Below are 144,179 nucleotides of genomic sequence, written 5' to 3' on the forward strand. Positions count from 1 at the left end.
ACCAATCTTAATAAAATTTGCAGCAATGTTTTACTATATCATAAAGTTTTTCTGAGTGAAATATGAAGGTGCTCAGTGTAGAATAAATGGTTGAAAAGCGTAAAATGCAATACTTGTTTTTTCATGGAATTTTCACAATTATTGCTATTTTGCAACAAGGCTGACAACTTTTAAAAATTTTAGTTTATCGTATGTTGTAGGATATTTAATCATGCAACTTTTATGTCATCCAATTTTTCTCGGATTAAAGTTATAAACAAAAAACGAAGAAAAAAATCGAAGTTTTCCTTCCTTTTTGAGTGGAAGGATAACTCAAATATTATTATATGAGTTATTTTCAAGCAATTTCTGCAAAAAAATATAAGTCACCTCTCAACATCCAAATGTACTAATATTTTTACAGATGCGCCCTGGTCTATAGGAGCAATTTGTAAGCAAACATTATTTTAATTTTCCATATGTTAAATTTCCATAATATACTCTCTATTTACTTTTTATGTTTTACATAAAACGTCATGTACGTTTGCATTGAAAATCCTTTAGAGTTGAAAATAATTATTACTCATATAAAACTTCGCCCACTAACCGTCCTAACAAATGAACATAACAGATGTTGATTACAGTTTTGCTGCTCTATAGAATATCCATGATTAATTCTCATAAACTCGGCTTAAAACCGCGGCTACAAATGGGATGTGAAACATTAACTCAACTGCACTGCAATATTCTTTTGATCAAATCACGACTGATAATCCATTTCTTTTTGTTTTTATATTCATTAGTTCCAGTTTATTCCGGTTTCAATTAGTCATTTTGTAGGTTTTATGTATAAAATAATACTTTGTTTTGTAACAAGTTTGTTTGATTTTTTTAAACAAGTGATACATACTAGGTTGTCCAAGAAGTTTTGTGGTTCGATAAGAGAGGGCGTTGCTACTAGCCTATTTTTTGCTATGTTGATATAAACCCTTCAAATAAACGTACATATATGTCAAGTTTCATTTCAATCTGCCAATTCATTCTTTGTTTAGAAGCCATTTTTTAGTATCGATGTGTATACTATGGAAATAATGAAGTATCTTGCAGTATTGAATATTTATTTTTGAAAAGTTTAAAAGCAAAGGAACTTCATAAACGAATGTTGAAAGTGTATAAGGACTCTCCGCCTTGAATTATAAGGCATAAAGATGAGTTGCTGAATTTAAACGTATTTAGTAATACAATAGTTTGGCACAGTTGATCCAAAAAACGGCACAACCCAGACATCCAAAGTGAAAGTTATCCTTCAACACCAAATTGTTCTATATCGTCGTCGATACAAGAAAACCGCGTAACTCCAATTTTTACTTCAAATGAGATTTTACTAGCCATCCGACAAATATTACGTCATTTAAATGTAGATTTCTAATTTTAAAATGTATACTAGAAAAGCATGTATCTCCCCTCGTCAAAAAATTATGTTAGTAAAACACGCAACTACCGCGCATTTTCTGTTAAGTCAGTTAAGTTATTATTGCTGTTGATTTGATTTGTTTTTTTTGAGTGAAATAGAGGTTTTTAAGTTCTAATTTTACATCTGTAAGGAAGTAAGATAAAGTAAGTTGATTTGGGTAATAAATGTTTTTAGTACGATTTAAAATTAAAGGGATTTTTGTTGCTTTAAACTATCGCTGGAGTTACATGGTTTTTCATATTTTATTTTATGAACTTATGTTGGAGACATGTTTTTCTAAAGGCGGGTATACATCTGCGCTCTGCTCGGTGTGCGAGCCGCTCGCGCGCAGCATATTTGTTAGATTAGTACGTGTTTTCAAGTGGCACACAAACGGCTCTCACACGGCGCACCACGATCTAACTTCTGTCGGCTTTTCAACAAATGCTTTGATGGTTCGCAATACGTATTTGGACGGGTTTGCGAGTGGTTTGTTGGTTTTGGGGCGCCTGAGTTGAATATTTGTTAGTAATGGAGTGTTAGGAAGGAAATATCAAACTTATTGATGTTTACCGTGGAAAGTGAAAATAAGATGATGACATTGAATATATTTAAACATGTTAGCTTGCAACCCCCCAACTTGCAACCATCTTGCAACCAATTTGCAACCAACTTGCAACCAATTTGCAACCAACTTGCAACCAACTTGCAACCAATTTGCAACCAACTTGCAACCAGTTTGCAACCAACTTGCAACCAACTTGCAACTCAACTTGCAACCAATCGGAATGAAACCAAACACTTCTCGATGAGAATAGGAGAAGCTACTCCCGACGTCGGCCGATATCGGATCTGATCTGATCGGAGAAAAACGGATCCAATGTAGGCACCCACATTTAATACTAATTATCTACAATTACTAAATGTTCGTAAGTTTCCTCTGGATCGCGGAAGGTTCGTCAAAATGAAAAATTTTAACGAACATTAACCGCGCCACGAACGCGCGGCGCTCACACGGCGCGGAGTTAGCGGCGCGGATATGTATTTCCCCTTTATGTTACTGTTTTTAGGATCTCCAGAAAAATTAAGGAAAATGGAGTTACGAGTTTTTCTTGTGTTTCTGAGATATGGTCCACATATTGTTCAGTAAAAGGTCACACCATTTTGAGCTTCGTGTTAGGGGGAGGGGGTGGGGCAGAAGTCGGTAAATTGAGAGTTTTTTTAGATTTTTCGTCAATATTTCCAAAATTATGTGGTTTGGAGTGAACAATGTTCCATACAAAAAGGTTCTACATTAAATTTTACACAAAAATGGTCCTATGTATGCATAATCTTTCTTAAACGAACGGTTCCAAAGTTACGGGGTAGTATAGTAAAATTGGTCCAAAAAAGGCCTAACCCCGTCATCCAAAAAAAAAGTTTTCCTTCAACAACAAATTGTTCTGTATCGTCCACAATATTGTTCAGTAAAAAGTTATATCATTTTGAGTGTCGGGTTTGGGGGGAGATGGAGGGGAGAAATCGGCAAATTAGTAGTTTTTTACGTTTTTCGTCAATATTTTTAAACCTAAGCGGTTTACCGTGAACAATATTCTATACAAATACAATACACTATATAATACCGATACAATATTTTTGCTAAATGCAAGAAGCCAGGGAAAAAGACCTTTTGGAAGACCTAAAAAGAGATGGGAAGACGAAGTCGATGAGGATGCCAGGAACTTCCTGGGAACGCGTTCATGGAAAAGAACAGCGGTAAATCGAAATGATTGAAGAAGCTTGTTGAAGGAGGCCAAGGCTCGATTTGGGCTGTAGTGTCATTGGATGGATGGATGGAATATTCTATTCAAAAATGTTCTACATTAAATTTAAAATGAAAATTTTACTATTGGAAAGATATTCATGCGATATTGTCCATAAAAAGTTCAGATTAGGTTTCTCCGTACCAGAGATTTATATGGCTTAGGCCTGTAGAAGCGGCTTGGTGAGGTTGACGTTCCTTCAAAGGCTTATCAGTAACATACCACCGGCCAATGAAATGGCCAATTATATTTAGAAAATAAAATCCTGTTAAAAAAAATTAGTTTCTTCCGCAGTAAGGTTATAATTTTTCCAGTGGAAAAAATATTGAAAACCTCCACTTTACACTCTCCGTAACTCCGGAACCGTTGATTTTAGAACAATTATGCATAGAACCTGTTTCGTTTTTTGTATATTAAATATTTGTATAGAATATTTTTTACGCTAAACCTCTTAGGTTTAGAAATATTGACGAAAAATCTAAAAAACTACTAATTTACCGACTTTTCCCCTACCCTCCATATCAAATATATGTGGACCATACAGAACAATTTGGTGTTGGAGGAAAACTTTAATTTGGGATGACAGGGTTAGGGCTTTTTTGGACCCATTATAATATACTACTTCCGTAACTTTGGAACTGTTCATTTTAGAAGGATTATGTATACGAGCTTTTTGTTTAAAATTGAATGTAGCACATTTTTGTATAGAACATTGTTTACGCTAAACCGCATAGTTTTGGAAATATTGACGAAAAACGTAAAAAACTCTTAATTTACAGACTTTTCCCCTACCTCCCCCCAGAACCGACGCTCAAAATGGTGTGACTTTTTACTGAACAATATGTCGACCATATAGAACAATTTGGTGTTAAAGGATAACTTTCACTTTGGATGTCTGGGTTTGGGTCTAGTTATACCATACTAAAATTACGAAATACCTTTTTTGTTTAGAATGATCCAAAAAATCTGTTCGGGTCGAAAACTTTTTTTTTGGATGCTAAACAAAATGCAACTTCTCTCACTCCTTACAAACATTCAAAACGAACAATTCCTCACGCAGTGAGAAAAGTCGGCCATTGCAGTGAGAAATATTTTTTCTCACGGGTTCTCCTTCGGTTTTCCATACATATCTCCGTGTCCATGGTAACATGCGCAAAACAAACACAATTAATCTTGTCAAAAAATGTGTTGATGCAAAACTTACCATGAATAACCTTTCAAAACTGTTCAAAAATAACTATTAATTAGAATTTTAAATAAATAACGTATATAAATTTTAATAATATTAAATACCTACATGTGTATGTACGATATTTCAATTTATGCATATACTATACCTAAAAGCACCTAAATGATTTAATATTGAAGTTTGAACTCTTGACACAACCGCATCCATAGAAAAAGTACAGTGTACAAGACATGAGAAAATGACATATTTCTCCCACGCTTGATTTGCTGTCCTCGCCTCGTGCCTCGGCTCGTGCCAACAAACTTCTGCGCTCGTGAGAAATATGTCTTTTTCCTCGCTTGATGTACAATATACTATTTATTTATAAAAAAAATCAATTTTTTAATAATTATTAATTAATTAAAATCAGAACAAAATTAGATCGGAACCCCTTGTTTTGTGCAATCGCTATACTAAATTACATAACCATTAATTTTTATCCATTAAATAGCTCGGTCCCGATCGACCCTATATCGTATCTCAGACTAATAGTTTTTGCATAATAATTTTGCAGTATATGGTCCACAAAAAATTGCAAATTTGCAAAATTTTGCTGGACCCAAAATAATCACTTCAAAAAGTCCAAAACTTATTTTTCATATAATGAAAGACTGAACATCTCAAAAGTACTTTGAAAATTCAAATCGGTCAATGATGAGAGTCTAGGAAATTTTTTAAAATTATGATGGTGGGAGTGTCCCCACCACCATAACATTAAAATCATTTCCAATTTCAAATTTACAATTTGTGTTTTGTAAGTACCCCGGGTTGCAAAATTATTATGCAAAAACTATTAAATCGATCATAACCAAATTTATCACACATTTCAGTCGTAGTGTACAGTTATGTTTAAAGGGTTGAAAAAATTTAATTAACAAACTTTAGGTTTTGCACTTTTTTCCCAATTATTGCTTTTTTAAGCAATAAACATTAAATTTTAAACTCTTAGCTAGTCAAGTATTTTTTAAAATTGAAAAATGAAACTTTTTCTACAACCACAATTTAAAATGCACTTTTCTGCACAGTTTTATGTTAGCAAAATTGATATTTTCTCACAGTATGAGATTTTACCCTTATTAAAGTTTACAATGTTTTTATATAATTTTTTAAAATAAGGAATAGTTAACACCCCTAAAAATAATCAACGCCCTTGCGCATGATATGAAGTACAGGGTGACTTGATCCTAATCCCAAATTTTTATGTAAATCGATGCAAGCCAAAATTATTCTTTTAGGATAAGTAATTTTTTATATTTAGCTTCAACAAGGGTGGTTTTAAGGATTGAAATATGATAGTATATCTTAAAGCATTAAACAATCATTATGTAACTAATAAGAACCAAATGTTGACAATATTAAAGTTTAAAATGTTATTTTATAATTTTTTACAATTGGGGGTAGTTTTTACCCTTAAAAAACCAAAAGCGTACAACGGCTCAATATAGAAAATGAACTAATGAACTAGAGGGTGAAATGAGCCTAATCCCAAATTTTTGAAAAAATCGATGCTGGACGAAGAAATTGCGAGGTTTTGCCATTTTTTTCAGTTTCATTTCCTCGACTATATAAATTTTATGTATTGACCGGCTGGTCAAAATGTTTTCCGTAACATACATTAAATAAATCTATTTTACAAAACTTATTGAGTTTGGCAATTGCTGCTCTTGGTTTTGCGCGTCATTCAAATGCCTATAGGCATTTTGGGCGCGTTTAATAGGGCTTTCTTTTTATTTTTCAACACGCACGAAATTTATGATAAGAATTTTTTTATTTAGTAAATCCTTACGACACTGCTATTTTACATTATCACAATATGGTATCCGCCAAAATAAACAGTACCGAAATTAAGGGGGCTGTGAAATTGCGCATTCAAGTTGCATTTAACGTATTTAGTATTCTTGTCATTAGTTATCAACTTGACATCACGTTACGGTTAAAATATTGTTCATTGTGGTTCTGTTTACCGAAGAAAAAGCTTTTAAGTAGAATATTATTTTCGCTCATACGGAGTTACATACATAAGAAACGTATGCTTTTCTGACGAAAGTCACATTCACCTCAACGGTTACATCAGCCGACAAACAAATTTTCGTCGGCTTAGAGACACAAAAATCTAACAACATCTCACATTTTGAAGTTCAATCTACGAAATTGAACTTACCTTAGTGAGTTGAGTAGTGAGGAGTTTTTGTAAATCCTCACTGGGGTTTTAGGTGTTCAGCAAGAGGTGTCACTCAAAAGAACTCATTAAGGTAAGTTCAGTGGTGTAGAATCGATTCCTTGGGTTTGAACGTCCCGATGACATTGCAGAAAAGCCTCTCCACAGTGCTCGAGTAACCATTTTGGGTTGAAGGTGTCTTCTGAATTCCATATTTTGCTCGGAAAATCCGCCAGAAGCTGTTGGAGAACTACGCAAAGAATAATTACTTATTTTCAACACTTGCAGCAACCACTTTTCTCAAATATGTTTAATGATCTTCAGAAACGTTAATCAGCTTTTTTGCAACGCCATGGTGCACATTTTGAACATATGTATTATAAAAATTTATTCATAAATATATTTTTTATATTCGGTACTGTTTATTTTGACGAATACTGTATAACAATGAGGGTGCAAACTATTCAGTGACCGCGACTGTATGTACATAGTGTTGCCCAAGTGCAAGACCAAGACGAGACTTAGAGAGTCTTGGTCTTGGTCTTGCGACAGTACACCTGGTCTTGGTCTTGGTCTTGTTACTGCGCTCCAGGTCTTGGTCTTGGTCTTGGTCTTGCAGCAAGAGTCTTGCAAGTCTCGCAATTGCCCATTAGCCTATTACATATCTTAGAACTAGAACAACGTAACAGAGTAGGTCAATTTTAAGCTTTAATATCACAGCCTTAGTAAAGACCAACCAAATTAATAAATATCTAAACAACTGACACCGGTTGGGGTTTGAACCTACGATCTAAGCGATCCGTGTCTATATTCCAACTAACCAAAGTTTATTAGGAACTTATTTTTTCGAGTATTTGCCATTGACAATGTGTGATTTGAAAAGAATTCAATTCAGTGACAGATGTGCACAATATGAAGGGTCAGAGGGAAAAAGGATGAATGTAAATTATTGGTCATTTTTAGATTGTTGTGCAATCTGTTAGCTTAAGCGTCGTTTAAACACAACGATAAGTCACAGCAACTAGTTGTGATGACAAGTTGAAACGCTGTTTAGACGCTGCGATTCAATGCGATACCACCTTCAACCCAACTCCAACTTTGATAAGTTGTGCGATGCACCGTTTACACACAATGATAAGTTGCAACAACTCGATTGACCTTGATAAGTTGTTTGATTTATCGCTGTGTTTAAACGATCCTTTAAGGGTACTATCAACCTGTGAATGGACAAGGGGACATAAATATGATAATCGTCTTAAAATCACGTCACAAGATTGGACGCAAGGGGTAAAAACAATGAATATGTAACTTTATTTCTCATTTTACCGAAAATGCTTGCAGATAGACATTCATCGTTCTTTCCCCTGGCCCTTCATATGTTAACGCCAGTTCTCATTTTGGTACCGAATACCAAACCGAGAATAATACACTTCTCCAAGAAATTAAGGCACCTCCTTAAAAATGGAATGGGTCATTTTTGATGTCTCGAATTTCCTAAACCTGTTGTCTGATTTAAGTGATTTTTTAATATTATATAGCCTTATTCGTTAACAATATCGCTGTAATAATATTGTTGCTAGAAGTTAAATTGTCGTTGTATAGGTACCCGATATAATCGGTTCGCTAAACTCAGACACAACTATACCCTATTCCACGAACATACGCCTATTTTGGATTACTTCGACAACGAATATTTTACTGTGCAAAATAAGAAGAACGAAAGTAAATTGCAAATTACATTGTTTTTTATTGGAATAATTATTAGCGTCAGTTACTTTCGTACTTCTTATGTTGCACAGTAAAATATTCGTTGCCGAAGTAATCCAAAACAGGCGTATGTTCGTGGAATGGCCCATAGCTAGTGATTTTAGTAAGTAATTTTGCCAGTTTGGTAATATTGGCAAAAAAATAATTACTAAACAGTTACTAATTACTCAATAGTTAGCAATTTTGCCAATTTTGGCGAAATTGGTCAAAAACAAAAAAATTACCTACTAAAATCACTAGCCAGTTGTGTCTGAGTTTAGCGAACCGACTTTAACTTATCGGTACTAATGAGTGTACCAATCAAACTGTGTTTTTTTCTCAAAGTAAGCATCATCCTGTGGAATATTCTAGCATTTATAAAATACTGAAATTAAGACCCAATTACAGTCTAATATTTTTTTAACATTTTGTTTTTTCATTCGCTTATGTTGGATAACAGTAAAGTTAGGTATTTTAACAACTAGCCATGTTTTTTATCAACACAGGGTGTTTATAAATAAGTATGGTAAATTTTAAGGGGTAATTCTAAACAAACGGGTCATGTTACCCGTATGCGCGCCAATGGTGAATATTAAATTCTTAATTGTATGTCAAAAATGCGTAATAACTACCTCTTATAACCCACCAAATTTCATTTGCATATCTCAACCGGTTTTAGAGCAATAAATCGTCAGTTTGTAAGAAAAATTTTAACACCCCCTATTTCGGAAACGAAGCATTTGCGAACATACACTAAAGCAAACTGTCAAATTATTTTTCGGGCAGAATTACCCCTTAAAGTTTGCCATACTTATTTAAAAACACCCTGTATTGATGAAAAACATCGCTAGTTAAAAAAGTACCTAACTTTTTATTATCCAACATAAGCGAATGAATCAAACAAACAAAATGTTAAGAAAATATGAGGCTATAGTTGGGTTTTAATTTCAATATTTTATAAATGCTAGAATATTTCACAGGGTGATGCGAACTTTGAGAAAAAAAAAATACAGTTTGATTGGTAGTGTCCAATGACAAATTTACCTTTATAGAAACAATATTATTACAGCGATATTTATACAGAACAAGGCTATATTATTATCAAACATTAAAATCAAATAAATAAAAAATCAAATTATCAACCACTTAAATCGAACAAGTTTAGAAAATTCGAGAGACCAAAAATGACCCGTTTCTTGGAATAGTGTATAGCAACCAAAGAGCATAACAAAAGAGCAGTGAGTCGATTGATAAAACAAATGACTAGTTTAATTTAACTACCTACAGAAAAAACTGCTATGAATGTCCTTTTGTTTTCCATGTATTTCACTGTAAATATTTCTTTCTTGAATGCCTCGTAGACTAAATATTTGGGTATGTATTTGGTTACACGGTATAGACGGCACGGCATTATCTGTTATAGTCTGTCTCCTATCGTAATCACACTCAGCAGAAAAAATATACATACATAAGAGTCTTATTATTCTATATATCGATATGATTTTTATGTGTTTAAATTCCTACAAAACTAATAGGGCTTTTCATCGATTGTCATTTGTTTCGAGCTTCTGTCATGTGTCACATAATATTTATATATCTACGTCATACGTCTTTGGTTTGTATCATTGGTATAGGGCTTTTCATTCACAGTCATTTGTTTCGAGCTTCTGTCATGTGTCACATAATATTAATATATCTACGTTATACGTTATTGGTATTGCTACAAAGGCTATTGGTATTGATACAAACCAAAGACGTATGACGTAGATATATTAATATTATGTGACACATGACAGAAGCTCGAAACAAATTACAATCGATGAAAAGCCCTATATACCAATAACGTATGACATAGATATATTAATATTATGTGACACATGACAGAAGCTCGAAACAAATGACTGTGAATGAAAAGCCCTATTAAGGAAAAAAATTAACTACTTATTGTAGGTATATTTTTTATCAGCATATGACATATTTTTAAAAAGTTTCGATACATTATAGGTCTGGATCCCGCGTATGGAAAAAATTGATTAATAGCAAGCTGAAAATTTGTTAATAGCTTAACGGTGTCTAATCGGATAAACTTTGATATATGGGAACACTGGAACAGGGGCAGTTTTAATTGTGGAACAGGTTAAAAATTTGGAACGGTCAGACCACGAAAACGGCACATTTATTTTGTCCGACAGAATAGACTTAAACTCTCCGAACAGAGATTAAACTCTCGTGCAAAAATCAGACTGCTATTTATCACCTATCATAATTCCTGTCATTTGACATATTCTACATGTTTCACTCATTAAAACGCTTATTTGGTGATAAATAGCAGTCTGATTTTTGCATGAGAGTTTAATCTCTGTTCGGAGAGTTTAAGTCTGTTCTGTCGGACAAAATACATGTGCCGTTTTCGTGTTCTGACCGTTAAAAATTTTTAACCTGTTCCACAATTAAAACTTCCCCTGTTCCAGTGTTCCCATATATCAAAGTTTGTCCGACTAGACACGCTTAAGCTCTTAACAAATTTTCAGCTTGCTAATAATCAACTTTTTTTCATACACGAGATCCAGACCTATTAATTTATGAATGGAGGGCGGCTATTCTCAAAACCTGGACAATTAATTTCAGAGCGAAGAATGTATGTTTGTTTATGGTATTATCCGTAAGGCGCATAAGTCCAATTTTACAAATTTTTTTGCTTCTCATAGAGTGCCTACCTAAGAATATACCCGAACTAATATACTTCATAAAAGACCCTCAGTTCTAATTGCAAGACGCAAGAGTCTTGCAGGCTTAGTCTTGTTCTTGCTCAAATCTTGCACGGTAAGTCTTGGTCTTGGTCTTGCTCAAATTAGGCGGTCTTGGTCTTGGTCTTGGTCTTGAGAAAACGCAAGAACAAGACCAAGACTGCAAGACCAAGACTGATTTTGGGCAACACTATATGTACATACTAAAGCAAAACTGTAGAATCCTATGGAAAATGTCCATTATGGTCTGCTTTTCGACAGATCCGACTGGACTAATACATAATGCTCATTTTACACAATGGCGTAGTTGACAGGCCCGCAGGGGCCGCAAGGCGGGGGGCCCCGACGTTAGGAGGGGGCCCTTAAAACCTTCAAGCTTAATACTTCTACTTTTTTTAAAGGAGATCAAAATATATTTCCCCAATAAGCATCAAAATATGGAATTTGGACGGAGGTAATGAAGCGCGTAATTGACGTAACTTTTACTATTTCCGCGTGCAATTTAGCGTTTAGTTGATATATTGGTAGTTTAAATGAAAGTGAATCCCAAAAAGATAATTTTTTTGTCGGTGGTTCTTTTACTAGCTAAATATGATCCTGTTTGATCCAAGAAACTGATACCACTCAAACTTGATACCACTCTCAGATATTTCAAAACAAGGTCAGCTTATGGTAGGGGAGCCCAAGCAGGGATTTTTGCAGTTAGATACTCGAGCGCGTCAGAATATGACATGGAGAGAAACCTTGTTGTCTGTAAATGTACCACATCCATATATTAGTCTTAATACAGGGGAGTTCGTTAAGGGGGCCCTAAAAAAATTATATCCTTAGAAAAACTCTAAATCGTCAGATTAAGATAAGGTAAGTTAAGTATATGCAGAATAGTGTATATTTAAAAAATCTGACGTTTTGAGCGGGGCGTAAGGAAATGGGTGAGCCACAAAGTTTCACAAGAAAAAAGCGAATATTTCGAGAAGTAGACGTCAGATCGAAGAAATAAAAAATACGTTTTTAATATTTTTTTAAAATCTATCGAATGATACCAAACTCGACCCAACACGGAGGGGGATGGGGGGTAACTGTAAAATTTTAAATAGAAATCACGCGATATTTCGCGAAATAAATATCACATCGAAAAACTGGAAAATATACGTATTTAATATTTTTGAAAAATCTATCGAATGACGCCAATCACGACCCCCACGGAGGTGGGATGGGGGGTTACTTTAAAATATTAAATAGTAGCCCCCATTTTTTATCCGAGATATGGATTCCTTACCTAAAAATAAGTAACTGTTATTCGAGACATTTAATCGGAAAAAGTGATTGTTGGAAATGGAAAATTAAATTAAAAAATGGAAAGTCCCCACTTAAATGCAAAACTTTACTTAACTTTTTTTGGTTTTAGGACCTGATCATCACAACCCAACAAGTCCCTACAACGCTCTAGTAACTGCAAATTTAGCTTAATTTCCTCCCCTACTATTAGTTTTATTTGCCGGTACGTAAAAAAAATTGCGATGAAAATAATTTACCTTCCAAAGCAGAAGTTGTTGAAAGATTTTTGAGATTTATTCGCATGTTAGACCAAAGTGCAAAGGTCTTGTATTAAAATTTTAAGATTTATACAGTCAAAGCACCTTTCGGTACACAACTGCAGAGAAAGGAGTGCGATAGGACAAGCGTTATGAGTGGTGTATATTCAGGCCTACAAAGGCGCATAACTGACATTGAAAAAACAGCTTCCTATGATCATTGTGCATCCCAAAATCTGAATAATCTGAACCTAGTGTTGAGTTATGCCGTTGCTGGTGTAGAGGAGTTGTTTGTTAACGATATAATTAAGAGATTATAATATGTTTTTAGTGCAAGAATTAAAAGGTGGGATGTACTAAAATACTATTTTTACTTTGGATTCATCATTTCCGACAAGTAAAGAAATCTTTAACGAAAATTTCATTTCAATCTAAAAAACCGATGAAAAATTAGAAGTTTATGCAATATTAGAGCATTTGAATATTTGGAATTTGCCGTTATCATTACTATTCGATCTAAAATACTTAACTTTATTAATATAACATTAAAACTTTTGCAATCTGAAACGGCAGAGTTAACGTCCGCCCTTTAACTTTTTGAAAAAACGCGTTATAATCTTTGAGAAATGAGAAATTCGTTTTCCGAAACTTTAGCAGAAGCAGCAGGAATAGCAGAAGAAGTGGGGTATTATACCGGAATTTAAAAATAAACCAATGAAACGTATAAAAAATTTTACAATGGGCTCAGCTGCGACGAAAATATAACTTGTAGCAAAAAATTTTTTGAAGTTTATGTTTTCAATATAAATTTAGTTATAATATTGCAACAACTTACTAATGCGTTTGTCGTATCAACCACCCGTGTTGAGCTGGCCCCCCCCACTTGCAAAAATTAAAAAACAAATAGCCCTGATTTATGAGCTATTTATGAGCTCTCATATTCTGCAAACTAAAAATTTTGAGCTCGTTCCACTGAGCAGGAATTTAATACCCTAGTGGGTATTAAATTCAAGAAAGTATATAATTTCAAGAGCTCATAAATAGCTCGTAATTCTGCCGCAAAAACCGATTCAATATTCCTATTTTTAAGTAGTGGGGGGGGGGGCTGACTCAGCCCCCCCCACTACTTAAAAATAGGAATATTGAATCGGTTTTTGCGGCAGAATTACGAGCTATTTATGAGCTCTTGAAATTATATACTTTCGATTTTTGAGCTCATCCCCTTCACCCCCAAACAACCCTTTAATTGATTTAACTTAAGAGAAAGATGCTGAGAAAACTTAAAATATATCGTATTGCGGATATAATTCATATAGCTTATATACTCTAAGAATAAACTATTAAATCAAGAGCATTTCGATTATTGAGCTACAACCCCTTCGCAAGAAAACCACCCTATCTTCCCGGCTTAAGAGAAAGTTGTACTTAAAATGCATTAAACTAATTATTTGGCGTCTACATATCATTTAATAATTTATAACCTTCCAAATTACGCGCATTTAGATCAGTAAATTGCAATTTATTTTGTATAGTGCAGTCACTGAAGGTAAAAATCAACGATTACCTTCAATTTCGGTGAACCTTCATCGATTTTCACGAAAATTGGTCAGTAGTTAGAGGATACGTCAAGAAACAAGGGTGACATGGTACCACCTTGCGCCTTTACCCTGAGGGTGGATACCGCCCCTTCTCGGGGGTGAAAATTATTTTATAAAAAATAAATGCACAAATCAATAAAAAAACAAATTAAAAGCAAAATTTATTATATAAAGTTAATAAAATAAGTCAATACTTTTTAAGTTATTAAAGATCAAAGATTTTAATTATTTGTGAAAAAAATGCATGTTTTGAAGAGGTTTTTTGTAAATCACTGAAAAACTTTAAGTTTTTACAAAAAAGTTAATAGTAGTTTAATTCGTATAGCTTATATTCTAAGAATAAACTCTTAAATCACGCGTCTTTCGATTATAGAGCTACAACCCCTTCGCAAGAAAACGACCCCATATTCCCGGCTTAAGAGAGAGTTGTTCTTAAAATAATTTAAATTAATTATTTGGCGACTACATATCGTTTAATAATTTATGAGCTTGCAAAATATACGCATCTCAATTATTGAATTGCCATTTTCTTTCTATAGTGCAGCCACTGAAGGTAAAAATCAACTATTACCTTCGATTTCGGTAAATCGCCATTTATTTTCACGAATTGACAATAACAACTTGGGGTTTTAGCCTGGGGTATATGTCACCCCTTCTCGGGAGTGAAAATTACTTTATTAAAAATAACCCCACAAATCGAGAGAGGGACAAATTGTAAGCAAAATTTGTTATATAATGTGATTAAAATAAATCAATACTTTTTGAGTTATTAAAGATCAAATATTTTAATTTTTGGAAAGAAAATGCATGCTTTAGAGCGATTTTTCATAAATGACTCAAAAACTGTAAGTTTTTACAAAAAAGTTTTCATCACTAAAATTGAAGCTAATAAAAAATATAATAAATTGCTTACTTGAAAAACCCTTTAATGTTAATTTAAAGTAAGTTATTGGTAATTAAATGTATATTTTTTTCCGCGACTGTTCAAATCTAAGGGTTCAAGCTTAAATAACGGGAAAGAAATGCATTTTATAACACTTAGGTACTAAATACTTGTCAAAGTACTTAGACATACCAATGAAAAATAAGATCCAGAAAAAGTTGATAGTATCAAAATCCGCTCACCAATTTTCGTGAAAATGAATGGAGATTTACCGAAATCGAAGGTCATAGTTGATTTTTACCTTCAGTGACTGCACTATAGAAAGAAAATGGCAATTCAATAATTGAGATGATAATAATTGATAATAATTGAGATAAATTATTAAACAATATATAGTCGACAAATAATTAAATTAAATTATTTTAAGTACAACCCTCTCTTAAGCCGGGAATATGGGATGGTTTTCTTGCGAAGGTGTTGTAATTCAATAATCAAAAGGCGCGTGATTTTAGAGTTTATTCTTAGAATATAAGCTATACGAATTAAACTACTATTAACTTTTTTGTAAAAACTTACAGTTTTTCAGTGATTTACAAAAAACCTCTTCAAAACATGCATTTTTTTCACAAATAATTAAAATCTTTGATCTTTAATAACTTAAAAAGTATTTACTTATTTTATTAACTTTATATAATAAATTTTGCTTTTAATTTGTTCTTTTATTGATTTGTGCAGTTATTTTTTATAAAATAATTTTCACCCCCGAGAAGGGGCGGTATCCACCCTCAGGGTAAAGGCGCAAGGTGGTACCATGTCACGTTTGTTTCTTGACGTATCCTCTAACCACTAACCAATTTTCGTGAAAATCGATGAAGGTTCACCGAAATTGAAGGTAATCGTTTATGTTTACCTTCAGTGACTGCACTATACAAAATAAATTGCAATTTACTGATCTAAATGCGCGTAATTTGGAAGCTTATAAATTATTAAATGATATGTAGTCGCCAAATAATTAGTTTAACGCATTTTAAGTACAACTTTCTCTTAAGCCGGGAAGATAGGGTGGTTTTCTGGCGAAGGGGTTGTAGCTCAATAATCGAAATGCTCTTGATTTAATAGTGAATTCTTAGAGTATATAAGCTATAGGAATTATATTCGCAATACGATATATTTTAAGTTTTCTCAGCATCTTTCTCTTAAGTTAAATCAATTAAAGGGTTGTTTGGGGGTGAAGGGGATGAGCTCAAAAATCGAAACTATATAATTTCAAGAGCTCATAAATAGCTCGTAATTCTGCCGCAAAAACCGATTCAATATTCCTATTTTTAAGTAGTGGGGGGGCTGACTCAGCCCCCCCCCATTGGGTATTAAATTCCTGCTCAGTGGAACGAGCTCAAAATTTTTAGTTTGCGGAATATGAGAGCTCATAAATAGCTCATAAATCAGGGCTATTTGTTTTTTAATTTTTGCAAGTGGGGGGGGGGGCAGCTCAACACGGGTGTATCAACCTTTAACTACACGCGCTGGCCAGATATAAGAATTCTGCTGGAAATACATTTAAAAACTTAATTTTTGACCTTGCTTATTTTTCTAACCTATCACTGGAATGTGCTTTACAATTTGATTTTAGTTTCGTTATAATCGGCGTTCTGGAAAGATCGTAATTTACATTTTATTATTTGTTGTTTCCGGTGGTGGACAATATACCCCAGGATTATATTACTATAAGTCGTAATATAAGTACATATTTTAATTGTTTTTTAGTCATTATGGCAAAAAATATATTTTTTTTGTACACAATACTTTTTCTCCTGTAAAAAATCACATTTAAAAAAATTTTTATTAGTAATTTTATTTATCATGGAATCCAGTTATTCCATGATGCCAGTTATAAATCCCAATTGGCTTACTGAAAAGGAACTCCAAGTATTCACTGATGCCGAATAAGGTTTATAACAAACAACTAAGTGTATTTCTTCAAAAAAAATTAAACAAATCCGCTGTTTTTAAGTGTATTTTCTTGTGGCGTACAAAGTACGCCACGCGTGTAGTTATGTTATAACTTGATGCGCGGGTAGTTAAAGGTTAAGAGATATGTATTTGTATATAATAGGTTTTCATGTCTATTCCCAAAAATTTATTAACACTAACTTATGAAGACTTTTAAAGAAAGGCCAAACATTGTCATTTACACATATTTTAGTAATTATACTGTTATTAGTTGTCGTTTTGTTTATAATACGGGGACCAACAAAAATTGTCGCGGGGACCACCCAATCTTCAGCTACGCCACTGATTTACACTCAATAGTTTATTTTACGGCACTGTTGTATAAAATCAACTAATGGTAATATTTGGTACCTATGTATTTCTCAACGACCTGGCTAATATATGGGAACAGTTATTTTACTTCTATACTTGTTATATACGTTGAACGAACCACAAATTTTTTACCATGCCTTCATATTAGTGGTGTTAAAATGTTATTCGTATTGCAGCTAGCAAACTTGACAAAACTCAATAAATTTCATTCTAATAACTCGCTTCGAACGAAAATCAATCTAAAAGCTATACGTTGGTGTATCGTAAATCGTGAAACTGTTAATGTATATGTGGAGTTCTTAATGCACAATTTCCCGTTGAGAAAATACAAGCTTAGTGCGGAAATTGAAGCGGCAACAAAACCTCCTCAACCTAAATATTGTACCAAATTGAATGCTGAATGCATTAAGTATTTCGTGGGCAATTTTCGATTTCAACCGTTAAAAGTAGACGAAATTGCTATTGTGCAATTGTGCAGTCGATACTAGAACGAAATTGAAATTGAGGAAGTTCACATAACGGAGAGTATGCAATATTGTATGTAGTAATATATAGTTTGAATATTTTTTTCACTAAAAAGCTCATATAGTACATTCTTTTACGGTTTTTGCTGTAAATTTTAAAGAACTGCTTGGATTGACATGAAATTTGGCAAACGCATAGATAACATGTCAAAGAAAAAAAGTGATATGGTGCCGATGTGTGCTTTTGCCCTGGCGGTGAGTTTCACCCCATCTCGGGGGTGAAAAAACGTATGTTTAAAATAAGTCCCGAAATGGATAAACTGACTAATTTTAAGCAACTTTTGTTCTATAGAGTTTTTTCACCAAATCAATACTTTTCGAGTTATTTGCAAGTGAATATGTTCATTTTTCAACAAACTAACCACGTTTTTAGACGGTTTTTCGCAAATAACTCAAAACGTAAGCATTTTGTCGAAAAAAATATTCTTAGCAAAACTATAGCCTATAAAAAAGTGGAAAAAACGGTGTATACACTAGGTCTCTATACCTAGCAAAAGCAGAGTTGTAGCTATTGAAAAATAGGTTCATAGTCGAAAAATTTAAAAAATTCACAAAGTCAATGTGAAATATCCAAATAATGAAGCATTCTTGGGGAAAACACATTACAACTTTTTTAAAGTGCTTATTTCTGTTTTTATAAAAAAAATTCTATCATCAATTGTAAGCAAGTTACGCTCAAAATAAAGTTGGTCCCTTTTGTTTTGGCAAAAAAAATCAGGAAGATCACCCCCCAATTAGCAACTTAAATGAAATTAATCGTTACCGCTTTACAAGTTACTTTACTTATGTTCTTTATATGATCTGTAAGTTTCATCGATTCAAAGTGATTATTTTTGAAAAAATTTGGTTTTAAAGCAAAATGTTTTAAAAATTTTAATTAAAAAAATGCTTTTTTTCAAAATAACGTAAACATTATTAGTGATACCAAAAATCTAAAGCAATAAAAAAAGTCGGCTTTACTTTTCTGAATATTTTGCATTTTTTTGTTTTTCTGTAAGACAAAAATTGGTTAAGATTCGGTGTTTCCAAATTTGCATACACTCGTGATAAGTGACTCGTTCAAGCCCTTTTAACTACCGCTCTGTCAAAAATAAGAACTTTGAACCGATAAAGTTACAGATCATATTATGATTAATACATACGAGAGTAAAAAACTGAAGTAGTAACAATTAAGTTCATTTGAAATGCTAATTAGGGGGTGATTTTCCCGATGTCTTACCAAAAAAAGGGAGCAACTTTATTTTGAGCGTAACTTGTTTACTTCTGATGCTAAAATTTTTTTTTAAAAATACAAAAATAAGCATTTTTTAAACACTTTAAAAAAGTTAAAATGAGCTTTCCCCAAAAAAGTGCTTCGTTTTTTGGTTATGGCACGTTAAAATATTCGATTTGGAATTTGACGAATATGAACCTATTTTTCATTAGCTATAACTCTGCTTCTACTAGGTATAGTAACCTAATATATACACCATGTTTTCACTTTTTTATGTGCTATATTTTTTAAGAATTTTTTTCGACCAAATACTTACTTTTTGAGTTTTTTTTTCTCTCTGATTCTGGCCTTGGTTTAGAACTAGAACCTTTAGCCACGTAATTGTATAACTTATCACTAACTCAGGTGTAATGTGTAGTGACGTGTTGAGTAAGTGTCTTGTTACTTTGCAAAGTCGACCTCATTTTCTTTGCAAAGAGACGCTAATTGTATCCGAACGTCTGCAGTCCCTCCGGTGAGTACCGATCCCACAAGGACAGAAATTATGTTCATTTACTAATTTATAATAAATGAAAAAATTCCTGACCCTGGTGAGATTCGAACTCAGTACCATTCAGAACTTTTCGATCCAAAGGTGCTCTTACCACTGAGCCACAGATGGGGTCACTTTTTGAGTTATTTGCGAAAAACCGTCTGAAAACGTGGTTATTTTGTTGAAAAATTAACATATTCACTCGCAAATAACTCGAAAATTATTAACTTGGTGAAAAAACTTTATAGAACAAAAGTTGCTTAGAATTAGTCATTTTATCCATTTCCGGACTAATTTCGAACATATATTTTTCAACTCCAAAAGTGAGTAAAAGTCACCCCTAGGACAAAAGCACACATCGACACAATATCACTTTTTTTCTTTGACTTGTTAGCTATGTGTATGCCAGATTTCATGACAATCCAAGCGGTTGTTTCAAAATTTAGAGGTTTTGCAATATTTTACCTTTAAAGAACGTACTAATAAAATTGACAAATTAATAATACTAATAGCTATCAATGTAGAATTCATAGAAATAACAAGATTATTTCTTCAACATTTATCCGAAAAAAAAAAAACAGTGGGTGGAGGGGTAAAAAATGCAAGGACACTCGTTTATCCTGGAGCTACGGTTTCATTATTAATGTTACCGTTAAAACCCGATTTCAGCTAAAACCCGAATTTACTAGAAAAAACTAGTTTTAACTGTGCGCTTTAGACAATTTTAATTTTAACTAGTCAAAACTACATTTTTTGACTGCTAAATTCAGTTAAGACTAGAAATCTGAAACGAATTTCAGTAAGAGTAGTGTATAATAGTCAAAACTAGTTTTTACTAGCACTACTAACGAATACAGTAAGGTCTCGTTTTATGCGGTCGATACGTTCTACAGAAAAGCGCATAAAAACATCGCATAAAAAAATACTTTACTTGCATTGACATAGTAGGGATACGTTCCGTAGTTTTCTAAAATCACATAAACTGGTGGACGTTTGTCCACCAAAAATTGTATGTGTTTGATGTTTTTTTTTTCTCCATTAGGCCAAATAAAATCTTAACGAAGGAATTAAAAACGCAAACTAACTATATTGAAATTGCAAAAACCTCTTCTAATGAAACATAAAACTTTATGACACTTAATTAAATGTTTCAATCCAGAAATCAAAATGGGCTGTTTATTATACTGCAACTTGAAATCAGCAACATTTACGCCCGGTTTCATAATCAACTTAAAGTGAACATTGACTAAAGTTCACTTTAACGTTGACATTTACCCACATGAATTGCATTGATAAAGGTACCAACTTAAAATTTAAAGTCCACTTTATAGTCGAGGCATTGACGGATTGAAGTGTCGATTTTTTTGCAGTAAGACGGATTTTAATGCGGATTGGTGCGTTGGATTGGTGAGAATGTCAGAAAATTTTGTGAACTAATGTAATGAATAAGAAATTTCAAATTGCATTTGTGCATAAGAAAAATGCATTTTAAAAATGCATTTCGGTAAATAGTGGTAAAAATTGACTTAATTTTTTTACTCGTGGGTTTTTGGGGTCGTTGAAAACGAATATGAGGTCGGCAAGAGTGTGCAAACTACCTGGTACCTGAGCGGGTGTAATAAACGTCTTCCTCTGGAGTATTAGGGTAATTTGTTAAATAATTGGCCCAAAACTGTAACTCGGGGGTTTTTGGGGTCGCTGAAAATGAATATGAGGTCGGCGAGAGTGTGCAAAGTACTTGGTGCCTGCAGCGGGTGTAATAAACGTCTTCCTCTGGAGTATTGTGGTAATTTATCATATAATTAGTTTAAACTCGTTACTCGAGGGTATTTGGGGTAATCTATTTTCTTCGATGTAACTATAGTGATCGAAAAGGTTGGAATTTTTATTATAAATCAACATAAATTTTTATTATTATAATATATTTATGGTTAAAAAAGTTCATTATACAAAATTTATCGTAATTTATCTTTAAAATTCATTTTCTTCATCATTATCATCTTCTTCTTTATTATTGCCTTCCTCTCTCGAGTCCAATGCAATATTTGTGCAATCAGAATCTGCACAATTTTTGCAGGCTAAATTACAAACTACCCCATGCTTCCTGCACCCGCATGAGTTGCCGCAGTCTGACTTACAACTACAGAATATTAATTTTGAAATGTTTGGAGGACCAAGTGGCTTAGTCATTCTAACTGGAATTAATACATTATTTTGTAATTCCCATCCCCAATCGGTTGGGTACATGTTACTGTCCTCTCCATGCAGCCAAATTTGTGTTTGTAAATATACCCTTTTTAAATGCTGGGTAAGTGCATCAACAGATGAAAGAGTTTTTCCAATGACAATATTTTTATTTTTGACAATAGCTATTAAGTACATTCTGTATCTAGTAATTTTCTCTCAAGGCAAAACCACATCATCCACTTGTGCCTTAATTCAAACTGCTTTAAATGATATGAAATTGGAATTTAGTCGTTGCGATATTTATTTTCAGTGATCATAATAGTCCAGAGGAAGACGTGCATTACACCTGCTGCAGGCACCAGGTAGTTTGCGTACTCTCGCCGACCTCATATTCATTTTTAGCTACCCCAAAAACCCCCGAGTAATGAGTTTAAGTCAATTATATGATAAATTACCACAATACTCCAGAGGAATACGTTTATTATACCCGCTGCAGGCACCAGGTAGTTTGCACACTCTCGCCGACCTCATATTCGTTTTCAGCGACCCCAAAAACCCCCGAGGAAAAAAATTGAGTCAATTTTTACCACTATTTACCGAAATGCATTTTTGAAATGCATTTTTTTATGCACAAATGTAATTTGAGATTTCTTATTCATTACATTAGTTCACAAAATTGCCTGACATTCTCACGAATCCAACGCACCAAACTGCATTAAAATCCGTCTTACTGCGCCAAAAATCGACAGTAAGACCTTTTTTTGTGCTTCAATGCCTCCACTATTAACTGATTATGAAACCGAGCTTTAAACTCTTAAATACTTAAACATTTATATTTAACTTCAAAAGAATTACAGGTTATACCTTTCAATGCGAAACTCAGATTGATGTAATAGCTACATGCTACATCATGGAACAAAGGGAATATCCGAATTGCAAACCCTCAGATTAATGACATCTGGATGGGAATAGTTAATATTAATTATACTAGTTATTAATAATAGAAATTTTTGGATGAAATACAAACCGCATAACTTCAAAATCGCATAAAAAAATCCACATAAAAAGAGACCTTACTGTACCAGTAAAATCGTTGCGAGAAGAGACAAAAATATGATTTGGCTTGTTTGGTTTAGCGCTAATGACGAAGGCGGCCGGTCAGGAATAAACTGTTACCTATAGTGTGTATAACTCTTGTTGATTGTTCTGCAATCGTTTTTATTAGAGCAGAGTAGTTGCGAGCAGAGATATAAGACCGTGGAAAAAACATTTTTGGAAAAGATTTTACAGAAGAAAGAGACCGAGAAGAAAGAAATTCACTAAAATGTTGTGACCAAAAGCATGTATAATAAATTAATGGCCGAAGTACAAGATGCTGAACTGTCTCTCAAGAAAACACCGTTACAAAATCGAAGATTAAAACGATTTACAATTGTTGAAGTTGGCGAAATAAAAAAGTTGACTTCTAGAATTAACCCATCAAATATTATGTACCTGCTGAAGACATTTTTGAGATAATTGAAGCAGCCCACGTTGGAGGTCATTGATCGTTGGACTTTTCATCGAGGTCAGAAAAGGTTGACTACTAAAACTGCGAGAAAATACCCAAATATAACAATTTATATTATGATCAATACTTTTATACCAATGTGTGAAACCTGCCAACGGAAGAAGTGTAAAAATATAAAAGCAAAGAGGGGTTTTGTGTAGAAACCTATTTTGCAGTTAGAAATGAATAGTGGCTGTCAGGCCAGCCGCACATCAAAGAAACATGAAACGTGAAACGTTAAACGTGAAACATGAAATAAATAAAATTGTAAAAAAAAAGTAACCGTTTCATGTGATATGATAATCGATGAAACAAAAATAAAATTTGTATAGTCGGCAATGGATAGTGACGTGGTCGTTGCAAGAAACGTGAAAGATAAAATGTGAAACATGGAACAAATAAATTGTGAAGAACGAAACCGTTTCATGTTATATAGTGTAGGAAACAGAGGTTGAACTTCACAAACTCGACACAAGTTCGGTTTTATTTTTTTTAGTATATCAAGAGGTGCTTTAATGAGATTAACTTTTGCTTAAAAGATTTCGCCCCGGAACACCCCTTTTCATCCCTTTAACCCGGCATTGGTCGCTAGGTAGGTTGTTACGCGAGTAGTCGCGCGTGAGATTTTCTCTCACATATCCAACTTTTGCCTTTCTTTATAAAATTTTACAAAAAAGCTGAGGTATCATCAACGATAAAGCCATTTGCTTTAAAAAGACACGACGTTTTTCTGTTTTACTATTATTATCTTTATACAGTGCTAGTCAAAAGTCCGTACCCCCCTCGTATCTTTTGAACGGTTATACCTATAATAGTGAAATTTGGAGGAAGGAAATAAACGGACGTAAGCTTCTTAACTAGTTATGACAGGTGACGTAATAGTGACAGATGACGTTACAGAGCCACTGTGACCGATAATTTTAAATAGGACCTTATGGTAAGTGATACCTCGTTTGAAAGGTATTTAGAATACCCACTCAGTCATACTAATTTTTTTGAGTTTAGGTTGATTTTGATTTTGGTGAATAAATTAAATAAATATAATATTGTAGTTTCGAATTTAATTAATAAAAATTCAAATGCCCGCCTATGAATTTTTTGGCAAAAAAGTTGACGTTTTTTAATTCTCTAGTAGTTTTTACGTTAACGTCAACCTGTTTGACAAGTAATCATAGGCGGAATTTTGAATTTTTATTAATTAAATGCGAAACTACAATCTTATATTTATTTCATTTGTTGATCAAAATTAGCTTAAACTCAAACAAAATTAGTATGACTGAATAGGTATTTTCAATACCTTTCAAACGAGGTATCACTTGCCATAAGGTCCCATTTAAAATTATCGGCCACAGTGGCTCTGTAACGTCATCTGTCACTATTACGTCACCTGTCATGACTAGTTAAGAAGCTTACGTCCGTTTATTTTCTTCCTCCAAATTTCACTATTATAGGTATAACCGTTCAAAAGATACGAGGGGGGGGTACGGACTTTTGACTAGCACTGTATAAAATGTGACTATTGATGCCGCCAATATTTAACATTGAAAAATATATGGTAAGTGACCGTCTACAACTAACCCGTTAAACAGAATATAGGATTTTCATATCATCGACCACATCCACGGCGCCTTTTATTACATCATAAAAGGATATTATTTTAGGTTTTAAGGGCAAACATAATAGCTATTTGTATAACAAGGGAGGAAAGTGTAACTTTTCCTCCCGAGAATGAAGTTTACTGCCCGACGCGTAGCGGAGGGCAGTAATCATTCAAGGGAGGAAAAGGCACTTTACTCCCATGTTATACATATGGTTTTTCCACCTTCCTCAAATAACAAGTCATTTTGTCATTTTTACTTAATTTATTTATGTAACTAACCAACAAAATTTATTAGAACTAAAACAACAAGTAGGTACAATATAACTGTCAGCTGTCAAATATAAGTCAAATTATTAATGTAAACATTGTTAAATAAAAATAACAATAATTTACTGTTTTTTACCATTCTGCAAAATACAGGATGTTTTATAAATAAACGTTAAAATGTATAGATACTCCGTAATAGAAAATAGATATTATACAGGGCGTCAATAAGTTATATTTCATGAATGAAATATTATGACGTCACTTTTACTTTTCCTCCCTAGGGAGGAAAAATATTTTCCTCCCTAGGGAGGAAAAGTACAACTTTGCTCCCTACAATTAGGTCCGGAAAAGTATACTTTCGGTAGAGGTAGGTGGAAAAATTAATTTTTATATACAGTTGGTGACGCCGGTGGTCGCTTGATGAGAGAATCTCTCACATGAAGCGCACTGACTCAACAATATGGTAATACTAAGTCAACTGAGTCACTATCTGAGCGGACGAGTCTATTAGATTGTCGAGGAAGGATAGTTAGGAGACTAGAAGGAACTGCAGCGCGTATAATTTCCCAGAAAAAAAGTTGTGCGCAATTTTCTGAAACCGTGAGAGAAAATCTCATATAGCGACCACTGGCGGTTTAAAGGGGGTAGTTTGTGGTTTTTGCGAAACGTAGCCCTTCCTGTACGTTATTGCAAAAAATTCCTTAATAAAAATATGAAGAGGACTATATTTCCTACAATTTATTCCGCGACAGCATAATATATCTATCACACATCGTTTAGCGGAGGTGGCGCCCCAAAGTTGACAAGTTTTTAAAAAAGATGTTTAAAAAAATTATTTTTCTCTAAGCGTAATGGGACTCAAGAAGCAATCCAGCGGCAATTAATCACAAATAAATGTCTGATTTTTTGGTATAGCTTTCATTTAAGGTCATTGTCCATTTTTTAATGTTTTTCTGAAGCTATTTCCTTGTGGCATTTTTATAATCAACTGTTTTCAATGGGAAATAAGCCACAATTTTACCAACAAAATGATTTTATTAACTTTTCGACGTCCAAGTCGGGTGTCGTTGTCAAAATACAAAATAATACTAAATTAAACAAAAATGTTGTTGCTTAGTAAAAAATTCTTCTAATAATTTATTTAATCTGACTCATTTATATCGGCAATTCAGACATGTATCTAAAGTAGAAGACTTTAAAATGATATTGTCAATATTGATGAGTGAGAACATGAAATCAACTTAATAACTTTAGCGTCGAAACGTTAATAAAATAATTTTTTTTTAGGTAAAATGGTCGCTTATTTCCCATTGAAAATAGTTGTCCATTTTTTAATTACAGGGTGTTAAATTTTAAAAAGTCCCTTTTTATACTATCTGAACCGCTTATGCTAGCGTAAAAAAACTTTCAGCGATTACCCATGTACAAGTGTTATTTACAAATTTGTATAATTCACCCCCATATTTTCCCCGAAACCACCAAAAAAAAGAAAATGAATGAAGAAAATATGCAAAAATTGACTCTGGGCCATCACTGTGGCTTTAGGGTGCAAAGAAAGTAAAATATGTATAGGTCATAATATGTAGCAGACAGTGTGTTCTTTTATTTGTCATAAGTAGGGTATTTATAAAATGAATAGGTGACGAAAAAAAAAATACAAAAACTGGAGCCCGCCAAAGCATTTCTAAGGTTTGCGGCGCCACTGTGCCGTAACGGTTGCTTATACGAAAAAAATGCATAGGATCTTATTTGCAGAGCAAATAGGGGTCTTGATTTCTGCATACGCGTTTTTAAAAATTATTTTCGGGGATAATGGTAGTTTATTCAGGGATGTTGCAATAACCATAATATACAGAGTTGGGATAAAGTATGGAACCAAGCAAATATCTTTGAAACGAAAAAACAATATTTATGAACCTTTGAATGCAAGTACAGTGACGCAAAAGGCATCTGATGCCATATTTTTTGTTACTACTCCACTTCCGGTTTCACCGGAAATACACTTAACTTATTTACTTTAAATGGGACACCCTGTATATTTTTGCAGATTTTAAAAGAACTTAATATTTTTAATTCATACATACCAATTTTGGAAGAAAAATCTATTAAAACAAGAAATAAATCTCTTTACAGTTAAAAAATAGGTTAATTTATTTACGTTAGACCAATGATATTAAAAACAAAAAAAAAATAATTTCAAATATTGAACATGTTTGCTGCTTACCTCCTGACAACGTTTAAGCCTATAAATAAATTCGTGAGTCACTTTTTGCCAGATTTCTCCACGTATTAGTTCACATTCATCAATTATTATTCTTTGTCTCAAATCCTGCAAGCATGTTGGTCGCCTAACGTAAACACGTAATTTTAGATAACCCAAAGAAAAAAATCTAACGGGTTGAGGTCCGGAGAACGAGAAGGCCACTCTATGAATCCTCTACGTCCAATCCATGGATTTGGAAAATTCACTTCCAAAAAATGAAAATTCACCATAACCTATTATCATTAATATTTCAATACGATCTTTTCCACTTAAATGAACCATTTTTAATACAACGTATTTCTGTCAAATAGCTCAGTAACAGTTTTACCTACTATACTAAATTCAAATAAGTCATGCAGTGCATGTAAACAACAATTTTAGTCTACAGTATAGATGGTACTCGTTTATTTCCTATTACGTTGTATTAATACAAAAAATTATCTACAGACACTTTTTAACAAATTTTCTCTACCAAATTTGGTATATATGAATTAAAAATAACAAGTTCTTTTAAAATCCGCAAAAATCTATAGGGTGTCCCATTTAAATTAAATAAGTTGGGGTATTTCCGGTGAAACCGGAACTGGAATAGTAACAAGAAATATGGCAGCAGATGCCTTTTGCGTCACTGTACTTGCATGCAAAATTTTATAAATATTGTTCTTTTCGTTTCGAAGATATTTGCTTGGTTCCATACTTTATCCCAACCCAGTATATTTATAAAAAAACCCTACTGATGGAGTAGGATTTTCCCTAGCCTTTTTAAAGGAACGAAAAAAGGTGTTCCGGGGCAAATCTTTTAAGAAAATGTTAGTCTCATAATAAGCACCCCTTGATATACCAGAGAAAAAGTAAAACCGGATTTGTATCGAGTTTGTGTTGCTTAAACTAATATACTAATCAAAGAAACAAAAATAAAATTTGTTTAGTAAATAATAGAAAGTGATGATGACGAGTTCGTTGCTGTTGTGGAAACTCTTTTATTACTGTCCAAAAATCATAACTATAGTACATAATATTTGGTTGCAAACGAATTAAATAATCATCTTGCTAAATTTAAAAATTTTTATAGAATGAGTATTCAAACATTTACATTGTTTTATTGTCCGTCCTGGTTAAAAAAAACGATATTTTCTTGTTATTGTCTATTCGAGTACCACTCCAGATTATAATTGTACAAATCTTCGTTCTGCTCCACCACAGAAACCAATGCAATATTAAATTCTTGGTCGGCATTTATTTTACGCACGTAAGTAATTATTTAAAACAATGAAATTGATATCGAAAAATAGAACACGTCCTATTTCATGAAACACGTTTCAAGAAGATAAAAATGTTTCATGGGCATGAATCACACTTGTTTCATAGATATGCGGACGTCTATTTGTTGAGCAGTGTTTTATTTCTATAAACCGTGTTTCACGTTTCATGTTTCTTTGATGTGCGCCTTCGGAAGATAAAATTGTTTCACACGCATGAATCACACTCGTTTCATTGGTATACAGTCTTCTATTTGTTTAGCATTGTTTTATTTTCATGAAACGTGTTTCACGTTTTATGTTTCATGTTTTACGTTTCATGTTTCTTTGATGTGCAGCCTGCCTTAGGTAGATTTGATCGATATACAATAACAAGAGGATCAAAGCTACAAGTTTATTATGGTTGTTCAGGATTTGAGATCGGAAAATAAAGAGTCTGGTGTTGAAGAGACCGGTCTTATTGGAGAACATCAAATTGTGTAAGTTAAAAAGGAAGCATACGAGAGTTTGAAAACGCAAGCTAAAAAAATTAAATTATTTAGCGAGTTTTAGTTGAATCTGGAAATTACTGAAGATTTTAGTAAAAACTAGTTTTGACTGAAATATGTTTAGTTTCAACTAGAATTAACTGATAATATTTGATAGTTCTAGTTTTCACTAGTTAAAACTAGAATTGTCTAAAGCGGCCAGCTAAACTAGTTTTTCCTAATAATTTCGGGTTTTAACTGAAATCGGGTTTTTACGGTACCTAACATTAATATATAAGACCACAGAATCCTTCAGGTCATTTACAGCGAAATCCATGTGACAAAACTATTAATAAATTAAAAATTAATACGTGGACTGTTAAGCATACTTATGAACAATGGAAAATGCATAGTATGTTAACAGGGTTGCGAAAAAGTCTAGCAGCACGGTAATTTCTCGGAAACCGCTGAAACGATTTTTATAGATTTTGGTAGGTAAGGGTCTTATAATGCGGCCCATATTATGGGGGTAATTAAATTGTTGTCAAGTCTTCCGTTTTTCTGGAAATCTAATGAACTTTCTTATTTAAAATAGAACACCCTGTATATTTTTTGCGTATTAAAGTCCTTAAGAAATGCCGATTATTTTTCATATTATATTTCCTCTCCCTAAATGCCATAATTTCGGAGTTAATACTACTTTTATTAAAAAGAATGTGTGTGTACTTTGTACGCACGTAAGAAGTTATACTTCTATTATAATATAATTTCAACGAAATAAATATACCTTCTTAACAGTTACAATACAAAAAATTAACCATAATTACCAAAAATGAACCAAAACTTAACAATGCCAATTATTTAAAAAAAAAGAAAAAAATATGAATTGTCCGGGATTTGAACCCGCAATCTCGCGATGTTTTGATCTCTGGTCCAATGCTCTACCAACAAGGCCATCAAGCCGCATGCTAGTTACCTTTCAGATATACATAATTATACATCACCGTGACAAGTGAAATATAAAAATAGATGTTTTATTATTTTACGCCCAAGGAAGACAAATCCAAAGACAGAAAATTATAATAAAAAACCTTTTAAACCACCTTTTTCAAATTGCGCAAGTTGTATTATTAATATTAATGTTAATAAATGAAATATAAATATTTTGACGTTTCACAATTTGACAATTCACTTTTAACTGCAGTGCCTTAAAGTTTTTAAAGCACTAGTGCCTTAAAGTAGCATTTTTAACGCTCCTAAGGAGTCCTAAAAATTGCATTTTTAACACGTTTGTAGAAGAATATATTTAAAAACACTAATATATTCTTTCCACACCTTTTCTGGACTGATACATACATAAATTAAAACATTTTGAAGTACAACTTCAAAAATATAATATGAAAACTATTTAAAAAGGCAGTATAACTATTAACTAACCTTTGTTGTTTCTCTTCCCACAAATTTTAAAACGCAACAACCATACATAACCAACCCGTCAACCGTCCAAACCACAGCTGCGCTACAGCTGCCATATTGGATAATTTTTGACATGTCATTTGAACATCCAATCAGAACAAAGTTATAATGCGCATGCGCCGGGATCATAGGTTTTAACATATAAAAATTCACCCTCATATGGCCCGTAAAAAGTATAACTTAAAAAAAAATTTCAAAGAAATTATTCAAAATTTCATAAAAAATAATTATAAAAATCAATTTTTTTTTCGGCTCGGATAGACATTATTTTAGGCTCTTTGGATCATTGAGAACAAAAAATTCTTTTGTAATTTTCCTCTAAAGTTAATCGTTTCCGACTTATAAACAATTTAATACTGAAAAAAATCGAAAAATGACGATTTTCTGGGTTCAAAAACACAAGTAAAAAATATTATTTTTATAACTACGAAGTGCCTAAATTCAAGATCAAACCTTATTTCATCAGCTACCGATAAGTAATTTGGACTTATTTCATTTTAAAATATTGTTTTTTAGTTGTTCATGCAGCCCGATCGACCGTCCTCTCATATGCGCTTTATTAATAATAATTAAAAAAACAATGTTTTAGAATAAAATGTGCCGAAAATTCTTACAGGGAGCTGATAGAAGAAGGTTTGAAATTAAATTCAGATACTTCGTAGTTTCACAAATAATATTTTTTACTTGTGGTTTTGAACTTGGAATATCGTAATTTTTCGATTTTTTTCAGTTTTAAATTTATATTTAATTTATAACTCGGAAATGATTAACTTTAGAGGAAAATTACACAAGAATTTTTTGTTCCCAATGATCCAAAGAACCATAAAATGATGTCTATTTTTATAATTTGTTTAATTTTTATTTAATAAATGTAGCAATAACTCCAAAATTATGGCATTTAGGGATATGGATTATAACATGAAAAATAATCAGTATTATTTACTGGACTTCAAAACACAAAAATATACAGTGTATTCCATTTGAAATAAGAAAGTTCATTAGATTTCCAGAAAAACGGCTAAGTCGCGAAAGCTTTCTAGATCCTATTTCTTGGGAGGATCAGTCCCTTTTGCTTATGTTATCTTTTTAACGATTTCTCTCCATTTTTTCCTGTCTCTAGTTTTTCCCGCCATTCTCTGACTCCTGCGTTTTTTAAGTCTTCTTGAACTTCTTGCAACCATTTTGATCTTGGTTTTCTTCCTTTCTTTCTTCCTCCTGGATTCCATTCTATCATAGCATATGTCACAGCTTCATCTTCTGCCTGCCAGATGTGACCTAAATATCTAACTCTGCATTGCTTTATTTTGGTCACGATAACTTCTTTCAGCACTTTCCTAACCTCTGCATTTATTCGGCTTCTATATTAATTTTTCTCTATTCTGATTGGGCCCAGTATGGTTCTCATGATCTTTCTCTCCACTATTCTTAAGTTTTCTTCATCTTTTTTAGTCATCGTCATTGTTTCTGTGTCAAACATATAATTATTCTTAATGTCGTTGTATCATGTCGTATTGTTTTCACCCTTCTTCTTCTTTTCTTCTTTTACTTCTTGGAGATCTTTCGATCTTTTTAATTCTGAAGCTCCCCCTGGTTACTTTCCTGGACGGTAGATTTCCCACTATCTCTCCATTTTTTAGGTGGTCTTCCGGGGGGTTTTGAACCGGGCGGGTTGTTTTGTAGGGCAATTTTTGGAAGTATATTCTTATCCATTCGTCTTACATGGTTGTACCACATCCTCTTGCTCTGCCTTCCCATCTTACAATATCCTAAATTTTGCATTGCTCTCTAATGTCTGTATTTCTCAATCTGTCCCTTCTTGTTTTCCCCACTATGTTCTTAGCGTTTTCATTTCGGTAACCCTTAGCGTCTGTTTCGTTTTGTTGGTGTCTTCGCACTTCGCGCACTTCTGTGCCATATGTCATGATCGGTCGTATGAAGTCTTGTAGATTCTAATTTTACTATCTGTGCACATATACGGATAGAATCCAATACCAGAAGCAGTACTTAGTCTGAAAAAATAATATAACGAATTTTATTTAGATTAGCAAGCTGATAGTGATGAATTACAATCTTGGGAGTATGAAATTAAAAAATACTTAAATGAGCCTAGGTCAGAAGATTCTGAGAATATACATACTTGATTGGCAGAGAAGACACGAAAATATCTATCTATCTGTCATATCGAAAATGGCCAAGGATTTTCTCGGAACGCCAGAAACATCTGTACCTGCGGAAAGGCTATTTTCAAGAGCATCTTTAACAATAACAAAGCCAAGAAATCAGCTAGGCGTTGACTCCATAAGAAGTGTTATCTGCCTTCATTCATGGTTTATCAATTCCGATTTAAAAATGTGCTAAATTTGTTATTTAAATTAAAATCTAGTTTTTATTATTATTATTAGGTATATATATTTCCAGATTTCTTGTTTTCTTGACAAGAAATCTTGGTATTGACATAAAATTTCTTGTCTTGTCTTGAAATCTAAAAGTACTTCTTGTCTTGATCTTGTCTTGAAATCTTGAAATCAAGACAAGATCAAGACAAGATCTTGAAATTTTCAAGAAGTTGGCGACCCCTATTCAGCTGTTCTTATTAGCTTTTTAAAATTTAGCCCTGTCCATTTTCGGATGTTTCTGAGCCACGATAGTCGTTTCCTTCCTAGTACCCTCTTTCCCCCGATCTTTCCTTTCACTATAAGTTGAGCATATTGGTACTTATTATTTCTCAGTATAAGGCCTAGTATGATCAAGTATGATGTTTCTCTAACTTTCACTGTGTTGAAAAGTTCTCTTTCCTTGCCTATTCTATGCAGCACTTCTATGCATCAGAGGTTTTTATATCATTTCCGGTTAAAAAGTTCTAACCGGAAGTGCCATATTATAGTCGCAGAAATAGTACCTGTGACATACCAATCGAGACGAATTGAAACGTCGATCTTGAATCTTAAGTTCCGGTGTTGAAGTCATTTCCGTTTAAATAATTATGACCAATGACTCAAACTTCGTGAAATCGAATACAAATCAGCGCAAAGTTAAACGAAGAGTTCAAATATCAGCTTTAGATCACTTCGGGTGAAAACCTAGGACTTACAAAGTCCAATTACTTGTTAAAATTATGTTACTCCGAATTTCGTGCTATATTCCAAGTGTAACTAACACCCTGTACGTGTGCAATACTCCAAGTGAAACTAACAGAGACTGCAATATCCACGACAAGACACCTCGTTTTAATATAGTCTGCCCCAATTTCCATCGAAACAAACCAAACCGGACTTCATCATTGAACTATATTAATATTCCAAAGCTATACAGGAAATATTCGTAATGAATCTCACTGAACGTACAGCTAGGATTTTACGAGAATAAGCTTGTGTCCCTATAACAAAGACCAGTCATACAATTCGTATACCATCTTGCTTTACGTTGTACAATAAATTAACAATTTTGTTTCATCGCTATACCGCTGCTTTCCTAATATACCGTTCCCGAGAATTTGTGTTAGTCATAGCATAGGCGGTGATATATTTCTTAGAAATAATTGATATTTATTAAAGACATTCCTGAGATATAAACTGTAATTTAATTTAATAATGTTTTGGCCAATATTCGACACAGGATTAACCCAAAGTGTATTATAATTGAGGGGCTCAGACCAACAGATGAATACAATCTTTGCATTCGTATTTACATTATGCTTATGAATCCAAATATAGAGGTAGGTTGTGTAGACCAGTGGTTCCCAACCTTTTTCCCATGATCGCCCCCTTAGACAAGTTTCACCAGTTGTGAATGCTATAATCGCCCCCCCCCTCAATTAAATTGAAACAAATATTCAATCAGTACAATATTTATTTATTTTTATATTTCGTAAAATGAAAAATGGTTAGTAATAATTTCTCCCTTTGGCCTGATGTTCCTCACATAATCTATTTATGTGTGGCTAAACGTTGTTTAATAGCAACCTCAAATCCCCTCTTTCCAATGAACGGAGCCTATTTCTTTGTTTGGTTTTCAATATACATACAGAACTAAAACCTTTCTCCACTAGATATATTGTGGGGAATGCTAATAATAGTAATTTGATTGCATTCAAAACACACTCCCGAAACAGACTTTCAGAAGGACATGGCGCTGAAACTTTCAGGCTGAAAGGACCGATAAACCAAGTTGGCATTTTCAGATTAGTCAAATCTTGGAATCGGGACTGCAGTTTAAATATCGGGAATACGTTTAAAGATCCTCAGAATCACCACAAGAATATTTCATGTTATGGAATTTGGTCAAATCTCTTTGTACATTTTTTTCAAAAATAGATGGTTTGTCAATGAATGCTCCGACTACTCCCTTCGCTTTGGCCATATTTATGTTTTCCCTTGTAGTTGCAGGTTCGTTTCATTAAATTTTTCAAAAATATCTGATAAGTAAACAATGTAAATTTCGCTTCTCTTGTAGTGCGTACTGAGTTTGGAGTCAGTAGTATTAAGAAATTCAATAAGAGTATCCATGAGACTGAAGAACCGCCGCGTAAGCAATTACCCTTAGAAAGCCAGCGGATTTTCGTTTGTAGTAGCAATGTATTAAATATCTCATCATTTTTTTCACAGAGTGTACGAAATATTCGATCATTCTTTGGTTTTGCTTTAATTTTATTTACCACATCTACGACAAGATGACCACAACTTCGGCCGTTCGCTTTTTATTTGAGTCAGATCGGTAGGGTAGGTACCTATCCATATCATTCTTATCCCACTTCTATCTCTTTCCCTTTTATGCGGATGTTCGCACAATACGAAAGCTCGATCACAATCTCATATCGCCCCCCCCTTTGGGAATCACTGGTGTAGACCTTTCTTAATCCGAAGATTTAATGTTGCTCCTTTTATTGATATATTAATCTTTTTTTTTTCATCTTTAAAGAGGGGGGTCTGGAATTTTTAAAAGACATCTCAGTCCAGAACGCCGCCTGACTGACTTTAGTGCATGATTCATTCTTCGTAGCCCCAGCGATAGTTCCCGAGGTACTTTAAAAACGCTCTTTCGTCGCCGAGGCTACGCCGAATCAGGGCCGTAACTACGTTGTTAGGGCCCCCGGGGCAAAGGTGATCTGGGGGCCCCTGCCTGGTTTACCCCCCAGCGGAAGGCGGGGTACAGAAAAATGTTTGATATTTATCCCCTTGAAAACGCATTTTAATGGATTATAGGACTGAAGTTTCTTGAACCTACATATTGCTGTTTTAGTTGACCAACACAAAAACAGGGCCGTAACTACCATTGGGGCAACCGGGGCAGTGCCCCGGGGCCCCCGTCCAAGAGGGGCCCCGCAGGGGCCCTCGTTTGGTTGGCCGTGCATAGATTTTAACAAGGAAAATAAAAATATGTATTTTAAAAGCCGATCCCAACGAAATAGTTTCAAATGACACAATTTTAAAAAGACCTTACAGAGGCACCCTAGATCTCAACATAAAGTTGAGGGGGCTAAGCTGGGGCCCCCGAGACCATAACATAAAAATTTAAATTATTACCTAGGAAATTAGTTATTTTGGCGTAATAAAACCTAAAATGCCATTGGAAGAGGAGGCCCGGGCTAATCTGGGGCCACCGAGACTTTTCGTAAAGATATAAATTGTTACTTAGAAAATAAAAACTAAAATGCAACCAGAATATGGGCCCCCCGTCCCAGCTATATCATATTGTCTTAACCAATTTATTTACCCCAGGCCACATATTGGTACGTGAAAGGAACCACATTGTAGCCGAACAATGTATGTACTTGCATAAAACAGATAAGATGGTACTTGCAAAATTATTTAACTTAAAATAAGGTGATTTCAATTTTTTTTTGTGTTGGTCAACTAAAATAGCAGTACAGTTTGTCTAATTTACTTACCGTTGCACGTCATTATCTATGTAAGAGATCTAAGTTGACATTGTTGCCAAAGTATAAAAAAATCCTGAATCCATTTTAAATCAAATAGATTACATAATTATTGCAAACTTGGATTATACAACAAAACAAATTAATATTCAATGTAAATAAATAAAAACATTAGAAGTAGAAAACTAGAATTAAGTTATCTCACCTTTAAGTAAATAATAAAAACAATAAATATAATAAAACAAATAATTAGAATCAAGAATAAAAACAAATCTAAATCTAAAGTGTCAATACCGCAACTGTCAAATAAATGTTACCAATTTATGCCAAGATGTCACCTTCGTTCGATTACAGTTACAGTGTGTTCCGAACAAATGTGCTTCATAAAAACGCTTTATAATCCATTTATACAAATTAAACGAAACATATTATTTAGTCAAGAAAGCCACTGCGCATCCGCTAGGAAAAATATTCTAATTCGGATTTTTTGCACAATCTTAGTCAAAAAAGGAATCCTTTTAACAAATTTGCATGTTGCCAGGACCAAAAGGTGGTCAAAAATTTTTTAAACGTTTTTTTTTTGTTTTTTTCCTAAAATTATTTTTTTTGCATGGAAAAAAGTTTTTTTAGGTTTTTTGGATCATTCCAAACAGAAAAGGTCTTTAGTGACTTTTCTCTAAAAATGATAGTTTTTGACATATAAGCGATAAAAAATTGAAAAATTGCGAAATCGGCCATTTTTAACCCTCAAAAACTATGTGAAAAACTGAAAATTTGAATGTTGACAAGGTAGGTAGATATTCTTTAAACATTGATTGATGAAATCCCGAAGAGCTTTTTGCAATACAGTATTCAAAACTCCTTTGTTATTTATTTGCTAATCAAGCGTGCGCGACACTATTTTCCACCGACAGTATGGTGCAAATGAAAGGAATAAATTCGTTATTTCGTAAACCGGCGACTTTAAGGAAAAATACCGGAACAGGTCGATTTTTATTTTTAAGTTATGATATTGTGGCATATATGGTATAGTAGTGACGTCATCCATCTGGACGTGATGCCGTAATAGATGATTTTTTTAAATGATAATAGGGGTCGTGTGCTAGCTCATTTGAAAGGTTCTTTAATTCTCTATTCAGTAATAAAAACATTTACATAATTATTTACACAGGGTGTCCAAAGAATTTTTATTAAATTAAATTATTTGACAAAGAAAGAAGTAGAAGGACACCCTGTATAAATAATTATGTAAATGTTGACATTACTGAATAGAGAATTGAAGAACCTTTCAAATGAGCTGCCACACGAACCCTATTCTTATTTAAAAAAATCATCGATTACGTCATCACGCCCAGATGGATGACGTCACTAGTATACCATATATGCCATAATATCGTAACTTAAAAATACAAATCGACCGGTTTCGGTATTTTTCCTTAAAGTCGCCGGTTTACGAAATATTGAATTTAATCCTTTCATTTGCACCATACTCTCGGTGGAAAATAGTGTCGCGCACGCTTGAATAGCAATTAAAAAACAAAGGAGTTTTGAACATTGTATTGCAAAAAACTCTTCGGGATTTCATCAATCGATATTTAAAGAATATCTACCTACCTTGGCAACATTAAAACTTTCAGTTTTTCACATAGTTTTTGAGGGTTAAAAATGGCTCAATTTTTAATCGCTTATATGTCAAAAACTATAATTTTTAGAGAAAAGTCACTAAAGACCTTTTCTGTTTGGAATGATCCAAAAAACCTAAAAAAAACTTTTTTCCATGCAAAAAAAATAATTTTAGGAAAAAAACAAAAAAAAACGTTTAAAAAATTTTTGACCACCTTTTGGTACTGGCAACATGCAAATTTGTTAAAAGGAGTCCTTTTTGAGTAAGATTATGCAAAAAATCCGAATTAGAATATTTTTCCTAGCGGATGCGCAGTGGCTTTCTGGACTAATTGTGTATTTCTTTAAGTTAACATTAATATAAATCTTCAAATATTACTTCTACGCGTATATAATAAAATATGTCTAGTGGCTGTAATTCCAGTGTACTCGGCAAAAGGATTCTAAAAAAGAACACACCTACCGCCTAAATATTTCGTGTTGGTATCATGTGACGTCACGGGCTATGACGCGGATGACGTGCAACGGTAAGTAAATCATGGAGTTATATATTAGCATAGATAGAGTATCATTCAGAGCGAAGTGACGACACCATCTTTTTTATTTGGATTACTGCTGTTTCACTCTTACGCATAGTAAAGCTGCGACAGTAGTCCTCCCCTTCCGTGCCTATACTCACACTGAATGTAATCTTAGTTTGTTGATACAATGTGTTAGAAAGAGATGCCGCAAATCATTCCATGAGATCTTTTCGTCAGGAAGCTCGGAAGGTAGCCTCACTCTATGTTAATATACACTCACCGGCAGAGAAAACGGGCATCCCAAAAAATGGGTCATTTTTAATGTCTTGTATTTCCTAAACCTGATGTCCGATTTAAGAGGAAACAGTAGCGATCAACAGGTAGCGAAAACGCGTTATAAGATTGCGGCTGTAATTTTGAATATTTTTTGAGATATTTGGCACACGTATTCGTAATATAATAAAGAATGGCGGTACAGAGCCCAATTTGAAAAATATATTAATATGTGGAAATTACTCTGTAATTAAATACAATATTAAAAAAACGAGCCTGTACCGCCATTAAGAAGAACAAAAAAATACACTTTCTTCAAATAATATTTTTTATTCGATGCCTAGATTTTGTGTTATTATGGAACTACTAAAATTTTTTATTTCATTAGTAGTTCCAAAATTACACAAAATCTAGGCATCGGATAAAAAAGTTTATTTGAAGAAAGTGTATTTTTTTGTTCTTCTTAATGGCGGTACCGGCTCGTTTTTTTAATATTGTATTTAATTACAGAGTAATTTCCACATATTAATATATTTTCCAAATTGGGCTCTGTACCGCCATTTTTTATTATATTATGAATACGTGTGCCAAATATCTCGAAAAAATATTCAAAATTACAGCCGCAATCTTGGAACGCGTTTTGGCTACCTGTTGATCGCTACTGCATCACCTTAAGTAATTTTTTTAATATGTTATAGCCTTATTATTTATCAATATCGCTGTAATAATATTGTTGCTAGACAGGTACATTGTCATTGTATACAGGGTGTACGAATCAAACTGTGTTTTTTTCTCAAACTTTGGAACACCCTGTGGAATGTTCTAGCTTTTATAAAATACTGAAGTTATAACCAAACTATAGCCTCAGGTTTTCTTAACATTCTGTTTTTTGATTCATTCGCTTATGTTGGATAATAAAAAAGTTAAGCACTTTAACAACTACCCCTGTTTTTCGTTAATACAGGGTGTTTTTAAATAAGTACGGCAAACTTTAAGGGGTAATTCTGCATGATAAAATAATGACAGTTTGCTTTATAAACGTATGCCCGCAAATGCTTCGTTTCCGAGATAGGGGGTGTTTTTGGTAGCTTTTAAGAGGTAGTTATTGCGCATTTTTTGGCATACAATTAAGAATTTTATATTCACCATTGGCGTGCATACGGGTATAAACATTTTAGATATATCCCGTATGGACGCCAATGGTGAATATAAAATTCTCAATTGTATGCCAAAAAATGCGCAATAACTAGCTCTTAAAATCTACCAAATTTGATTTGCATATCACAAACCGTTTTAGAGCAATAAATAAATCGTCAGTTTGTAAGAACAATTTCAACACCCCCTATATCCGAAACGAAGTATTTGCGGGCATAAGTTTATAAAGCAAACTGTCATTATTTTATCATGCAGAATTACTCCTTAAAGCTTGCCGTACTTATTGAAAAACACCCTGTATTGACGAAAAACAGGGGTAGTTGTTAAAGTGCCTAACTTTTTTATTATCCAACATAAGCGAATGAATAAAAAGACAGAATGTTAAGAAAATCTGTGGCTATAGTTGGGTTTTAATTTTAGTATTTTATAAAAGCTAGAACATTCCACAGGGTGTTCCAAAGTTTGAGAAAAAAACACAGTTTGATTCGTACACCCTGTATACAATGACAATGTACCTGTCTAGCAACAATATTATTACAGCGATATTGATAAAGAATAAGGCTATAACACGTTAAAAAAATTACTTAAAGCGGACATCAGGTTTAGGAAATACAAGACATTAAAAATGACCCATTTTTTGGGGTGCCCGTTTTCTCTGCCGGTGAGTGTATATACCTCTATGAAGTAAATTATTATATGGTGTATATGTAATGGACCGTTCAAGTATTACGTAACGCAGGTTGAGGGGGGGGTCAAAATTTAAAAAAAATTGCGTTACGCAATAGTTAAACTCCCATAAGGGTACGTTACCTAATACTTGAAAGCTCCCTAAGTACAAGAAACTTCAGTCATGAAATACATTAAAATGAGTTTTCAAGAGGTTAAATATCAAGCATTTTTCGGGACCCCCCCCATTCCGCTGGGGGAGAAACCCCAGACCCCAACGGTAGGGGCCCCCAGATCACGTTTACCCCGGGGCCCCCAACATCGTAGTTACGGCCCTGCACAAAAACATTTTGAAATCACCTTATTTTTTATTCGCTTTAAAAAAAATAAAAGAAAAACAACAAAATGAACAGATAGTAAAACAAAATGAGATAATTACAATAAAAAGAAAATTTCTTGATATTTCAAAACCGAATAGAAAAATATAAAGATATGAAGGTTTATTTAGAGAAAATGCAGGAAGAGGTGAATCAGATTGCTGAGAAGATACAACAAATTGAAAAGGTGGAAGAAAAATTCAAGAATGCGGTAAGATTCGATATGGAAAAAGTGGAAGAAAAATTGACATAGATAGGAAAATGTCAAAAATAAGGAGACCGTCGGGAAGTAATTGTATACAGCTTTAATTAAAGTAAAATCCTATTTGACGAGGATATTAGGAAACGATATCCGGTACCTTCAGCAGTGACACTCTTGAAGCCGAATACCGTCACTGCTGTTAGATTTATTATGCTGTGGTACTGGTAGGGCTGATTCCAATGTGCTCATTCCATCTTACCCTTACCTTTCTTTTTAATATGTGGTACCATGTGGTTCCGTTCACGTACCAAGATGTGGTCTGGGCTAAATTGGTTAAGACAAAGTAGCTGGGACCGGGGGCCGCTAATCCGGTTGCATTTTAGTTTTTATTTCACCAAAATAAATGATTTCCTCACTAACAATTTATATCTTTACGAAAGGTCTCGGGGGCTCCAGCTTAGCCCGGATCCCTCTTCCAATGGCATTTTAGCTTTTATTACGCCGAAATAACTAATTTCCTAAGTAGGTATAAATTTAAATTTTTATGTTAAAGTTTCGGGAGCCCCAGCTCAGCTCAGGCCTCAGGGGCCCCTTTTAAGGGTTCTGTTCCAATTGCATTGCAGTCGAAAATACTAATTCCTCCAGTGAAAAATTAAAATTTTATTTTCAGATGTAAGGTCTTTTTAAAATTGTGTCATTTGAAAATATTTCGTTGGGATCTGCTTTTAAAATACATATTTTTATTTTCCTCGTTAAACTCGTTAAAAAAGGGGTACATGCGGGGCCCCCTTGGCCGGGGGCCCCGGGGCACTGCCCCGGTTGCCCCAATGGTAGTTACGGCCCTGCGCCGAATGCCTACCGGCTAAACCAGACCCTCCTCTGCCATCCAGCGCTCCGAAAGTGGAATGGCCGCTGCAAGGTCGACATCGCTTCCGAATCACTTTACCTTCATTTATCCACAGACTCTAAGCAAGGATGCCCTTCCTTTTTCCCCTTTTTTTGGTCACAAAATTGGGTTTTTGTTTCTATGGTTTTTTTATTAGAGATTTTACCATAGTCTGTCTCATACAATCTAACTCACCTATTCGCCTCTCATCAAAACTTATTCCCTCTACCGTCTACTTACAATATATTTCCCTCTCACCCCTATCGTTGGTACAGCTGCCTTTCCTCCTCTTCTTTGTTCTTGATCACTACACGGATATAGTTGTGTATACTAGTCCAACCAGATTTATTTTCAGTCATTCTCTCAATCATTTCTCGCACTGTCACAAAATTCACAACTGTCTCTCTTTCCATTTTGTTCCTTTCTATTATCCATCTGTTGCACTCTAGCATCGTATGTGTAACGGTGTCCGGGTGTCCGCAGTATAGACATTCATCAGTGTCAGCCTTTTCAAACCTAGAGAGGTAGGCTCTAAAACACCCGTGTCCTGTGAGAACCTGCGCCAGTCGCCTGTGACCACAGTTCATCCAATCTTTCAAGTTAGGGAGCAGCATCTTTGTCCACTGTGCCACATGCTCCGTGTTGTTCCATTCTTTCTGCCTTCTTTCAATTGACCTTTCTCTTTCCTGTCTTCTCTCGGCCATAATGAGCTCATGGTCTCTTCTCACATATAGTTCTTTTCTTTTTACTACCAATACATGCAGTGGAACACATCCAGTGATGGCCCACAACGCTGCGGCAGACACAGTCATGTACGCGCATGCCACTCGCAGCAGACTTGTTCTATCCACTCGTGCAATGAGCCCCCTGTAGACCTGTATCTCTACCGCCTCACTCCAGACTAGTGCCGCGTAGAGGACAATGGACTGCACAACACCGTGCAAGGCCCTCCTCCTTTCGGATTTGGGTCCTCCAATGCTGGGCATCACCCTCCCCAACGCGGCCGCACTGTCTGCAGCCCTCCGGGTCAACACCCGCACGTGCTCCCCCACTTCCCATTCTGGTGCAACGTCACTCCCAGGTACTTTACGTGTTTCTTGGGTATTAGACACGCCTCTACACATTGTAGTTCCACACTTTGCTTGTTTTTCCCCTTCAGAATGATGGCTTTGGTCTGCGAGTTTCAGTCCGTGCTGTGTCATCCATTTCTTCACGACGCCGCCTGCGTTCCGTACCCGGTGTTTAAGATCTGGCTCGTCCCGCGCCACTACCAGCACAGGGAGATCATCTGCGAAGGCGAAAGGAGTCGTACCCTCTCCATATTCACAGTTCATAATCCCATCATATGCCAGGTTCCATAGCGTCGGGCCCAAGACAGATCCCTGGGGAACACCTGCCGTCACATCCACAATCGTGCCTTTCTCCACCATAATTCTTCCCTCAGACAGATATTCCGCTACCACGTTCATCAGGTATCCAGGACATTCTCTCTCCTTCATTGCCCTCATTATCTCGTTCCACTGCAGTGTATTGAATGTATTCCTAACATCGAACAACAACAGGGCCGCCCAACAATTTTTATCCCCTCTTTTGCGCAATGCGTCGAATACACTCACGATTGCGTCAATCGTGCTTCTCTCTTTACAAAAACCAAATTGCCTCGGGGATAAGCCTATTGACCTCTCAATCATGCCGTCGATACTTCCCCGTAGCATTCTTTCATACAGCTTACCGACGCACGGAAGAAGGCAGATGGGTCGATACTTTTCCCCAGCTTTGGGAAGCAGTACCAACTTCGATGTCCTCCAAGGCTCAGGAAAGGTCTGTGCTTCCAGCAGTGCATTCATGTGCTCCAGAAGCTACGCGGGCTCCGCCCGTCCCAGACACCTCAGGTGATATCTGATCCAGACCGTGGGACCTGTGCGTCTTGAGTGCGCCCAACGCCTCGACGAGTTCATCCATAGTAAAGGGTACAGCACGCTCAGCTTCCTCGTCCCTCCGTACTCCATGCCAACTACCGGTGGAAAGAGCTCTCGTGTTACCTCGAGCTTCTTATCCATAGGCATTTCATACGAGGGGTACGCATTGATATATTAATCTAAAAATGCTCAATTTGTGGCTTATGCCACTGTTGCTCTGAGCTCCTCAATTGTGAAAACTCTTTCATTATCCTTCTCCATTTTCCTTGTATTAATATATTGATATCTATTACATATTTGTATTGGAATTACATATGTCCAACACAAACAAAACGGAAAAGAAATGGTAAAGTCGACCAAAAATATCCAAAAAATATCTGGAAATGACTTTTGGACTTTGGAAAACTATATAGGTATACAGACGCTTTCCTGGGTAGCCGAAAAGGGAGATAATAGTTATGGAAAATAATAGATAACATCAACAGTCTTGGAAAAACATGTTTTCCCATAATTTCATTCCAAAAGTTTAATTTTACAGGATAGTAATACTCAGAGCAATACTAATGTTGGTATTTTTATCTTATAAACCAACAGCTTACCAACGATGGGATGTGTATTGTGTTAATAGTTTTCTTCTTTAAGTGCCGTCTCCTAATAGGATGTTGGATATCATCATCACTATCTTTACTCTATCTACCGCTGCTCTCAAGAGTTCCATAGAACTGCATTTAAACCAGTCCCTTAAATTTTCAACGAAGACACTCTCCTTCTTCCTATATCTACTTCTTTCTCCTTTCCTATCTTAACTTTCCCTGTTTTATCAGTCTTAATATTTCATATCGCTATCTCCTTATTACGTGTTCCAGATATCATACCTTTTTTTTATTTTTATTGTGTTTATTATTTCGCATTCTTTGCCCATTTCTCGCAATACTTCCGTGTTCGTTTTCTTCTATGTTCATGCTATTCTGATAATCCTTCTGTAAAACCACATTACAAATGACTGTAGGTCATTTATGTGCTCTTGCTTCAATATCCAGCTTTCAAGTCCATATTGCAGTATCGAAAACACGTAGCATCTCAAAGCCTCACTTTTAGTTCTAATCTAAGGTCTTTGTTGCAGAGAACTGTTTTCATTTTTACAAAAACCACTTCTTGCTATTTCTATCCTGGCCCTTATTTCTGCTGTTTTATCATTATTGTCAGAGATCTAGGTTCCTAAGTATGTGTATTTGTCAACCCTTTCTATCGGTACATTTCCCAAATGCATGCTTGTTTGTATAGTCCGTCTAGAAAGTATCCGGAATTTTATATTTTTCCTAATTTTAATAGATTTCCTTTTTGTAGCATTTTAAGAAACAAGTAATGCATCAAGTAGATTGTGCCGATAGTAGGTTATGGACAAAATCGCATGACAACAGCATCTGTCAAATATTTTTGTTTGTAAACAGACTTAAGATTTGTGAAATAATGTTGCAAGTAGAAAAAGAAAAGTGGTGGACTATTTGTATGGAAAGGGTGTCCGAAACGTTAAAAGATTAGTGCAGTTGACTGAACTCGGAAAAAGTGCAGTGTACGAGACAATAAAGAGGATAAAAAATGACGTAGATATGATACATAGACCAGTTTCGGGTAGACCTCGTAAGATTCGCGGAAACAATTTAAATGCTTTAGTGGCTTTAGGATGACAAAATCCGCGCCTAGGGCTTCGAAAATTAGCGAACAGATTTGGAAATCAACGAAGAATAAAAGTGTGCCCAGAAACTGTCCGAAAAAGAAAAAGCATGGCTACATATCAATGAATCCAAAAAAAAATCCCTACAATGACATATCTGCAAAGGCAAGAATAGATTTTTGTCAACGTTTTCGAGAAGATAATTTTAAAAATGTCTTTAAATCTGATGACAATTGTTTCCAGCTTGGTGTAAATCATCTAAAAGTCCTATCAAGAGAAAATGTTACCGTTCAAATTTCCCACTTAAATAATGGTTTGGGGAGCAACATCTCAGCGTGGTGCTACACCTCTCTGTAGTACTGTTGATAGTGCGAAATATTGTGACATCCTAAATGGTTTTCTTCTTGAAACGGCTCATGTTCTATATCCAGAGGAGTGGCGTTTTCAGCAAGATAATGCAAGATGCCATACTTCTGCTTATACTCAAGCTTGGATGCAAGAACACGAATTGGCAACAATTCCGTGGCCAGCAGCATCTCCAGATCTTAGCCCCATTGAAAACATATGGGGACTGACGAAGATTGAAGTGGAACGAGCAGCGCCACGAGATAAAGAAGGTTTGATTCGGTCAGTTTTACAGGCCTGGAACACCATTACCGAAAATTATGGTCTTGGCCTAGTTTCGGGTGTAGCTGGACGTTTAGTTAAGTGTTTATAGTTAAACGGAGGTTGTATAAGTAAATGAGATGAATTATTTGTTGAAATTTTATATTTCAAATGATAGAAATAAATACCGTAAAATTATAATTCTGCTTCCTTTTTTTCCAGATACTTTCTAGACGGACTATATATTTGTTTTCTTAGTTATGTTCATAGTAAATATCGGTAATAGTAAAAAAATATTTATTTATTAAAAAATATATTTTTTTTAGTATTGAAAGACAGGGAGAAGCGTACTTTTGAAATGTGTAAAACATATAAATCCTGGCTGAGCGCTTTCAGCTTATAAAGCCATCTTCAGAGCTATATGGTCAATAATTATTTCAAAATACCACTATGAAGAGAGAGGAATCCCATGTAAGATTTAAAAAACTTCTACTTCTTATGCAGTTTTTTATTGGTACAAAAAACTTTGTCTGACTTTTGGGAAACAATTGTCTAATGGTGTTGTCGGTTGTGGTTGGAACATTGAAAACATCAAATAGGGGCACAAAGAACTCTCACACAACAAATACATTGTAGATTACAGATATTTGATCATGGTAAGGTCAAAAACTTTACCATCTGAAGCGTACGTTGGCAGCATGCAGAATGGAGGTATGTATGCATGAGGCATTTACTGGCAGCCGATACAGACAGGATTTTGAAATTATTGACCATAGTTTTGAAGATGGCTTTATAAGCCAAAAGCGCTCAGCTGGAATTTATATATTTTACACACTTCAAAAGTACGCTTCTACCTGTCTTTCACACTCAACGAAAAAAGTACGTAGTATTAATAAAAATGTTAATTCAGACAACAAAAGCAATGAATGCATTAGCTCAATTTGTCAAATTCTTGGTTTTTTATAACAACAAACCGATGTTCATCAATTCATTATTTTCGTTAGTTGATCCAATGTATTACGTTTATTGAATGGATGAACATCCATTTATTAATATATAATATTTTCATTATGTATACCATAATATCACTGTATTGATATTACGAACACTGTTCACTGAGTCAACGAACACTATTCATTGAAACAACAACGTCGTTAATTGACCGACAAAGACTATTCGTTGTGTCAATAACAGTGTTATTTCTCCTAACGTAATATACTGCTCCATGCATTCAATAAATTTCGTTTATTTTTACAATTATTCCCGTTTATTCTTACAATTAATTCCGTTCATTCCCACAATAAATACGGTGATTCTTACAAGCAATTTTATTCATTCCTACAATCGGTTTCGTTCATTCCTACTATGAACGTATTTTATATTAATAACTACTGAATGCATTAGCTCAATGTATGATATTAATTAAAATTTTCTATGGTTGAAACCCATTTGATTTCCGATTTTATTAGCATTTGTACGGCACGTCCTACAAAAATTATAAGAGAACATTGTTTTGCGTGATGTTTTGCATATATCTACTAATTTCTTCCATGGATTATCCCATAAATTGTATATGTTACAGTTCAAGTTGATTATCCAGGTGGAGTTGACTATTCCTAGTTCGAGTCAACTCAAACGGCTGGTTTTAGTACAAATATAAAATGATGATTTTTATGCAACATTTACTAGTAAAAGTATACTCCAACACTAAAAAAAGTATACTCTTCCCTATGTCATTTAGTAAGAGTTGATTCACACAAACAACAGATTCTACTTTATAAATTGCCAACGAATTAACAGATAATGTAGACGGAGAGCTAGAGGCGAGAAATCATCGTCATAAGTAATATGAGTTTGGCATGTGAAATGTGTCTATTGTATATTGATAACTATGACCCCTTTCAGGGTGACACCTCAGTGGATACAGGAAGTAGCAATAAGGGATGAAAGGGGAAAGTTGGTGCAGTCATTAAATGTTTTCACCTTCTATTTTGTTAAACCTCCATCGATTTGCATGAAAATTGGTGAGTAGTTAGAGCATAACTCGAGAAACAAAACTGATATGGTTCCAACGTGCGCTTTTACCCTGGGGGTGGATGCCACCCCTTCTCGAGGGTGAAAACTATTTTATTAAAAATAACCCCACTAATCGATAGAGGGACAAATTTTAAGCAAAATTTGTTACTTTTAATTATTAAAATAAATCAATACTTTTTGAGTTATTAAAGATCAAAGATTTGAATTTTTCGTGAAATAAATGCATGATGTAAAGCGGTTTTTCGTGAATAATTCAAAAACTGTAACTTTTATCAAAATAGTTATGATTACCAAAATTGAAGATAATAAAAAATTAAAGAGATTTGTTATTCGAAAAACCTTTGAGAATTAATAAAAAGTGTGTTATAGGTGATGGAATATATATTTTTTTCGGTTACTACCCAAATCTAAGTATTCAAGCTTAAATAACGGGAAAACGGTGCATTTTATAAAATATATTTACTGAACACCTGTCAAAGTACTCAAGAATACCTATCAAGTGAGCTCCAGATGAAGTTTATAACATCAAAGCTAAGAAGTGATGATGAAAATAAGAGAACCCTTTCGAGTTTTTAGGAAAAAGTGAAAATTAAAACATACACGCTATTTATATATTTATTTTCAAAAATTTGTTAACAGAATAATTTTTAAAGGAATTTTGGGAATGAAGTTAGGATTATAATTTATTATCAAGTTCGTTTTATTACAATTTAAATATAACAAGTTAAAAATGCGAGCATTATTATAACGAAAACTTTGTTTTTTATGTATTTAAATTCCTAATATGGAAAATTTCTATTATGAAAAGTTGTTTAGAATTAAAAATTATGTTTAATGTGTAATTATATCCTACTATTTAAATATTGTGAGCTATAAAGGCACTTTACTGAGCGAATTTCTTGAGCGAAATTCATAGTTTTTACACATTGACTAAAATCGATACAATTTTATATAATCTTATGTTTATGATTGCATCTTGGATTTTAGACCGTGCAGATCTTTTTATGAAGAATAATTTTTGTTCGTAAAATTAATAATAAAAGAGTTATAAATGAAAATGATGATTGGTAGGTATCTCTAATTTGAGAAAAAAATTAAATATTTTCTTTTTATTAGAAGAATGTAGATATTAGTTACATTATTATAATAATTATTAATTATTTAATTATAATAATAACAACTATTGCATATATTAGAACACAGTTTTTAATTCCAAACAATTTTTCGTAGTAACAATAATTTACAACAGTGTGAAAAAAGGTACTTTAATCTTGAGCGAAATTCATATTTTTTAAAATACCTCCTATAATATAGATAAAATTTGCTATCTGATGATTGAATCGCAGGTTTTAGACGATGCAGAATTTTTATGAATTATAACTTTATTTCGTAAAATTAAAAATAAAAAGTGTCCCATAATATATATGTCCAACTTAAGTAGACACACTGTATATTATACAATATAATATACATAATACATAAATCATTGGGTAGACAGCACCAAAAATTTGTAACCTGCCATTTAACATTACTTACATTAAAATTAATAAGTAATATTTATTTATTTGATATTTCAATTCTTTTACAGTTTATATGTAAGTAATATATTTTTGAAATAATATGTATGTTACTAAAATATTATTTTTATATTATTTCTATATTTAATCGAATTTTTTCTATCGATATAAACTTAGTGGCGGTTCTAGCCAGGACCAGGGGGGCAGCTGCCCCCCTTCAGTTTTTACTGTACTTTTGTACTATAATTTTCGTTAAAAAGGCACGTTATCTTGTTTATTCACCGGTTGTGTTCCCTTGCTCCCCACTTTTTTGGTCTAGAACCGCCCCTGTATAAACTGAATATGTACAGAAACTGAGGGTGTCCAATAATGGGCACATTTGACATAATATTCAAATATATTTTTGCTATATTTTATATAAATGTCTTAAAACAATTTTAAAAACTTATATAAATAATATAATAATTAAGCTCCAAATTTTTGGAGCCTAAACTTTGAAAAATGTTTGTAGCATAATGTTTAATGGTATCAACTTTTCCGGAAGCTCATTTGATACATATTTCTAAGTACTTTGACAAGTGTTCAGTAAATATATTTTATAAAATGCACCGTTTTTCCCATTATTTGAGCTTGAATACATAGATTTGGGTACTAGCCGAAAAAAAATATACGTTCCATCACCTATAAGTCACTTTTTATTAATTCTCAAAGGTTTTTCGAATAAGAAATCTCTTTTATTTTTTTTTATTATCTTCAATTTTGGTAATCATAACTATTTTGATAAAACTTACAGTTTTTGAATTATTTACGAAAAACCGCTTTACATCATGCATTTATTTCACGAAAAATTCCAATTTTTGATCTTTAATAACTCAAAAAGTATTGATTTATTTTAATAATTAGAGGTAATAAATTTTATTTAAAATTTGTCCCTCTATCGATTAGTGGGGTTATTTTTAATAAAATAGTTTTCACCTCTGAGAAGGGGTGGCATCCACCCCCAGGGTAAAAGCGCACGTTGGCACCATATCAGTTTTATTTCTTGAGGTATGCTCTAACTACTCACCAATTTTCATGTAAATCGATGGAGGTTTAACAAAATAGGAGGTGAAAACCTTTAATGACTGCGTTAACTTTCCCCTTTCATCCCTTATTGCTACTCCCTGTATCCACTGAGGTGTCAGCCTGAAAGGGGTCATAATTATCAACATACAATAGACACATTTCACATGCCAAACTCCATATTACTTATGACGATGATTTCTCGCCTCTAGCTCTTAGACTAATGGGTTTACTCCAGTCGAGATGCATTTGAAGATTTTGTTGAAGAATTTCCCAATGTTGCTGTTCATTATGACGCTGTAGATGTTTGTCGAGGAACGGGAAACGTAACTCACAAGCCAGGGGCAGGCAGGCCTAAAGTGCGAACTGAAGAAAACATCGAACTTGCCAGAACAGTTATTGTAGATCAACCACATATATCAATTCGGCATTTAAATCAGCAGGTAGATCTTTCATATGGAACTTGCCAGCTTATTTTTAAGCAAGATTTATATTTTCATCCTAATCTTCCATGCAATCACCCTAAACGCCTATTCCCAAAAATTAGCTTTCTAAACAATCTCAATAATAACGATGACGTATTAGGCAAAATCTTTTTTCTGACGAATGTTGGTTTCATCTTTCTAGGTACCTACACATATTCTCAAAATATGAGGATACGGAGTGCAGATAACTCGAATTATTTTGAAACGATTTTATATCCACAGACACTTGGAGTTTGGGCTGCTATAAGAATATAAGTGCTATAAGTGCATATTTTTTAAAGGGATTCTAAATTCGGAAAGATACAGTAAGACATTTTAACTCCATTTATAAATCAATTGATGGATAATGAATTGATAGAATTACATTTTCAATAAGATGGGGGGAATTTATACGACGCTGCAAAATTTTAATTTTATTACGGATATTTCGACAATAGAGTCATAAGTTTAAATACGCTTATTTTACTCCCCCTTGATCCTGTTATTTCACTTTCTTCTATTTCTTTCTGTGGCCATATCTAAAAAAATCGATTTTTAAAACTTCTCTACCGGATTTGGAAAATCTTATACAAATAATAGGGAAACATATTGAAGAATTAAATAACACTCCGTGGATCCTACGCAATGTTATATACTTAATGAGAAGAAGAGTTACGTTATGGTTTTGGCTGATTTTTTTATGTTTTAAAATGTTAATCAATTTTTTTTATTTAGATTAATGCCTCGACAACTTCGGGCCATTAGCATGGTACAGTGGATTTATGCAATCAGTTGTAATGTACAGCGTGTGTGTTGAGTAAATGTCGTGTTGCTTACAAAGTCGACGTCATTGTCTTTGGAAAGAGACGCTAATTGTATCCGAGTGTCTGCGGTCCTTCCGATGAGTACCGATGCCACAAGGATAGAAATTAATATCTGTCCCACCTTGACTTTACAGTACACGAACATACGGCAATACAATCCTTATGGGAGTTTTTGCGCGGCGATGCCGATTTTCTTCAAAATAATTTTAAATCGGACATTACCAAGGTCCTAAAAATGTAGGTCCCTAAAAATGTTTAATTAAAAATAACCCGTTACAGTCAAGTAAAACAATATTGTTCATTGTTGTTTTGTGAGTGATAGTCATTTTCGAAAAGTAATCAGCAATTTTATAATCGATATGCGTAATAACTTTTTTTGGTTAAGAATGTTAGAATATTCAACATTAAAAGTGGATGTTGTCTATGGTTGTTAATTTATGTATTGACAGTGTAGACAGTTCTGAAGTAATGTCAAGAAAAATATAAAATAGATTGTCAGTCAAGTTTAAGTAAAGTTTTATATTGTCCGACCAGTTCCTACAGTTGAGAATCAATAAAGTATAATTGTTGATGCCTAAATTAAATTATTAGGTCTGGATCCCGCGTATGAAAAAAAAGTTGATTAATAGCAAGCTGAAAATTTGTTAATAGCTTAAGGGTGTCTAGTCGAATAAACTTTGACATATGGGAACACTGAAACAGGGGTAGTTTTAATTGTGGAACAGGTTAAATATTTGGAACGGTCACAGCACGAAAACGGCACATTTATTTTGTCCGACAGAACAGACTTAAACTCTCCGAACAGAGATTAAACTCTCATGAAAAAATCAGACTGCTATTTATTACCTGTCATAATTCCTGTCATTTGACATATTCTACATGTTCCACTCATTAAAACGCCCATTTGGTGATAAATAGCAGTCTGATTTTTGCATGAGAGCTTAATCTCTGTTCGAAGAGTTTAAGTCTGTTCTGTCGGACAAAATAAATGTGCCGTTTTCGTGCTGTGACCGTTCCAAATTTTTAACCTGTTCCACAATTAAAACTACCCCTGTTCCAGTGTTCACACATATCAAAGTTTATTCGACTAGACACCCTTAAGCTACTAACAAATTTTCAGCTTGCTATTAATCAACTTTTTTTTCATACGCGGGATCCAGACCTATATAACAAAGAACATTAAATAAGCTTAAAATTATTACTGATAACATTGTATTGAGTAACTCATTGCTTATTTGGATCCTAACTGCGGTTTATTGGTATTCTTAATGACTGATTTCCAAGATGAAATTAATGTCATTTTAATGTGTTTACACCCTACGACAGTGGCAGTGAAAGTGAGGAAGAAGGGATTATAAAAAGAAGCTAAAATATATAGTTTAAATGTATTTTTATTATTTCTGTAGGTACCTACGTATTTATTAAGGTTTAACATATTTATGCGCTTAAATAAATTATTATATAAATGTTTTATACAAAATTATTTTTATTTTGTTCACATAAAGGTATTTTTCGAAAAAAAAATGTTTTAGAACCCCTGATAGCCACAAAATGTCAATAATATTAGTTCCTAAGTTATTAATAGTTATCCTATAGAAAAAAAGTATGTTTGCTTAAAATCTGTTTCTGATAAAATTTGGCATCACTGTTGGTCATAAGAACCTGTACTGTAAAGTCAAGGTGGGACGCACAATAGTTTCATTTATTAATTTTTAATAAATCCATTTTATTAAAAATTCATTTATTAATTTCTAATATAATTTCTAATAAATGAAAAATTTTCTCCACCCAAATTAAATTGTAAAATAATGATAAAAATTATTAAAATACAAAAATTTAAACAAGACATATAGGGTAGTCAATGAGGGTATGTGGCTCCGAATTCCATCTTACTACATCGATTTACTTAATATTATCACAGTTAGTAGGGAATAGCTCAAGAAACAAAGTCTACCCTATGCTGATGTGCGCTTTTATCTTGGGGGTGGTTTCCAATTTCCACCCCTTCTCGGGGGTGAAAAAATTTTTCGTTAAAATAGCCACGGAAGAGGCTAGAGAGCCTAATTCTAAGCATAAACTGTTCTATAATAATTTTTTGAAAACTCAATAATTTTTTAGTTATTCGTGGTTGAAAATTGGCCATTTTCATTGAAAAATGACACCTTAAAAACTATGCATCTAACAAAAAACTATATAAATATTTTCGTAGCTTATAAAAAACACAGAGATTGGTTCCTTCATAAACCTTCTAATTAAAATACAAAAAGGGATATGGTAGTGAGAAGAGTTTTTTTTGTGCGTGCTCAAATCGGTGTATTCAACTTGAAATAACAGAAAAACGGTCGATTTTAGGTGTATAATGACACTAATAACTTTTGTAGTGCTTGAAAAAACTTTTAAAATGAGCTATATTAAATGTCGATTACATTCAAACTACGAGAGATATGCTGCAAAAAAATTGATGACTAATGCATTTTAAGAAGAAATGAGAAGTATGTTTAACCCCTCATCCATCAGAATTTAAATATATAGTTTTTCTTCTACAATAATTTTTACTATAGTGATATTTCTATGTTCAAAAAGTTGGACTGGTTTAAAATGAATGGTGAAAAAAATAAGATCAAATTATAGAGAGCATTTTTAAATTTTCTTAATCTCCCTTTTTCTCCATGTAACTCGAAAATGATAAGAGAGACGAAAAAGAGATACCACACAAAAATGTAGGGCTTTTTAGATAAAAATTTCTTTTTTATTTTTCATTACTGTATCTCTTATCATTTTCAAGTTATGTACATGGAGAAAATGGAAGATTTTTAAGAAAATTTTAAAATGCACTCTATAATTTGATCTTATTTTTTTTAAAACCATTTATATATTAAACCCATCCAACTTTTTTAACATAGAAATAACACTATAATAAAAGGTATTAAAGAAGTAAAACGATGCATTTACATTCTGGTAGATGTGTGTTAAAATTACTTCTCACTTTTTCTTTAAAATTCATTAGTTATCAATTTTGTTTGCAGCTTATCTCGCTTAGTTTCACTTTAATGTACCTTTAATGTTGCTCATTTTAAAGGGCTTTTCAAGAACTTCAAAAGGTATTGGTAGCATGATACACCTAGAATCGACCGTTTCTCTGTTATTTCAAGTTAAATATACGATACATTCCATGTCAAATCACTCAGGCAAAAAATTTTGGATCTCCGATTTGTCTGAAAATTGGTATATAGCTTCTGCGGGACGTAAAAATAAGATATTTAAGGTCAAAAAATCTTCTTCTTCTTTTTTTCTCAAAATGTTATTTTATGCGATTTTACAGTGATTTGGTGTTTATTTAAACAAATTTGCATTTTCTGTCGTAAAATATCAATGAAAAACATAATATTTTAATAGAAAGGACTCAAAAATGTCATTATATGACATTATAACAAGTTATTTTGAATCAAAACAAGTTTTTGATCAAATTTTATAGTGTAAAAAAACGTTAAAATACCGTTTTTTACATTGTCCTCCATTCTCAAAATACATCATCATCGATTTGGCTGAAAATTTTGCCCACAGATAGCCAAAAGACATGACTTTAAGTGGTTAGAAGAATTTGAATTATACTACAATACCAAAAAAGTTACATGCAGTAATATCAGACTCAAAAGTATATATTAGTCCAGTCGGGATAGCATTTGACCTTGAATGCCGAGCTGCCCAAATTTTTATTTTTCTGATCTTTAGGGGAGTCAATAGGCTAAATTTAAAATCACGAGTGAATCCCTCCGTTACGTTAGTCGCCATCTTGATTTTAAAGGAGAACCTGTTTTGCTCAATATCTCCGCAATTTTTAACTTTTCGACAAAAATGGTAGGAACTGAAATTGTTCCAAATAAATCGTATTTACAATTATTACAATTTCTTTTTAACAATTTTTGTCGTGAGGTCGATATTTTTGAGTTAATTGTACTTACAGTACACGCCTATATTTTTGACTTTTATATTGCATGTAACTTTTTTGCTATTGTAATATAATTCAAATCCTTCTCACCACTTAAAGTCCTATGTTTTGTCTATATGTGGGCAAATTTTCAGTCAAATCGATTATGATGTATTTTGGGAATGGAGAAAAATGTAAAAAACGGTATTTTAACGTTTTGTACACTATAAAATTTGATCGAAAGCTTGTTTTGAATCAAAGTAACTTGTTATAATGCCATATAATCACATTTCTGAGTCCCTTCTATTAAAATATTATGTTTTCCATTGATACTTTACGTTAGAAAATGCAAATTTGTATAAATAAACACCAAATCACTGTAATATCGCATAAAATAACATTTTGAGAAAAAAAGAAGAAGATTTTTTGACCTTAAATATCTTATTTTTACGTCCCGCAGAAGCTATATACCAATTTTCAGACAAATCGGAGGTCCAAAATTTTTTTTGCTCCAAAATTGAGTGATTTGAAATGGAATGACCTATACTAATTTATGCATGTACCAAAAAAACAAACTCTTTTCACCTACCATATCTCTTTTTGTATTATAACTAGAAGATTTATGAAGGCATTTCTTTGTTTTTATATAAGCCACAACAATGTTTTATATAGTTTTTTTTAGTTAGATGCATAGTTTTTAAGGTATTCGCAAAAAAAGCGTTCGAAAGGGTGTTCTGTTTCAATGAAATTGGCCAATTTTCAACCATGAATAACTCAAAAAGTATTGAGTTTGAAAAAAAAATTATAGAACAGTTTTTGCTTATAATTAGTTTCTTTAACAAATTCCGTAGTTATTTTAACCAAAAAATTTTCCAACCCTGAGAAGGGGTGGGAACCACCCCCAAGATAAAAGCACACATCGGCATAGGATAGACTTTGAATTAGGAGATAAGTAGAGGCTATTCCCAAAATTTCATTAAAATCCATGCAGTAGGATAGAATTCGGAGGTAATATCCTATTCTTGCTCCCATTGACTGGCGTAATATTATATAATTTTCTGCTAGGATAGCTTGGATGAAAATAATTGTGGATCGATCGTTGTCGTAGTAAACTATTTCCCTTTGTAAAGACAATATTTTCTAAACAACGCACAAAGTGCATAAAATATCTACATAATACGGACCCTTATCATTTCTAACAATATGACGATTTCCAGGAGATTGCCTAATAAAATATTTAAGATATATGCATAAACCTCTTTTGTGTTTTGTGAACTACGTGTACTTTCTTTTTAAAACTTTCACATAAAATACAAAGGCACGTACATTTTCAACAAAGCCCAACATAAAAGGTTAATTTATCTTTTAAAATATAAATGAATTGAAGAGAACTTCATAGTCAACAGAATGCATTATTTCAGTGAACTGCTCTTAGAGTTTTGATAAACAAAGCTCTGCAAATGGAATAAAAAGTCCAATGGAAAAATATGGCGGTATTTACAACAATTACTCTTTATTCAGAATTAAATGGACTTTTTTAATTAAAAAATGACGTTACGTTATGTGGTTGTAGAGTAATAACGTTCAAAAGGTCAAAAATTTTCAAGCGTAATTTAAAACAGAAGTGGGCTGACTATTTATTAAACGCGTAAGTACACGAGAAAAGGAAAGAAAATAATATGCTGATAATAAAAACCGATATTTTATTCTGGCTTGTTTTACATTCTCCTTTTCCTTCTCCTTCCCCTTCTCCTTCTCCTTCTCCGCCCCTTTCCTTCCCCTTCTCCTTCTCCTTCACCGCCCCCCTTCCTTCCCCTTCTCCTTCTCCTTCTTCTCCTTCTCCTTCTCCTTCTCCTTCCCCTTCTCCTTCTCCTTCTCCTTCTCCTTCTCCTTCTCCTTCTCCTTCTCCTTCTTCTTCTTCTCCTTCTTCTCCTTCTCCCTCTTCTCCTTTTCCTTCTCCTTCTCCTTCTCCTTCTCCTTCTCCTTCTCCTTCTGCTTCTGCTTCTTCTTCTCCTTCCCCTTCTCCTTCTCCTTCTTCTTATTCTTCTTCTTATTCTTCTTCTTCTTCTTTAGCATTCTTATATCGTTTATTGTTTGGCATAGTCTTCTCCCAACTTCTTCCATCGATCCTGAGTAGTGTTGCCCAAATGCAAGACCAAGACGAGACTTAGCGAGTCTTGGTCTTGGTCTTGCACCAATACACCTGGTCTTGCTCTTGGTCTTGGTATTGCACTAAAGGTCTTGCAGCAAGAGTCTTGCAAGTCTCGCAGTTACACACTAGCATATTGCTATTTATTAAACGTTACTTTAGATTCAGTTTGACTTAACATACAGGGCGAGGCAGATAAATTTCCTATTAGAAATATCTCCAGACTCCAGGACTAAAGACAACAGAATCATGAAAATTGGAATGAAGGCGTGTTAAAGACTGATCTATTTAATCAAAATATTTTTAACTATTTCCTACTTCCAGTTATACCGGAAGTTAGTAATAACTTCGTTTTTTTAAACGGGATACCCTGTATGTTTTTACATTTCTGAATTCACTTCCATGTTTTCTTTCTAAAAATATGAAGTTTTGTAATTTATATAGGGTAGTTTAAAAGATAATTGCGTTTTCTTATTAATTTCTTAGCAACTTTCACACCCTGTAGAATTGTAGTTATTTGACATCGAAAACTTTATTTATGTTCAAATGATTTTTAATATAGTCTACCATTGTTAAAAGTTTTTAGTATAGCTAAATGTTAAATTTGGTATACAGGGTTGGTCCAAACTCGGAATGAGTATTTTCTTAGTTTTCTTAAATGGAACACCCTGTATTTTAGTCTTGTAATAAAATGACATTTTATGGTACTTTTTTAATTCTAAAGCATTCCCTATACCTAACTGCCTTAATTGTTAATCGCACCAACAATCTTAACTACGTAGTTATTTTGATAGCTCAACCATTATTGGTAATTTTTAGGATCAGTCTAGATTAATATGTATCTATTTCCGAAGAAGTATTTGCGATTGAATGTTCACGGCGAACCTAATAAAATTTCACGGATTTTTTGTTGCAATTAATATTTGGCTTTAATCACCAATAGCTCACAAACTAAAGCGTTTAGGTATAGGGAATGCTTAAGAAATAAAAAAGTACCATAACATATCATTTCATTACAATACTAAAATACAGGTTGTTCCATTTAAGAAAACTCAGAAAATACTAATTCCGAGTTTCGACCAACCCTGTATTCTAAAATTAAAAATTTAGCTATACTAATAATTCTTAACAATAGTAGACTATATTACAAATCATTTGAACATAATAGAGTTTTTGATGTCAAACTACTACAATTCTACAGGATGTGAAAATTGCTACGAAATTAAGAAAAAAAAATGTAGGTTTTTTTTAAACTACCCTACATAACACTACAAAACCTTATATTTTAACAACGAAGACATCGAGGAGAATTTAAAAATGTAAAAATATACAAGGTGTCCCATTCAAAAAAACGAATTTATAAGCAACTTCCGGTATAACCGAAAGTAGGAAATAGATGAAAATATTTTCATTAAATTGATCACTCTTTAAAACCAATTCGTTCCAATTTTCACGATTCTGTTGCCTTTAGTTCTCGAGATATTTCTAATAGGCCATTTATCTGCCTCACCCTGTAGACATAGTAAAAACCAACCAAATTAATAATAAATGTGTAAACAACTCTAATCGGGTGGGGTTTGAACCCACGATCTAAACTATCCCTGCTTATACTAACTGAGCTATCTACAATGTCCCGCGGGAATCAGTCTGTTTCTTAATAAACGTTTGCATTTAATAACATTACATGTGCTAAAACATGGTTAAAACAAAAAAAAACAAATAAATGACATATTAAAGAACATTCTGTCTAGAAAGGAATTTTGTTTGACCAATTGGTATACTAATTGCACTCTCTGCAGAAAGTTTATAAGAACGCTCGTTGTTTAGTCTTTACGATGTGGTATTTAGAATCCTACTAACTGATAAGGAAAAACAATTGAGTGGGTGTCGTATTATACTTTTTATCAGCTTTAGGTGACATTTATCTTTAAAAAGATTTAATAGGATATTACTGTCGGCGTTACAACACAAGATTATTTTATGAAAGGACAGCTATTTTTAAAATCTAGACAATTACAATTAATTACAGAGCGAAGGCGTCGTCGTCTGCTAGGAAAGGATGTATTACAAAATATTTGATTTTTACATTGTAATAATTTATTATGACCTCTGAGTACGTGTCAAATAAATATGTCAATGTAAGTTTATTGTTTTATTCATCTTCTTCTTCCTACTTTATAAATAGTCTCAATGCCTCTTCGGTTGTTAGCCTCAATTGACATTGTCTGACCATCTTTTCCTCAGTCGTCCCAATGATTTTCTTCCATTTGGAGATTTGTCTCTTGTTATTCGTACTATTTTATTTCCTGTCATTCTTTGCATGTACCAGTTCCATTCTATTTTGCTTCTTTTGGTCCACGTGTTTATTTCTTCTATACCACATCTCGCTCGTATTTCCTTACTTCTTACTCTGTTTCTTAGAGTTTGGTTTGTTATTTTTCGTAAGACTTTCATTTCTGCTGTTTCCAGCAGTCTTTGTGTTTTCGCCGTATCTGGTCTTGTTTCCGCTGTGTACTGTGTACGTCATTATTGGTCTTATTGTTTAATTATATAATATCTTGGTTTTCGTTTCCATTGTGAGGTATTTCTCCAGATTGTGTTGTTGAGACATCCTGCTGCTCTGTTCGCCATGTTCACTTGTTTTTTTACTTCTTCTTCCACTTTTCCGTAGCTTGACAGTTTTTTCCCAAGTATTCCGTTTCTATCACTTGTTCTATTATTTTGTTATTTACGACCAAGTTACATCGTCTCAGTTCCGCTGATATTGTTTGTATTGTTCATAATGCTCATAAGTCCAATTTTACAAATTTTTGTTACATATTTGTTGCGCGTCATAGTCTCTAAGCATATACCCGAACTACTATATTCCCTAAAACGACACTCAATCCTAACTGCAAGACGCAAGAGTCTCGCAGGCTTAGTGTTGTTCTAACTCAAGTTTTGCACGGTCAGTCTTGGTCTTGGTCTTGCTAAAATAAAGCGGTCTTGGTCTTGGTCTTGGCCTTGCGAAAACGCAAGAACAAGATTAAGACCGATTTTGGGCAACATTAATCCTGAGTGAGCAACATACTTCTGATTTGTTCAGATTATTTTTTTATCTTATCGTCTAGCTTTGTAGAGGCTCTAATATTGTATTGTGACGTTTCCACGTTGTCTTTTTTTCGGCTAGCAGTGTGCACTGGATGTGAAAGGATGCACTGATTGAGCACTCTGCTCCTGCAGTATTGAGATATTTCGCGGTTCTTCAGTATCCAACTGAGTTTTCCAAATCCTATAGATCCCAGTTTTGCTTTTATATTTATTTCCGCACTTTGATTTTCTTTGTCAAGTTTCAGAATTTGGCCTAGGTAAATATTCTAGAACTTTTAGTAGAAAGAGAAGTCAATTACCTTTAAAACGGTCTATTATGTAAGGTTATACGGCTCTTTTTAAGCAAGTTATGCTTCTTCAAGATTTTATACTCTTAATGATATTTGATATTTTTAATGATTATTTTTTAAATTTTTCATTATGACTTTTTTCTTGTACATTTGTGTATATACATTGTGGAATAAAATAAAGCTTATTTTCTTTACTTTAAAATGGTGTATTGCAAAAAATTCTAGGACTATTTTTAAACAAGATATATCCGTAGGATATCCAAGGGTATCCGTAATTTGAGGAAATTTTTTTTATTTTTTGCATTTAAAAGAATACAATTGCATACTATAACATAATTTTTAATTCTTTACTCTAGGAATAGAGTACCTTCTAGGTACTTTACTCTTGAGTGAAATTCATATTTTTTAACATACCTCGTACACTATTGATAAAATTTTATATCTGATGATTGCATCTTAGGTCTATTAGACTATGCAGAGTATTTAATGAAGAATAATTTTTTTCATAAAGTTAATAATAAAACAGTTTTCCATATGGTTCCAACTTAGTGGGACCTATTGCATGTGTTTTTACCCCTTTTTTAAAAAGCATACCTTGTTCAAAAATAGAGCTAGAAATTTTTACAATACACCATTTTAAAGTAAAGAAAACAAGCTTTCTTTTTTATTGTACAACGTATATACCGAAATATAAAATAAAAAAAAAAGTTATAACTAGTAGTCCTGTCGCCAGGGGCGGTACAACGGCCTCCTGTATTCAGATGGACTTACCCAAGTTTTTATTATGTATTTTGGCCCGTAGAACACGAATTTTTTGGGTAACAGTTGATCCGGATGTCGATAAGATTGTTATAAACAAAGAAGTTGAGGAATTACATAACAGTGATTTGTCGCAAAACAAAACATGTTTTTGTATTTTTTGGGCCATTCTAACCAAAAAATGTTCCTACAAGTTTTTTCGTAGGATGCATAGTTTTCGAGATAAACGCGGTTGAACTTTCAAAAAATCGAAAAATTGCAATTTTTGAACCCGAATAACTTTTGATTAAAAAATAAAATAGCAATTCGGCTTACCGAATTTGAAAGTTCAAGTCAAATTCTATCGGTTTCGAATATATACATTGCTAAAAATTTATGTGTTTATGGCTAAAAAAAGCTATAAACACATAGTGTTTCCCGTGCCTAATACATGCGTTTACATGCATGCTACGTAGAAATAGCCTCGCTTGCACTTGTACCTACTCTACCTACTCGTTCGATTTTAAATGAGAAATCATTGAAAACATCACTCCAGCACTAGGTGTTTTTACTGTTGTTTAACAATAAAATAATAAATTTTTAGCAATGCAAATAACTAAAACCGATATACTTTGACTTGAACTTTCAAATGCGGTAAGCAGAATTGCTATTTTATTTTTTAATCAAAAGTTATTCGGGTACAAAAATTGCAATTTTTCGATTTTTTGAAAGTTCCACCGCGTTTATCTCGAAAACTATGCATCCTATGAAAAAATTTGTAGGAACACTTTTTGGTTAGAATGGCCCAAAAAATACAAAAACATGTTTTGTTTTGCGAGAAATCGCTGTTATGTAATTCCTCAACTTCTTTGTTTATAACAATCTTATCGACATCCGGATCAACTGTTACCCAAAAAATTCGTATTCTACGGGTCAAAATACATAGAAAAAACTTGGGTAAGTCCATCTGAATACAGGAGGCCGTTGTACCCCCCCTGGCGACAGGACTATAGAAACTTAAAAATAATCTAGCCCAGAAAGTCATTGCGCATCCGCTAGGAAAAATATTCTAATTCGGAATTTTTGCACAATCTTACTCAAAAAGAACTCCTTTTAACAAATTTGCATGTTGCCAGGACCAAAAGGTGGTCAAAAATTTTTTAAACGTTTTTTTTTTTGTTTTTTTCGTAAAATTATTTTTTTTGCATGGAAAAAAGTTTTTTAGATTTTTTGAATCATTCCAAACAGAAAAGGTTTTTAGTGACTTTTCTCTAAAAATGATAGTTTTTGACATATAAGCAATTAAAAATTGAAAAATTGCGAAATCGGCCATTTTTAACTCTCAAAAACTATGTGAAAAACTGAAAATTTGAATGTTACCAAGGTAGGCAGATATTCTTTAAACATCGATTGATGAAATCCCGAAGAGTTTTTTTGCAATACAATATTCAAAACTCCTTTGTTTTTTAATTGCTAATCAAGCGTGCGCGACACTATTTTCCACCGACAGTATGGTGCAAATGAAAGGAATAAATTCGCTATTTCGTAAACCGGCGCCTTTAAGGAAAAATCCCGAAACAGGTCGATTTTTATTTTTAAGTTATAATATTGTGGCATATATGGTATACTAGTGACGTCATCCATCTGGACGTGATGACGTAATCTATGATTTTTTTAAACGAGAATAGGGGTCGTGTGCTAGCTCATTTGAAAGGTTCTTCAATTCTCTATTTAGTAATAAAAACATTTACATAATTATTTACACAGGGTGTCCAAAAAATTTTTATTAAATTAAATTATTTTACAAAAAAAGAAGTAGAAGGACACCCTGTATAAATAATTATGTAAATGTTTACATTACTGAATAGAGAATTGAAGAACCTTTCAAATGAGCTACCACACGACCCCTATTCTCATTTAAAAAAATCATCGATTACGTCATCACGCCCAGACGGATGACGTCACTAGTATACCATATCTGCCACAATATCATAACTTAAAAATAAAAATCGACCTTTTTCGGGATTTTTCCTTAAAGTCGCCGGTTTACGAAATAACGAATGTATTCCTTTCATTTGCACAATATTGTCAGTGGAAAATAGTGTCGCGCACGCTTGATTAGCAATTAATATACAAAGGAGTTTTGAATATTGTATTGCAAAAAACTCTTCGGAATTTCATCAATCGATGTTTAAAGAATATCTGCCTACCTTGGCAACATTAAAATTGTCAGTTTTTCACATAGTTTTTGAGGGTTAAAAATGGCCGATTTCGCAATTTCTCAATTTTTAATCGCTTATATGTCAAAAACTATCATTTTTAGAGAAAAGTCACTAAAGACCTTTTCTGTTTGGAATGATCCAAAAACCCGAAAAAAACTTTTTCCATGCAAAAAAAAATAATTTTAGGAAAAAAACAAAAAAAAAACGTTTAAAAAATTTTTGACCAACTTTTGGTCCTGGCAACATGCAAATTTGTTAAAAGGAGTCCTTTTTGAGTAAGACTGTGCAAAAAATCCGAATTAGAATATTTTTCCTAGCGGATGCGCAGTGGCTTTCTGGACTAATCCTAAAATATATGAAAAATCATTAAAAATATAAAACTTTGAACAACCATATTATCTTGCTTAAAAATAGTTACACATCCTTTTACAATAGACGATTTTAAAGCTAATTGACTTTTCTTCCTATTGCATATACCTAAAGCTACGTAGAAAAAAGTTACAGAACAATGTTTGAGAAGTAACAAGGAAAATGGAACAAAATCGCTGTGAGTGGCGAACTTTGAAAAATCATATTTTGGAAACTGTAAATCATAGAGATTTCTATCAACAGCAGTTTTAAAGAGGAGGGATCCAGATTTTTTTTCTGTGAAGCAGTGCATATATCTATATCCCCGTGGAAAAAAGGTATGGGACAAAAAACAAAATTGCTACCTCTCGTGTTTTTTTCTTGCGTTTCTGTTGAATATATTTTTGTAAAAAAAATATCTTTGACTTTAAGGGTCGATTTCTCATACCTGCGTTAATCTATGGTTCAGTTGAACCGGGTTCACGGGTGATCTCCGGTTCTGTTTGGAATGCATTTCTCATTGCGCGTTCATGTCAGTGCTCGTTCTACAGCTTTCGAGAAATGCCAATAGATGGCAAAAGGTAAAAACCTGTCGCCATTTTGAACTACCATTTTTATGCTGTTTTTGAATAAAGTTAAATTTAAGTATTTATGATCAAATAGTCATTTTAATAATTATAAATAAATATTATAAAAACACAAATAATGTTATCGTTTATCGTTAGGCTTAATATAATAAAATAGGATATATTTATATTATGACAGCGTTTCGTGTTAATACAACGCATGCGTAGTCCATGAAATCATCTGAACTGAGTTCTGAAATCTTTGAACGGCCGAATTCCACCGTTTAAGCATCGTTCAAGTTTAAACTGCCATCGGTTGAACGGGAATTGAGAAAGACGATTTTGACTTTAAACTGACGTTTACTAGAAGTTCAGGTTAAACTGGAGTTGAACTCGATATGAGAAATTGGCCCTAAAATGTGATGTTTCGATAGTAAATTTAACCTGAAACAATTTTCCTATGGACGCGTTTGAACCAAAAGTGCATAGAACTCACCCTAATTCGCCCTGTGCCTAGGGACGAATTCACCCCTTTCATAAAAGCGCACCGCTTTAAATGGTAGCACTCCACGGATTTTTTATATTTAGAGGTACATTGACTATAAAAAACAATAAAACCCCGTTAACGTTGTAGTTCCTTTCTAAAATACATAATTAATAGCCTATGTGGAAATATGTTGAATTGGTTGTGTACATGACTTTCCTCGACGGGCGGAAACCAAAGTGGGGGACGAGGGTAGTTATAAGGGGTCAAATTCGCGGTTTACTTATTTTTTTTGTGACGCTCATGATCGAGGTAGTGCACCAAAATTTGGGAATGTGACGTTCCTGATCGATATAATGCACCAAAATTTGGGACTAAGTAGACCATGACATAACTAAGTAAAATCTCCAGGGGCGGAAACCAGAGCGAGGGACGAGGGTAGTTATAAAGGATCAAATTCGCCGTTTTTATTATTTTCTTTGTGACTCTCATGATCGAGATAGTGCACCAAAATTTGGGAATAGGTAGATATTGACGTAACTAAGTAAAATCTCCAGGGGCGAAACGTCACAAAAAATCCCTTATAGTTTTTATATTCATCCCTGAACCCACTCCTTTGTCAACCGCGCATCGTTCCGCCCCTGGAGATTTTACTTAGTTACGTCATGCCCTACTAATTCCCAAATTTTGGTGCACTATATCGATCATGAGCGTCACAAAAAAAAATAATAAAAACCGCGACTTTGACCCCTTAAATCTACACTCGTCCCTCACTCTGGTTTCCGCCCGTTGGGGAAAGTCATGTACACAACCAATTCAATATATCCCCGTATAGTTTTTCCGTATTACTTATCACGAGCAAAATCCGCACCCAGCTCTTAGACTATCATTGCCATTTACAGTTATACGAGTGGGGTCGTCTGTATTTTTCATTGTCTTTGTTTTTATCATAGTCATTTTTAGGCCGACGTATTGGGAACTGTCAACGAATTTCTCCGTCATAGTGTGTAGTTCCTTAAGAGGATGGGTACGTATTTTCGGCTGCAATGCTATTCAAATGGGGATTCATTTTTTTCGAATCCTGAGAAAACTAATAAATATTTTTGAAAAATTTAAACGCAGACTGAAAGATTACGTTATTGGCGAGGGCCGAAAGTTCCTTAGAACTTCTATAATGTTTATTTTAATAAGTTACAGGGCTGAAAAACTAAGAGAAAATTTAGTGTGATATTTAATTTAAAATATCTCATTTAAAATAAACTTTTTATTTATTCTAAGGGACTTTCGGCCCTCGGTAAAAATATAGTCTTTCATTCTGCGTTTAAATTTTTCAAAAATATTTATTGGTTTTTTCAGGATTCGAAAAAGATGAACACAATGTCCGTGGTAATATTTTCAAATCTATCTTTGTCATACAACGCACTCAGTCGAATAGAATATTGTCTGCATACTGTCAGTCAAACAGTGACAATCAGTGACAATTTTAAATATTTGGCACGGCATCGGGAATATTTTGAGTTGTTGATTAAATAACATTGATATATAGTGTATTTGATAAATAATTGATTTAAGACGTGAACTTAATAAAAAGGTATTTATTGTGTATTATTTTTGGAAGATCCAAGCAGAGAAAACATCAGGATAATATATTCTGTAATCCAAGTATTTTGTTGTTAAAGATGTTCAAAATAATTGTTAGCGTTCCATAGTAACAATATATTATTAAAAAATCACTTTAACACTTTTCCTCTTTTCTTGATTGAGTATTAGTTTTTGTTGTATATAAATTATTAAAGCTACTGAATACAAAATTAATGAAAAAATTATCACGTTTATTAACTGAATTAATAATTTGCATTATTGATGACATTTTCAAGTAGAATGACATTCTAGTAATGCTTACTTATCCATACCAGTGTGAATTTTACTACACGTAATTTGCCAGTAAAGACAGAAAAAGTAGGGATACGCGTAAAATATTTGCGAATTATGTACCGATAGCCTTAAGCCTTAAATAATGTGCTCGCTATAATGCTGGTTGCTGAGGTGACAACTTATTGTCATTAACGTTAACCCTATATCTTGACCAATTTCTTGATTTCCAATATCTTGACCAAACAGCTTTTACGATATTACGTCGCCTTGTCTAACTCCTCTCAAAATGGGGATGGGATTTGTAGTTTCTTTTAGTTGTAGTATTATAGTTTCGTTTTCATATATGTTATGTATTAGTTGCCTATATCTCTCATCTATAATCTAGAATTAAGGGATATTATATAAATACACCGTTTTTAGACGTCAACGCCCTACGGTAGGGATCTATGGAGGAGTATCACCAAGCCGCAAGCCCTTATCCCTTGCCGTACCGCTCCTCCATAGGCCGATCAGACGCCAGTATATTCCAGAACCAGCCGTAGACTCTATCGAGTTTTATACTACGGCATTAGCCTTTTTATTAATTTTATGACCTAGCTGAGGCTCGAACCAGCGATCGCAAATCGCAAATCCACTAAACTTGTCGATCGACTGCGCCTCAGCTAACTGGACCGTCTAGCTTAAGAGATATTAACGAAGGAAAAATTAATATAAGTCTTTAAGGTCTGCAAGTAATTATCTCGAGCGTAACAAAAAAATAACATTCTTTTTGCCTGTATTCATCTCCAAAGGCTTCTCGACAGATACATCAGAGACGAAGTGCCAAAAGATAATTCGCTAAGCAATCGTTAATATACCTTCCTACCTGGTAAATCTATGGACTCTGCGTTAAATGATCTAAATAAGCTTATCTCAAAGTCAATGGGGAACAAAGATATAGCAATGGCTTCCTTTTTGGATATTAAAGGGGCATTTAATAATGTTACTACCAGCTCTTTGATAGGGACTGTAAGTATGTAAATGAGGCGCACCTGCGGTAATATGCAAATGGATTAAATCATCTCTGGAGAATAAGATATTTATCACTCTGGGTAAATCAACCATCAGAGGCAAAAAGTAAAGGAGGCCAAGCATCAACCAAGGCTCAATTTGGGCTGTAGTGCCGTAGAAGAAGAAGAAAAAATCAACCATCAAGGTAGCTAGAGGCTGTCCACAAGATACTTACTTACTTTCCGTGTCCGGAACACCAACAACTCTAAATTCTGTATTTCCAATGGTTGGCCACATAGATGGCCCTGTCATTTGCTATAATTAAGTCTTGTTCTGTGCAGGTCTCTCTCATCTCTGTGCATGATAGTAGATGCCGGCTGGTCTGAACCGCGCCACAGTCGCAGGTATCGTCCTCCTGGTATCCCCATTTTTTCAGGTTACTAGCACAACGTGAAACGCCGGTTCTTAGTCTGTTTAGCGCTTTCCAAGTCGGATACGGTAAATTGTCTCCAGCAGCCATTTCCTCCGAGGGAGGAGAATGTGTCGCGGTAGCTGACGCTTGCCATAGGTGAATTCTGCGCGTCTCTGGCGCTTCGGGGATGGATCTTGATGTTTTCAGGAAGCTTTTCCGAGATCTTAGTCTGCTTGGCTGAGTTTGGTGGTCATATAAGGGGTGTCTTCGGTCCGTCTCCTGCTTTTTCCGTTCTACCTCTGACGTGACCTTCCTCCTGATAGGTGGTGGAGCAATTCCAGCAATGGGGTATACCTCTTCGATAGGTGTCGGTTTCAGGCAACCCGATATTATATGGACCGTTTCATTTAGAGCCACGTCGACGTTCTTTGCGTGAGCAGAGTTTGCCCATACTGGTACTCCAAACTCCGCGGCCGAAAAACATAATGCCAAGGCAGAAGTGCGGAGAGTGTGTGGTTGTGCTCCCCATTTTGTATTAGTTAGCTTGTGGATGATATTATTTCTGGCACTTACTTTCTTCTTGACATCTTGACAGTGGTATCGGTAAGACAGAGTTCTATCCAGACGGACGACAAGGTATTTTGGCGTCTTGTTGTTTTCCAGCATCTGACCACGCCATTCCACCTCCAGCGACCTTCGGGCATGCTTTTTTCTCAGATGGAAAGCACATACCTGGGTTTTTGTGGGATTGGGTTTCAGATGGTTTTTATCATAGTATAGAGCTAAGTCTCCCAGGGCATCTGTCAGTTTCACTTCGACTTCATTGAAGGTTCTTCCCTGAGCTGCCACCGCTGTATCATCAGCGTAAATAAATTGCCTTGTTTGTTGGTGTATGGGTTGGTCGTTGGTGTATATGTTGTATAGAATCGGCGCGAGGACACTTCCCTGTGGTAGCCCATTTTTTTGGTCCCTCCACCGACTGTTCTTGGACTGGAGCGTTACGTAGAAGCGTCTATTTTGGAGGAGACATTTCACTAACCTTGTTAGTCGGAAATCCTTTGTAGTTTCGTAGAGTTTGGCGAGTAGCCGTTGATGGTTAACTGTATCATAGGCGGAAGTTAGGTCTATGAACGCTACTCCTGTTATTTCCTTCCGTTCAAAACCATCTTCAATATGTTGGGTGAGATTAAGAATTTGACTGCAGCAGCACTTTCCGGGCCTGAATCCTGCTTGTTCTGGAATAATTTTAGTCTCCACATATTCTGCGATCCGGTTCAGTATCATTCTTTCAAAGGCCTTGAAAAGGTGGCACAAGAGAGATACAGGTCTAAAACTCTTTGTATCCGCCGGATCCTTCCTTGGTTTTAAGAGGGCTACCACTCTAGCTTTTCTCCAGATTTTGGGGATTTGTAATGTACGGTTGCAGCAATTCATCATTTTTACGAGCCACTCTACGGTTTTTATTCCAAAGTTCTTTATTTGCGCTGTTCGTATGTCGTCCAGGCCAGCCGCTTTATTATCTTTCATTTGATGTATCGCGCCTCTCATCTCCTCTAGACAAAAAGAGCTACCTAGAACATCTCTTTCTTCGTCGATATTCCGTTGAGCTCTCACCTTGTTCTTTCTTGATGTCGTCTTACCGTTCATTAGAAGATGATGGGCTATCTGATCGGGTGTGACTTCTGTCACGTTGACTGCCGGAGCAGCGGGATCGTTGCCAAGATTCCGAATCAGCTTCCAGGCACGTCTGGTGTTTTGTTTCATGTCCAGACTCGTGACCAGCTTGCACCACCTTTCCGTTCTATTGGCGGATATCGCATGTAACATTTCCTCCCCAGCCTGTATTGTCGCTTCCGAGAAAGAGTCTTCTTCATATAGCTGTTCGTATCTTTTAAGTAGGGGTTTAGATTCTTCATTGAGCCCCGCTATGTACTCAGTTCGACAACCTCTAGGGATAAATTTCCGTGATACTTGCTTTACGATTTCTACAAATTTATCGTATGAATCAGGGCAAGGTTCTAGCTGGGAAACTTCTTGATCCAATGTTTCAGAGAATTTTTCCCATTTTGCTTTAGTAAAGTTGAACCTTCTCTTGAAAGGAACAATTTCGTATCTGATTGCCGCGTTGGAAAAACAAATTATTGGTCTGTGCTGTGTCTTTGGGAGGGCGCTTTCAACGATTTTTGTCACCTGGTCTCCAATTCTGTCGCTGACAAATATATTGTCTGGGTTGTAACCTCTGCGCCATCTTCCGCTGTTGAACGACGCAGGTTGCTTTGGATCGTGAATAAGTTTTAGGTTCATGCTTTCAGCCCATTTTTCTAGTTCTTCGCCATTGGAATCTGTTTCGTTGTAACCCCACGCGACACTGTGACAGTTGAAGTCACCCAGTACGAATTTGATTTGCTGTGATTGAAAGTTATTCGTTTCTTCAAAAGCAAAGTCAGCGTTTGGTGGTTTGTAGATTGACGTTACTGTACAGGAGTTTATCTCCACTGTGAGGATCTCGATGTCATTTTGATCTGTTAGAGATGTGGATGCTACGTTGATATCTGGTCTGACGAAGACTGCGCTACCATATTGGTTGTGTGATCTCTCCAGTATGAGCTTCATACCCCGAATCCTTGGTCTGCGGCTTGCAGTACCTCTATGGGTTTCTTGAACCAGTAGAACATCGACACCATGTTCTCTGCACATATTAGACAATAGGTCTTCTTTATCTGCTGATAGTCCTTCAATATTAATTGAGGTCGTCATCAAAAATGGCCTTGATAAAGACCGTTTTGATTTTGATTGCATCTGTGTTGTTGGTGCACCGGTGTTGAAGGGATTAGCCGACATTACTCGTTTCCAGGGGACGCCCGATTGTATTCACAAGTGATCACAATCTACGTGGAGGCTCCTTTCATGTCCCCCGTCCACAAGATAGAATTATGTCACCTCTACTTTGGGCAAACTTGGTAGATGATCTCATCAAAAATCTGTCCACAGAAGACTTTTACTCTTTAGGATACGCTGGCGATATAGCAATCGTTGTCAGGGATAGGTTTTCCCAGCTGGTATCTGGGAGAATGTAAGCAGCCCTAAATATTTTTGACGATGGGTGTTAACAAGAGAGACTGATAGTCAATGATCAGAAAACACACATCATCAACTTCACAAAAAAGACAGCACTACAAGGCCTAAAACCACCGATGCGCGGTGCTGGGAGGAATAGAGATTTTAATTGCCCAAAAAGAAAATACCTTGGAGTTTATTTTGATCATAGGCTTACATGGAATACTTACATCCTGAAAACCACACCGAAAGCTACTACATCCTTGGGCAGATGTAAAAGAATATACGGTAAGAAATGGGGCTTAACCTCAAAATTATTTTATGGCTATACACAAGGATTATTAGACAAATGCTAACCTATGGGTCGGTGACATGCTGGACAAAAACGCAGCAAGTGGGAGCAATAAGGCCACTAGGTAATACGCAGCATGCCTGTGTACTACGGAGGCATAAAAATAACTCCTACAGCAGCGTGGGAAGTTCTGCTGAATCTATCACAATTTTATATCTTTAAACAGGGTGAAGCCAGATCAGTGCCAGATTAATGCCTAGTCAGCGACATATAAGACAAATGCACGATGTTGACAACAGAAAGCTAATATTGGAGCTAAAAGCAGATATTGTAATGGGGCAGCCCATAGATGCAACAGCTACGAGATATAGGTAGCATTTGATCCGATCACAATTAATACACCAGGCAGGGAAACTAGAAGGAAGGTGTATCCATATTATCTGCTGATACCTGGTACACTGATGGCTAAAAAGTATTTGAAGGGGGGAAATCAAGGGATACCCCGGTAAGTCTATCTAATATCACAGTTTTCCGGGGAGAAATAACGGCAATCCATCACTGCTTGAAAGAAATAGAAGGCAAGAAAGGTAGTTTCGTTCAGTTACCAGCTTTACAGATAGTCAGTCAGTGCTTAAAGCACATAATTCTGTAGAGGTCAATTCTTAGCTAGGGGTTGTGTGTGTGCCCTAAAAAAATTGGAGACCGTAGCAAGGTCACGTTATACTGGGTACCAGGACACGAGGGTCACAAGGGCAATTAAAGGCAGATGCAATGGCCAAACCAGGCTCATCAATGCAATTTGTTGGACCGGAACCCTTCTGCGGCATTGCAAATGCAGTAACAAGAACTACTACAAGAGAGTGAGTAGCTTACAAATCTTTGGGATGGTAGAGTAATTCATCAGAAGAAAGACAGGCGAACCAGCTTATTACAGAACGTTCTCCAAAATTTAGGTCAGACCTATAAGCAAATACAAGAAAACAGTCAAAGCCATAGTAGGTCTGCTAACAGGGAACAGTAAGCTGAATAGGCTTTTGAAGCTGATGGGATTGTAAGATGATGACAGCAGAGCACATTCTATGTCAGTATGACGGTTTGGCAAATGTGCAGTTTTTTGCATTAGGAGAACAAAATCCACTCGCAAATAGCTACAAGCAAGGTTCAGTCTCGAAGCTATTAGACATTTTAAAAGGGTCAGTGGATCAGTGGAGGAGGCCAAAAATCCACATATTTAAATATATTTATCTAGTTGTTTGTGACTTTACCTATTTATTCAATATGTAAACATGAATCTAAAATGCCACCATTGAAAATCTAACCTCATTTTCTTTTTTAAAATTCTTTACATTGTTAAAATATTCCCCATCTGGTTTTCTCCGTTGTTTAATTTCGTCAACACGAAAATTCATGCATATTCTATCGACCGTCTCATTACGTGGCACCTTCCTTTTTTCTCAATAATTTAAAATGCAAATTCTGTTTTTCATCTCGTGGAAATTTGTTTCAAATTTAATTACTCGACCACGAGCAGGCCGCTAGATGGCGACTCTGCATTCGTAGCGTAGATTATAATGTAATGTAAAAGTTTTGGTGGTAAAAACTTTCTCCAAAATATTATTTCATCATTATCGTCGCTGTACGTTGTTAGTCGCCTCTGGGATATATATCTAATGCTTGGTTGCACGAATGCGAGAAAAATACGTCTTGCGAAAAACAAAATATACGTTTTGATTAGGCCGTCTGTAAACTTTTGAATGTACAAATTTCACACGTAGGTCAATAAGTCCCGGCCGTAAACAACAATTTTTTTGCAAAAAATATTCTTTTTCTACGACCGTTTAATAACATGCTCATTATTCACCATTTTTGAATAGATAACACCCGTTAGTTTATCCGTGAGTAATAGTTCATTATTCATTACTCACAGGTTGAAGTCAGGTTCAAGTGGTGCATGCCACTTTTAATATTAGACGTATATAAACGACAAATAAAATTAATTAAACTTATTTATTTAATACAATATTTCATCATTATCGTCGCTGGCTCGTTTTCGCTTCAGATATGTGCACGGTCCCAAGTAGCAATTTGTCGACGCGACAACGTTGTCTACCGCGTGGCAACGATTTATTACAGCGTTGTTATTGCCTAGAAGACGACCCTATTCTGCACTGATTTGGTGGACGATTTTTGAGTTGTCTTGACGTTGCCTAGGCAACCTCCTGTTTAAGCAACATCGTTTCGTAAGCGTTGCATAAGACAACTGAAGCGACTATAAAAAGCACCTGCGCGTGCAATGGTTGCTCAAGGAGTCAGACTAGTTATGTTTTTTTACCTATATTTTTAACACCTGTATGGTGAATGCGAATACCAAAAAGTAAACTGTTTTGACATCGTATTGGGTATTTAAATTTATATAAATACATAAAGGACTTATTACCTGATGTGAAATTTATAAACGCATCTCAGATTACCGTCAAATATGGATATTTCACCTTTAAAAAACACAGGCGCTCCTTTTTTTATTACATTTTTGACAAAAAATATGCAAATTTAAAGAATCAAATTTTAATATAAAAGTCAAAATTTATGTTAAAGATGTTCTGTATAAATTTAATGTACTGATGGTGCTTTTAAAGGTATCAGAAAATGCCTGCATTTTTTACATTCTGTGATTTCATTTTCTTTACATCCCAAAAATCTCAAGTAAAACCAAAATGGCGCATTAAACAATATAACCAAAATAACCACATGGAGAACAGTGCCTACGTTCTTTCCGATGAGGCTCCAATAAGAGCCAAAAATCGCGATTCAAGGGATTGGACTGCACTCCGTATTCTAATTGAAAAGTAAGATTATTTTGCCTTCGCATTGCAACTGAATAAAAATGGTATACATTTTTATTTTATTAGTTTTCTATTCCAGTTAATTATTCTCTTATTCGAGGTAGTCCAGAAAGCCACTGCGCATCCGCTAGGAAAAATATTCCGATTCGGATTTTTTGCACAACCTTACTGAAAAAGGGCCCCATTTAACAAATTTGCATCTTGCTAGAAGCAAAAGTGGGTCAAAAATTTTTTAAAAGTTTTTTTTTTGTTTTTTTTCCTAAAATTATTTTTTTTTTGCATAGAACAAAGTTTTTTAGGTTTTTTGGATCATTCCAAACAGAAAAGGTCTTTAGTGATATTTCTCTAAAGTTGATAGTTTTTGACATATTATAAGCGATTAAAAATTGAAAAATTACGAATTTGGCCATTTTTAACCCTCAAAAAGTATGTGAAAAACTGAAAATTTGAATGTTGCCAAGGTAGATAGATATTCTTTAAACATCGATTGATGAAATCCCGAAGAGTATTTTGCAATACAATATTCAAAACTCCTTTGTTTTTTAATTGCTAATCAAGCATGCACGACACTATTTTCCACCGACAGTATGGTGCAAATAAAAGGAATAAATTCGTTATTTCGTAAACCGGCGACTTTAAGGAAAAATCCCGAGATAGGTCGATTTTTTTTAAATTATGATATTGCGGCATATTCTGGGTGTGATGACGTAATCGATGATTATTTTAAATGAGAATAGGGTTCGTGTGCTAGCTCATTTGAAAGGTTATTCAATTCTCTATTCAGTAATATAAACATTTTTATAATCATATATACAGGGTGCTCTTCTATTTATTTTTTTGTCAAATTATTTAATTTAATAAAATTTTTTTGGACACCCTGTATAAATAATTATGTAAATGTTTACATTACTGAATAGAGAATTGAAGAACCTTTCAAATGAGCTAGCACACGACCCCTATTCTCATTTAAAAAAATCATCGATTACGTCATCACGCCCAGACGGATGACGTCACTAGTATACCATATATGCCACAATATCATAACTTAAAAATAAAAATCGACCTGTTTCGGGTTTTTTCCTTAAAGTCGCCGGTTTACGAAATAACGAATTTATTCCTTTCATTTGTACCATACTGTGAAAAACATGCATTGCATGCGTTGCATGTTCATACATGCAACGGTGAAAAATAGTGTCGCGCACGTGTGATTAGAAATTAAAAAACAAAGAAGTTTTGAATACTATATTGCAAAAAACTCTTCTGGATTTCATCAATCGATGTTTAAAGAATATCTACCAACCTTGGCAACATTCAAATTTTAAGTTTTTCACATAGTTTTTGAAGGTTAAAAATGGCCGATTTTGCAGTTTTTCAATTTTTAATCGCTTATCTATCAAACACTATCAACTTTAGAGAAAAGTCACTAAAGACCTTTTCGAATAGCGGTGAAATATTGCAACTTTCTTAAATAATTCATATTGTCAATTGAAATTGTCAAATTAACGTATATTTCATACCTACTGCCATTGAAGAAGAAAAATTATATATTGCTCCAAAATATTGATATGATATGCAATTATATAAAGGTAAATTTAATTAATTGCATTTTTCTTGTAATACTGCATTTTAATAACTAATTTTATTTACTACATACAATTGTTTACGTTTTAATAACATAACCTGAATCTGACGTTTTCTTCTAACCAGGGCTAATATAATTGGCCAATATACATAATTAAAAGTGCGAATAATGTTGCTGAGCGTAGAATCCAGGTGTCGCTTTGCCGAACTGGCACGGTCCCATAGAAGCTTAAAAATTAAATGTTAACGGTGACCCAAATCTAAATGATTTACGTAAAATTTACCTTCGTCTCATTGGAAGTAAAAATTTAAGAAGACGAATTGGAAAGCTTTACGTCACGATCATTAATCGATTGTCAAAACAAAAGCTCCGGGAAATAAGAAAAAAAACACAGAAACAAATTGTCATACCACCAAGGGAAGTAAGAAATAAAAACGAAATAAGAAAAACACCAAATTAGTGTAAACATGTCAGATTATCAATCATGGAAAAAGATTTCTTCTTCGACAAAAGCTTAAGAGATATTCTAAATATTTATAGGCTGAAAATGAGTTTCACTTAAAGTTTTTTTTTTATTTTCTTCGTACCTTTTGATAGTACGACTTTTTTCCTTTCACATAGGTACCCGTAGAATTACCGTAATGTTCATTATTTATAATTTTTTTGTTTTTTTTTTCAGAAAACGAAAGGAATTTGTTGGAATTATGGGTTGGTGAGTACTAGGAAGTAAGATTTTTTTAAGCAAAAGTTAGAATTTATTTTTAATTTATAAGAAAAAACTTGTTGCCAAAACACAACATCAGTCCTTAGGGGTATATTAATATATTAAACTATCCAAAATACCTTATTAAAATTAAAATTTTTTTTTTTGGAAAAAAGTGCCCCTGAAATTTATTTTTCAGGGTATTCATAAATGGTCCAACTAGACAATATTTAATAGACACGTCAAATTGTATTTGTTTACGCAATGCTCTTAACGACAAGAAATTTCGGGTATTAAATAGAAAAAATAGTCCATACAATTCTTGTAAATAATCTTTATTGGACTACTCGAAATATCGCCTGCAAAAAAGTTAGTATATGTTGTATAAATAATAAATATTAGCATATAGGTGCATATAATAATAACATATTGTACACTTTGAAAAACTCTTTTCTTTCAACGAGAAGTCTATAGAAGAGAAGCACTATAGATCTCTTACGCTGGAAAGCAAAATTTTGATAACAACCTGAAATCCAGGCCTTCTTCAATTTGCAAGGCAACAGAGCTATAATTGATAAGCATTGGGGAATCTACAATTGCAAATTAAACATTAAATTATGTAAGTAAAACTCTCATTATCTTAGTTCTACTTACATTTTGAGTACTAGGAAGAAAAAAATCGTTGGATTTTTATTGTCCAACCCTGTCCGTCACTTTTTTGTCCCCACGGAGCTGTCCCCCCTGGATATTTTGCTTAGTTACGTCGTGACTTACTTATTCCCAAATTTTGGTGCACTATCTCGATCACGAGCGTCACAAAAAACCCATATAATTTGCATATTCACCCCTGTCCGCCACCCCTTTGTCCCCCACGGAGATGTCTGCTCCTGGAGATTTTGTTTAGTTACGTCAGGACCTACTTATTCCCAAATTTTGGTGTACGATCACGATTACGAGCATCACAAAAAAAAACAATAAAACCTTTTTCCACCTACCTCTACCGAAAGTATACTTTTCCGGACCTGATTGTTGTACGGAGAAAAGTTGTACTTTTCCTCCCTAGGGAGGAAAATATTTTTCCTCCCTAGGGAGGAAAAGTAAAAGTGACGTCATGGTATTTTATTCATGAAATATAACTTATTGACGCCCTGTACAATATCTATTTTCTATTACGTAAGTAGGTATCTATACATTTTAACGTTTATTTAAAAACACTCTCTATTTTGCAGAATGGTAAAAAACAGTAAATTGTTAATCCGATTTAACAATGTTTACATTAATAATTTGACTTATATTTGACAGTTGACAGTTATATTGTACCTACTTGGTAGTTTTAGTTCTAATAAATTTTGTTGGTTAGTTACATAAATAAATTAAGTAAAAATGAAAACATGACTTGTTATTTGAGGAAGGTGGAAAAACAATATGTATACTCTGGGCTAATTAGCAAAATACAAGGAAAAGTTATTTACCAGCAATTTTATTGCTGGAATCGAATCTTATTATTGTATGTATTAATAATATAGGTATGCAAAGTCCGCAGATAGTGTGCTACTTTTTTTATAAACAAAATGGCGCCCAAAAATCGTGTTTTTTTCAATTTTTGCTCTATAACTCCAAAGATTTTAACTTTACACCAAAAACACCCAAATAAAAATTCACCCCAATTAAATTCTGCATAGAGACGTGTTTTTCCCGATTCACTTCGACGAAAACTTTCCCCGTAAAAAGCGGGGTTTTCCAATAAAATCTTTAATTTTCAACTAAAATTTTAGATAAGTAATTGTTAATCAACAATTAAATTACTTGGTAGTGTAAAAGCCCTTTTTTATAGATTATAATTCCAGAAGCCGATGGAAATTGAATGAACAGTTTAGCAACAATTGAATTGTTAATTAAAAATTTACGGTCGCTATAATAACGACAATAATTATGATGCATAAGAATAACTATGATTTTTTCATAAAAAGACACTATACCTATCTAATGTACTTTATCACCTTTTCATTTTTGTTGCCTTTCTCCACACCAATTTTCATATCTTTAAAATACTCATAACATATATTATTATAATAAAAACTATCGATAGTACGTGTGAAAATTGTCAAAAATAGCAAAATTCCAATCGAAAATTAGGTTGGAGAAACTGTAACCCTCAAAGTTCAAAATCGGTATACGTTAAAAAAATGCATTATCTCGGCTTCCCATGGAGCAATTTCCTTCATTCTTTTTTTGTTCCCAAGTAACTCGAGTAGAGCCATCGAATTAACGCATTATTAAATGTCAGACTTGCTTTGGTTTTGTTATAATAGATTAATTTATTTATAAGAAGAGAAAACTACATATTTTTTCCAGTTGTAGGCTTTTTTTATATAAACTTACTACAAGTGTACCTTTTAAAGTTAAAAACATAAATATTCTCATTTGAAAGCTGTATAATTATTTAAACAATTTTTATTTAAACAAATTAAAATTTTGTGTTATAATAAATAAATAAATTTATTATAACAAAACAAAGCAAGCCTGACATTTAATAATGCGTTAGTTCGATGGCTCTACTCGAGTTACTTGGGAACAAAAAAAGAATGAAGGAAATTGCTACATGGGAAGCCGAGAAAATGCAATTTTTTAACTTATACCGATTTTGAACTTTGAGGGTTACATTTTCTCCAACCTAATTTTTGATTGGAATTTTGCTATTTTTGGCAATTTTCACACATATTATCGATAGTTTTTATTATAATAATATATGTTATGAGTATTTTAAGGATATGAAAATTGGTGTGGAGAAAGAGGAAAAAAACAAAAAGGTGATGGTTTAAAAATTATGATCCTATTGTTTACATGTTTGCCGTAAATTCCGGTAAACTTTGACCGGTTGTATCTCAGGAACTACTCATCACAGTTAAACATTTTTTCTTTTAAAAAAAGCTCCCTGTCACTGTTTTTCGAATGCCGTTTTTACAATTTAACTTAGTTTAATATTTCCCGAAATATTCTATTTTTTTAAAGCCAAAAAATTGTTTATAATTTTAAAATATTCCTGAGGCCGCTTAAATAGTCCAATTTCAATTCTGTAAAGTACATTAGATAGGTATAGTATCTTTTTATGAAAAAATCATAGCTACTCTTATGCATCATACATATTGTGGTTATTATAGCGACCGTAAATTTTTATTTAACAATTCAATTGTTGCTAAATTGTTCATTTAATTTCCATGGGCTTCTGGAATTATAATCTATATAAAATGGGCTTTTACCTTACCAAGTTATTTAATTATTGATTAACAATTACTTATCTAAAATTTTAGTTGAATATTAAAGATTTTGTTGGAAAAACCCGCTTTTTACGGGGAAAGTTTTCGTCGAAGCGAATCGGGAAAAACACGTCTCTATGCAGAATTTAATTGGGGTGAATTTTTATTTGGTTGTTTTTGGTGTAAAGTTAAAATCTTTGGAGTTATAGAGCAAAAATTGAAAAAAACACGATTTTCGGGCGCCATTTTGTTTATAAAAAAGGTAGCACATATCTGCGGACTTTGCATACCTATATTAATAATACATAAAATAATAAGATTCGATTCCAGCAATAAAATTGCTGGTAAATAACTTTTCCCAAAAATGGTCTATTCTCCGATAATCAGCCCAGACTAGTATAACATGGGAGTAAAGTGCCTTTTCCTCCCTTGAATGATTACTGCCCTCCGCTACGCGTCTGGCAGTTATACAAATAGCTATTACCGACTTTTACCCATTATAGACCAGGGCAGATCTGTGAAAAAACGTCTATTATTGGATGAGCGAGGTGGCATTCGAATTTTTGCATATAAAGTTAGGTGACAGCTTCAATAATAATAATTGACTTATGCTCCTTCTCAAGTATGCCCGGAACATTAATAAAAAAATTAAAATATATAAGACTTTCGAAAAACATCGATTTTTTTCTATTTTATTTGCTTATAACTTTAAAACGATTCATTTTGGACAAATGTCGTGGGGAAATAAAATAAAGATAAATAAATTTTGTATCGTATTCATCCAGTTAAAAATGTCTTAAATTATTAATCTTTCTGCAAAATAGTAATAAATACAAAATAAGTGGACAAAATAAGCCTGTTTTTATTCAATGTTTTTCGACCACTTTCGTTGCACTTATAACCTTCGTAATTCACTTAGAAAATTCTTGCAACATACTTAAATCGTCCACCAAATTTTATTAAAATCGACTTAATAGATTTTGCATAATAATTTTGCAATCTAAATTTTTTTAAAAAAATTAAAATTTTTAAAAAGTTTCTGAACAAAAAGTAGACCGTTTATAAGTTTGCTCATTTTTTTACATATAAATAAGCGCTCTATAGTATTTTTACTACAAAAACGTTATTACGTAGGTCAAAATTTTTGACGTAAGAGAACTGTCAAAACATTAGAATGTGACTTTTCATTATTGCCGTATTTATAATAAACATAGCAATAATGAAAAGTCACATTCTAATGTTTTGACAGTTCTCTTACGTCCAAAATTTTGACCTACGTAATAACGTTTTTGTAGTAAAAATACTATACCTATCTAATACACTTTACAGAACTAAAATTGGATTATTTGAACGGCGTTAGCACTGTTTTAAAGTTACAAACAATTTTTTGGCTTATAAACAAATACAGTGAGGACGTTTGGGTTGGAATAAATTCATTTTTCAGTAATTTATCAATTAAACATTTTTCTCTGTTTTTGGACAGCAGTAAAATGTATTTTGAATTAAATAAATTATATACTTTCTTCTTTTTGTCTCAATTTGGGCACCCTGTAAAAATAATTATGTTAATGTCTATATTAGTGAATAGAGAATTGAATAACCTTTCGAATAAGCTAGAACACGACACCTATTATCATTTAAAAAAATCATCGATTACGTCATCACACCCAGATGGATGACGTCACTAGCATGATGTATATGCCAAAAAATTATAATTTAATTATAAAAATTGACCTCTGTCGGGATTTATCTACAGAGTCGCTCATTCTCTAGAAAATGAATTTATTCCAATTCATACGTCCTCACTATATTTGTTTATAAGCCAAAAAATTGTTTATAACTTTAAAACAGTGCTGAAGCCGCTTAAATATCCCGATTTTAATTCTGCAAAGTGTATTAGATAGGTAGAGCGCCTCTTGATATGTAAAAAATAGCAAACTTCTAAATGATCTACTTTTTGTTCAGAAAGTTTTTAAAAATTTTAACCTTTATAAAAAAATTTAGATTGCAAAATTATTATGCAAAATCTATGTCTATGTCGATTTTAACGAAATTTTGTGGACGGATTAAGTATGTTGTAAGAATTTTCTAAGCGAATTACGAAGGTTCTAAGTGCAACCAAAGTGGTTGAAAAACATTGAATAAAAACAGGCTTATTTTGTCCCCTTATTTTGTATTTATTGCTCTTTTGCAAAAAGGGTAATAATTTAAGACATTTTGAACCAGTCGTGTATCATATAAAATTAAATTATCTTTATTTTATTTCCCTACGACTTTGTTCCAAATGAATCGTTTTAAACTTATAAGCAATGAAAATTAAAAAAAATCGATGTTTTTCGAAATTCTTAAATATTTTAGTTTTTCTTATTAATGTTCCGGGCATATTTGAGAAGGAACATAAGTAAATTATAAGTAATTACTGAAGTTTTCACCTAATTTTTTCATTTTTTCGACTGTACCTACCCTCTTACCACGCTGAACGTCTGCACGTGTGTGAAAGTCATGTACACGACTAATCAAAGATATCCCCGGATAGTTTGTCCATATTACCGATCACGAGAAAAATCCGCTCCCATCTTTCCGACTATTAGTCTTATACTGAAAACAGAAATAAATAGAACGCACTATAAAAAGCTTAAAATTAAAGAATAACAAAAAAATCATTTAAACTTTTCCTTTGAAACCATATTCCGATTTGTTTTCTAGAGAGCTCGCCCCCATATTGTGTCAGTGTCAACAGCAATTTCATTATGTTAAACTGAATGATCTGCAACGATTCACTCCAGATAAAACGAAAGAAACAATACACCAGGGCTTCCCCGTCGTACCATTCTTCTTTTTGTTTTTATTTCTTTATTTCCCATTACTTTTTCTGCTGCTATCGAAATTTGGCCTTTTATTTCTTTCGTCGTTCCTTCTATATTGTTAGGTTTTGAGACTTTCAATTTTGCTTTCAACTCTTTAAAATAATCTTTCTGTATGATATCTGACCCTAGTTTCCTTGTATTCCAATTTTTCTTTTTCGTATCTCTTTATGTCTTTAATATTATTCTTAATTGCATATTGCCTATTACTAGGAAGTGATTAGAATCTGCAATTGCACCACATTTTCTGACATCTTGAATTATTCTCTTCCACTTTTTTAAAATAAAAACATGGTTTATTTAATTGTCCTCAGTTGATCCTGGTATTAGCCATGTAAGGTTATGCCCTTTTTTGTGTTTGAAGGGTTTGCTCATTACATACATATAGTTAAACACATTCTCCCATTAGGATTCGTAAATGTGTGGATCCTATCCTACAATTGGGTTGACATCTCCAAGTAAAATTAATATGTCATTCTTGGGTGAAGTTTTCATAATATATCTCTCGTTTCTCGTAAAAATCGTTTTTGCCTTCCTCTTTAGCGTTCTTAGTCGGAGAATTTGCATTATTAAATGTTACATTATATTGCTTGTTCTTTATTCGTACATAGAGTCTTCTACAAATGGCTTTAAAATCTGTCAATTTGTCCATTTGTTTCCTTCTGATAATTAGTACGACCCTGTTTGGTATTTCCGGAATAAAATGTTTTGTATTTATTTTTTACTATTGCACCTTGATCTTTTCGTTGAATTAGTAGTAACGCTAAGATTTCGATCTTTTACTTTTCTGTCCCATTCGCCAGCTCTTAGAATAGAATAGAAATATGCTTTATTGCCACTGAAAATTTTTACAATTTTATGGACAAAGCTTACATACAGTCAAAAGAAAAACATAATATAAATAACAAATAACAACTACAATTTACTAAAATTAGGTAAATCGTCAATAATGTACAGTATAAAATATAAAAGCCAAGACAAAAACAAAAACTTCTTCCCTTTCCCTTTTTTCTTCCCTTTTTTCGACTCTTAATAAAGTTTTAATATTCCATGCTTGCATTCTCATCCTGTTATTTTTGTCAGATTAAGATAAGGTAAGTTAAGTACATGCAAAAGAGTGTATATTTAAAAAATCTGACGATTTGAGACGGGCGTAAGTAAATGTGCGAGTCCCAAAATTTCACAAGAAAAAAGCGAATATTTCCCGAAATGAATGACAGATCGAAAAACTAAAAAATATGTGCTCAATATTTTTTAAAAATCTATCGAATGATACTAAACACGGCTTCCCATGGAGAGGGGTGGGGCGTAAATTTAATATTTTAAATACGAATCCCGCAATATTTCGCGAAATGAACATCAGATCGAAAAACTGTAAAATACACTTATTTAATATTTTTGAAAAATCTATCGAATGGTACCAAACACGACCCCCTACGGAGGTGAGGTCGGGGGTTACTTTAAAATCTTAAATAGGAGCTCCCATTTTTTATTGCAGATTTGGAATTCTTACGTAAAAATAAGAACTTTTATTCGAAACATTTTTTCGAATTATGGATAGATGGCGTTATAATCGGAAAAACGATTGTTGGAAATGGAAAATTAAATTAAAAAATGGCAAGCGCCCACTAAAATGGAAAACTTTACTTAACTTTTTTGGTTTTAGGAGCTATTCTTCATAACCCAATAGGTCCCCATAACGCTCGAGTGACTGCACATTTAGCATACTTTGCTCCCCTACTATTACCTTGTACACAAAATTAAAACTGCCTCTGCTTAAAATTAAAAAAGCACAGAAAATCGTTTAAACCTTCCCTTTAAACCCAGTATATTACAAGTATCTTCATCCGATTTGTTTTCTAGAAAGCTCGCTCCCCATATTGTGTCAATAGCAATTTCATTATGTTAAACTGAATGATCTGCAACTATTCACTCCAGATAAAACGAAAGAAACAATACACCAGGGCGTTTGTGGAGCACTGAAATAAAACTGAAATCGAGAGCTATCACATTTGGAAATTGCGTTAGAGAGAGGGGCTGCAGTAGAGAGGGCTTATTTTGGGTTTTTTCTTTTTCTTTGAGTGTTCTGCTTATGTGAAAGCTGTTATAGTGAAATGGATGTTGATTTACAACGCGTTTTAAAAGATATACCAAAATAATCGCGAAAAGTACCTACTTAGGTTAGTCGTTAGACTAGGGGAAATAAATATACTTCTTTGGATTAATCAGAATACTTAAAAAATGTAGAAATTAAAACTAAAACTTATAAAACTCTCTTTTATGATATCTTTGTCTGTATCACAGGTGCACTTATGTTTCAATTATACACTAAGCAGCAAAAGTAACGCACCACCTTAAAAATGGGACATTTTTGATCTCTCGTAGTTCCTAAACCTGTTGTCCGATTTAAGTGATTTTTTTTAAAATGTTAATAGCCTTATTCTTTAACAATACCTCTGTAATAATATTGTTGTTAGACGGGTAAATAGTCATTGTATACCGGGTGTACTAATCAGACTGTGGTTTCTTCTCGAAGTTCGCAACACCCTGTGGAATATTCTAGCATTTACAAAATACTGAAATCAAAACCTAACTACGACCTTAGGTCTTCTTAACATTTTGATTTTTGATTCATTCACTTATATTGGAAAATAAAAAAGTCACGTACTTTAACAACAAGCTATGTTTTTCGTTAATAAATCCTTATTTTCTGTTAAGTTTAATAAACAAGCCTAAAGTAGGCGATGATAAATTAACAATTTGATAAATGTCAAATTCTTAACAGTCAAAAGTGTCTAGTTTGTTATAAAAATTAGTAGATTTATTATTTAACCCCGTAATTTTTTGTTTGGTAGAAATGGAACGCGCTACAAGGAATTTGATCCGCGATGAGTATGTTCAAGCAGTATAGAATAGAATAAAATAGAAATATGCTTTATTGTCATGAAAAATTGTACAATTTTATCGACAAAGCTTACAAAAAGTCAAGAAAACAAAACAACATACATACATACATACATAATCGGTTGCCTCTTTTACCATATTAGGTGTCGAGGAAAACAAAACAAAAACAGTTCAATTTACTAAAATTACATAAATCGGCAGTATAAATAAAAAAAAATAATAGTAATGAAGTTAAACAGTTAGTCAATTGCAAAATTTAAATAAATTGCAAATTGCATGGTCTACCTAGTAATTAAGTTTAAAAGTTAAGCTGCTGCATATCACACCCAAATATAGATGAAAAATAATACATAATAAAAATACTACTTGTGCAAAGGGTACTGTAATTTCTTAGTTATTGATTAAGACAATCTTCTACTGCATAATATGGTCTTTCAGATAGGTAGGCTTTTGTCAGTTTACGGAATTTGGGGAAAGATGCTGCAGATTTAAGTTGTAGAGGGAGATGGTTGTAAAGTTTTTTTGCGGAATATAATATAGATTTCTTTACTAACTCAGATGAAGGGGTCGGTAAATAGACGTCAAAGGTAGAATTTCTCGTGAAGTGGTCATGATTATGTCTTGGTGGAAAGACATGTAGATGTTTACGAATTAAGCAAACAGTTTCTAAAATATATAAAGATAAAAGGGTTAAAATTCTGTGATCTTTGAAGTAACTTCTACAATGTGTTGTTCTTCTGGAAGACCATAACGAAAATGTGACTCGAACAAAGAAAAATATGTTATTTTGGAAGATGCTAAACTGAGTTCATTCGAAACAGATCTTATAGCATAGCAAGCTGAAGATAATTTCTTCCTTAACAAATTAATATGGAGGGATCATTTAAGGTTGCTGTCTAAAAAATACCAAAAAATTTTACAGAATCAACGGTACTGATCTGGCTGTTTTTAAGAGGTAAGGGTTGAAGAGCTCCTTTATAAGATAAGGCTACTGTTTTATCTACGTTAAACGAGAGTAAATTAGAGTCAGACCAGGTTTTTATTTTAAGTAGATCAGAAGTTATAGTAGCATGAAGAGTTGCAATATTTGAGTTGCTCCAAGTGATACTGGTATCATCAGCAAAAAAAGGTTTTTCCATCGATTTTTAAACTAGTGATGTCATTAATAAAGATAAGGAAAAGTAGAGGACCCAATACTGATCCTTGAGGTACCCCACATACAATGTTTTTGAGACTAGAGTCTGCATCATTTGCTCTAACCAGTTTTTTCCTATCATCCCAGTAAGATTGGAACCAATTCAAAGAAATACCTAGAATTCCGTAGAAATTTAGTTTTTTTATCAAATTTCAGTGCTTGATAAACCTTATGCAGTACAGAAAACATGGTATCATTGATGTATTTTGTGATAAAATGTTGTTTTCAACGGGAAAGGACATAAGTCGGGCTTTTATGAGTCTGTCAATAATTTTGGAGAGTACCGGTAGTAGTGCAATAGGTATATAATTGTAGTTCTTAGATATTTCACCACCCTTATGAAGAGGAATAATGATGGCAGTCTTTAGGCACTGAAAATTTGCCTTTCTCAAAAGAATCATTAATCAGTGAGATGAGGACTTCCAACACATTTTCTGGGAGATTAGAAAAAATTTTTATCCATAGACCATCAGTACTACAGGAAGATTTGCTTTTGATACTATTGATTGTTTGGATCAGTTCAGATTTATCGACTGGTTTTATAAAGAATGAATTCGAGACTTTTCTTGAAATAGGGAGATAGGAAATGATATCTTTTTGTGGCAAAATAGTTGATGTAATATTTTTACTCACATTAACAAAGTATTCATTTAGATTTTTAGGGTCTGGAAGGGAAAATGTTTGAGTGTGGGTTTTATTTCGACGATCGTTTATTATTGACCAAGTTACTTTTGCAACACTTTTAGAGCTTCCCAGACGGTTTTAGTAGTAGACTTTTTTAGCTGATTTTATAAGTTTAAGATAGGTTGCCCTGTACTTGGTGATATATTCAGTGATAGAGACGTTGGTAGTAAATTTCTTGATGTAGAGTAGAGAACGCATATTCTTGGAAGATATTCGGATACCTTTAGTAGTCCAGGGTTTGCGATGTTTTGGCTTAATTGGAATTAAAGGAAATGCTTTATTGAATATACAGACAAGCTTATCTAAAAAATCACTGAAATTATTATCCACGTCCATAGCAGAACAGAGCCACTCAGAGGTTAAGCATAAATTTTGGAAATTACGAAAGTTCCAGGTAGAAAAAATCCTGCCTAAACGTCGGTTTTTCAGGGAGGGTTTGCTGAAGATATTAAACTTATGATCAGATAGTCCAGCAATAATAATTGTAGAGTGGACATCAAGGGGTGAGAAATCTGAGACAGTATAATCAATTATGGTAGATGAAGTTTTTGTAATCCTTGTCGGTAAGTGACCTTACATGGCGAAGGACTTAGCTACCATGCTATCGGCTTCTTATATTGGTAACCATTTTTTGGTAATGCACGACACTGCAAGACCTCATGTTGCACGAACTATAAACAACAATTTACAACAGGTTAATCTTCGGACTTTTGAATTGGCCACCGCATAATTGAAGCGCTCACAGCAACAGTGACCTAACTCACAAAATATGGATTTTTAGAATTATATATCAATAAAAGCAGCAACATTAAATATTCCTATTAACAAGGGTCTACACAACCTACCTCTATATTTGGCTAAATGGTGCTATATAATTTGCAGCGCCATCCCATAAGCATAATTTAAATACGAATGCAAAGATTGCATTTATCTCAAAACTTCGTTTTTGAGGTTAGGCCACTGTTGCTCTGAGCGCCTTAATTTAAATCTTAACAAAATCGAACACTTGTGAGACACAATTGGTAGAAGACTGTGACAGCGTTTGCCACCTCCTAGAACCTTACAAGAAGTAGAAACAGTAGCTCTCTAGATTTGGAATGATATTTTTAAAGACCAAATAGCAAACCTTATTTGTAATAAAAAAGGACAAATCTCTTTTATTATAGAATATAAGCGAATGAATCAAAAAACAAAATAAGAAAGCATAAGGCTACAATAAAATTGAGTTTTAATTTCAACATTTTATAAATGCTAGAATGTTCCACAGGGTGTTCCGAACTTTTTGAAAAAAAAACACAGTATGTCTGGAACACCTGGTATACAATAAAAATTTGTCTAACAACAATATTATTACAGGGTTATAGCTAAAGAATAAATCTATAACATATTAAAAAAATCACTGAAATCGGACAAGAGTTTTAGGAAATTCAAGATATTAAAAATGTCCCATTTTTAAGGTGGTGCGTTAATTTTGCTGCTTAGTGTATTTCTTCTACCTACATTGCGTTCATGATGGTCTCGTATTTTTTCGAAATTGTCAAATAGGCGAAGCAATAAAGCACCAAACCTACCAATTTTATGCACCAAGATGAGTCGCTATACAACTTTTTGCATTCGATTCTGAAAAATGTCAGGAAATTTTGTGAACGCACTCTGAATTAGGAGATAAATAGAAGCTATTTCCAAAAGTTTATTAGAATCGATGTAGTAGGATAGAATTCGGAGGTAATATCCTATTTTGCTTTCATTGACTGGCGTATTTGTATATTACCAGAGAACGGCAGTTCTCACCAGTGGCGCACACCTACACCCCCTACACGCGACGGTTTACTGTAAAGAGACCGAAATCATTAGACTGAAAGCAGTAGACCGAACTCATTAAACCGAAAAGCACTTTACCGAAACCACACTAGACCGAACAGCAGAAGACCGAAAAGCAGTTCTTTTTACTTGTCGCAGTAAAAGAGATAAGACTAATGTAATTACAACTAAATGTTATTTGGATGGTTATTTTAAACAGTTAAAATGGTGTTAACGTCACTCTACCCACAATTTATTTTTACCTTCACTAATTTGTTTAACGGATAAAAATTATTTCATATCAGACTGTACAGAGTAACAATTTACACAGTCTATATATAAAATAATACAAAAAAAATACAATAAACAAAAAGACAGATATAAAAAATCTTAGCATAATTAACTGCAAACTTTTTAAATTTAAAAATGCATAACCATTTTCAAAAAAACCATTTTTAAATAACCATTTTTAAATTTATTTACCATTTCGGTCTAATGCTGTTCGGTCTAGTGAGGTTTCGGTAAAGTGCTTTTCGGTCTAATGAGTTCGGTCTACTGCTTTCGGTCTAATGATTTCGGTCTAATTGTCGTGTACCACACGCGACACTATATATACACGAAATTTTCGGTTTTCTAACTTTGACTAAATTGAAAATTGGGTCAACTCCCATCTTAAAGTTTAGGAAAAGACTCACACATTTATATATCAACCATCCATTTTGGTCAAAGGGTGTGGATTTTACGGCCCTTCCTATTTAGGGTCTGTTTTTCGTTCTCGTCCCCAAAACTCCCAAAAACTTCGAAAATTTAACTCCGACCTTTGCGGCTTATAATAGAAGCGATCATTACCTTTCCAACGCATGTCTAATTTTGAAAATCGGTTATACCATTCAAAAGTTACCGAGCTCAGAAATATGAGTCAATTTTTATTTAATAAAGGGAAAATGTTTGTGGATATGTATGTATGTATGTATGTGTGTGGAAAAGTTAAACCGATCTAAAATTTTTTCTGTTTGTTGAAGAGGGGGTGGGGCCGATTCAGAACCGGTGTAGTTTGTGAGTTTTGACTACCCATAAGCCAGTTATAGGACTTGGTAAGTACAAAACGGCATATTTTTTGGCGGTATATATCTTCAATTCAAGAAGAGACAGGAGAACATCAATAGCGTTGAGCTAAGCTTTCAAATGGTGTCTAAGCTGTCAGGATCAGATATACACACGGCTCAGTATAACCAAAAAACTGAAAAACTAAACTTTGAAAATTTTGCTTTTTCGATATTTCAAAATTTCAACCGACGAATTACGCCAATAACTGAGCGTTTGTAGAAGGATTCTAGGTAAATCTAACGGTGTACATTTTATATCCAGGAAAATTCGAATTTTTAAGTTATAGGCTTCATAAATATGATCAAATATATTTCTTATGGGAAAAACCGTTTTTCAAGCTCAATAATTGCTGTAATAGCTTCAGTTATCATACTTGACCTTAGATGCACAATATACTACTTGTCAATACGTTTCAAACTCATGTGTTGCGAACAAAATCGGTTAAGCCGTTTAGAAGTTATTAAGCTACAAAATATAATCCAATTAACGATTATTCCCTAAATGGTTTATGTAGTTGTAGTGGTTACGACGCTAATTTCATCTGGCAACGGGCAATCCCAGTTCATTTACCGGCCATCCCAATATTTTTTTCAATCTATTTCGAATAGAAAAAAATCTAGTGTACATTCGATGGACACTAGATCATTTGGGAGATAATGCGACAAAGACAACCATTTATAAAGCTTAACGTGTAATCGAGAAACATTGCATTCAACTTCATACATTTAATTTTATAAGTACCTTTGATAAACTCCTGATACAAGAATAAAAACCGCTAAACGCCGTAAAAATGAGTGGCGCATACAATATTCCAGCTACAAAAGATCTGATATTAATATTACGTGGCGCGAAAATGTATTTTCATTTTGATGCAAAACAAAATTCTAGTTTTATTTTAAAAGATTTTTCATAATATTTGCTAAATTTGAAGTAAACGCGCCACAAAATAGTTTTAAAATTCAAACTGTATCAAAGTTACTCTTTGTGGCGCGTTTTACTTCAAATTGGGCAAATATTATGAAAAAATCTTTTAAAATAAAACTAAAATTTTGTTTTGCATCAAAATGAAAATACATTTTCGCGCCACGTAATATTCATATCAGATCTTTTGTAGCTGGAATATTGTATGCGCCACTCATTTTACGGCGTATAGAGATTTTTTTATTCTTGTTTTTGAATATTACTAAAAACATGTTTTAATCAAAAAGTGAAAATTAAGTTAAAATTACATTAAAACATAATATTTCCTCCCTATAATTTACCGCAGGAAAATTGTTAAGAAAAATAAATATACAGCTTGTTCTCATTTCCCAAGAAGAACGGGGAAGTATATTTAATTTATGAATTTCCTCGTCAGCTTTCGTTCTCATTTACATGAATCTCTTTATAACAGCCCCGCTTTTAATATCGGCGATATAATCAAAAACAAACCCCCTGCCCCTACCTGAATTAATGTACTTTTTCGTCGCCAACACTCCATTTCCTCATTCCCTCCAAAGTGTCACCTCCACCGGTTCATGCGTGAATAGTCGTGGAAGGCCGTGGAAAGATGAGAGTGGCAATTACTCAACTGCACCACTCGTTTCACCACAATGAAATCTCTGGTCGGTATCGACAAGAGATAGGGAGAGCCTCTGGAAAACAAATCGGATGATATACCGCTTGCTGGGTTTTGCGAAGAGAAAATTTCAATGATTCTTTCGAGGGTTGTTTTGTTTTATGTAATCTGTGCGTTGGTTAACTTCAAAGTAAAAACTGGATTATTGTTGTAATATGGGAGATAATATGCTGGCAGTTAGTCAATAATTATCAAGTGGGTTAAGTTGTATCAAACAAAAAACTGTGTAATTGTTGTTCTCGAAAATAAATTTTAGGCTTGTAGACAGGTATTTATCTAGCTATTGGGAACTGAGATACAAATTATATAATACTATTCAATGGACTGTTCCTGTATGAATCGATTTTAAGACAAATCTCATTTTGACATTCAAATAGTAGGGGAGGAAAGTATGCTAAATTTGCAGTTACTCGAGCGTTATGGAGACCTATTGAGTTGTAAAAATTAGGTCCTAAAACCAAAAAAATTAAGTAAAGTTTTCAATTTAAGTCGGAACTTTCTATTTTTTAATTTAATTTTCCATTTCCAACAATCTTTTTCCGATTATAGCGCCATCTATCCATAATTCGAAAACATGTCTTAAATAAAATTACTTATTTTTACGTAAGTAATCCGAATCTACAATAAAAAATGGTGGCTCCTATTTAAGCTTTTAAAGTAACCCCCCACCCCACCCCGTGGTGGGTCGTGTTTAGTGTCATTCGATAGATTTTTGAAATAATTGAACACCTATTTTTTTAGTTTTTCGATCTGACGTTTATTTCTCGAAATATTCGTTTTTTTCTTGTGAAACTTTGTGACTCACCCATTTCCTTACGCCCCTCTCAAATCGTCAGATTTTTGAAATATACACTCTTTTGCACCTACTTAACTTAAGTTATCTTAATCTGACGATTTTGAGTTTTTCTAAGGAGAGATTTATTTCTGGACCCCCCTTTAACGGACTCCCCTGCATTAAGAGCCAATATATAGTAGAGGTTTATTTACAGGGTGCAAGGTTTCTTCACATGTGATAATCTGACGCGCTCGATTAACTGCAAAAATCCCAGCTTAGGCTCCCCTACCAAAACCTTTTGCAATCACTTTGTTCTCCAAAGTTGAAAGTTTTTATGTTATAACTAAGCGATTTCTTCTTCTTCTTTTCCTACTTTATAAATAGGCTCGATGCCTGTTTTACTTCGGTTTTTAGCCTCAATTGACGTTGTCTCTGACGTTGGCGATTTGTCTTTTGCCATCTGTACTATTCTATTTTCCATCATTCTACCTATGTTTTGATTCCATTCTATTTTTCTTCTTTTGGTCCACAAGTTTATTTCGTCTATACCACATCTCGCCCGTATTTCCTCACTCCTTACTCTGTCTTTTAGAGCAAGGTTTGTTATTTTTCATAAGACTTCCATTTTAGTTCAGAAAGCCACTGCTCATCCGCTAGGAAAAATATTTTAATTCGGATTTTTTGCACAATCTTACTCAAAAAGGACTCCTTTTAACAAATTTGCATGTTGCCAGGACCAAAAGGTGGTCAAAAATTTTTTAAACGTTTTTTTTTGTTTTTTTCCTAAAATTATTTTTTTGCATGGAAAAAAGTTTTTTTTAGGTTTTTTGGATCTTTCCAAACAGAAAAGGTCTTTAGTGACTTTTCTCTAAAAATGATAGTTTTTGACATATAAGCGATTAAAAATTGAAAAATTGCGAAATCGGCCATTTTTAACCCTTAAAAACTATGTGAAAAACTGAAAATTTGAATGTTGCCAAGATAGACAGATATTCTATAAGCATTGATTGATGAAAATCCAAAGAGTTTTTTGCAATACAATATTCAGAACTCCATTGTTTTTTAATTGCTAATCAAGCGTGCGCGACACTATTTTCCACCGACAGTATGGTGCAAATGAAAGGAATAAATTCGTTATTTCGTAAACCGGCGACTTTAAGGAGAAATCCCGAAACAGGTCGATTTTTATTTTTAAGTTATGATATTGTGGCAGATATGTTATACTAGTGACGTCATCCATCTGGATGTGATGAAGTAATCGATGATTTTTTTAAACGAGGATAGGGGTCGTGTGATAGCTCATTTGAAAGGTTCTTCAATTCTCTATTCAGTAATGTAAACATTTACATAATTACTGGATTAGGAAATGAGTCTATACTCGCAATCTTATAGTTTGTATGTTTATTAGTTGTTACAATCAAGGGGCGACCGGTTTCGAAGCTTACATTTTATGCTTCATCATCAGGCCCAGTACAAATAGTCTTCACGTGTACAAACTACTCGCTAAAATTAACAAAAATGGCGAAATGTACATATATATAAAAATATAAAAAACAACTATGTCTAGGTTGTGATCAAAAACACACCATAAAGCAAACCAACTGTGGAGTATTGAACTCAGTGTTCCATAAAGTGTATATTGTGACTTTTTATATTGGGAGTGACCAGTCTGATGTAAATTGCTTGGTATATAAATTTTAATATATACTACCCTCAATCCTCAATTGCTTAAGGGTTGAGGGAGTGTAGACAAAAGTGTATAAATGATCAAAATACACATAAAGTTTTTCTTTTGCAATAGGTATGTACTTACATATCAGTACTTGGAACTGTTCTACAGCCAAGGATAATTTTTTTTTCCGGAACACTATAACACAAAAAAGAAACGTTTTTGAGGTTTATTGGTTGATAATTAGTTACTAATTTATTAATTGGATAAACGATAAAAATAAATAATAATAATAACAACATTCTACTTAATGTAAGATACGGATTGAGAATTCTTGGAAAAAAGTTGTTTTAAAGGGAAAAAATTTTTTCCACATACATACGTTTGTGCATGTGTGAGTTGGACTTATTCAGCTTATACAGTTGTGTATATGTGAGTTAGACTTGTTCGGCTTAATCCTTATGTATAAATAAAAAATAAAAATAATACCAAAAATACATATTAAAATCCATTATATACAACAAGACAACTACAGACACATAGATAATATGTCAAAAATACAAAATACATTTGTGACAAACAGATTTTACCTGAGGACATGATCACACACACACATACATACACATACACGCACACACACACACACACACACACACACACACACACACACACACACACACACACACACACACACAAACACACACACATACACGCACATACAACATATTTAATCACAACATGAAATAATTTTTACATAGGTAAATGAATAAACACACATATGCACATACATACATACACACACATAATATATTATATAAGTATAAATAAGAATAACGGATAAATGTATACATACGCAATACATGGATATCGCCCTTCCACGTATTGATACTTTGGCTGCACAGCACATAATTTGTTTGTAAGTAACTGTACAATCTTAACACCTAAGACCGGTGGTCACCAGCTCTTTCAAAAAAGAAGAAGATATGTCACTCAAAACTAGTGGGAAATCTGACATATAAGAAATAGAAAAAATAAAATACCTCCATGGCATCCTGAGAGAAAAAACCCACTTTTCAATAAAAATTTTGTGAATGTTAATTTGTGAGTGATGTCCAATTTTTATATTTAAATGTTTTTACACCAATACAAACATTATTATACAACATTAAAGAAAACAACTGCATAAAAAGTTTGAAGACAAAAACCAACTGTTCTTACAAAAAATTATACATTTGCAACTTAAGATCCAAAAGATATAACTTATCTGCTTTTTTTGGGGCTGGTGACTTCCGAAAAGATTATCCTTGGCTGTAGAACAGTTCCAAGTACTGATATGTAAGTACATACCTATTGCAAAAGAAAAACTTTATGTGTATTTTGATCATTTATACACTTTTGTCTACACTCCCTCAACCCTTAAGCAATTGAGGATTGAGGGTAGTATATATTAAAATTTATATACCAAGCAATTTACATCAGACTGGTCACTCCCAATATAAAAAGTCACAATATACACTTTATGGAACACTGAGTTCAATACTCCACAGTTGGTTTGCTTTATGGTGTGTTTTTGATCACAACCTAGACATAGTTGTTTTTTATATTTTTATATATATATGTACATTTCGCCTTTTTTGTTAATTTTAGCGAGTAGTTTGTACACGTGAAGACTATTTGTACTGGGCCTGATGATGAAGCATAAAATGTAAGCTTCGAAACCGGTCGCCCCTTGATTGTAACAACTAATAAACATACAAACTATAAGATTGCGAGTATAGATTCATTTCCTAATCCAGTAGTATAATGGACTCGCATTGGCAACCTTTTCATCATTTACATAATTATTTATACAGGGTGTCCAAACAATTTTTATTAAATTTAAATATTTGCCAAAAAAAATTAGAAGGACACCCTGTATAAATAATTAGGTAAATGTTTATATTACTGAATAGAGAATTGAAGAACCTTTCAAATGAGCTACCACACGACCCCTATTCTCATTTAAAAAAAATCATCGATTACGTCATCACGCCCAGACGGATGACGTCACTAGTATACCATATATGCCACAATATCATAACTTAAAAATAAAAATCGACCTGTTTCGGGATTTTTCCTTAAAGTCGCCGGTTTACGAAATAACGAATTTATTCCTTTCCTTTGCACCATACTGTCGGTCGTGTCGGTGGAAAATAGTGTCGCGCACGCTTGATAAGCAATTAACAACAAAGGAGTTTTGAATATTGTATTGCAAAAAACTCTTCGGTATTTCATCAATCGATTGTTAAAGAATATATACCTACCTTGGCGATATTCAAATTTTCAGTTTTTCACATAGTTTTTTAGGGTTAAAAATGGCCGAATCGCTTATATGTCAAAAACTATCATCTTTAGAGAAAAGCAAAGATATTTTCTGTTTGGAATGATCCAGAAAACCTAAAAAAAACTTTTTCCATGCAAATAAAATAATTTTAGGAAAAAACAAAAAAAAAACGTTTAAATTTTTGACCACTTTTTGGTCCTGGCAACATGCAAACTTGTTAAAAGGAGTCCTTTTTGAGTAAGATTGTGCAAAAAATCCGAATTAGAATATTTCTCCTAGCGGATGCGCAGTGCCTTTCTGGACTATTTCTGCCGTTTCCAGCAGTCTTTGTGTTTTAGCCGTATCTGATCTTGTATCCGCTGTGTACGTCATTATCGGTCTTATTGTTAATTTATGTATCCTGGTTTTTGTTTTCGTTGTGAGGTATTCGTTTCTCCACATTGTGTTGTTGAGACATCCTGTTGCTCTGTTCACCATGTTCACTTGATTTTGTACCTCTTCCACTTTTTCGTAGCTTGACAGTTTTATACCCAAATACTTATTCCGTTTCCATCACTTGTTCTATTATTTTGTTATTTACGACCAGTTTACATCGTGTCGGTTTCGCTAAAATCATAATATCGATGTAGGTTTCTCTGTTGAGAATACCATGTTGTATCTGAGCGCCGTGTCTTCAAATTCTTTAATTAATCTTTGTATGTCATCTTCATTTTCTGTTGTTATGGCGCCGTCGGCGTAGCATATTATCTTTATTTCCTTTTCTGCCATTCTATATCCTCTTCTTTTTTAATATCTCTTATGATTTCATCCATTAACACATTAAATATTAATGGGCTCAGCGAATCTCCTTGTCTAATGCCAGTTTCATACTTGATAGGTTGCGATAGTTTTTCTTTACATCTTACCATAGCTATGTTATTTGTATATGTTAGGCTCAAACTCCGAATTCGGACAATGTCCGAAATTTTTACTCGCTCTGCGATGTGGAGAACGTGAATGACCCAAGCCGCGGAGTGAGCATTTTATTCGGACAGTGGCCGAAGCAAAATACCCAGAACGCGTTGTGAGTAAAAAAAAGTACTCAATTGCCGAAATAAACACGTTCACCGGAGATTGAGCAAATCCATAATACCCATAACCCGATGTCGGCAATCTATTTTACCCAAGTCGGGTTGTGGGTATTTCTGGTTTGCGCAAACGTCGAAATCCATTTCTCACGGTTCAGACGTGCAGGTCAGTACATGTCACCCCAATGTAATAAATTTATTAATAACATCGATGTACCTGATGAACAGCTTAATGTCCGTATAGAAGCAATAATGTCATCCGGGTCCAAACCAGGTTTCATCAGATGAGTCCAGGGTAATAAGGTTTTTTCCATGACACTTGAACGGTACTGAAACGTTTTTCGACAGGTAATACCTATAAGAGCAAATTGTAATTATTTCCTGCGTAGGATCTGGCGGCCATTTTTATTTATAAACAATTAAGTGTCAAAAAATGGCATTTTTAACTTTTTTTTGAAATCAATGGAAAACAGTGAAACTTATGGTTTTTTAGTACAAATATCTTCGATATTACGGAAAAAGCTTTAAGATGACGTATTACAAAGTTTGATATATTCATTTATTGTTAATATAATTGCGAAAAAAGATCGGAATTGCAAAAAAAATTATTTTCGCAATAACTGTTGTAAAAATTAGTGTACAGTTTGAAATTTTTTTCAAATAAGGGTTCTTTAGTGCTTAATATGTGATAAAAATTTCAAAGCGATTCATTCAATTGTTTAAATTTTATTCAAATTGTTTTTCCCAGAGAGCATTTTTTTTGCAATAAGATAAGTCAGAAGAAAACGACCTTAGAACCATTTTACAGGTATCAAATGAAAGAGCATGAGCTATATTTTCAACTTGGTTTAAAAAAAGTGAATAAAAATGCATTTAATATTAATAAATAATTATGCAAAAGTATCGTAAATCTTTCCTTATAAACTTTTTATTTTGTTATATAAGAAATTATACATATTTATTACAATTTTTTATCAATTATGATATAGATAACATCACTTGGTAGTTGTGCACTTAAAACAGGGTAAAAAAGTTAATTTTTTTGGAAAAAGTTATTCAAAAAGTTTATAAAGAAAAATTGACGATACTTTTGCATAATTATTTATTACTAATAATTGCATTTTTTATTCACTTTTTTAAACCACGTTGAAAACGTAGCTCATGCTCTTTCATTTGACACCTGTGGAATGGTTCTAAGATCATTTTTTTCTGACTTATGTTATTACAAAAAAATGCTCTCTGGGATATACAATTTGAATAAAATTTAAACAATTGAATAAATCGCTTTGAAATTTTTATCACATATTAAGCACCAAAGAACCCTCATTTGACAAAAGTTTCAAAGCTGTTCACTAATTTTTACAACAGTTATTGCGAAAATATTTTTTTTTGCAATTCCGACCTTTTTTCGCAGTTATATTAACAATACATGAGTATATCAAACTTTGTAATACGTCATTTTAAAGCTTTTTCCATATTCTCGAAGATATTTTGTACTAAAGAAAATCATAAGTTTCACTGTTTTCTGTTGATGTGAAAAAAAAGGGGAAAATGCCATTTTTGACAGTTAATTATTTGTAAATTAAAATGGCCGCTAGATCCTACGCAGGAAATAGTTATAATTATTTGTTCCTATAGGTATTACCTTTCGAAAAAACGCTTCAGTACCCTGGCTGCTAAAGTGTCACGAACAGGGTATATTTTTGTCTTATTACCCTGGCCTAAATGTGGATGCAAGAAGAATTGTTCGGGCAACTCTAGCAAATCTGTAAAATCAAACATTAAATGGAATTCTAAATGTCACGGTAGCACTTCTTGTGCTAACAAGTAAAGTGAATATTTTCTGAAAAGAACTGTAATAAACATTAAAAGTGGTACATATATTATACAAGACGTATACAGAGTGATTTTTAGGTACTTATGGAAACCCTCTGTTATCTCGGAAATGGCTTGCACGATTTTTATAGAATTTGGTGCGTAGGGGTTCTCTAATGCGACGGATATTAGAGTAGTAATTATATTGTTGTCAGATCTTCCGTTTTTCTGTAAATTTTGTGAACTTTCTTATTTCAAATGCAATATCCTGTATATTTTTTGTGTTTGGAAGTCCCTAAGACATACTAATTATTTTTCATGCAATATTCCCTATACCTAAATGCCATAATTTCGGAGTAATTGCTACATTTATTTTTAAAAAGTTTTTAAACAAATTATAAAAATCAATTTTTTTGGTGCGGGTAGACATTATTTTCGATTCTTTGAATCATTGGGAACAAAAAAGGTCTTTTGTAATTTTTCTCTACAGTTAATCATTTCCGAGTTATAAACAACTTAAAACTGAAAAAAAATCGACAAATGACGATTTTTAAGGTTCAAAAACACAAATAAAAAATTATTTTTGAAACTACGAAGTGCCTAAATTTAAGTTCAAACCTTGTTTTATTATCTATCGATAAGTAATTTGGGCTATGTCTCCTTCTTTAAGTCCATCGGATTTTAGAGACGGCTGCTCTGAAAATTCATTTGATGTACATCCTTACCATTCTCTCAGGTTGCGCAGCCACGATATTCTGCGTCTCCCTATGATTCTTTTTCCTCCAATCTTTCCCTGCGTAATCAGTTGGAGCAAGTTGTATCTCTCTCCAACGTGTAATATGTCCGAGATATTCCAATTTTCTTTCTTTCTTGGGCTATGTAATTCGTTTTAAAACATTGTTTTTTGTTGTTAATGCAGCCCAATCGCACGTCCTCTCATAGGCGCTTCATTAACAATTAAAAAACAATGTTTTAGAATAAAATGTACCAACCATTCGTATGGGCAGCTGATAGAAGAAGGTTTGAGATTGAATTTAGTTACTTCGTAATTACAAAAATTATATTTTTTACTTGTGTTTTTGAACCGTTTTTTTTTCTTTATGGACTTGGCATAGCCAATTAGCCACTTTTTTGAACCTTGAAAATTGTTATTTTTTGTTTTATTTTTGTTTAAAATTGTTTATATCTCGAAAATAATTAACTTAAGAGAACAATTACAAAAGAACTTTTTTGTTCCTAATGATCCAAAGAACCTAAAATAATGTCTACCCAAACCGAAAAAATTGATTTTTATAATTTGTTTAAAACCTTTTTTTTAAATAAATGTAGCAATTAGATCTCCAAAATTAGATAATTTAGGCATAAGGAATATAACATAAAAAATAATTAGTATTTCTTAAGGAATTCAAATCGCAAAAAATATATAGGGTAGTCCATTTGAAATATGAAAATTCACTAAATTTCCAGAAAAATGGAAGATCTGGCAGCAATGTAAATACAACTAAAATATCGGCCGTGTTAAAAAACCCTTACTTACCAAAATCCATAAAAATCGTACAAGCCGTTTCCGAGATAACAAAGGGTCTCCAAACATAAAACTCACTCTGTATTTTTATGCTCTGTATTTCTCTCTTGTTATGAGATTGATAAGCGAATTCTTGTTTTGATTAATTACTTTTTTTTTGTTTTTTTTTTGTTTTGATTCTGGCCTTAGTTCAGAACCTTTAGCCACGTAACTACATGATTAATTACTTAATTATTTTAATTATTACTTATGTAAAACAAAACCAAAATTAAATTAAATTTTCTTATAAATCTTATTCTCAGGGCTATTTTAATTTTAATGCCGTATCTTCGGTTTGTGGCTTCTAGTATCTCTAGTTGCTTACTTCATCCACAGACAAAACAGGGAAATTAAACACACTCGATGTCATACAAATGTTATAAATATTTTTTATTTATCCAATATACAATAAATATAATATTTAAAAATTATACTTAAATTTAAATCTGTTGCAACTATTTCTCATCTAATAAATTAAGCTTTAATTCTGATATCTCCTTTGTTTTAACAAAATTTTTATTTAAGTAATCCGTTAGACCATTTTTACAAAAAAAAATAAAATTTACTTTTCACCTTTTAAATTGATTACTTATTTCTTCTTTAAATTTTGGAATGACTAAATTATGCTATCGAAACGCTCAATACAAAAATAAACACATATGGTGTGGATATAAAACAAACTCTCTCCGTTTCACAAATATTCTGACTAACCTTTTTGTTTCTTTTTTACTCCTTCTTCCTGGATTGCGTAGTACTCGATTCTCCCACACGTGCTCCTAGGATGTAGCGAAAGGTCCTTCTCGTCCAAACTTCTTCACCAACAAACAAACAAGGGACTCGCTCGAAATATCTATTCAGTTTCCTCTCTGCTCGATATCTTGTGCAAATTGATACCCACCGGCTACCCGTTCTAGACAGAAAACAGGAATCTCCTCGGACACAAGGAAAATTAACTTCTCACCACGGTCAACGATTTCGTTTTACCACGATTCTGCTCGCAAAGGCCAATTTTACCACTTTACACCGACTTCTCACTTTTTAAAAACTGGACTGTACTCTCCAGATATTCATTACAATGTGACCATTTTTTCCCTCCTCAAAATCAGACTCAACACTCTCATCCCCACCATCTATCTTTCTCCGATAATCACAAACATCCCCTCTACCCACTACATCCATATTTTCATTTCTTAAGAACCAATTTATTTTGTATACAACTTTTCCACACTTTGTTAAATTCTAGGAGACACCAAATTACTTTCGTTGTTTCAAAATGTTAAACAAAAAGCCTTATATTCTAAACTCAATAAAATTGTTTACTGCCTTTCCTTCTAAGAAACATTTATTAAACGTCATTGTTCATTCCAAAGCGAAATAAATGTACTTTCTAATTTACCGCATAATTGTATGTCCGTTCAAAGAAACATTAACAAATCACTTAACGATTTCACTTTCCGCGAAAACACTGTTTACTAACTAAACTATAATATTTACAATTTTTGGTCATATACAGGGCGATGAAAATGTATGATCTCGTGGTCTCTGATATAAATTTATTTTCTAAAATTTTCCCATAAAAATTGTACAACAGTATGTATGAAAACGTTTAATATTTTTTTCTATTTTCAATAATAAGATACTTGTTGTATTTATTTACTGTTTAGTTTTTTTAATTAAAATAAATTTCATTTCAAGGAAAATTTGATTTGATTTTATTTGTTATTATTGGGTATGGTTGTGTTTGGAGGCTTTTCGAAGTTTGCGCAAATTAGAAATACCCACAACCCGACGTGTGTAAAATAGATTACCCACATCGGGTTATGGGTATTATGGTTTTGCTCAATCTTCGGTAAACGTATTTATTCTGGCAATTACATAAGTACTTTCGTTTACCCACAACGCGCTCTGAGTATTTCGCTTCTACCAATGTCCGAATAAATTGCTCACTCCGCGACGTTGGTAATTCACGATATCCATATCGCGAAGTGAGTAAAACTTTCAGACATTGTCTGAATTCGGAGTTTGAGTGTAACATATAATATATATAGATAACCAATTTAATATCTGAAAAATGCGAAAATACGCATTTTCGACGCTTAAAAACTCTTATCTACATTATTGTTTTGAAGGTTTCCAAGTGCCTAAAGTAAAGTTTAAGCGCAAAATTTCAATATTCTGAAGAGTAATCTGGGCTTACTATAATTTTGCGCGTCCACTCGATCTTTAAGCCGCCGCGGTGCGCCGCACTAGGTATATGGTGCGTCTCTGTCGTACTTATAGGCAGTGCCGGATTTACCAATTTTCCGCCCTACGCCAGTTAAAAAATGCCGCCCTTAGGTTAGCTAGGTAAAAACAGCAATAAAACCAGAATTTTAAATTTAAATATTTATTTTCACAACTATATGAACTATAATAATATTATATTAGTTTTCGCCGGGATTTCATAGCCGCAAACGAGTTTATAATATTATCAAAATCTAAGCTTGTTGTCAAATCAGATTCTATCGTCAAAATTGTCAATGCATTTAATCGCTCTTGTTCCATTGTTGATCTTAAATACGTCTTTAATCGTTTGAGGGTAGAAAATGAGCGCTCCGCCGAACAAACAGTGACAGCCATAGCAACAAATATACGTAGGGCGATTTCAACGTTGGGGCAAACTGCTTCCAAATTGTATTGTCGAATGTGCGAGAGCATATTTGATAAAGTGCATTTTTCGTATTTTATGTCTGTTTCTTTTAACAGTTCCGAGAAATGCAAACATTCTGTTGGAAACGCATCCTCCAGATCGTCCTTATAACATTCCTGTAGGTACCTGGCACTTTTGATTAACTGTTCTTGGGAACTTTCTTTTATAACGTAAAAGAATCCAAATTTTTTGAAAACACTGTCATATGCTTCATATCTTTTGTTTAGTTCCATTGAAACCCTATCAAGTATAGAAAAATATGTGTCCACTTTTAGCTGTTCCCTTCCTGTCAGAATTGTGTCACCATCCCTATTTTCATCTGGGAAAAGTTTACGTCTCCGATTTCTTTGATGGTCATCATCGTATCTTTGATCCATAATATTTTTGGCTTTGTCAATGTACGTTTCAAACATGGCAGTATTTCGCAAAGATTTGACAAAATTTATCAATGATAAAAAGAGTCTAGTTACGTCGCCAGTATCGATATCGACGCCCTGAAGAGTTTTGTTGGTTTTATGGAAACGCTCTAATATCACTTCCCAAAAAACCGACATGAAGGCACATTCGAAACGGTTTAAGCGACGTTTAATCCCAGCTGCCTCCGTTCGAACCGTTGGTTTTTCTGAAACCGCTTCTTCAATTGTTGTCAAAGAGTCAAAGAGTAGCAATGTAGTTAAAAAACACATTTATTCACATAATGACATAATCGATACTCACTCTCACTTGGCTCCGTGTCCATCGCTTCCGCATTATCTGGTGGTATAGGGGTACAGCAGACACAGCAGTAACAGTCTCCGATTCCGAATCCGAATCATGTGTTTGCGCTTTGGAAGTTGTAGTTGTAGGTTTAATTAAAAAATAGTTGTTTAATTTTTTTGTTTTTTGTCTAAAACTGCATGAAGTTTTCTCCGCTTTTCCTCAGCAAGCGTCTTGTATTGAGCTCCACTTAATCGTTTTCGGCCGTCACTCATAGTGTTGAAAATTTTGCGACACTGGACTCGACACTTTAAACAGTTTAAACTAACTGACTGGGATGAACAATATTGAATATTGTTACGACTTTTACCCGTCGTATTTTCCGTGGGTTCTTCGTTCTTCAATAAACCAACAACTCACTTTAAAACTTTAAACTACTACTTTATTTCAACAAGTCCACTTATAAGTATAACAATACTTGCACTATTTACCTACTAATATTTACAGATTTCTAATACTCAATACTCTTCACTCTTCTACTTCTTTACAAATAATAACTAATAACACTTACTTAACACTATCTCACTACTAAAACCACTCTGTCTAGCCAATCTGTCTGCTAGTCACTCTCTCACTCATATCTTCAACTGTCTGGTGATAGCACACAGCACACAGCTGTAACTGTTCGCTTTATATACCTACCGGCAGGGTTTCCTGAATGTTCTAGGAATTTCCAGTAGTTAAGTAGTTTACTAGAAAAATCGAGACGTTCACTTACGACTTCCTTTGACTACTATCAGTAGCGCGGCTCTTATCTAAAGCGGCTTCTTTCCGGCAATCGCGCGGCAGATAAGCGGTATCCTTTTGTTACAGTCAGATAAAATAATCATTCCCAACAATTGTACTTCTGCCCGACCATGTTACGGCGGGGCGGAGACTTTAGATTTCATTGGAAACCTACCAAACATTCATTCATTTTTAGCTGTATTATACGTAAAATAGATTTTGGGTGATGGCCCCGTATATAATTTCAGTTTAAGAGTTTTCCTGATAATTGTTTGAAATTTTGCCGCCTCCCCAGTTTTGCCGCCTTACGCCTAGGCGTAATTTGCGTAATGGGAAATACGGCACTGCTTATAGGTAATATCGAAGCGAAGATCGGTGGGATATGCGCATTTTATCAATGAAATTCGATATTTTTAAGACATTCCATAAGCCGCTACAGATAAAATGTTTTAAGAACCCATAAATCATTCAGAATTAGTCGACGGATATTACTACAGTTAAAGTAATTAAGACGATAACTGGACGATAATGATTTAATGAGTGAAATTTAAAGTTTTTTTTACTTTAATGACAAAAAGCAAGCTCATTAGCAGAACCCAATTAAAAATTATTTTGCGCATCATATTTGAAACATTATTAGGTTGAGAAATCTCATTTTTGTTGGCAAGAGATATATTAATTTGTCTGGACTAAATTACAGTTCTGTTTATCTTAAAAGCGATATGTTACTATCAAAATTCACACAGTGTTGCCAAACTGAATTTTGTTATTTGGAGTGTAAATTTTCCCAGCGATCTCCGAGGGTACTATACATATTATACGTACTTACACGAAAAATTCCCAAAAGTCTTGACAATTAATAAAATTGTGTTATTTATTACTAACATAGTGTTTTATTAATTTATTTATTTATTAAATTACACATCTCGCATTTTTATAAAAATCTTAAATAACAAAATAACATAAAACTTTAGAAGATGAGGTCCACCCTGGGGAGTAAATAGGTACCTTGTAGAATACTGCCATTGTATGTCCACGCTTTGTCATTTGTCCTCCTGTTATGGATATCTTTTAAAGCACATTAATTAAATAACAAACCGATTTTTTTTACATTTTGTGGACATTTGCTTTGTAGTTCAGTTGTTCCTTGGAGTTTTTAACGAACATATATACCTTAATGTACAAGTGTTGTTTACAAACCTGTCAGGGGCAAACTTGTAATGTAGTGTCTAATGGTTAGCCCAAAACTTCGCCACTAATTCAGAAATTCGAAGTGGAAGGTGCGAACATCTGGTTCACTGTCACTTTTCTTGTACATGGCTTTGTGGGGTTTGTTTTTCTAAAGGGTTACGACTTATCTCATAACTTCGAAATTTTGTTAGTAGTAATGATAAGTATCATTAGTATAACTGTTTTCCTGTATCATAATTAGTGTAACAACTCAAACTCAGTCGAATTCGGGACAAGGCTGAAAAAAATACCTGAAATCCGGGACTTTTTAACGAATATCGGGCCATTTCTTTAATATGTATCATTATTTTATCGATTATTTAACATTTTTCATACCGACAGTGATATTTTTGATGCGATTAAGCCACAGTTGGTTGTAATGATAATTACATTTTTGTTAGTTTTTGACGTTTCGACTTCCAATCCGGAAATCGTTCTCAAAAAAGAAAAAATTAGAAAATCAAATGATGTTGGATTTTTATGTAAATATCACCTTAGGTTAATATAAAAATGTAATTATCAGTAGTAATAACCCAAGGACATTGATAATTGTTCGAAAAAATTTTATAACAGATTTCGAAATCTTGTTGCTTGGAAACAGACCGACGCCGTAGGCGGAGGTCTGTTTCCTGTAAGCAACAAGCTTGAGAAAGTTGTTAAAAAATTTTTGAGCATTTATCAATGTTCGAGGGTTATTCGGATAGAAAATTTTTTGCTGGTTATGAAAAAAATACAGAGCAGAAACAATTTATTTAAATGTGCAATTAACATACAAATTTTTTACTGTAAACAGTATTCTTTGGTATATTTGATTCGATAATTTCATTAATATTCTCATCATTATTACAACCAAATCGTGACATTTTGAAATATTGAATATTTGAAATGTCAAAATCGAAATGAAACGAAATGTAGGTATCCATAGCTACATGATTGAGTGAAAACAGCCCATGGGATCTGTTTTCAGTATAATGTTGGTTTTATTGGTTGTATTCAATCAGATGACCACAAATTAATTGATTTCACTGGATTTCTAATTGAGAAAAAAATTTTCAATATAACCAATTGTGGCTTAATCCCATCAAAAATATAATTGTCAAACATGCCACAAGAAAACAGCTTCAGAACATGTTTATGTTGATTACTTCTTACTATCATATTTGAATGATTGAATTTGCTTAAAAATGAGAAGAAAATCTTTAAAAATCAATTCATTCATATTTTAGATTGACCTCAATTAACTTGTAAAAATCAACACATTCATATTTCAAATTAAATTTTAAAAACAAAATGTTTTTTCAGGTTACAATGGCAAGTACCGATTTTTCGACTGTCCATATTTTCGGTTGTCCAATTTTTTCGTCCCACCAATTCAATTTGATGTCGTGAATTCTTAAAAGAATAATGTATTTAAAATTTCAAAATAGAATTCTACCAAAACGTTGAAAATTCGGATGGCCCGGAAGCCTTGTCCGGGACGCCGGGACACGACTTCGAAATTCGGGTCATGTTCCGGATTTTTCGGGCTAGTTGGTTACACTAATCATAACATGATCTAATCTTCTACATTTTATTGCAGTGACTATATTTTGTTATTCGTTATCAAAACTTTTATATAATATTGTATTTATCTTTGTCCAAATTCGCAACGTCTGCGCGTGTTCGTTCGTTCGTGCGTCGTTATTTAATATTGTATTTATTTTTGTCAGTTATTTTTCTTCTATTTTCAACGAAAACTTTTCGTTTATAAATTCGCAAAGTCTGTTTATAGGCCAACTAGCAATAGACTCCTATGTAGTTTTGTCTTCTGAATCCAAATCTGAAAACGGCATGCCGGTATCTCTAACCATCTTCGAGATATCCGACCTCAAAGTCGTCATTGTGAGGTCACAATCCTTTTTCAAATATTTATTTTCTTCCGACACAGCTAAGCGTCAACTCAACTTGTTTTCGTTTGACGCAACTAAACGTCAACACGAAATTGAAACGTCAAATAAATAAATTTTATTTATTTATGTTAATGTAATATTAAGTTACATTCATTATTTTCAACGAAAACTTTGTTTATTTTCTACTTATTTATTTTTTCAATAAAATAGTTTAAATATTAATTTCCTGGCAAATATTTATATAAATAAATATAAATATGGTATATAAACTTAACCAACATCAAATTCGGCTGGCTTAGGCTATAATTATTATGTAGTATTATGTTTATGTATTATTATATAGAGCGTGTCTAATTAACTTGGACATTATGGGAAACTTTTTTATTTTTAATTTTACGAAAAAATTTATTCTTTATAAAAAGTTCTGTATGGTCTAAAACCGAATATTCAACCATTAGATATCAAATAATATTATTTATATTATACGAGGTATGTCAAAAAATATAAAGTTTGATCAAGATAAAGTATCTTTATTTTTCACAATATTGAAAATTGATATTATACAAAGTTGTTTGGAGTTAAAAACTATGGTGTGATAAACTGCGCTTCATAGAAAACGGGCACCCTACAAATGGGTCATTTTTGATGTCGCTTATCTCCTAAACCTGTTGTCCGATTTAAATGATTTTGTAAATATGTTATAGCCCTATTCTTTGTCAATATCCCTCTAATAATATTTTTGCTAAACAGGTAAATTGTCATTGTATACCGGGTGTACGAATCAAACTGTGTTTTTGTCTCAAAGTTCGCAACTACCTGTGGAATATTCTAGCATTTATAAAATACTGAAATTAAAACCCAACTATAGCCTCAGGTTCTCTTAACATTCTGTTTTTTATTCATTCGATTATGTTGGATAATACAAAAGTTATGTACTTTAACAACTAGCCATGTTCTTCATCAGTACAGGGTGTTATAAGTCTAAGGGGTTTTAGGGACTAAATAAGTTCGACAAACTTTAAGGGGTAATTCTGCATTAAAAATAATGATAGTTTGCTTTATAATCATATATCCGCAAAAGCTTCGTTTCCGAGATACAGGATGTTAAATTTTTTCTTACAAACTGATGATTTATTTATTGCTTTAAAACCGGTTGAGATATGCAACTGAAATTTGGTAGGTTTTAAGAGATGGTTATTGTGCATTTTTTGACATTCAACTAAGAATTTTATATTTACTATTGGAGCGCATACGGGTAATATGACCGATCATATTATCCGTATGCACGCCAACGGTGAATAAAAAATTCTTAATTGTATGTCAAAAAATGTTTAAAAATTATGTCTTAAAACCCCCCAAATTTCATATGCATATCTCAACCGGTTTTAGGGCAATAAATAAATCGTCAGTGTGTAAGAAAAAATTCAACATCCTGTATGTCGGAAACGAACCATTTGCGGACATATGTTTATAAAGCAACCGGTCATATGTTTATAAAGCGAACTGTGGTTCCAAGGAAAAGGGGCATGAGTCACATTTTTTCTTGAAATCGTCAAAACGGTTTAACGAAAATTATTTTAAATGTTCTATTTGGTAAAAGGCCACATGTCTGAAAAATGTAATGCATTTATTCATTAGGGCCATTCAAAAATTAGGCATGAGTCAATATTTTATCTACACCAATAAAGAACAGGGACTCGACTTAAATTACGCCTATTAAATGGCACGCAGCGCAGGGTTTTAGTTTTGGAATAAGGCATCTTGTCGACTTAGTTCTGGAATGCGCTACGGAACGGCTCAGAACTCACAGGCGCTTCTTACGGTTAACGTTGTTTAAAGTGTTTTTATGTGTTTATTTTATATCTTTATGTAAATAATACAGCTATTTAAGTGAAAATTTAATAAATAATATCGTTGAAAATGTCTCAGTCTAATAGAAGCAGACAGATAATGCGTTTTGTTGTTGGAAAATGCATCACAATAAGCAGGTTAATACAATATAACTTTTGCCATATTTGGCCCTAGGCAATAACGTAGTCTTTCGTTCTGCGTTTAAATGTTTCAAAAATACTTATTAGTTTTCTCAGGATGCAAAAAAATGAATATATTTAAAACACATTGAAAATTTTGACAGGCGACTTTTTGCGCCTTTATTCCCCTTAAATGAAATAATAAAAGTTGTATTATGCTTTGTATAGGAAATTAAGGACTCTAATGTGGACCAGCGTACCTAATTATTAGCTATACTGTTAAAGTGTTTGGTTTACTTCTTTTCAGGCACTTCTTCAAGCAGTCCCTTTCTTGTAGGAGAACAAATACCAACTGTTAATAAATCTAAAAGTATTGAAGATGGTAACTGGGTGCACATACATATTTTAACTATTTTAAATGTTCCTTCTTTGCCACACTTCATCTACACATATCTACATTACACTTTTTACAGATGCTTAAGTATGTGTTCTTATTTCCTCTATTGTTAATATTTTTTCTAAAACCCTGTAACCATCTTCTTGATATCGTCCTATTAGAGGTAATTACCACGAAGTGCACTTTTTTGAGATTTTGACATTTTCATCAATTTTATCTTTCAAACACTACATTATAATAGTGTATTATTTGTGTGGATTTAATTATCTGTTCGGTGATTGACTAAAGAAATGAGTTTAAATTTTTTTGTAATGGATAGCTGTAACATACCTAATCTATTTGGTGATTAAGCAGGCTGATTAAGCAGACGACTGGTATTGTATTGCTTAACCTGAGTATTATATTTTTGTTACTTATCTTTTCGGCGATTGATTACAGAAATGAGTTTAAAATAAATTTCTTTGTATGTAACAGATAGCTTACGTAAAGGGTTTTCATAGTCTACTTTGCGACTTTTGTGGCTTGTCAGTATTTTAGTGCCAAAAGTATTTTATTACATATTAATTTATTTTGGAAGAAGGACACATTGTTCATTTTTTAAATAGTAGACTATTATTTTTGATAGTTCCTTAGAAGTCAGCAAAATTTTATATACCTTTGTATAATAAATATTTGTATATAAGTATAAAAATGAATCCCAAATTCACGTCTCAAAATCCAATAATTGTGTTCATGGAAAAACCACAACCACATGTGACTTTTTGAACTTTTCCAAACTTTTAAAAGGGCCACTTCAACTAAGACATTTTGATATAAATGGAAGCAAATTTGTGTGGCACGATATTAGATTGATTTCATATGGCACTGATGAAGGCATTGTTAAGTACAAAACATCCCTAAAACAAGAAGAACCATTTAAGTGCATTTCATTTAGCCAAAGGGAAAAATCTAAGGGTCCATTACAACCCGAAAGGTGCAACACCGGACCCTTGAGCTCTTCAGCATAAGCAGAGAGAAAAAGAAAGATTTACTAAGTATTTTGAATTTAATAGATTCAGAATGCCATGCATTTTATGAAAATTAACCAGACGGCAACAATGTCAGTGATGCAGATTACGTTTGTGATACGGACGATATGTTTCAATAATATCCTAAACAAAATTTCCAAATAAATAATTAAAAAAACCTCTCTTTTATTTACCCACTGACAATACAAAGGGGCTTAAGTATGGATAACAATAATGTGTTACCTGTTTTATAATTTGGAAAAGAGACATATGTCACAAAACTAATAAAAAATAATAATAATTCAAAAAGTACAATGTTACACAAATATCACAAAAGAAGATTAATTAATAAATAATCCTTACTCTGGTTAGAAAGGCTTTACATATATTGTTATTTTGAAATATTTAGTTCGCGCATAGCTTCTATTTACTCTTTTGCTAATATTGGCAAATCCTAAAAATGACTAACTGGGTGACTTATGCCCCTTTTCCTTTGAACCACAGATGTTTTCATGCAGAATTACCCCTTAAAGTTTGTCGTACTTCTTTATAAACACCCTGTACTGATAAAGAGCATGCCTAGTTGTTAAAGTACATAACGTTTGTATTATATAACATAAGCGAATGAATCAAAAACAGAATATTAAGAAAACCTGAGGCTATAGTTAAGTTTTAATTTCAGTATTTTATAAATGCTAGAATATTTCACAGGGTGTTGCGAACTTTGAGAAAAAAACACAGTTTGATTCGTACACCCGGTATACAATGAAAATTTACCTATTTTGCAAAAATATTATTACAGGGATATTGACAAAGGATAGGGCTATAACATATTTAAAAAATCACTTAAATCGGACAACAAGTTTAGGAGATACGCGACATCAAAAATGACCGATTTTTTAGGGTGCCCGTTTTCTATGACGCACAGTGTATATGCAGTTACTTATACATCCTTCTAATGAAAAAAAATATTTGAAAATTTTTCTCAAATTACGGATACCACATCATTTTCATTTATAACTCTTTTATTATTAATTTTTAGAAGAAAAGTTATTCTTCATAAAAAGATGTGCATGGCATAAAGTCTTAAATGCAATCATCACATATATCAAATTTCATAAATTTTTGGAGATATGTCAAAAAATGTTTGCTTGAATTTTGCTCGAGAGTAAAGTAGCTTTAAAGTTCACAATATTTAAATTAGAAGGATATAATTGCATATTAAAACATAGCTTTTAAGACTAAACTTTTCATAACAGAAATTTTCCATATTATGAATTTAAATACGTAAATAAACAAAGTTTTCGTCATGATAATGCTCGAATTTTCAGCTTGTTGAAAGACTAGCTTTATATATTTAAAATGCTATATTTTCAAATATAATTGTTTACCCTCTTTACATGTATTAGGGTCATCCGTAAAATAGGGTTCCCTATGCCGCTGGGAAAAAGTGAACGTTCTGGGAGAAATCTGCAACACTGCCTTACATATCAACTCTCCCTTTCTCTGACCCCACTACGTTCGCCTCGCTAAATTGATCAGTGTCGGCCTAGCAGCCTCCGAAAATGGAGGTCACGGTCGTTGTTACCGCCAATGTGAAATTCATGCGGTGATATGTTTTTAAATGCAAAGTGATATTTATCGTGAATTAATCGAAGTTGATGGGTAAAAGTGGATATCTGTACAACATTTTCGCAACGAACGGAAATTCACGATGAAGATATGAACAAAAGGCCTTATTTATCGTAAATTTTCGTTCGGCCTTCACTGAATTCTCTACCTACACACCATTTGCGAACATGTTGAACAGATATCCTTTTTTACCCATAAAATTCGATTAACTTACGATGAATATCAATCAGTAAAATCCATTTGGCATTTAAAAGCATATCACAGCATGAATTTCACATTGGCGGTAACAGTGACTGTGACCTTTATCTTCAAAGGCTGCTAGGCCGGCACTGAGCAATGCACCGGAACGAGAGAGAGGGGGAGTTGGTGTGTAAGGCGGTATTGCCAGATTTCTTCTAGCACGTCGCACTCCTTCTCGGCGGCATAGGGTACCTTTTTTTATGAATGACATTGGCGGTAACAGCAACTGTGAGCTCCATCTTCGAAGGCTGCTAGGTCGACACTAGCAATGCAGCGAGACTGCAGTGGTGGGGCTGAGGTGAGAGAGAGGAAGAGTTTATCTGTAGGGCAGTGTTGCCAGATTTCTTGAAGCACGTCGCACTTTTTTTCAGCGGTATTTAGTAATTTAGTACTGAACTTATTTGAAGACATTCATTTTAGTCGAGTTTATTAAAATTATTGAGTAAATGGCCCAGTGGAGCAAATAGAGATTTATTATATTTTCTAGATCGAGTAGGCCGCATCTACGATATTTTAGTCTGATACAATGTTTTTCAAACTTTCACACATCAGGGAACCCTTTTGACAAAACATTAGTTGGCGATCACCTTGTCACAGCATAATAAACGAAACCAGCAACGACACACTACGATAACGCCTTTGAAGTTAAAAAGTATGGAGCCGACATTGATCGAGTAGTACATCTCAGTGGTAATGTGATGTGTTCGTTCATCAGTGTTGCCGATGTCACTATAGGAAATTATATTAAGCCACTGCTAAAATGATCAGATTTTGCCAAAAATATGTTAAAATTTTTGATCTTGGTAGTTTCTAAGGGTAATAAAAATACATTAACCCGCGAGTAGTCGCGCGGTGAGATAGAATCTCAATTTTTATCCTTTTTCGCGATAACTTGATGAAAAATTTTGCAATTTTGAAAAAATTTCGTAAGTGCCTCGAGGAGGGGTGTAGTAATGCGTAGGAATTGTTTTAATTTTTTTTTCTTCTTCTTCTTCTTCTTTTTGTGGAATTTATGGCTTTGGGGAGAGCCAATTAGCTTTAACCCGCGAGTAGTCGCGCCGTTAGATAGGATCTCACATTTCACCCTTTTTCGTAATACAGTAAAACCTGTCAGTAACGGCCACTAAAAATGAAAGAACTATTGGCCGATATAGAAAGGTGGCCGCTATTGCCAGCGTTTGTGGTCTACATATAATTCGTTTGGGAAATTTTTAAACTGGCCGTTAGGACAGGTGGCCGATGTTGGCAGGTGGCCGATGTTGGCAGGTGGCCGTTATCACAGGTTTTACTGTACAGTAAAATTTGTCAGTAACGGCCACTATAAATGAAAGAACTATTGGCCGATATAGAATGGTGGACGTGGTTTGGGAAATTTTTAAACTGGCCGTTAGGACAGGTGGCCGATGTTGGCAGGTGGCCGTTATCACAGGTTTTACTGTACAGTAAAATTTGTCAGTAACGGCCACTATAAATGAAAGAACTATTGGCCGATATAGAATGGTGGACGTGGTTTGGGAAATTTTTAAACTGGCCGTTAGGACAGGTGGCCGATGTTGGCAGGTGGCCGTTAACACAGGTTTTTTTAATAAAATTGTTACAAATATATATTTTCAATATAAAAAGTAGATAAAAATAGTACAAAATAAAAATTTGTTTTAAATTCGTATTTTGAGATAGAATCTCACACGCGACTATCGACATTACAGAAGTGAGCGCGACTACTCCCGGGTTAAGAAAAAGTTATTTTATTCTACTTAACTTGTTAATTCAAAAATACTTGTAACAACATTATATGTAATATCATATATTATACTATCATAACACTACATCTGGAACGCTCTCAAATAAAATTTCTTCATTCTCATCTTGTGAAAATGAAGACTTTATGTGATTAAATTAATTTAACATGTTTTGTCTGTTTGAAAGGAGTATCTAACATTATTTTACTCCTTCACTTTTGCTAACACTAATTTAATATTTGCTCACAGATCGCATTTAAACGTCGACAGACAACGATATCTAAGAAGACGTGATTTTTTTTTTATTTCTGCATTGCTGCAGTATCAGTTATTGCATTAAGTTTATTACTCGTAAGAGATTATTTTTAAATATTTTCTGGAATTTCTGCAAAAGATTAACAATACAATTGCCATTCATCGTCAATATTTTGTGTTATGTCCCAATTATTAGAGAGTTATCAAGTAACCCTAGGAGAATACGGTAACGCTATTTTACTGTATACTTTACATGTTATTTATAACGTTACCGTATTCTCATAGAGTTACTTGATAACTCTCGATTGACATAATTCCCACAGGCATACGTATAAAATTATGTTAAAAAATATTTATTATCAGAATGTCATAAAAGTTCAGTAAATCTGATAATTATGTACACACCGGCAACACTGTCGATTTTCTACACTGTCTGGTACTACGCGAATAATGGCCGACGATCTGCGCAGTAACAGTGCGCGAACTTTTCCCGCCTTCTAGTGTGTCACTGCTGTTGCGTTTTCTATGCTGTGACCTTGTGTTATTATACCCTGTTCATTCGCCATTTATTATCATTTTTAAATCAAGATCAAAAAATCATACGCCAACTAATGGGGGTTTTTCACGAAACAGACAAAATGAAACAGATAAATTCGTGTCGAATAAACAAAAGAGCAACTTTTTGCAAACTTTTTGAATATACCTAGCGTGTTTTGCAACAATTGTGGTTTAGATTTTTAGGTCCAGCTCGGAAACACGAACCTATTTTTTTAAACACTGAGGTGGTTTTTTTTCTTCATTAGTCCACTTTATAATTTTTTGACTTACGAAATCCATTAATGAAGCCAGTTGATCAAATAAAAAAGTCTCATCATTTACACCAATGCTTTTTTCATTAAAGTCACAAATAGTTTCTTCGACTTGTTCCCAACTTAACTGTAGATCTCCATTAAAAGCATCCATTTAAACTTTGAGAAAGTATAAAACAGTACATTTCATTATATAAGAGATTGTAAGTGGGTATTATTAAAGTTTTGTCAACTTTTATTTTCAATTTCTTTTCTCTCTATCAAATCGTAAAATGATGCTTACTCAAATATATTTTTGAATCGCAGAGTAATTTACAAAATAGAATGGGAACAGCTGTTGAACAACGTTTCTCACTAGTCAAAGCAAGTCGAAGGTAGAATCTTCAAAAAGTAGGCAATAACTCGTAGACCTATTTTATATGCCTTTATCTTTTAGTTTTAATAAAATTTGATTGGTAGACAAAGGAGTGCAATTTACTAAACAAAGTCAATTAACACTTTTTTAATTAAGGGGGGTATGGTTTGAAAATTTAAAATTTTTGTATTATTTTAAATAAAAGTACTGCCATATGATCGTCATCATTCTCTTTGCCTTATCCCTATGCGAGTCGGTTTCCCTAATTGCATTTCTGCACACAATTCTATCTTGGGTAAATATCCTGCCTTATCGTCTCCCCCAGGTCTTCTTTGGTCTTCCGCTCCTACTCCTTCCAGGAATCTGCACTTCAGCTATGCTTCGTATTGGGTGATTAACGTCTAGACGTTGAACATGACCAAACCATCTTAACCTATGCTCTCTCATTTTGGCATCAATTGGTGCCACACCTAGACTTCCCCTAATATACTCATTTCTAATTTTATCCTTCTTTGTCACTCCATTCATCCATCTAAGCATTCTTATTTCCGCCACATGCATTCGTTGTTCCTCTTTCTTTTTCACTGCCCAACATTTAAGTTCCGTGCATCATAGCCGGTCTTATGGCTGTTTTATAGACTTTTCCCTTCAGCTTCATTGGAATTTTTCTGTCACACAACACACCACTCGCTTCTTTCCAATTCATCCATCCAGCCCTAGTTCTACTGCATTCATCTCCATCTATTTCTCCATTACTCTGTAATACCGATCCTAGGTACTTAAAACTATTGCTTTTCACAATTATTTCACCATCCAAAGATACCATTTTATTTGTAGTAACTCTATCTTTAAATGAACATTCCAAATACTCTGTTCTTGTCCTACTAAGTTTTAAACCTTTTTCCTCCAGAGCTTGTCTCCACTGTTCCAGTTTTTGTTCTAAGTTTCTTTCACTATTTCCTATTAACACTACATCATCAGCATACATTAGGCACCATGGAATACTACCCTGTAGTTTGGCTGTTATCTGGTCCAAAACTAATGAGAATAAATAAGGAATAAGCACCGAGCCTTGGTGCAATCCTACTTTCACCTGAAATTTATCAGTCTCTCCCACACCTGTCCTAACACTAGTCGTTACTCCCTCATACATATCTCTCACAATCTTTACATATTCGCCAGGGACACCTTTCTTATTGAGAGCCCACCACAGAATCTCTCGAGGAACTCTATCATATGCTTTCTCAAGATCAATGAATACCATATGAGCGTTGGTCTCTTTATTCCTGTATTTTTCCATCAGTTGCCTTACAATGAGAATTGTATCTGTTGTTGATCTGCTCTGCATAAAGCCAAATTGATTATCGGATATTTCGGTTTCTTCACGTATCCGTCTATCAATTACTCTCTCCCATATTTTCATGTTGTGGCTAAGTAGTTTTATAGCCCTCTAGTTTGTGCATTGTTGTATGTCTCCCTTGTTTTTGTAGACAGGTACTAATATACTGCTTCTCCATTCGTCTGGCATTTGTCCAACTTCCATAATTCTGTTAAATAGACCTGCTAGCCAACTTATTCCCGTCTCTCTCAATGCTTTCCATACTTCCCCAGGAAGATCATCTGCTCCTACTGCTTTTCCTTTCTTTACTTTTTGAAGCGCTTGAGCCACTTCCCCGTTGGTTATTCTGGTAACCATTGCTGTTACTGTCTCCGTTAACCCGACAGGCTGTCTGTCAAATTCTTCATTTAATAAACTGTTAAAATACTTTCTCCATCTCTTTTTGACATCCTTTTCGTGAATTAGTATTTTATTATTTTCATCTCGGATAGTAAAATGTTTTATTTCATTAGTAGTTCCAATATGACACAAAATCTAGGCATCGGATAAAAAAGGTTATTTGAAGAAAGTGTATTTTTTTGTTCTTCTTAATGGCGGTACAGGCTCGTTTTTTTTAATATTGTATTTAATTACAGAGTAGTTTCCACATATTAATATATTTTTCAAATTGGGTTCTGTACCTCCATTCTTTATTATATTACGAATACGTGTGCCAAATATCTCGAACGAATATTCAAAATTACAGCCGCAACATTGGAACGCGTTTTCGCTACCTGTTAATCGCTACTGTTTCCTCTTAAAGTGTTGATTTCAAACCCTACACCCCCTTTAAGGAGAGCTATGAATATATTTTTATAGGCAAGGCATGCAAGACGTCTATGTATAAAATTTAATAAAAAATTTTACCTCCGGTAAACAGATCGGTGAAAGTCGAGCTAGATACGAATTTTAGACTAAAATGAAAAAACGCTGGACGGAAGGGCCGCCCGAGAACTTTATCGTACCGATCCATTATCGTTATCGTACTAGATACTGGCATTCTATAAAAATAACAAATGGTAGGGGAGCCCAAGCGGGGATTTTTGCAGTTACTCGAGCGCGTCAGATTAGCATATGGGGAGAAACCTGGTACCCTGCAGATGTACCTCTACCATATATTGGCTCTTAACACAGGGGAGTTCGTTAAGGGGGGCCCGAAAAAAAAAATCTATCCTTAAAAAAACTCGAAATTGTCAGATTAAGATAAGGTAAGTTAAGTGCATGCAAAAGAGTGTATATTTCAAAAATCTGACTATTTGAACCGGGCGTAAGGAAATGGGTGAGTCCCAAAGTTTCACGAGAAAATAGCGAATATTTCGCGAAATGAATGACAGATCGAAAAACTAAAAAATATATGCTCAATATTTTTTAAAAATCTATCGAATGATACCAAACACGACTTCCCAAGGAGAGGGGTGGGGGGAAAATTAAATATTTTTAATACGAATCCCGCGATATTTCGTGAAATGAACATCAGATCGAAAAACTGTAAAATACACTTATTCAATATTTTTGAAAAATATATCGAATGGCATCAAACACGACCCCCCACGGAGGTGGGGTGGGGGGTTACTTTAAAATCTTAAATAGGAGCCCTCAATTTTTATTACAGATTTGGATTCCTTACGTAAAAATAAGTAACTTTTATTCGAAACATTTTTTCGAATTATGGATAGATGGCGTTATAATCGGAAAAAACGATTGTTGGAAATGGAAAATTAAATAAAAAAATGGCAAGCGCCCACTAAAATGGAAAACTTTACTTCACTTTTTTTGATTTTAGGACCTACTCTTTACAACCCAATAGGTCCCCAAAGCGCTCGAGTGACTGCACATTTAGCATACTTTGCTCCCCTACCAAAAGTTACTCGTTATTTTGATATTTTAGAAACACCTTGTATACTTGAAAATATTTTATGGTTCTACGCATCATTAATTCCCGCATTTGAGAAAATGTTCGGGGACACACTATAGATTATTGCATAAATCAATAGAATATTAGTCATACTTTCATTTCAAATTAGTCCATTTTTCTGAGAAATTAATAATTTACAATATTTGCATTTTACTGCATGGATTGTAATGAAATTTTGGGAGTAGCACAAAGCCCAATCTCCTAATTCAAAGTCTATCCTATATACTATGGCGCTTTTATCATGGGGGCGGTTCTCACCACTTCTCGGGGATAGAACATTTTTATTTTCGAATTGCATGGAGCAAAAGGAAGAATTTTAAGAAAATTTAAAAATGCGCTCTATAATTTGATCTTATTTTTTTCACCCGTCCAACTTTTTGAAAGTAGAAATAACACTATATTAAGAGGTATTGCAAAAGAAAAACAATGCATTTAAATTCTGGTGAATGAGGGGTTAAATGTATGTACTTCTCATTTTTCCTTAAAGTACATTAGTCATATATTTTTTTGCACCATATCTCGCTTAGAATGTAACCGACATTTAACGGTGCTCGTTTTAAAGGCCTTTTCAAAAACTACAAAAGCATGAGCACTTTGAGCATGCACCAAAAAACAAACTTTTTACCTACCATATCTCTTTTTGTATTATAAATAGAAAATTTACGAAGTAAATTTGTTAGTCTTTGTTATTTATAATTAAAAAATTTTTATATAGTGTTTTTAGTTTGATGCATAATTTTTAAGGTATTCACAAAAAACCGTCCGAAAACGTGTCATTTTTAAATGAAAATGGCCAATTTTCAACTACGCATAACTCAAATAGTATTGAGTTCTCAAAAAAAGTATAGATCAGTTTTTGCTTAAAAATAGGTTCTCTAGCCACTTCCATGCTTATTTTTACCAATCAATTTTCCACCCCCTTGAAGGGGTGGGAATTGCCCCAAGATAAAAGCGCCATAGTATATAGGGTAGATTTTGTTTCTTGAGCTATTCCCTACTTACTGTGAAAATATTAAGTACATCGATATAGTAGGATGGAATTCGGAGCCAAATACCCTCATTGACTGCCCTATAATAATGCTCTGCTATGATCGCGTGAGAGGGGACACACACAAGATCCTAGCAAAATTTCAATTTTCTGTAACTTTTCGAGTTTTTAAGTTACAGCAACGAGTTTTATGTCACTGGAAAGATAATTTTACATTCTTTCAAAATGTATAAAATGTATGTAAATATATAAAATGTGTAATAAATGTATGTAAAAAATTAAGATTTTTTTTCATTTCTGGTTAAACCGGAAGCCATATTGTGGGTAAAATTTATTGTGCTAATAGATAACAAAGTAGTATATATGTCTGCTAAATTTCAAATTTTAGTTTCTATTACAGAGGTAGTTACGGACACTCGAATATTTTTTTATAAAAAATTCATAACTCCACTCCTATGAGGAGTTTAGAAATCTGACCAATGTTATTCAATTTACCGATAGGATGTCAAAAATATATCAAAAAATAAACAAATTACTTGGAGTCCTTTTTGAGAAAATCTAGTTCAAATTTATGTCAAATTTTGACCCCTTAAATATAGGCAATCCATAACTTTTTATGAAAAACGATAATATTCTTGTTGTAGCCCCATCTTTAGGCTATACAAATGTTTTTTCAAATTAAATTTATCTTAAACAAGTTTTTAGATTGGTAGGGAAATGTATCGGGTGGGCGGTCGGCCATGCTGGCCGCCATTTTGGATTTGGAAATGTCAAATTCCGTATGTCTATTTACCTATCGATGAGCTAACTTTAAGTTAAATTTCATTCGTTTCCGTCAAAATTTGCAAAAATGGGCCAAAAAGAACCCCCCTATTTCGGCCCCCCTTTGAGAGGTTTTTTTCAAAAGCTTAGTTTCTCGACAAAATTCTCTTAAACTTACTCATACCGAATTTCATCGAAATCGGTCCAGTAGTTTTTGCTGGGCGGTGGCGACGTACGTACGTACATACGTACATACTTCTGACATGTTTTTTTTTATTTGCTTTTTAGACTCAGTGGGACTCAAAACGTCGAAACAAAGTGAAATCTGAAAAAATTTTTTTTGCACGATCCTATAACTTACTCATACTGCGTATGTAGTATGATAAAGTAAAAACGCTTAAAAATGGTTAAGAGGAAACAGTAGCGATCAACAGGTAGCCAAAACGCGTTCCAAGATTGCGGCTGTAATTTTGAATATTTTTTCGAGATATTTGGCACACGTATTCGTAATATAATAAAGAATGGCGGTACAGAGCCCAATTTGAAAAATATATTAATATGTGGAAATTACTCTGTAATTAAATACAATATTAAAAAAACGAGCCTGTACCGCCATTAAGAAGAACAAAAAATACACTTTCTTCAAATATACTTTTTTATCCGATGCCTAGATTTTGTGTCATTTTGGAACTACTAAAATTTTTTATTTCATTAGTAGTTCCAAAATGACACAAAATCTAGGCATCGGATAAAAAAGTTTATTTGAAGAAAGTGTATTTTTTTGTTCTTCTTAATGGCGGTACAGGCTCGTTTTTTCAATATTGTATTTAATTACAGAGTAATTTCCACATATTAATATATTTTTCAAATTGGGCTCTGTACCGCCGTTCTTTATTATATTACGAATACGTGTGCCAAATATCTCGAAAAAATATTCAAAATTACAGCCGCAATCTTGGAACGCGTTTTGGCTACCTGTTGATCGCTACTGTATCACCTTAATATGTGTACATAGTGCAGTCACTGAAGGTTTTGACCTCTGATTTCGTTGAACCTCCATCGATTTTCATGAAAATTGGTGAGTAATTAAAGGATATCCCCAGAAACAAAGGTGGAATTATGCCAACTTGCGCTTTTACCCTGGGGGTGGATGACACCCCTTCTCGGGGGTGAAAATTATTTTATTAAAAATAATATTATAAATCAACAGAGGGACAAATTATAAGCAACATTTGTTATATAAAGTTATCAATATAAATAAATACTTTTTGAGTTAATAAAGACCAAAGATTTTATTTTTTCGTAAAAAAAATGCATGTTTTAAATCGGTTTTTCACTTATAACTCAAAAACTATAAGCTTTTGTAAAAAAGTCACTATTACTGAAATTGAAGATAATAATAAATTTAATACATTCCTCACTTGAATAACTAAACTAATGTTAGTTGCAAAGTAAGTTATTGGCAATTGAATGTGTATTTTTTTCGACGAGTACTCAAATCTAAGTATTCAATCTTCAATAACGGGAATCGATGCAATGTATAAAATATACCTGCTAAGAATTTGTCAAAGTTCTTTGGAATACCTATCTAATCACCTTCAGAACAAGTTCATATCGTCAAAATTAAGCAAGTTATGATGACAATAAGAGAAGCCTTTGGATTTTTTTAGGGAAAAGTGAAAAATCAAACATACGCCATTTCCACAAAAATTAAAATTGATAATAATCCTTATAATAACTTTTTATATTAGCATAAGTAATGATTTAAATAATTTTGACCAGTTTGGGATACATATTTTTGAAAAAAGGTATAATTTAAAAAAATCATAATTTTTAAAATTATTGTAATTTTCACATTCTTTTGATAATAACTCCAAAAATACTAAATACACGTAAAAAATGATATTTAACCAAATTTTAGTTTTTTCTATGTCAAATATTTTACCCGTTTTACTATTTCTACAGGGTAAAAAATAACCGAGATAGAAACGTTTAAATCTTAAATTTTGCTGTGAGAACCATGCAACCGGGGCCATTTAGCGTTTTATTATTAAAAAAGTCAGGGGTTTAAAAGATTAAGTTTAACGTGGTGAAATAGCCCTTGAAATTAACTTTCAAGCGGTTTTTAGAGGAAACTGATATCGTAAAAATGAACGGAGATATAAAAAAAACCATAACTTTTTTGGAAAAATTTTTAAAAGATAAATTTTGAAAAAATTTTGTGCATAAATTTTAATGCTATCAACATGTTCGGGGGCTCATTTGATAGATAATTTTAAGTACTTTGACAAATGTTATGTTTATGTTATAAAATGCATCATTTTCACGTTATTTCAGCTTGAATACTTTGATTTTTTCACTCGCCGAAAAAAATGTATATTCGATTACCTATAACTCAATTTCGTTAACACTAAGAGGTTTTCTAGTAAGGGATTTATTTCATTTTTTATTAGCTTCAATTTTGGTAATAATAACTTTTTTGTAAAAAAATAGTTTTTGAGTTATTGATGAAAAATCGGTTAAAAACATGCATTTTTCTCAAGAATAATTAAAATCTTTGATCTTTAATAACTCAAAAAGTTTTGATTTATTTTAATAACTTTATATAACAAATTTTGCTGAGAATTTGGTCCTCTATCGAATTATGCAGTTATTTTCAATAAAATAATTTTCACCTTCGAGAAGGGGTGGCATCCACCCCCCAGGGTATAATAATAATATCGTATGGCATTTTTGCCGGGGAGATCCTTTCGGACAGTTCCGGTGCCATTTACATCTTTAACCCTGTTTTAAGTAACTAGTGCCGATGTACACTAGCCCAGGGGGACCGACGGCTTTACGTGCTCTCCGAGGCACGGTGAGACGGCTTGTGTCATTATTGGAAATGAAAATGGTTTGTCTTTGGCAGGGCTCGAACCCACGTGCACTGGCGTATGAGGCCAGCGATTATGCCGTTACTCCACGGCCGCTCACACCTACAGGGAAAAAGCGCAAGTTGGCACCATGTCACCTTTGTTTCTTGAGATATCCTCTAACCACCCACCAATTTTCATACAAATCGATAAAGGTTCAACGAAATCGGAGGTAATAGCTCATATCCACCTTCATTGACTGCACTAACAGAACGGTACTCATTTTTTTTATTAAAAAATCGGACAAATCCAATCATTTTTGTCTGTCTTAAAAATGTAGGGACGTATAAATTTTTTTGCTTAGAGATATTTCAGGAATTTTTCATTTCATTCTAAATGTTCCTTTTTTTTGTCCAATAAACATCTGATCAATGTTAACAGTAAATAAATGTCGTAATATTACCGACATATAAACCCTGCACCTAGTTCCTTCGAAATCTGTAAATAACGGAGGAAAAGCTTTCTTTACTTTACGGGCATGGATGCTGAATATATCAGTTTCGAAGAGGGAGTAAGTGCTTCATGAAACTTATATTTTGTTTAAGTTCCTTCTAGATGAATGTGCAGGAGTTGGGAAAATTATTTCAACCTATTTTACGTTGGGAAAAGTTACTGATATGTATACAGTAAATTTTGCGGAGTAATCAGAACATATTTAACAAGTTTTTGAATGTTTCGTAATGAAAGATGTGAAAACACATGGTACAGATTTTAAAGTTTGCTTAATATAAATTCATATTATTCCAGATAGATACATTTTGAAAACTAAATGCCAAAGAAGATTTTGTTTTTTTTTTGAAGTTATACTTCTTTACCGGCGATATGAGGGTGAATTTTTTTATGTTAAAACCTATGATCCCGGCGCATGCACATTATAACTTTGTTCTGATTGGATGTTCAAATGACATGTCAAAAATTATTCAATATGGCGGCTGTGGCACAGCTGTAGTTAGATTATTTATGGTTGTTGCGTTTTAAAATTTGTGTGAAAAGAAACAACAAACAAAAGTTAGTTAATAGTTATACTGCCTTTTTAAATAGTTTTCATATACCTATATTTTTGGACTTTTGGACTATTTTGGACAAGGAAAACTCATTCTAATTTGGTAAGTAGTTTTTATTATAATCATATTGTAATTATACATTTGGATTAGGTTGACATACAGTAAAGCGTCGATTATCCGAACTAATTGGGGGACATAGGTGTTCGGAAAACCGATTTGTTCGGATAATCGAACTACAATATATTGATACATATTTATAGTCATACATATTTATCCACAAGTGAACAAAAGCCATATTTATATACCTACATATTTATTTATATCCTGATAATGACAACTAGCAATTAAACAAAAAAGTGCAGTCTTTGCAACAACATAATTATTTTTGGATACAATATTGAAGAAAATTGAAGATATTTTAAGCGTCAATTACTAACGCTTGCTCGGTATTCGAGTGCGGGACGCGGGAGTCGATAGTTCGAATAAGCGGTCGTTCGGATAATCGACGCTCTACTGTACATTTATTTTCTTAAGAATGGGGATTTTAGAGAGAAATCCCAAATTAGGTCCGATTTTTATTTTTAAATTATGATTTTTTGGCGTAGATTTATTTATCTAGTAGGTATGTAATGCTTTGATTTACATACTTAATTTGATTACCAACAAAAGTTCTACCAATCTTCATCTAATATATTGTTTTATTACTGTTTTGTTATATTTTAATATTTTCTTCCACAAAATTTAAACTACATAATTTAATTATATTCAAAACAACTGTCAAACAGTAAAACGTTCAGTTACCCTATTTTCGCACATAACAAATTATGTGGAATTGGACGAGTGAGTCTGGGCTTCGACTACGAATCAAAGCGCCACGAAATTCACGGGTTCGATTCCCGATGCAAGTTTTTATTTTTTTATTTTTTTATGCATTTTATGATTGTAAGTATATTTGTTATATAATTTTCTTTTCAGAAAATGTGTATTTAAAATTTTTGCCAACAATTATTATCGTTCAGAAATCATTTTTTCTTTGTGGCATTTTTTAATGTGTTTGTGTGCGTTTTATTCTTTTATTTCTTTTATTTAAATTTTTGGTATTGTCTTAAAAATCACATAATATGTAGTAGAAGTATAACTTCTCACGTGCGTACAAAGTACACACACATTCTTTTTTTCTTTTAGGTATTCAGTAAAAAACTATTTATCAACTCTTCATAAATTAGGTTACTTTATGTTAGTCAAAGCAAGCAGTATACTATCACGTTGTTGCTTTTTCGTAATTAAATTCCAAAAATATAGTTATCCCAATAGCAATCAGTACATCATCATCATGGCATCGACACTCCTAGCGGGAGAGTGGGTCTCTCTTTGGGATCTTCCGATTCGTTTGTCGCGGTGAATCAATCGGCGTTAATATTTTGGTTTTACAATTGGTTGTATGACTTGGTATCTTCTGCAATTTTCCTCCATTCGTTCCTGTTTTTGCTTATGGTTACCCATTCTCTGACTCCCATCTTCTTGAAGTCCTCGACTATCTGGTTCTCCCATCTAGTTTTGGGTCTTCCTCGTGGTCTGCCTGATATGATACAGGTCTACATTTGGAAATTTTCTTGATAATGACTTCTGAATTTCTCCTTTCTATATCTCATCTATCTGAGTCTCTGTGCCTTGATAAATCAGACGATGTTTTCTCCTTTCATGAGTTCTCTTACTTCGTGGTTCATGAGTTTTCTAAATTCATTATTACCTAAGCTTAATGAGTCTGTTATCCTCCGAATTATTTTCCTCTCTAGGATCCTCAATCTTTCTTCCTCTTCCTGTGTCAGACACATTACTTCAGCACCATATGTGATTACTGGCCTAATTGCTGCTTTGTAATTTTTCAGTTTAGTATTCTGAGTAAGCTTCTTATCTTTAAGGAAGTTATTATATTTCCAGTAGGTTCTGTTTCCTGCCTGGATTCTTTCATTAATTACGATGCTTCTATCATTCGTTCCATTAACTGAGACTCAATATATTTTAAGTGATATTTCTAGTCCAAGTAATGAAGCTTAAAATAGGACAAAACCTCGCAATTTTTACAGAATGGATCGATTTGATTGAAAATTTGAGAATAAGTAGTGGATAGTCCAAGGATCAAAATCTATATCATGCCAAAAGGCGCTTTTACCATGGGGGTGGTTGCCACCCCATCTCGGGGGTGGAAATTTTTATTATATTTTGACCGCAAGAGTTGGTGAAAACATTCATTATAAGCAAAAAAAACGTTATATACATTTTTTTTGATAAAATTAATAGTTTCCGGTTTATTCGCTATCGAAAGTGTTTGTTTTATATCAATATTTTTAATCAGGTTTCTGCTAATAACTCAAAAAGTTTTCGTTTTATCAAAACAACTTTACTTAACAAAAATGTACCTTTTGAAAAAATAAATAAAACCGTTTTATAAATTTCCTTTAAGACCAATAGTTATCGAGCTATACTTTATTATATATTGGCTCTTCTTGGTCAAATGCTAAATATTGTAGTTTCAAAGTCAAAGACGGGAAAACTATGCATTTGTCGAGGATTACTTGTTGAAACTAATTTAAAGTATTTAAAAATATGTATCCCCATAAATAAAAAAAATCTCTAGCTAAAAATATTTAGTAATATATATTGAAAAGAATGTCAGCCCCTATTTTTTTTCAGCAAAAAAGTGATCGTAAACAACCCCCTAATCACCACCCTAATTAAAATTTGTCATTGACCTGATTTGTTTTCTTTTTATTTATGTGTTGTTAACAGGTTCTAGAAGTTTGATTGGCTTAGAATGATTAGTTTTTAAAAAATGAAGTTAAGAGCGAATAACGAGTTTTTGTAGTGTGGTAAAAAATGCCCTTTTCTTCAGAATATATAGATTCGCATCAGAGATACGAAAAAATATTTAAATATAAAATTGTAGCTTATTTAATTCCCAAGAACTTGTTTTGGAAAAATTTTTTTACGGCAAAAATTGAGTGAGCTATTGACAATTAAAACTTGTAATAACATGCAAAAACCACCTTTACCAACCCTTTCAATGCCACCTCTTTTTGTGACAGAATTTTAAAAGGAATTAGTATTAATGGCCTTATAGATCTCCTAAAAACCTACAAAATTCTTTTTTAATGAACTTAAAAAATAAAAGAGTTACGGTTAAAAAATCAATATATTTTTTTGAAAAAAAAAAGGAGAAATCCAATTGGAAGCATAATAATGTAAGTTAGCGGTGTTTTTAGTCATGGGCTTTATTTATTCTTCTTTATTTATGTATTATTAATAGATTTTAGAAGTTTGACTGGCTTAAAATAATTAGTTTTTAAAAAACTGAAGTTTAAAGCGAATAACGAATGTTTGAAATTTGGTAAAAAATACAATTTTTTTCAGAAGAGGAAGATTAGCATCAGAGATACGAAAAAATGTTTAAATTTGAAATTGTAGGTAATTTAATTTCCAAGAACTTGGTTTGATCAATTTTGTTCTACGGCAAAAATTGAGTGAATCGTAAATGAGTATACCATCGAAAAACATTGATTTTTTAAATATAAAACCAACACTTTCGATAGCGAATAAATCAAAAACTATTAATTATTCAAGAAAATGTATACAACATTTTTTGCTTAGAATGAATGTTTTTATTAACTTTTGCAGTCAAAATATAATACAAAATTTCCACCCCCGAGATGGGGTGGCAACCACCCCCATGGTAAAAGCGCCTGACGGCATCATATAGATTTTGATTCTTGGACTATCCACTACTTATTCTCAAATTTTCAAGCAAATTCATCCATTCTGTAAAAATTGCGAGGTGAAAAGCTTTGGTTCCTGGACTATTAAGCCTTTTCAAATTCATATTCACCAGTATTCAAACTTGTCACATTAACTGGATTTTTTCTTAGGCATATTAGGTATTTTGTTTTGTTTTGATATTTCTAAACCCCTTTTGGATTCTTGTTTACACAACTTCGTAAATTCTTCCTTTAAACTGTTTAGGTTTCTGCTAATAAATGCTGTGTCGTCATCATACGCCACAAGTTGCGACGTCGATGTTATGATTGTACCTTTTATTTCTGTAGCTCTTATTGTTCCTTCTATAGCGACATTAAATAGTGACGTTGATAAAGAATCGCCTTAGCGTACTCCACTTACTATTTCTATATTTGTGGTGATTCCGTTATCTGTATTTATTGCTGCAGTCGATCCTTCCATTGTCATTTTCTTAAGCTTTATAAGTTTCATTGGTATATCTAGGATTTTCATGTCTTCTATTGAAACGAGTAAATGATGGACTACCCAGCTAATTGAAATAACATTTGAAAATATTACCTCAACCAACCAAGATAGCCATCGTCACACCCTTAGCTTAGCTCAGCCACTCGGGTGTTTGTTCGTCTTGTCCTAACCTCAGATATGAACTCTGAAAATTTAAAATGGAAGCAAACAAAACAATAATTGTAACTAATCATGTTTATTGTTCGATAAAGATATAATAAAAATATGACTTAGTATAGTATTTTTACTACAAAAGCAAGATTACGTAGGTCAAAATTTTTGACGTATGAGCACTGTCAAAACATTAGAATGTGACTTTTAATCATGGCCACGTTTATGTCATTAGTTGTCAGAGATATTTTTCTTTGTTTTTGTTTACTATAAAAATAATATCTGTAATTATTTATTCTAATTAATGATGCCAATTGGTTTTCATTACTTGCCGAAATATATTAATTAGCAACAATATTATCATAGTGTAGGTATAATAATTAAAATAGATTATTTCACAACTCACAGCATAATTGACCGCAACCAGCAACACTGAACTGTCATTTGCGTTTGAGTGTATGAGTAGTGTACGAATGTCTAAAATATTTAACTAAAATTATTATTTTTTTGGAATATTGAACTTAAATAATTGTTTTAAAAAATTTATATTATTGATAATAATAAATGTTTTTGGTTATTTAATTAATATAATTTTAAAATTCTCAATGTAATCGCGATTACGTTTTTTTTTATTAAAATACCATGTGGACGCTTATACAAGATCGGGCAGTTCCGTGTTGGTGTCGTATTAAAGGTGTGCTACACAAATTTCAATTCTAGAGTTGATGTTATGGAATATCATTATTTTCGTTAACATTAACAAATATTTTGGCATATGATTAATATATTTCGGCAACTGATGAAATCCGATTGATATCATTAATTGGAATAAAGAATTATATATATTATTTTTATAGTAACAAAGAAATATAGTATCTACAAAAGCGATATTACGTAGGTCAAAATTTTTGACGTAAGAGAACTGTCAAAACATTAGAATGTGACTTTCCATTATTGCCATGTTTATAATTAAAATTCATATAAACATGGCAATAATGAAAAGTCACATTCTAATGTTTTGACAGTTCTCTTACGTCAAAAATTTTGACCTACGTAATATCGCTTTTGTAGTAAAAATACTATAAATTGCATTAACAAATATATTCAAATTCTGGCCAAAAACTAACAATTCTGGATTATACTTATGGCTTTTGGTAGCTGATGGTAACTTGATGTCGTATGGTACTGCTGTTGTGGACTTCTCGTAGGCCTGGGCGGATCTTCGGCCCTGGGTCCCTGCAGCTAAAGGTGTTGGATGCTGGAGTCTGGATGTCATGGTCCCCATTGTTTCAGCCTTAGTTCCATCACCGATGTGGATGGCTTGAAGCTCCCGAAGGGAGAAAAGTGATTTTATCCAAAAACCAAGAGAAATGATTTGATGGAACAGAATTATTTAATTTTGGAATTACATGCCTTTTTAAGGATTAATTTTTTCCTTCCAGTTTATGTCAGGGAGTAGGGGTCAAGTCGATGAAGTGACACTGTCATTCATTGAAAACGACATTTAAAATGACAACCAAGTACTATGAAGTAGCGGCATGTTCCGTATTGAAAATACAGATATTTAGAGAGTATGAATATACGAGGTATGTTCAGTACGTTCAATCGATGATTTAAATGAAAAGAGATATAGTAAATAGAAGATAATAAAAGAGGGTATTAAAAAAGGATAATCAAAGAGAATAATCAAAGAGGATAATAAAAGAGGGCGCCAACCGATTTTTAAAGGGGGAAATGGGTAAACCAAATAGAAGAAGATAATTATTAATGAAATATTAAAGGAAATAAGGTAAAATAATTATTTAAAAATAAAATATCAAAGATGTGACGTTTGCAACGTTACACTATTAGGTCGGGTCTTGTTAAGCTGCCAAAGGCTTGCTTGAAGTCCATGAAAAGGATGTGTAAGTCGATATAATGTTCGTAACATTTCTCAATTGACTGTGTGATTATGTGAACTACGTCTATTGTTGACTTTCTCACTTTAAATCCGTGCTGGTAGTCTCCTATTTTAGTTTCAATGTATTTTGAGAGTTTTTGTCTGATTATATTAATGGTGTCATTATTTTGTAGCAGTTGTTTAACAGTGTTACTCTTCTATAGTTGTTGCATTTTTTGGTGTCCCTTTTCTTTAGAATCGGAAATATCCATCCAGTTTTCCATTATTCAGGCATACTTTCTTCTTCCCATATCCTTATTATTAGGTTGTATGTTTTCCATTGCAGTTCTTCTCCGCCTCGTTTTTTAGCTCGTTTGGAATTATATCTGAGTCTGCTGCTTTCTTTTGTTTTAGATTTCTTATCACAAGTAGAAGTCCTCATATGACGGCTTTTCGATTTCCATTTCATCATCAAGGTCTATTTCTTCTGTATATTCGAGAGAACTTTCTCTCGCCTTAAATAACTTTTCGTAGTATTTCTCCCATGATCAGTACATTTTGATGACAAAATATTAAAAGACAGTATACCTACCGACAGTAATATAATATTGGATATTACATCATCAAAAACGAAATTCACAAGGATATGGGAAGTAGATGAACCCATAGGTATTCCAAATGTTTGCCTTTACTGTGATTTAATAACTAACCATTTAGAGTTGATGTATTTTCAAATCCATTTTATTAAGCGCTATGTAGATTACCTAATTCTAGCATTACCACTGGACAGGACTTCGACCTTCGACGGGGACCACCCTGTCAGTTTTCAATGGTTATAATCCTAATTAATCTACAATTAACATGTATTACATATATTTAGAGGACTCATTCACCAACAGCCTACTATTTTTGGATATGTGCGTCTTCAGGTGTACCTACATAACATAACTTGGTTACAAGTTGCTATAGGAAACCTACACACAACCAAACTCATATGGAATCACCATGTATTTCAAAGCAATATTTATTTCATTTCAGAAAACTTGTTATTGTTGCGAAGAATAAAAGTTTTTATTGAAAATAAGCAAATCTATAAGACAATCAGATAGTACAGCTCGGTACGGTATAGATTATTAATTTGCTTGAGTTGGAAATTGAACGAAAATAAATAAACTAAATTTTGCGTCCAAAAACGAAAATATACCTTATGTGGGGTTACAAAACTTACAGAGGAGAAAGATTATTGGTCTTGTAGAGCAAGTAATGTTCTCAGAGGGACATAGCTGTAGAGCTAGGTGTAACACAGAACGTTCTGTCCAAAACCTATGCTACGAAAGCCCAAAAATAAAGCAAGAGAAAGTCGCCAGAAAGTAACAAAGGTTCGCCACGATGGTTTAATTGTCCAATCAGCTGGAATACACCCAACCATTTCTAACCTGCAGCTCCAAAGGCAGCTTTTGCAGCCACAGGTGTAACTGTTTCAGTTGAAACGGTAAGAAGAAGAGTTCGTGACAAGAAGTATACAGCAAGCGAGAGTTATGGGTTCCCGAGTTATCCAGGCAGCACAAGATTGATCGCCCAAATTGGTGTCTTCACCACCAAAACTGGAATATTGGGAATTGACAAAATGTGCTATTTTCAGAAAAAGTCAAAATTTGTGTAAAATGAGATGACCCATAAAATCGTGTACTTACAGGTCGAGAAAGACAAGCAATAACGAAAACTGTCAGATCTGTTCACAAATATACAAGGGGAACTGTAATGTTCTGGAGAGGAATTGTGATCCGTAAAAAAACTCCTATAATTTTCATCCGGAATGTGATCCGTAAAAAAACTATTTTAATTTTCATCCAGTCAACTTTAACTGTTCACAGATAGGTTTACAACCTGTAGATAGGATATGGAGAAGTGTAACAGGAGAAAATTAAATCTTCATGCATGATAATGGACCACCACATACCATTAGAGTGACTAGAAGGTATACCCTGTGTGGAGTGGCCTGCTTGCGCTTAACCCTATAGAGTATTTGTGGGATATGCTTAAAAGAAAAATTAGAGCTCGCCGGGATAATCCGCAAAACACCGCACTGCTAGTACAAGCTGCTCTTGGCGGATGGAGCAGCCTACCACAATAAAATGTTGATAATTTGATTAGGAGCGTGCCCACGCAAACTTAAGCTTGCATAAGGAGTAAAGGTGATAAGACTGATCTCAAAACAAAAAATAAAAAAATAAATAAAAACAATTTAAACATTATTCGTTTTACATTGAAATTTTTTATGCTATTTATTTTAAAACATCTAGTTTAAATTTGTCTGTTAAATACATTATTGTTTTTTTTAATTGTTATGTATTTGTTATTAAAGTGCTTTAAAATAAATGTTGTTTGACTTCGTGTGTTCGTTTTTTTTTAAATTCGCACGAAATAATAAGAAATATCAGATGACTCCATATAAGTCGTATGATAGTTGGCTTTGTGTATACAAGCCAACCTCCTAGAAGCCATCCTATAAGTAAAAATATTTGGAAGGCGAGATCCAGGAATAAGAGGATCCTAGTTAAAGAACAATAATACATGTGGAGCTATTTCACGCAGCTTCAGATAAGATAAAGATTGTTAACATTGTTCACGGAAAGACAAATAGCTTCCGACAGGTTTCTCAACTACTATTTTTGTCATCTATTAAAATATTAAACGATGTCCTTAGTTTTCGGTTACACATGAGTTTCATCGAAGGGAATCTCTTCTTTTATTAAAAAAGTATTCTTGTTGAAAACTCCTACCCCATTTCCTTAATTAACATATATTTTCTCTAAAGAAGTTACGGTACTTTACCCAGTGGTGACCAATTAAAGTTAATCTCAAATTGTACAGTTGACAGTACAGTTCTGCAAGCTACAAAACATGGGATTCTATTGACTTCGGGAAAATCCGATTATTCATCCATATTGTATTATCAGATGTACGTTATAGATAGTTAGAAATTATAAGTTCAAGATAAATCGTTAGAATATAACAAACCGGCATATTTATGTTTCGTGGACTTTAGGAAAGCATTTGACAGGGTCAAATTAAAGGAGGTTATTCAGATGTTATACTTAAGAAAGGTATCTCTAGGAATAATTAAAACAATCGCAAACATCTACCAGAACAACACAATAAAAGTAAAAGTAGAAGATGAAATAACTGACCCAATTGAAGCTAGTAATGGGATGAGACAGGGGGATTTCTTGAGCCCTTTATTGTTCAACCTTATCATGGATGAAATAGTAAAAAAATAATCAACTAAGGAAATGATACCAAATGGGAGAAAAACAACTTAAAATAATCTGCTAGGCAGACGATGCAATACTATCTCTCAAAGTGAAGTTTATTTAAAACGTCATCGTCATCATTCTCTTTGCCTTATCCCTATGCGGGGTCGGGTTCCCTAATTGCATTTGTCCACACAATCCTATCCTGGGTCATATCAATATTAATCCCCTTTACCAACATGTCCTGCCTAATCGTCTCCCCCCACGTCTTCTTTGGTCTTCCTCTCCTACTCCTTCCAGGAATCTGCACTTCAGCTACTCTTCGTATTGGATGATTAACGTCACGACGTTGAACATGACCAAACCATCTCAACCTATGCTCTCTCATTTTGGCATCAATTGGTGCCACACCTAGACTTCCCCTAATATATTCATTTTTAATTTTATCCTTTCTTGTCACTTCACTCATCCACCTAAGCATTCTCATCTCCGCCACATGTATTCGTTGTTCCTCTTTCTTTTTCACTGCCCAGCATTCAGTTCCGTACATCATAGCCGGTCTTATGGCTGTTTTATAGAATTTTCCTTTTAGCTTTATTGGAACTTTTCTGTCACACAACACACCACTCGCTCCCTTCCACTTCATCCATCCAGCCCTAATTCTACTGCATGCATCTCCATCTATTTCTCCATTACTCTGTAATACCGACCCCAGGTACTTAAAACTATTGATTTTTACAATCAGTTCACCATCCAAAGGTACCATTTTATTTGTAGTAACTCCATCTTTAAATGAACATTCCAAATACTCTGTCTTTGTCCTACTAAGTTTTAAACCTTTTTCCTCCAGAGCTCGTGTCCACTGTTCCAGTTTTTGTTCTAAGTCTCTTTCACTATTTCCTACCAACACGACATCATCAGCATACATTAAGCACCATGGAATGTTACCCTGTAGTTTCGCTGTTATCTGGTCCAAAACTAATGAGAATAAATGCTAAAAAACGTATGCTATATAAATTTAATATAACCACTAGAAAATGTAACATGTTAATTTCATCAAAAAAGACAAAATGTATGGTTATAACAACAAATACAATAAGGTGTGAATTGGAGCTGGATGATCAGATAATAGAACAAATGATGGAGTTTAAATATATAGATATCACACTATCATGGCCAGGGTAATAAGGAAAAATATACCCCGTTCGTGATAGTTGAACAGCCAGGTTACTGAAACTTTTTTTCGACAGGTAATATCTATAAGAACAAATTGTAACTATTTCCTGCGTAGAATCTGGAGGCCATTTTTGTTTATGAACAATTTATTGTCAAAAACGGCCCTTTTTCCTTTTTTTTCAAATCAATGGAAAACTGTGAAACTTATGGTTTTTATAAAAACCGTCTTTGAGAGCATGGAAAAATCTTTAAAACGGCGTATTACAAAGTTTGATAAACTTATTTATTGTTAACATAATTGCGAAAAAAGTACAAAATTGCAAAAAAATTTATTTCGCAATAACATGCAAAAATTAGTGTACAGCTTTGAAATTTTTGTCAAATGACGGTTCTTTGGTGCTTAATATGTGATAAATATTTCAAAGCGATTCATTTAATTGTTTAAATTTTATTGAAATTGTGTATACCAGAGAGCTTTTTTTGCAATAACATAAGTCAGAAAAAAATTATTTTAGAACCATTTTATAGAAGTCAAACATTTTACAAAGTGGTTTAAAAAAGGTGAATAAAAAATGCATTTATTAGTAATAAATAATTATGCAAAAGTATCGTAAACTTTTCACTATAAACTCTTTGAATAACTTTTTTCAAAATTAAAATTAATTTTTTACCCTGTTTTGGGTGCACAACTACCAAGTAATGATATTTATATAATAATTGATATACAATTGTTATAAATGTACATAATTTATCATATAAAAAAATTAAAAGTTTATAAGGAAAGATTGACGATACTTTTGTGTAATTATTCCTTACTTGCATATGACACCTGTGGAATTCTAACATAATTTCTTTCCGACTTTCTGTTATAGCAAAAAAATGCTCTCTGAAAAAAAAATTTGAATAAAATTAAAACAATTGAGTGAATCGCTTTGAAATTTTTATAACATATTAAGCACCAAAGAACCATTATTTGACGAAAATTTCAAAGCTGTACACTAATTTTTACAATAGTAATTGCGAAATAATTTTTTTGCAATTTCGACCTTTTTTTCGCAATTATATTAACAATAAATAAGTACTTATATCAAACTTTGTAATACGCCATTTTAAAACTTTTTCCATAGTCTCAAAGATGTCTGTATGAAAAAAACTATAAGTTTCACTGTTTTCCATTGATTTGAAAAAAAAAAAAGAAAAAAGGTTGTTTTTGATACTAAATTGTTTATAAAAAAATGGCCGCCAGATCCTATGCAGGAAATAGTTACAATTTGCTCTTATAGGTATTAACTGTCAGAAAAACGCCTCAGTACCCTGGCTGTTGAAGTGTCATGGGAAAAACCTTATTACCCTGGACTAATCCAGCAACTTGGATGAAAAACTTGGACGCTAATCCAGCAACTTCATCAACTTGGATGAAAAAAAGGAAGAATGGACTAACTATATAAAAGAGCTCTTCCTGGATACGAGGCCACCACTTAACACCACAAAGTATACGAATACTGGTCCTAGTATTTTAAAAGCGGAAGTAGATAAAGCCATCACACAGAGCAAAAATGGGAAATCTCCAGGCCCTGACCAAATACCATCAGACTGGCTCAAACTTCTGGATGACGATAATGTCTCACAATTAACAAACATTTATAACCATATATACGAGACTGGAATGATGCCACAGATATAGTTGGAGTCTACATTTATTCCACTCCCAAAAAAACCTAATACATCATCATGTAAAGACTTTAGACTAATTAGTCTCATGAGCCACTCTTTCAAGCTACTTCTTAAGATAATTCTTAATAGAATCAAGCAGAAATGTGAAGAGACAATGGGAAACAAACAATTCGGTTTCAGAGAAGGATTTAGAACAAGGGAAGCTTTGTTCTCAATGTTAACATTACTTCAACGATCATGGGAAGTACAGAAACCAATTTACGTCTGCTTTATAGATTTTGAGAAGGCGTTTGATAGAGTTCAACATGATAGGTTGTTTGAATATCTAGAAATGATTGGAAAAGATGATAAAGATCTGAGACTTTTACAACATCTATATTGGAATCAAGAAGCTTCTATTCTGGTAGACGGCAAAGAAACAGACAAAATTTGCATTCAAAGAGGTGTCAGACAGGGTTGTGTGTTATCCCCAACTTTGTTTAACGTATACTCAGAAATAATTTTTAATGAAGCCTTGGAAGGACAATGTGGAGTTCGAATCGGGGGAGAAACTATTAACAACATCAGATATGCAGACGACACCGCGATCATGGCTGAAAATATCGAAGATCTTCAATTCCTTATTGATCGAGTCACTAGAGAATGCTCCAATAACGGACTTAACATAAATGCAACAAAGACAAAGTTACTTGTGGTTAGTAAACAAGACGTCGGCCTATGCAACTAATTGTCAGTGATGAATCAATAACAAAAGTTAACCATTTTAAATACCTAGGATGTTGGATAAACGAGACACTAAATCCGGATGAAGAAATTAAAACTCGTATAGAAATTGCAAGAGGAGCATTTATGAAACTTAGATCTATTCTGAGCAACTCTCAGCTGAATTTACAACTAAGAATCAAGTTCCTAAAATGTTATGTGTATCCTGTATTACTATATGGATGTGAAACCTGGATCATGCAGGTTAACATGATGAACAAATTAGAAGCCTTTGAGATGTGGTCGTATCGTAGAATGCTCAGACTATCTTGGGTTCAACGCATTTCAAACAGAGAAGTCTTAAACAGAGTAGGTCAAGGCGAAAGTAACTTAAAATGAAGATGATAAAAAAGAGAAAACTTGAATATCTGGGGCATATAATGAGAGGTAGCAGATACAGGATGCTGCAGTTAATACTCAATGGAAAGATCGACGGAAAAAGAGGAATTGGTCGAAAGAAATATTCATGGCTCCGAAACCTTCGTCAATGGACTGGCTTATCAGCAGATCAATTGTTACATGCCGCACAAGATCAAGAACGATATCGGCAAATTGTTATGGAAGCTATCCACGCCTAAAAATTTGGGCACGGTACTTAAAGAAGAAGAATCCAGCAACAGAAAGCTCGACACAGAAGTGGAAGAAAGTGAATCGCTCGACACAGGACAGAGCCGCAGGTCGCCTGAACGACACAATATGGAGAAATTAAAATATCGGAGAAGAAATGAAAGGCAGAATTTACAAAACAGTCATTAGATCAATAATGTGATACGCGGTAGAAACACGACTTCACACATACAGGATAAAATATTTCTCGAAATTACGTAGATGAGAACCCTTCAAAAAATCGAAGGTGAGACACTATGGGTACTATGGGACAGACCTAGAAGTACATATATAGGACGGAGGTGCAAGGTGTAGAAAATTAATAACTGGGTATGAAACAAAAGAGTAGCATGGAATGACCACATAAGTCGAATGACAACAAATACTAGCATAGTAGTAAAGACAGCGAGAGACGGTTCCCTAATAGGAAGACGATCAGCGAGAAGACCGTAAAAACGATTGAACGACAACTTACTGGAGGCACATTAAAAAAAGAGACAGAGTCATATCTACAAAAAGTCTACAGTCAGTACAAAAAGAAGAAGAGTATTGTTTAAAAATGTACTAGTCAAAATAGCGATTAAGAACGTTAATACTGTCAGGAACTTGTTTCACAAAACTAAAACTCCTTTTTCTCCTCATAAATAAAGCAATATTGTTTACTACTACATTCCTTGAGTTCTTTCTTGAGAAGGTAACGCTTGTTATATTGGACAGACTTATGGCTAGACTAACTTCACATCGTAGTGATATTAACTTATCCAAAAAATCTTGCGCCTTAGTACATCTAAACCCAGGGTTACTACTGAAAAGGTTAACATTCTTGGCAATGAAAATAATTAAGACAGTATTCTGGAAATGTGTTATATACGTAAAGATCCAATTGCACTGAACTGATATTGGCCACTTGAGTCAAATATATCACCTTTAATTTTACTGCCTTGATTCTTTGAAATAAAAAATATTAAATAAATGAATATAATATAATAAATAATTCAATAATAAATATATACATATATAAACTTTACATACATTGTCCTTGATGTGATGATTGAGGAAGGTGAAAAACCTTTTAACTTGGATCAAACCCAAAGCTTTCCTACTCTAACTTTTCCTATGCATGAAATTATTCACGAACTACTTTTTATACTAGGTCTCTTTTTACTCACAGAAACTAGTATCACAAAATTAAGCCGCTTGTCCATAGAAAGCACAATAAGTTAAACAAGGATAAACAATATGGCATGTCGATGATACCTTGTTTACTATGAATTTTGACGTTTATGATTTTAGGCGACAGTGACATTGGCGCATTTATTGGTTATTATTTGAATTTATTGTTTATTTGGTTTTTCAAATTATTTAACTTTTATCTTTTATATGTGTTATTCTAATTTTATTTTTGAACATAACTATTGTTAGAACTGCTAACTACTGTCCTCTCTTAATTGGATTGCTTCCGGTAAGTACCTATGTATTGCAAATGTGACAAGTAATATTTTTTATAAGTGTGGCTATAGTACTGTTGAATGGAAACCTATTTGTTATTTTCGGGATTAGTGTATAACATTTTTGTTTTTTTTTTATTTATTTATTACCGTTTTGTATTTATCTTTATACCAGTAATAGTCGGTATGATGTTCAAGGTATTTAATGTTCAATACATCATTCTCACCAATAGTGAAAAATGATTAAGCACTTCAATAAAATAATTTTATAAAATACGTCCACGGGATAATAGCCATTTCCTAATTATTACCACTGATAGCACGTATCAATGATCGTACGTAGGTTTCACTTTATGTTTTGATTAACCCAGATGTGTTTGACGTACAATAAATTGTACACTATAAACAATAAACATGTTTTAACTTGTACATACAGTGCGTCCATAAAGTAACGCATAAATTCGTTATTTCGTAAAACGGCGACTTTAAGGAAAAATCCCGAAACAGGTCGATTTTTATTTTTAAATTACGATTTTTTGGCATATATATTATCCTCGTGACGTCATCCATCTGGATGTGATGACGTAATCGATGATTTTTTTAAATGGGAATAGGGGTTATGTGATAGCTCGTTTGAAAGGGTATTTAATTTTCTATCCAATAATATAAACATTAACATAATTATTTATACAGGGTGTTCAAAAAACATTTTTTTAATTAAAATAAATGAGACAAAAAGAAGAATATATGTAATTTATTTTAAATCAAAATGCATTTTACTACTGTCAGTAAAGAGAAAAAAATTTTATTTGACAAATAAACATTGATTTTCGTTTAAACGAAACGTTCAAACTGCCAAGAGACAGGTGGGTGGCAGCTTTAATATTGAATTTAAGCGACAAACAATATTTATTTGTCAAATAAACATTTTTTTCCTGTTTTCTGACAACAGTTAAACGTATTTTGGATTAAATAAATTACATACATTCTTCTTTTTGTCTCAATTATTTTAATTAAAAAAATGTTTTTTTGAACACCCTGTATAAATAAATATGTTAATGTTTATAATAGTGAATAGAGAATTGAATATCCTTTCAAATGAGCTATCACATGACCCCTATTCTCATTTAAAAAAATCATCGATTACGTCATCATGCTCAGATGGATGACGTCACTAGTATAATATACAACCAAAAAATCGGAATTTAAAAATAAAAATCGACCTGTTTTGGGATTTTTCTGTAAAGTCGCCGGTTTACGAAATAATGAATTTATGCGTTACTTTATGGACGCACTGTATATGCAGATTATTTGTCTTGGTAAAAGCTTAAATACTTTCAGTAAGTCTTAACCAACCATAAGGTGTAGTTGTGAATTGCTCACTTTGTGATATCTGCTGATAATTTTGTGATAAAAATTATTTATAAGTTTTATAATACAGCTGAATTTGAAAAAGGATTTGCTAAATAATTAAATATTTGTTATATTTATGCAGAAAAAATATATATTTTTATACATACCGGTAGAGAACACGTACATATAATATATTTCTATTTAGATTTAGGCATTGATCAATTTTTATTCTGCAATATGCGTTGGGTTATTTCATTTTAGTGTACAAAATATTTTACGCCAGGAA

Source organism: Diabrotica virgifera, chromosome 5 (assembly GCF_917563875.1).
Source record: "Diabrotica virgifera virgifera chromosome 5, PGI_DIABVI_V3a".
In the NCBI taxonomy this organism is placed as follows: domain Eukaryota; kingdom Metazoa; phylum Arthropoda; class Insecta; order Coleoptera; family Chrysomelidae; genus Diabrotica; species Diabrotica virgifera.